Below are 103,189 nucleotides of genomic sequence, written 5' to 3'. Positions count from 1 at the left end.
AGCCGGGAAAATTGTCACTGCTGTGCGGCGCTGCCAGAAGCTTACGGATAACAGCGTCCGCGACCCGGGCAGCGACTGCCACGCGCAGTAGTCAAACAGCACTCAGTCAAAATAATAGTCAAATATACGAAAGCGAGAACTCGTGAAGAGACTGATAGAGGACGAAGAAGAGGACGACCAAATAATGTTGGTCTTACTATCATCAAAGAGGAATAAAATCGATTCATTATATCATAACATTATCCTTATAGGTTTTGAGTCAAGGATCGTAAAGTGGTGGATTTTTAGCAATTAATTCAACTAAAAACTCGTCGTTTTCATCGGTAAACGTCGCCAGCAGCGCGACCGTACTGCTCCCGGAGCGGCTCGGCGGCGCTGCCAAAGTCGCGAGCAAGCCACGCCCCTTGGCCGCGCGGCTTGGTCGCTTGCGTCGGACACTATCGCATACAATTCCCTACGAAGCGGTGCCTCGCGACCACGGTCGCGGCTGCGGGGCAGCGGCTGCCGGGTCGCGACTGCCCAGATCCGAATGCTACCTTTACGCTTTTTCGATCAGGTCACGTGTCCTGACGCGAGTTTAAGATTTTATACCCATTACAGAAAAAGTGCTCAACGCCGCTAAAGAAGTTTTCACTTCAATAAAATATATTAGCGTACCTCGCCACACATAGTATGGGGCCATCTAGTGTTTACTCATATTTTATAGAATCAAAGGTATTAAAAAGAGGACATATTACTATCAATGTATGTATTTTGTTTTTTATGTACATATTGACATTTTGCACTGCTTAGCTATGTAAACTATAGGTAAGTGTGGCGAATTTCAATTTCCTCCGTCCTCGCAATTTTCCTTAAATTAAAAAGGATACAAAGTTTTTCTTTATGTTATGTACAAGCAAGTAGTACCTACACGCACAATCGTTGAATTTAATGTATAAACATTGAAATAAGGTCATAGAAACAACGATATAATATAGGTAATAGGCGTAGATGCGTTACATGCGCTCACGAAGTGGCACCATAAATTCGGGTCAAATGACCCTATAAAGCTATAAAAAGCATAAAAAGGGGAAAATCACCTGGCTATGACGGTCTCAGCATAGAGCATATAATTTGGGGAAGTGAGAAGTTGGTCGAACATTTGTGCAACCTATACAACAAGTGCTTAAAATATTCTTATTTGCCTAAAAATTTGATAAGAACAATAGTTGTGCCTATTGCTAAAAATAAAAGCGGTAACCTAGGCGATTCGTCGAACTATAAGCCTATATCTTTGGGAACTATATTAAGTAAAGTGTTGGAGCGTCTTATTCATCCTGAAATACAGAGATCATTAAATATTAATGATGCACAGTTTGGTTTTCGTCCTGGACTATCAACGGACGCAGCTATTTTGAGCCTAAAGAGTACCATAAATTACTATAAACAACGCAAAACATCCGTGTATGCTTGCTTTTTAGATCTAAGTAAAGCTTTTGATCTGGTAAATTATGGTATTCTTTGGGATAAACTCGAAGCAACAGGAGTTGCTTACAGTGTAGCGCGTCTGTTGAGATTCTGGTACGGAAATCAAACAAATTATGTCAGATGGGGCGACTCCATGTCTAGCGGGTATAGGTTAGAATGTGGAGTACGTCAAGGAGGGCTAACCTCTCCGGACCTGTTCAATCTCTATATAGATGGTTTGATTGGCGAGCTCAGAGGAACCAGGGTTGGATGTCATCTTGGCGGCGTTTGCGTAAACAATCTAAGTTATGCCGACGACATGGTTCTGCTGAGCCCTTCAATTAAGGGTCTGAGAAAATTACTCTCAATATGTGAGAATTATGCTAATTCTCACGGCTTGAAGTATAACGCTTCAAAGACCGAATTGATGGTATTTAGATATGGACAGGGACCGGAGAGAATACCTGGGTTATTTTTGAATGGTTCTCCTGTTAAAATCGTGAGACAATTTAAATATTTGGGTCACATTTTAACGGGGGATCTAAAAGACGATTCAGACATAGAGAGAGAGCGCAGAGCCCTTGCAGTCCGAAGCAATATGCTGGCGAGAAGATTTGCCAGGTGCACTACCGACGTTAAAAAATTGCTATTTAAAACATATTCTATGTGCATGTATACGTGTCAATTGTGGTGTAACTTCACAAATAAAGCGATTTCGTCATTGAGAGTGCAGTATAATAACGCATACAGACTCTTCATGAAACTGCCCAGGTACTGTAGTGCATCTGGCATGTTTTTTGAGACGGGGGTCTCGGATTTCAGGGCCATAATGCGATCTCGAATCGCAAGTTTTTGGGAAAGAATGAGACGCTCCAGTAATGGTATTCTGGTGGCTGTCTGTAACTATTATGACAATCCTTTACTTCTTTACTGGTGCAATGCTCATGCATCACATTATGTAAGGGTGATCTATGAAGTCAAGGGAATATAAATGATGCTCTAATTGTTTTTAATTTTTAACTTGATTTTGTATACTTCCATTATATTATATTATTATTGTAACTTCCATATGGGAACACATGTCCTGAAATAAAACAATTTTATTTTTTTATTTTTATTTTAATCAGTCGCATCAACTAACGAGCGAATCAAAAAATACTTCAACTAACGAGTGCGTCTGAGACAATAAAATGTCTGTCAAATGCATATGTATGTCTTTTTTACACGCTTTTTATTAGCTTCACCTGTATGTTTGTATGTTTGTTTGTAACCGACTTCTTTGGGCGCGATTTTGACCCACTTTAAACGGCCAGATTTCGTTCAAATTCAAATCACAAACACGAACACGAACACGAACACACACAAATTCAAATTAAAATTCAAATTTGAACACGAACACGAACAAATTCAAATTCAAATTCAAATTTGAACACGAACACGAACAAATTCAAATTCAAATTGAAATCACAAACACGAACAGCGAACAGCGAACAGCGAACAGCGAACAGCGAACAGCGAACAGCGAACAGCGAACAGCGAACAGCGAACACCGAACAGCGAACAGCGAACAGCGAACACGAACAAATTCAAATTCAAATTCAAATTCAAATTTGAACACGAACAAATTCAAATTCGAATTCAAATTTGAACACGAACACGAACAAATTCAAATTCAAATTAAAATCACAAACACGAACAGAAAACAGCGAACAGCGAACAGCGAACAGCGAACACGAAAACAAACTCTCAAATTACAAATTCAAATTCAAATTAAAATTCTAATTCAAATTCAAATTCAAATTCAAATTCAAATTCACATTCAAATTCAAATTTGAACACGAACACGAACAAATTCAAATTCAAATTGAAATCACAAACACGAACACGAACAGCGAACAGCGAACAGCAAACAGCGAACAGCGAACAGCGAACAGCGAACAGCGAACAGCGAACAGCGAACAGCGAAAAGCGAACAGCGAACAGCTAACAGCTAACAGCTAACAGCGAACAGCGAACAGCGAACAGCGAACAGCGAACACGAACAAATTCAAATTCAAATTCAAATTCAAATTCAAATTCAAATTTGAACACGAACAAATTCAAATTTGAATTCAAATTTGAACACGAACACCAAATTGAAATCACAAACACGAACAGCAAACAGCGAACAGCGAACAGCGAACACGAACACAAACTCTCAAATTACAAATTCAAATTCAAATTCAAATTCAAATTCAAATTCAAATTCAAATTCAAATTCAAATTCAAATTCAAATTCAAATTCAAATTCGAACACGAACAAATTCAAATTCAAATTCAAATTTGAACACGAACAAATTCAAATTCAAATTGAAATCACAAACACGAACAGCAAACAGCGAAAAGCGAACAGCGAACAGCGAACAGCGAAAAGCGAACAGCGAACAGCGAACAGCGAACAGCGAACAGCGAACAGCGAACAGCGAACAGCGAACAGCGAACAGCGAACAGCGAACAGCGAACAGCGAACAGCGAACAGCGAACAGCGAACAGCGAACAGCGAACAGCGAACAGCGAACAGCGAACAGCGAACAGCGAACAGCGAACAGCGAACAGCGAACAGCGAACAGCGAACAGCGAACAGCTAACAGCTAACAGCTAACAGCTAACAGCTAACAGCTAACAGCGAACAGCGAACAGCGAACAGCGAACAGCGAACAGCGAACAGCGAACAGCGAACAGCGAACAGCGAACAGCGAACAGCGAACAGCGAACAGCGAACAGCGAACAGCGAACAGCGAACAGCGAACAGCGAACAGCGAACAGCGAACAGCGAACAGCGAACAGCGAACAGCGAACAGCGAACAGCGAACAGCGAACAGCGAACAGCGAACAGCGAACAGCGAACAGCGAATAGCGAACAGCGAACAGCGAACAGCGAACAGTGAACAGCGAACAGCGAACACGAACAAATTCAAATTCAAATTCAAATTCAAATTCAAATTCAAATTCAAATTCAAATTCAAATTCAAATTTGAACACGAACAAATTCAAATTCGAATTCAAATTTGAACACGAACACCAAATTGAAATCACAAACACGAACAGCAAACAGCGAACAGCGAACAGCGAACAGCGAACACGAACACAAACTCTCAAATTACAAATTCAAATTCAAATTCAAATTCAAATTCAAATTCAAATTCAAATTCAAATTCAAATTTGAACACGAACACGAACAAATTCAAATTCAAATTCAAATTTGAACACGAACAAATTCAAATTCAAATTCAAATTTGAACACGAACACGAACAAATTCAAATTCAAATTGAAATCACAAACACGAACAGCAAACAGCGAACAGCGAACAGCGAACAGCGAACAGCGAACAGCGAACAGCGAACAGCGAACAGCGAACAGCGAACAGCGAACAGCGAACAGCGAACACGAACAAATTCAAATTCAAATTCAAATTCAAATTCAAATTTGAACACGAACACGAACAAATTCAAATTCAAATTGAAATCACAAACACGAACACGAACAGCGAACAGCGAACAGCGAACAGCGAACAGCGAACAGCGAACAGCGAACACGAACACAAACTCTCAAATTCAAATTCAAATTCAAATTCAAATTCAAATTCAAATTTAAATTCAAATGTGAACACGAACACGAACAAATTCAAATTCAAATTCAAATTTGAACACGAACACGAACAAATTCAAATTCAAATTGAAATCACAAACACGAACACGAACAGCGAAAATTGAACAGCGAACAGCGAACAGCGAACAGCGAACAGCGAACAGCGAACAGCGAACAGCGAACAGCGAATAGCGAACACGAACAAATTCAAATTCAAATTGAAATCACAAACACGAACAGCAAACAGCGAACAGCGAACAGCGAACAGCGAACAGCGAACAGCGAACAGCGAACAGCGAACAGCGAACACGAACAAATTCAAATTCAAATTCAAATTCAAATTCAAATTCAAATTCAAATTCAAATTCAAATTCAAATTCAAATTCAAATTTGAACACGAACAAATTCAAATTCGAATTCAAATTTGAACACGAACACCAAATTGAAATCACAAACACGAACAGCAAACAGCGAACAGCGAACAGCGAACACGAACACAAACTCTCAAATTACAAATTCAAATTCAAATTAAAATTCAAATTCAAATTCAAATTCAAATTCAAATTCAAATTCAAATTCAAATTCAAATTCAAATTCAAATTCAAATTCAAATTCAAATTCAAATTCAAATTCAAATTCAAATTCAAATTCAAATTCAAATTCAAATTCAAATTCAAATTCAAATTCAAATTCAAATTGAAATCACAAACACGAACAGCAAACAGCGAACAGCGAACAGCGAACAGCGAACAGCGAACAGCGAACAGCGAACAGCGAACAGCGAACAGCGAACAGCGAACAGCGAACAGCGAACAGCGAACAGCGAACAGCGAACAGCGAACAGCGAACAGCGAACAGCGAACAGCGAACAGCGAACAGCTAACAGCTAACAGCTAACAGCTAACAGCTAACAGCTAACAGCTAACAGCTAACAGCTAACAGCTAACAGCTAACAGCTAACAGCTAACAGCTAACAGCTAACAGCTAACAGCTAACAGCTAACAGCTAACAGCTAACAGCTAACAGCTAACAGCTAACAGCTAACAGCTAACAGCTAACAGCTAACAGCTAACAGCTAACAGCTAACAGCTAACAGCTAACAGCGAACAGCGAACAGCGAACAGCGAACAGCGAACAGCGAACACGAACAAATTCAAATTCAAATTTGAACACGAACACGAACAAATTCAAATTCAAATTGAAATCACAAACACGAACAGCAAACAGCGAACAGCGAACAGCGAACAGCGAACAGCGAACAGCGAACAGCGAACAGCGAACAGCGAACAGCGAACAGCGAACAGCGAACAGCGAACAGCGAACAGCGAACAGCGAACCAGCGAACAGCGAACAGCGAACAGCTAACAGCTAACAGCTAACAGCTAACAGCTAACAGCTAACAGCTAACAGCTAACAGCTAACAGCTAACAGCTAACAGCTAACAGCTAACAGCTAACAGCGAACAGCGAACAGCGAACAGCGAACAGCGAACAGCGAACAGCGAACAGCGAACAGCGAACAGCGAACAGCGAACAGCGAACAGCGAACAGCGAACAGCGAACAGCGAACAGCGAACAGCGAACAGCGAACAGCGAACAGCGAACAGCGAACAGCGAACAGCGAACAGCGAACAGCGAACAGCGAACAGCGAACAGCGAACAGCGAACAGCGAACAGCGAACAGCGAACAGCGAACAGCGAAAAGCGAACAGCGAACAGCGAACAGCGAACAGCGAACAGCGAACATCGATCACGAACAAATTCAAATTCAAATTCAAATTCAAATTTGAACACGAACACGAACAAATTCAAATTCAAATTGAAATCACAAACACGAACACGAACAGCGAACAGCGAACAGCGAACAGCGAACAGCGAACAGCGAACACGAACACAAACTCTCAAATTCAAATTCAAATTCAAATTCAAATTCAAATTCAAATTCAAATTCAAATTCAAATTCAAATTTAAATTCAAATGTGAACACGAACACGAACAAATTCAAATTCAAATTCAAATTGAAATCACAAACACGAACACGAACAGCGAACAGCGAACAGCGAACAGCGAACAGCGAACACGAACACAAACTCTCAAATTCAAATTCAAATTCAAATTCAAATTCAAATTCAAATTCAAATTTAAATTCAAATGTGAACACGAACACGAACAAATTCAAATTCAAATTCAAATTTGAACACGAACACGAACAAATTCAAATTCAAATTGAAATCACAAACACGAACACGAACAGCGAACATTGAACAGCGAACAGCGAACAGCGAACAGCGAACAGCGAACAGCGAACAGCGAACAGCGAATAGCGAACACGAACAAATTCAAATTCAAATTGAAATCACAAACACGAACAGCAAACAGCGAACAGCGAACAGCGAACAGCGAACAGCGAACAGCGAACAGCGAACAGCGATCAGCGAACAGCGAACAGCGAACAGCGAACAGCGAACAGCGAACAGCGAACAGCGAACAGCGAAAAGCGAACAGCGAACAGCGAACAGCTAACAGCTAACAGCTAACAGCTAACAGCTAACAGCTAACAGCTAACAGCGAACAGCGAACAGCGAACAGCGAACAGCGAACAGCGAACAGCGAACAGCGAACAGCGAACAGCGAACAGCGAACAGCGAACAGCGAACAGCGAACAGCGAACAGCGAACAGCGAACAGCGAACAGCGAACAGCGAACAGCGAACACGAACAAATTCAAATTCAAATTCAAATTCAAATTCAAATTCGAACACGAACAAATTCAAATTGGAATTCAAATTTGAACACGAACACCAAATTGAAATCACAAACACGAACAGCAAACAGCGAACAGCGAACAGCGAACAGCGAACAGCGAACACGAACACAAACTCTCAAATTCAAATTCAAATTCAAATTCAAACTCAAATTCAAATTCAAATTCAAATTCAAATTCAAATTCAAATTCAAATTCAAATTCAAATTCAAATTTGAACACGAACACGAACAAATTCAAATTCAAATTCAAATTTGAACACGAACACGAACAAATTCAAATTCAAATTGAAATCACAAACACGAACAGCAAACAGCGAACAGCGAACAGCGAACAGCGAACAGCGAACAGCGAACAGCGAACAGCGAACAGCGAACAGCGAACAGCGAACAGCGAACAGCGAACAGCGAACAGCGAACAGCGAACAGCGAACAGCGAACAGCGAACAGCGAACAGCGAACCAGCGAACAGCGAACAGCGAACAGCTAACAGCTAACAGCTAACAGCTAACAGCTAACAGCTAACAGCTAACAGCTAACAGCTAACAGCTAACAGCTAACAGCTAACAGCTAACAGCTAACAGCTAACAGCTAACAGCTAACAGCTAACAGCTAACAGCTAACAGCTAACAGCTAACAGCTAACAGCTAACAGCTAACAGCTAACAGCTAACAGCGAACAGCGAACAGCGAACAGCGAACAGCGAACAGCGAACAGCGAACAGCGAACAGCGAACAGCGAACAGCGAACAGCGAACAGCGAACAGCGAACAGCGAACAGCGAACAGCGAACAGCGAACAGCGAACAGCGAACAGCGAACAGCGAACAGCGAACAGCGAACAGCGAACAGCGAACAGCGAACAGCGAACAGCGAACAGCGAACAGCGAACAGCGAACAGCGAACAGCGAACAGCGAACAGCGAACAGCGAACAGCGAACAGCGAACAGCGAACAGCGAACAGCGAACAGCGAACAGCGAACAGCGAACAGCGAACAGCGAACAGCGAACAGCGAACAGCGAACAGCGAAAAGCGAACAGCGAACAGCGAACAGCGAACAGCGAACAGCGAACACGAACAAATTCAAATTCAAATTCAAATTTGAACACGAACACGAACAAATTCAAATTCAAATTGAAATCAAAAACACGAACACGAACAGCGAACAGCGAACAGCGAACAGCGAACAGCGAACAGCGAACACGAACACAAACTCTCAAATTCAAATTCAAATTCAAATTCAAATTTGAACACGAACACGCACAAATTCAAATTTAAATTCAAATTTGAACACGAACACGAACAAATTCAAATTCAAATTCAAATTTGAACACGAACACGAACAAATTCAAATTCAAATTGAAATCACAAACACGAACAGCAAACAGCGAACAGCGAACAGCGAACAGCGAACAGCGAACAGCGAACTGCGAATAGCGAACAGCGAACAGCGAACAGCGAACAGCGAACAGCGAACAGCGAACAGCGAACAGCTAACAGCTAACAGCTTACAGCTAACAGCTAACAGCGAACAGCTAACAGCGAACAGCGAACAGCGAACAGCGAACAGCGAACACGAACAAATTCAAATTCAAATTCAAATTTGAACACGAACACGAACAAATTCAAATTCAAATTGAAATCACAAACACGAACAGCAAACAGCGAACAGCGAACAGCGAACAGCGAACAGCTAACAGCGAACAGCGAACAGCGAACAGCGAACACGAACACAAACTCTCAAATTACAAATTCAAATTCAAATTCAAATTCAAATTCAAATTCAAATTCAAATTCAAATTCAAATTCAAATTCAAATTCAAATTCAAATTCAAATTCAAATTCAAATTTAAATTCAAATGTGAACACGAACACGAACAAATTCAAATTCAAATTCAAATTTCACATAAGAAGAAAGATTCTGAAAGAGTCACATACAGATATTTTGATTCCACTCGAATTACGCGATAAAATAAGAGAAAAGCGTCGCCTTCGACGAGTTTGGCAGCTTTCTCGTAACTGCGAGGATAAAAAACGGTTAAATAAATCAATTAAAGATCTTAAAAACCTTCTTAGTATAACTACAAACGAATCCGTCAAACAAAGATTAGAAAACATGTCTCCTAGTGCTCATGGAATACATTCCCTTTGGAAGGCCACCAAAATATTACCACAACCCCAACAGTGTTCTCCACCAATTCGGAACGGGAACACGTGGGCTCGTACAGAAGCAGAAAAGGCAGAGACATTTGCCCGTTATCTCGCTGAAGTGTTCAAGCCGAATGAAGCGGAAACCCCTGAAGACCCTGAAATAGATTGTTTTCTAAATCAAGATTTGCAACTTTCTTTACCAATAAGACCTACTTCTCCAAGGGAATTATTGAAAGAGATAGCCGAACTAGACCCAAAAAAGGCTCCTGGGTTTGATCTGATTACTCCAAAGGTTGTCAAAGAGCTTCCTAGAAAGTGCATCGTGTTTTTAACTTCCCTTTTTAATGCAATCTTCAGAACATCTCATGTACCAACCATCTGGAAAATATCAGAAGTAGTTATGATACACAAACCCGGAAAGCCAGTCAACGACGCCTCATCTCACCGTCCTATTAGCCTAACTCCGATTCTGAGTAAATTGTGGGAAAGGATTACTCTTACCCGGCTACGTTCATTCATCGATTCTGACGAAGTTATTCCTGATCACCAGTTTGGCTTTCGTACGCGACACTCTACAATAGAACAAGTACACAGAGTCTACCACACTGTGAGACATTGTCTAGAGAAAAAAGAATACTGTTCGGCTGTTTTTCTAGACATCCAACAAGCATTTGATCGTGTATGGCATAAAGGATTACTGTACAAGATTAAAAAACATCTTCCACATTCTTTCTATACCTTACTGGCCTCATACCTTAGAGAGAGAATGTTTCGTGTGAAACAAGGAGACGCAAGATCTGCTCTACACAGCTGCCATGCCGGAGTACCCCAAGGCTCGGTTCTTGGTCCTACTTTATATAATATATTTACCTGCGATCTTCCTCAGCTACCAAATGTTACAATAGCGACGTATGCTGATGATGCAGCGTTTCTGGCGTGCAACACCAATCCAGAGGAGGCGAGTAATTTGCTGCAAGTTCAACTTGACCACACTAAGGAGTGGTTAAACAAGTGGCGTATAAAAGCTAGCGTCCCAAAATCTCACCACATTACGTTCACTTTACGACGCGAAAACTGCCCAGCACCCAAATTAGGTAACAACACCCTACCACAATCAACCTGTGTCAAATACCTGGGTTTCTATCTGGACAGAAGGATGACATGGAAAGAACATATTAAAAATAAGCGAAATGAAGTGAATTTCAGATTCAGAAACTTACTTTGGCTTCTTGGGAGGCAATCAAGTCTATCCCTGAGCAATAAACTAAGAGTCTACTGCTCTGTAATTAAACCGATTTGGACTTATGGAATCCAGTTGTGGTCATCAGCCAGCAAATCAAATATAAACTGCCTACAAAGAACACAGAATAACATTCTCAGAGTGATATCTGCTGCTCCATGGTACGCCCGCAATACAGAAATCCACGAATATCTGGAAATGCCTACAATCACAGAAGAAGCAAATCGCTTTACAACTAAATACAAAGATCGTTTGACATCCCATCCAAACCCACTATCACACATACTCCTACAGCCTAAAGCTATACAAAGACTGAAGAGAGCCGACGTGCTCCCTAATTAAGACGAACTAAGGCACTGGCCTTAGATTCGCCCAATCGTCCACACATTTCAACCGATCTGCTTATAGTTTTTCTGACTGATTGCAGATATGTAACATCAAAAAAAAAAAAAAAAAAAAAAAAAATTCAAATTTGAACACGAACACGAACAAATTCAAATTCAAATTGAAATCACAAACACGAACACGAACAGCGAACATTGAACAGCGAACAGCGAACAGCGAACAGCGAACAGCGAACAGCGAACAGCAAACAGCGAATAGCGAACACGAACAAATTCAAATTCAAATTGAAATCACAAACACGAACAGCAAACAGCGAACAGCGAACAGCGAACAGCGAACAGCGAACAGCGATCAGCGAACAGCGAACAGCGAACAGCGAACAGCGAACAGCGAACAGTGAACAGCGAACAGCGAACAGCGAACAGCGAACACGAACAAATTCAAATTCAAACTCAAATTCAAATTCAAATTCAAATTCAAATTCAAATTCAAATTCAAATTCAAATTCAAATTCAAATTTGAACACGAACACGAACAAATTCAAATTCAAATTCAAATTTGAACACGAACACGAACAAATTCAAATTCAAATTGAAATCACAAACACGAACAGCAAACAGCGAACAGCGAACAGCGAACAGCGAACAGCGAACACGAACACAAACTCTCAAATTACAAATTCAAATTCAAATTCAAATTCAAATTCAAATTCAAATTCAAATTCAAATTCAAATTCAAATTCAAATTCAAATTCAAATTCAAATTCAAATTCAAATTTGAACACGAACACGAACAAATTCAAATTTAAATTCAAATTTGAACACGAACACGAACAAATTCAAATTCAAATTGAAATCACAAACACGAACAGCAAACAGCGAACAGCGAACAGCGAACAGCAAACAGCGAACAGCGAACAGCAAACAGCGAACAGCGAACAGCGAACAGCGAACAGCGAACAGCGAACATGCGAACAGCGAACAGCTAACAGCTAACAGCTAACAGCTAACAGCTAACAGCGAACAGCGAACAGCGAACAGCGAACAGCGAACAGCGAACAGCGAACAGCGAACACGAACAAATTCAAATTCAAATTTGAACACGAACACGAACAAATTCAAATTCAAATTGAAATCACAAACACGAACAGCAAACAGCGAACAGCGAACAGCGAACAGCGAACAGCGAACAGCGAACAGCGAACAGCGAAAAGCGAACAGCGAACAGCGAACAGCTAACAGCTAACAGCGAACAGCGAACAGCGAACAGCGAACAGCGAACAGCGAACAGCGAACAGCGAACAGCGAACAGCGAACAGCGAACAGCGAACAGCGAACAGCGAACAGCGAACACGAACAAATTCAAATTCAAATTCAAATTCAAATTCAAATTCAAATTCGAACACGAACAAATTCAAATTGGAATTCAAATTTGAACACGAACACCAAATTGAAATCACAAACACGAACAGCAAACAGCGAACAGCGAACAGCGAACAGCGAACACGAACACAAACTCTCAAATTCAAATTCAAATTCAAATTCAAACTCAAATTAAAATTCAAATTCAAATTCAAATTCAAATTCAAATTTGAACACGAACACGAACAAATTCAAATTCAAATTCAAATTTGAACACGAACACGAACAAATTCAAATTCAAATTGAAATCACAAACACGAACAGCAAACAGCGAACAGCGAACAGCGAACAGCGAACAGCGAACAGCGAACAGCGAACAGCGAACAGCGAACAGCGAACAGCGAACAGCGAACAGCGAACCAGCGAACAGCGAACAGCGAACAGCTAACAGCTAACAGCTAACAGCTAACAGCTAACAGCTAACAGCTAACAGCTAACAGCTAACAGCTAACAGCTAACAGCTAACAGCTAACAGCTAACAGCGAACAGCGAACAGCGAACAGCGAACAGCGAACAGCGAACAGCGAACAGCGAACAGCGAACAGCGAACAGCGAACAGCGAACAGCGAACAGCGAACAGCGAACAGCGAACAGCGAACAGCGAACAGCGAACAGCGAACAGCGAACAGCGAACACGAACAAATTCAAATTCAAATTCAAATTCAAATTCAAATTCAAATTTGAACACGAACACGAACAAATTCAAATTTAAATTCAAATTTGAACACGAACACGAACAAATTCAAATGCGAATCAGCTTACAGCTAACAGCTAACAGCTAACAGCGAACAGCTAACAGCGAACAGCGAACAGCGAACAGCGAACAGCTAACAGCGAACAGCGAACAGCGAACAGCGAACACGAACACAAACTCTCAAATTACAAATTCAAATTCTAATTCAAATTCAAATTCAAATTCAAATTCAAATTCAAATTCAAATTCAAATTCAAATTCAAATTCAAATTTAAATTCAAATGTGAACACGAACACGAACAAATTCAAATTCAAATTCAAATTTGAACACGAACACGAACAAATTCAAATTCAAATTGAAATCACAAACACGAACACGAACAGCGAACATTGAACAGCGAACAGCGAACAGCGAACAGCGAACAGCGAATAGCGAACACGAACAAATTCAAATTCAAATTGAAATCACAAACACGAACAGCAAACAGCGAACAGCGAACAGCGAACAGCGAACAGCGAACAGCGAACAGCGATCAGCGAACAGCGAACAGCGAACAGCGAACAGCGAACAGCGAACAGCGATCAGCGAACAGCGAACAACGAACAGCGAACAACGAACACGAACAAATTCAAATTCAAACTCAAATTCAAATTCAAATTCAAATTCAAATTCAAATTCAAATTCAAATTCAAATTCAAATTTGAACACGAACACGAACAAATTCAAATTCAAATTCAAATTTGAACACGAACACGAACAAATTCAAATTCAAATTGAAATCACAAACACGAACAGCAAACAGCGAACAGCGAACAGCGAACAGCGAACAGCGAACAGCGAACTGCGAATAGCGAACAGCGAACAGCGAACAGCGAACAGCGAACAGCGAACAGCGAACAGCGAACAGCTAACAGCTAACAGCTTATAGCTAACAGCTAACAGCTAACAGCGAACAGCTAACAGCGAACAGCGAACAGCGAACAGCTAACAGCGAACAGCGAACAGCGAACAGCGAACAGCGAACACGAACACAAACTCTCAAATTACAAATTCAAATTCAAATTCAAATTCAAATTCAAATTCAAATTCAAATTCAAATTCAAATTCAAATTCAAATTCAAATTCAAATTTAAATTCAAATGTGAACACGAACACGAACAAATTCAAATTCAAATTCAAATTTGAACACGAACACGAACAAATTCAAATTCAAATTGAAATCACAAACACGAACACGAACAGCGAACATTGAACAGCGAACAGCGAACAGCGAACAGCGAACAGCGAATAGCGAACACGAACAAATTCAAATTCAAATTGAAATCACAAACACGAACAGCAAACAGCGAACAGCGAACAGCGAACAGCGAACAGCGATCAGCGAACAGCGAACAGCGAACAGCGAACAGCGAACAGCGAACAGCGATCAGCGAACAGCGAACAACGAACAGCGAACAACGAACACGAACAAATTCAAATTCAAACTCAAATTCAAATTCAAATTCAAATTCAAATTCAAATTCAAATTCAAATTCAAATTCAAATTTAAATTCAAATGTGAACACGAACACGAACAAATTCAAATTCAAATTCAAATTTGAACACGAACAAATTCAAATTCAAATTGAAATCACAAACACGAACACGAACAGCGAACATTGAACAGCGAACAGCGAACAGCGAACAGCGAATAGCGAACACGAACAAATTCAAATTCAAATTGAAATCACAAACACGAACAGCAAACAGCGAACAGCGAACAGCGAACAGCGAACAGCGAACAGCGAACAGCGATCAGCGAACAGCGAACAGCGAACAGCGAACACGAACAAATTCAAATTCAAACTCAAATTCAAATTCAAATTCAAATTCAAATTCAAATTTGAACACGAACACGAACAAATTCAAATTCAAATTCAAATTTGAACACGAACACGAACAAATTCAAATTCAAATTGAAATCACAAACACGAACAGCAAACAGCGAACAGCGAACAGCGAACAGCGAACAGCGAACACGAACACAAACTCTCAAATTACAAATTCAAATTCAAATTCAAATTCAAATTCAAATTCAAATTCAAATTTGAACACGAACACGAACAAATTCAAATTTAAATTCAAATTTGAACACGAACACGAACAAATTCAAATTGAAATCACAAACACGAACAGCAAACAGCGAACAGCGAACAGCGAACAGCGAACAGCAAACAGCGAACAGCGAACAGCGAACAGCGAACAGCGAACAGCGAACAGCGAACAGCGAACAGCGAACAGCGAACATGCGAACAGCGAACAGCTAACAGCTAACAGCTAACAGCTAACAGCTAACAGCGAACAGCGAACAGCGAACAGCGAACAGCGAACAACGAACAGCGAACAGCGAACACGAACAAATTCAAATTCAAACTCAAATTCAAATTCAAATTCAAATTCAAATTCAAATTCAAATTCAAATTCAAATTCAAATTCAAATTCAAATTCAAATTTGAACACGAACACGAACAAATTCAAATTCAAATTGAAATCACAAACACGAACAGCAAACAGCGAACAGCGAACAGCGAACAGCGAACAGCGAACAGCGAACAGCGAACAGCGAACAGCGAACAGCGAACACGAACACAAACTCTCAAATTACAAATTCAAATTCAAATTCAAATTCTACTAACTAACTAACTTTTAAGATAACTTTTAAGTATTTTAATACAAAGATACTAAAAATAAATATGGACATGGACGCCATTAGTTAAAGTGTCATCTTGGGGGTTTTTTAAGAAATCTCCTTATCGCTTAGACTATGTTTGTGTTTTCAGTTTTCCAAGTAACCCGAACATAAAAGAAAAATGGATCGATGCAACGGGACATAAAGATTGATTGATTGACAGTTTCATTGCTTTCTTTCGATGGCCTCTCTAGTATGTGTACATGGTAACTCAATGGGCATATGTAAGAAAAAGCTAAAACACATTAGTTTACTTGTTAGAATATTAAAAGGTTTATAACTTTATTTTATCATTCCTCTGTCTATGGTAATTATCATTTTTCTGTCTTGAATCGATTTAGATTACGATTCATTTATTTGACTACCTCTTAGACATAGATCTAGTTTGATCTGATTTCTTTCGATTTACTTCGATGGGATAGGACGATACTAGAATCGCCGCGCGAGTGGCGTCCTAATCGATTTAGCGTAAAATGAAATTACCATCACTAAAAAGCGCTCGTGACGTCATAACGCGTCAAGGTCAGTACAAAAAATATGACACGCTTGGTTTTCACACAAATCGCCGTACTTGCGTTGTCTACTTAATACATGTCTGTGGGTTAGACTAATAAACAACGCACGAGCCGAGCGAGCAAAGCGAGCGTGCCGCGGCAGTGGCCGGCGAGTGCCAGAAGCGAATCGCTATTTAAAAAAGAAACATTTTTATATAAATATATAAATGGATATATATATATATATATATCGTTCGTGTTATATATATATATATATATATATATATATATATATATATATATATATATATATATATATATATGTATATCCTACTATTATTATGGACATACTATATATGTACATAATATATAGTAGTATCCATAATATATATATGTTACGGCTAAAGGTAGGTGAGAACATAAACTTAAGATTAGCCGGCTAAACTTAGGTTTATTTTCGACGAGGTGTTAATGTTAGTTTGTTCTATCTTTAGCCGGCTAAACTTAAGTGTAACCGCAGGCCCGTGGCTAAAAATGTCGGGGTGGGTAGATTTGGTTACTATAATACATGTAAGGAACAGGGCGAGTGTTTTCTGGCACTTCGCCGGCTGCTGCCGCAGCACGCTCGCTGCGCTCGCTCGGCTCGTGCGGGTCTTAAGAGTTCTAACCTAACCTAACCTAGCCACCAGCTTTCTGCCCTGAGTCGGGGTGGGTAGATTTGGTTACTATAATACATGTAAGGAACAGGGCGAGTGTTTTCTGGCACTGTGCGGGCCCCTCAAGCCCTCCACCGGCCCGGCGCTAACCAAATCTACCCACCCCGAAATTTTTAGCCACGGGCCTGCGGTTACACTTAAGTTTAGCCGGCTAAAGATAGAACAAACTAACATTAACACCTCGTCGAAAATAAACCTAAGTTTAGCCGGCTAATCTTAAGTTTATGTTCTCACCTACCTTTAGCCGTGACATATGTATATATATATATATATACTAGCGGTCCGCCCCGGCTTCGCCCGTGGTACATAATATGAAAAATAGATGTTGGCCGATTCTCAGACTTACCCGATATGCACAGTAAATTTCATGAGAATCGGTCCACCCGTTTCGGAGGAGTATGCAGACTAACATTGTGACACGAGAATTTTATATATAAGATATATATATATATATATATGATAAAAATGTCTACTTACTACATTTACTGCTACATACTGAATGAAAAGGATCATTGGTTATATTTATATTAAAGTATTGTATGACCTAACTTATAGAGAAAAAATATTTCGTCTCTTGCAGATTCAGGATGAAGAAAGGGGAATTAGGTAAATGAATAAAAAGCAGAACAATTTCTTTTAACAATCTTTATTTACCACAAAAATTTATACAGTGATAATTTATACAATTCTCAGTATACTTCATAATATATTACAACGATATACACTTAAATTAAATATAAGTAGTGTTTTTTGGGTGCGATCAATGCTTTACAAAAATAAAACTTTAATATCGATCACATCCAAAACATATTACATTCCATTAATATTTTTAAAATAACAAAACAAATAAAACCATATTTCTCTTAAAATTTAAATTGATATGTGAACAAACTGGACATACTGGACACAGCTATTAGAAAAATAAGTGTAAAAAAAAATACAAGCGCGCATTTTTTTTACATTTTATTGCATAGACAACGTAAAAGGACTAAGAAAGTTTTGGAAGAAGGGTATTTGTAAGGATTGTAGAAACAATAAATTAAAATAATATTGCAATCCTAGAATAGCTGTGTCCAGTAAAAATAATAAATAAAATATAGACTGCCTCGCAAAACAATAAATTCGTTTTTCGGCAACTGTGCACGTCTTAAATGAAATAAAGATGCGACAGTTGAAAATGAAAAAGAGAAATTTTATAAATTCATACCATTTAAAAACAACTACCTAGAGATTAAAAATAACATAAGAATATTAAGTACAACGTGTTTCATTATAAAGCAAAAATAATAGGCGATTATTTCTTACGTTAAATAACCGACTTTGGATTTTCATAGCCATTTCAATTTCTAAACGATCTTTTTTACAAAACATTAATCATACCAATCACAGAAGTTAATTTTAACCATTTATAAATAAAATACAATTTTACTACACATATTATTCCAAAGCTGGCTCAGTTCTTAGGTATAAAGTTAAAATTTTCTTCTAATAATTATTGTATACATTATCCTTTTATATGTAGACATTTTATGTAAAGAACTAATATACATACATTAGAAATTTGTAATTACATTTCAAACGTAAATTTTTATTATATTTGGATTCTTATCTTCCTTTATTTCTGAAAGATAACAATAAACTATATTATATTTATACAATTGTTTTGGTTACTTAAGCTTAGTATTATAATATTCTATGGAGAATATTAAATTCCAACGATTTTTTACAAGTTATGTCTTAATCTATGTTACCGTAACGTTACAACAAAATTTATACAATATATTTCGAATTATTAAATTCTGATTTCAATAACATCTACTTACTTCATTAGTTTATTCCGAGCAGTTTTAACATAATCATGAAAAAAAAAAACATATTTCATAGATTAGATATTTATGTATCTCAAAAAATATATTTTTGTTGCATTAAAATATTCCCGCCAATTCTCATATGTGACAACATTTTTTAACACAAAATTCCCGCCAACTCAACAGTCACTTGACAGTTGACAGTAAAAATTGACAACATACATTTTTTTATCCCGCCAGCTGAACTAAACACTTGACAGCAAAAACATCAATTATATTAAATTCCCGCCAAAAACTCTCACTTGACAGAAACAAAAATCGACATATTTTTTTTATTCCCGCCAACTATCACTTGACAGCTACATTTTTAATCCCGCTGTCACTAGCCAGCAATAAAAGACAACACAGTTTTTTTTTTAAATTTATTTCTATCTGAATATGACATTAGTGTGCTGGTCCCTCGCGGAGTGTCGTCTGAAGGGGTTCCAGGAGGGCAGGCGCTTGGAGCGGCTGGTGGCTGCGGTCGAACCGCTTGATGTGGAGGCCGCGGATACTGAGCCGTTGGTTGAACTGGACTGTCTGCTGGTGTCGGGAGACGCCTGAGAGAGGGATAAATAACATTATCCATAAAGACATTAAAAAATAAGGAACCTGTTTATGTAGGCACATCTTTTGTATTCCTTGCGAATAAAGCGCGTCACACACGGTGAAGATACTATAATATTATTTTATGTTAAGATTCTCTTTTATAAAATATTACAGTAGGTATCTTAAGGTATCCGGTATCAGCGTTCTGACCATCATTTTTCTTTTTGTCATTGCGTACTAAGACCCCTGTAGAACCGCCATCCTGTTACAAATGACCCGAAATTTCCACCAAAATTCACCGTGTGTGACGCGCTTTACAAACGGTGTTTATGCGACTGTGAACGTTGCCACAAACCTCGTAAGGTTTCGCATCGCAAAATTATGTTGGGTTTAATCCGCGATCTATCGCTGTATCAAAATTTATCGGATTACCTATGTGAATGGATACGTCCTTACATTCTTGCAAATTTTTATTGATAACGTACATACGGTAGACTGCGGCTTTGATTAAGTCTTGTAAGAATTATGTTAGACGGAGTAATTAAAATATAACATAAACTTTTCCACTGTCCACACATTATCTATAGTAATATTATGTTTGTTTGTTTGAATGCGCTAATCTCAGGAACTACTAGTCCAATTTTAAAAATTCTGTCGGTGTTGGATAGCTCATTTATCGAGGAAGGCTATAGGCTATATATCATCACGCATAGTCCAACAGGAGCGAAGCAATGCGGGTAAAACCTCGGGGCACAGTTAGTAACAATATAATTGAGTTGGTCGCAGCTAGTGTTGCCGCTCGATAGTCCACTATCGATAGTCTATCGATTAACTATCGATAGTTGGGGAAAAGCAATAGTATCGATAGCACTATCGATACTATCGATAGTGTCGATACTATCGATAGTATCGATAGTCCTATAAGCGTAAATACTATCGACACATAGCAATACCATCGATAGTATCGATACTATCGAAGCTCAATATCGAACGAACTATCGATACTATCGATAGTGTCGATACTATCGAAGCTCAATATCGAACGAACTATCGATACTATCGATAGTGTCGATACTATCGATAATATCGTCCCATCGATAGTGACCTTTTTCTCGATAGTATTGCTTTATCAATAATATTATAGTGGATGACAGAGAACTAGATGTTAGAACTAGATGTCTCTTTATTACAACGATTAAACCAAATACTAGTCTTAACTTTTAAACTGAGTCATAATATGGGTCGGTGGCACTGACTGACCCATTATACCAAGAAATCGTGAACAATACTATTGCACAATTTACTACTATCGATAGCTCAAAACTATCGATAGTATCAGTACTATCGATAGTATCGATTGTAGTTGCAATATTCAGTAGCAATAGTATCGATACTATCGACAGTATCGATAGTATAGCAACTATTGGCAATCAATACTATCGATTTTATCGATACTATTGCAGTTCATCAATAGTATTCCATGATTAACGCTATCGATAGTATCGATAGTATCGATACTATCGATAGTGCTATCGATATTCTGACTTATTTTCAAGGTCAACTATCGATAGTCAAACTATCGATAGTTCGGCATCACTAGTCGCAGCAATCTCAAATAAAAAAAAGCCGGGTTGCACTGGGGGAGTGCCGGCAGAAGTGAAAACTTGATTATTAACGTTGAGCATGTTTGATATTTTGGAATGGTATCCGTCTTACGCTTTTTCGATCAGGTCACGTGTCCTGACGCGAGTTTAAGATTTTATACCCATTACAGAAAAAGTGCTCAACGCCGCTAAAGAAGTTTTCACTTCAAAAATATGATAACTATGTAAAAACTGAATTAAATATAAATACCTTAACAGCATTCTTATCCATAGGCGTAGCTAGCCGCAAAGTGAGCGAATCCTCCGCTTGTTGTATCAATTGAACAACTTCCTCATGTGAACTCCACTTTACATCCTTATCCCCTATTGAGATTATGAAGTCCCCTTCTCGCATGCCGGCCATCTGAAGAAATAAATGATTAAATTATCAATAAAATAAATAAATAAATATTTCAGGACAATTTTCACACACGGCACGATCTGATCCCATACTAAGCTTTCGCTTGTGTTATGGAAACCAGATGGCTGATAAACATACATATATAATTTTAAATAAATATATAGATAATTAACACCCAGACACAGAGCAAACATCTATCAATAAATACACACAGACATATTAATAGAGATTTTACTATCAATATAATCTGAATTAAAATAAATAAAACAAAATAAATATTTACGAACGAAATATAAAAAATAAACTTGGTATTTCATTTTAAAACAAGTAAGGTGATATAAATTTGAAATGAGAAAAATGAGGGTAACAGCACAATAAAGAGCGTTTACTTTACATCTTAATATATATAAATCTCGTGTCACAATGTTTGTCCTCAATGGACACCTAAACCACTTAACCGATTATAATAAAATTCGCACACCATGTGCAGTTCGATACAACTTGAGAGATAGGATAGTTTAAACATGTAGGTACCACGGGCGAAGCCGGGGCGGACCGCTAGTATTGTCTATATTCATATCTTGATTTCAAAACTTCTTATGTATATTTTTACAATTAAAAATATACTCACATCAGCCAACGAATTGGGTTCCACCGCCGCTATAACAACCGGAGCTCCCCCCCTCACAGAGAACCCGAACCCCTCCTCACTAACATTATATTCACTCGCAACCCGCCTCAACTCCCTCCTCCCCTTATATTCCATAATCTTTGGATAATCCTCAAAACCATTGATATATACGCCATTTTTTTTCGTCACTTCGTAGTCCTCTCTATTATAATAGGTACTATTATCTTCAGATCGATCGCGTTTTTTTTGTCTGTCTGTTCGTCTGCGTTCTGTGTGTTTTTGTAGTTGTAGTAAACGAGGGGCCGACCAATGTCGTTTAGCTGAGAATATAGCTATGGGACCGAGGGACTTGAATAGATCGTCCACTCGGTGGAGGGAGAAATCCGGGGGGGTCAGCGCCAGTTGGAACTTTGAAGCCGCTGTAAAGATAATGTTTGATTTAGCGTTTAGGTTATTAAGTAATGAAAAATGTAGGTGGTGGGTGGTGTAATGAGATTGGTTGAATTTATTTATTTATTCCTTATACATAGTACATATACCAAACAGAAATAAGCAGCTACACTATAATTAGATACAATTTAAACACACGGCACATACGTGCTAAAAGGCGGCCTTATTGCTCAAAAGCAATATCTTCATGAAAAATATATGTAATGTGATATTTTTCATGCGACGTGTGTTTGTATTCTACTGTGTAATGTATATTATGTACTCGTGTAATGTACATGTACTCATGTAATGTATATGTACTCGTGTCATGTAAATGTATTCATGTAATGTGTATGTACTCATGTAATGTATGTGTACTCGTGTAATGTATATGTACTCATGTAATGTAAATGTACTCGTGTAATGTAAATGTACCCGTGTAATGTATATGTACTCGTGTAATGTATATGTACTCATGTAATGTATGTGTACTCGTGTAATGTATATGTACTCATGTAATGTATATGTACTCGTGTAATGTATATGTACTCATGTAATGTATGTGTACTCGTGTAATGTATATGTACTCGTGTAATGTACTGCACTCACGCAGTATGTCGGGCACGTCGAGCAGCTCCGCGAAGTCGGGCTCGTGCTTGTCGCGCGCGGCTCGCTCTCTGTGTGCGCACACCACTAGCGCTAGCGCTTCTTTATCGCGGAGTTCACTGTATAAATATATAAAGGAATTTAAATTAAACAATATGTTGTTTTTTTACATTTATGGTATAACCACAAAACAATTTAAACACAGTCTTACTTTAAACCAGGGATCTGTCAAATATGTTATGACGATTCAAAAGTGCTTCTAGAAAAAGTCTATTTGAACAAATAAATGGACCCGTTCCCGAGATTAACGCGTTCAAACAAACAAACTTCACTTTTATAATACTATCAAAAAATAAAAAATCCCCACTCACCGGCACATCCTCTGCAATCGTAACGCTTCGTCATACAAAGCTAATGCTTCAGCCGTGTGTGCTCGACCTAATGCCACGTGGTCTATGTCCTCGTCGTACTTGAATGTTGAGAGGGAACCTGTAATGGTTTGTATTTATTAATTTTTGTGTTTTTTTTTTTGGAGGAATAACAGCTTATTGGATGGTTTCGAGTTATAATATCATAAATTTATTGTGTGCGTGTGTTTGTGCACCTCCTAAAGAGTAACAATATCCGGTTAACAATGTACTTATCACAGTAGATAACTGTTAATCTGAAATTAATAACAAAAACAACATATAATAAATAAACACAGTACATTGTAGGCATAAATTTCAAATTATTTATTTTTGTCTGAAGTGAGGGTAGTTGTAGGTATATAGCAATTCTGGTTACAGGTGGTCGCGTGTTAGAGTCCCATCCCACAATATTATTTCCCACTAAATATTTGTCACACGTGAGTGTAGCCGTATATTTGTTTTTTTTTTGTCACAAGTGCGGGTAGTCATATATTTTTTGTTTTTTTTTTGTCACAAGTGGGGGTAGTCGTATGTTTTTTTGTCACAAGTGAGGGTAGTATATAATACCGTTCTGGTTGCAGTCAGTCGCATACAGTGCTGCAAGGCAGTCGCGTGCAAGGCTCGGAGTGTTTGCATGTAAGAGCCCTATCCCACAATATTATTTCCCACTAATATGCAAGTGAGGGTAGTTGTATTTTTTTTTGTCGAAAGTGAAAGTAGCCCTAATTTTTTTGCTCTTTTTTTGTTTTTTTTTTGTCACAAGTGAGGGTAGTCGTATATAATACCGTTCTGGTTGCAGTCAGTCGCATATAACGCAGCCAGGCGGTCGCGCGCAAGGCTCGGAGTGTTTGCATGTAAAAGCCCCGTTCCACAGTACTGATGGGCTAATGCTTTATAGAACTCGGACTTCACGTGAACGAGGGACACCCAGGAGTAGGGCACGTAGTTGAATACGCCGTCGGTTTGCATCTGGAAGTAATTAAATTATTAATTTAGTTTAGAAAGTGGAAGTAATGATCTTTGAAATTGGCATTAAACAATATGGTGAGACGTTTTGAAAGGGTAATAAGATTTTAACATTCTTATTACATTTTAAAGTTGCTGAGTTTTGAAAAAAGATGTGTTTATAGATGTGTTACTCACATCAGTTTACTTGCAAGCAAATATACCACTTTTACCGCAGTGACTATGAAGGGGTCATAAGTTTTTAACATTTTTATATGAATTGGCCATTTGGAATTTGTCTCTGCAATTGACAATGAACTCTTTTTTCAGTGCAGTCTGTACGCCACTATAGTTGTGTTGTACTCCATTTGTAGAGCTTATTTATGTACAGCTCTACATTCTACAATACAGATATTACCTTATCATAGAGCTGAAATCTGAAGCTGGCCATCTGGTGTTGTAGAGCTCGTATCAGGCGACTATTTCACAACACAGAACTCTTAATTACTCACCTTATTATAGAGCTCGCAGGCGGCGACTCTATCAAAATATAGAGCACTATATTACCTTATTTATTCCCTTACCTTATCATACAGCTGTCTATAAGTATGTGCAAGCTGTGCGCTCTCCTGTGCTAAGTCGAGGCACATGTGCAAATCGTCACGTAATTCTCTATCACGGCCACTACAAGCTTCACGAGCTTGTAGTTGTAGCTTCTCGAAGAGACATTCGCGGGCTTGTGCCTGGAAGTAAAAAGTTGAATAAGTTAATGAATAATAATTATGCATTTATTATTTTATTTATAGGACATGATTTAAAACTAAACAGTATTATTTATTTATACATAGAGCGGCGTGTATAACGGTAGAATGTAGCACTCTACACTATAGAGCGGTAGAGCGATAACGCGGTAAGTGATATAGTAGTGAAGTTCTCGTGTATGTGTGTATATGGAGCGGCGTATATAACGATAGAGCGATGGGGCGGGATAGCGGTAGGGCGGGATAGCGGTAGGACAGGAGAGCGGTAGATCGGTAGGGCGGAGATGAGCGGTAGAGCAGGATATCGATAGGGCGGGATAGCGGTAAGGCGGGATAGCGCTAAGGCGGGATAGCGGTAGGGCAGGATAGCGGTAGGACAGGAGAGCGGTAGATCGGTAGGGCGGAGATGAGCGGTAGAGCAGGATATCGATAGGGCGGGATAGCGGTAAGGCGGGATAGCGGTAAGGCGGGATAGCGGTAGGGCGGGATAGCGGTAGGACAGGAGAGCGGTAGATCGGTAGGGCGGAGATGAGCGGTAGAGCAGGATATCGATAGGGCGGGATAGCGGTAAGGCGGGATAGAGGTAGATCGGTAGGGCGGAGATGAGCGGTAGAGCAGGATATCGATAGGGCGGGATAGCGGTAAGGCGGGATAGCGGTAAGGCGGGATAGCGGTAAGGCGGGATAGCGGTAGGGCGGGATAGCGGTAGGGCGGGATAGCGGTAGGACAGGAGAGCGGTAGATCGGTAGGGCGGAGATGAGCGGTAGAGCAGGATATCGATAGGGCGGGATAGCGGTAAGGCGGGATAGCGCTAAGGCGGGATAGCGGTAGGGCGGGATAGCGGTAGGACAGGAGAGCGGTAGATCGGTAGGGCGGAGATGAGCGGTAGAGCAGGATATCGATAGGGCGGGATAGCGGTAAGGCGGGATAGCGCTAAGGCGGGATAGCGGTAGGGCGGGATAGCGGTAGGACAGGAAAGCGGTAGATCGGTAGGGCGGAGATGAGCGGTAGAGCAGGATATCGATAGGGCGGGATAGCGGTAAGGCGGGATAGAGGTAAGGCGGGATAGCGGTAGGGCGGGATAGCGGTAGGACAGGAGAGCGGTAGATCGGTAGGGCGGAGATGAGCGGTAGATAAGGATATCGATAGGGCGGGATAGCGGTAGGGCGGGATAGCGGTAGGGCGGGATAGCGGTAGGGTGGGATAGCGGTAGGACAGGAGAGCGGTAGATCGGTAGGGCGGAGATGAGCGGTAGAGCAGGATATCGATAGGGCGGGATAGCGGTAAGGCGGGATAGCGGTAAGGCGGGATAGCGGTAAGGCGGGATAGCGGTAAGGCGGGATAGCGGTAGGGCGGGATAGCGGTAGGGCGGGATAGCGGTAGGACAGGAGAGCGGTAGATCGGTAGGGCGGAGATGAGCGGTAGAGCAGGATAGGGGCCGTTCAAGTATTACGTAAGCAGATTTCTTACCATTTTTTACCCCCCTGCCCCCCTTGTCATCAAAAGTAAGCAAAGCTCTTACCCCCTCCCCCTATGCTTACGTAAACATTTTTAGTAATAAATGTTTTTTTATATTGTTATTTTTTAAAATAGGAAAATTCATGAAAATATAATCAGAAAATATAAAGAACATAACTAACATAAATAATATTTTTGGAACACATTAACAGTCTTCAGTCCATGAAACCTGAATCCATGATTCTAAGTTATCGACGACATTGGATTGCTGCTCAGTGTTGTGACTTGTGAGTCTGCTCACTTTCATCCGATTTTGGAATGTCTACGTCACTCTCATCGAGCCATTCAACAACTTGGTGCTCTAAATTTTGAATAATGCACATCAGTTCATTAGCACGACGAGCAGCGACTCTTACAGGTCTAACTTTTCCCTCTGTGGGCGTGTTTACTTTTTTTTTACTCACCTTGGAAAAAAAATGAAGCAGATTGGATTTATTTTTAGTCGCCGCTTGCAATTCTTCTTCAATTCTCTTACAATAATATCTAGTTCCTTATCTGACTTTGCTTGTAATTTATAATTTCGCCAAACTTCGCTAACTAACTTTTGTACATTTTGAACTTTCGTCCCAGTGTGAGATTTTTTTAAACTTTCGAACAGTGACATTCTAATAAGATATTTAAATTTAAACTAAATAATTAAAACGTTAAACTTTGGCTAATTGCATCAACATAAACATAAATGATAACTTTCAATGCTTACAATACGTTTAGAATCCAAACAAAACAATACTGATAGATGCGCACTTGCAGCCGGCCGGCACGAGAGTGAATTATTAGACATGTGAATAGCGCACGGTAATTTCCCTAATGCGCGGTAATTCCCCTAATCAGTTCTTAAAGCGAGTGCCTACGCATATGTATTATTTACGGGAATCCCCGAAAAAACTTAAATAGCTAACGATGACGTAATCATCATCTAGACCCCCCCACCCCCCATGTCATCCAAAATAAGCAAAACAGAGACCCCCCCACCCCCCCTTGATGCTTACGTAATACTTAAACGGCCCCATATCGATAGGGCGGGATAGCGGTAAGGCGGGATAGCGGTAGGACAGGAGAGCGGTAGATCGGTAGGGCGGAGATGAGCGGTAGAGCAGGATATCGATAGGGCGGGATAGCGGTAAGGCGGGATAGCGGTAGGGCGGGATAGCGGTAGGGCGGGATAGCGGTAGGACAGGAGAGCGGTAGATCGGTAGGGCGGAGATTAGCGGTAGAGCAGGATATCGATAGGGCGGGCAAGCGGTAAGGCGGAATAGCGGTAAGGCGGGATAGCGGTAGGACAGGAGAGCGGTAGATCGGTAGGGCGGAGATGAGCGGTAGAGCAGGATATCGATAGGGCGGGATAGCGGTAAGGCGGGATAGCGGTAGGGCGGGATAGCGGTAGGACAGGAGAGCGGTAGATCGGTAGGGCGGAGATGAGCGGTAGAGCAGGATATCGATAGGGCGGGATAGCGGTAAGGCGGGATAGCAGTAAGGCGGGATAGCGGTAGGGCGGGATAGCGATAGGGCGGGATAGCAGTAGGGCGGGATAGCGGTAGGACAGGAGAGCGGTAGATCGGTAGGGCGGAGATGAGCGGTAGAGCAGGATATCGATAGGGCGGGATAGCGGTAAGGCGGGATAGCGGTAGGGCGGGATAGCGGTAGGGCGGGATAGCGGTAGGACAGGAGAGCGGTAGATCGGTAGGGCGGAGATGAGCGGTAGAGCAGGATATCGATAGGGCGGGATAGCGGTACGGCGGGATAGCGGTAAGGCGGGATAGCGGTAAGGCGGGATAGCGGTAGGGCGGGATAGCGGTAAGGCGGGATACCGGTAAGGCGGGATAGCGGTAGGGCGGGATAGCGGTAGGACAGGAGAGCGGTAGATCGGTAGGGCGGAGATGAGCGGTAGAGCAGGATATCGATAGGGCGGGATAGCGGTAAGGCGGGATAGCAGTAAGGCGGGATAGCGGTAGGGCGGGATAGCGGTAGGGCGGGATAGCGATAGGGCGGGATAGCGGTAGGGCGGGAGAAAGGATAGCGGTAGAACGGGAGAGCGGTAGAGCAGAGCGGTGTATGTGTGTATATAGAGCGGTAGAGCTCACAGTCATGAGCGTGCCGAGCACGAGCAGCGTGTGCGCGGCGAGGTCGACGGAGGGCGCGTTGGTGAAGTTCTCGTGTATGTAGCGCAGTGTGCCCGCTGCTCGGAGCAGAGCGTCCACTGCTCCGTCCAGACCAGCGCACGTTTGACGGTCCTGGGACAAACATTAAAACGTTGTAATTGACGTTACTTGACCAGAATAGCAACTGTTTTCCTCGACCAAGCCATGCCTATACAGAACTGCTTTGCGCTACAATTGACTCGCAACGCAGCTCGATCTACGTGGATACGCCTAATATTAGGTTTAATATGTGTATGGTAACTTTTGAGCGCTTTCTTCGTTCTGACAAATTTAAAAAAGGATGGCAAAAATTTATTTGACGAAATAGTGTGACACAAAAAATGCAAAAGTACATATATATGTATACAGCAGTGGCAACAGTTAGTATTGAACAGTATTTTATATCATTTAAAATTTTACAAATGAACTGTATTTTTAAACTAAATGTTCTAGTGTGATACAATAAATCGCTACATACCTGTTTAGCTCCAATCTGTGTGTATATTCCTGCAATGTTGAAAAGTACGCATGCTTTTTCAAATGCCACCGTCCTCTGACATGAGGGTACTCCTGAAAAAAGATTATATTTTGTTATCAAAATGCCTAAGGTTTAGGTTGCCGTCATACTATGTAAAACAAAAAGAAACATATTCATTTCATATACTCGAATAGAAAACAAAATTTTAAAGGGACAGAATAAAAGTTGGATACATAATACGGTAATAACGGACATCTTTCTTATTTTGAATATGGGTAAACTTTTCCGTTTGTAACATAATTAGGACATCCTCAATCTTTTATAGTTGAAACGGGGAATTATTACCGCTATATCAAACTCGAAAAATTGACTACTTTAAATAAATCTCGTTTTAAATCCGTTATAACCATTACCTGTCAAAGAGTCGAACCACTCGAAGTAAACGCCCAGAGATCTATCAGGCGGGAAGAACCGCCTCTCGATATAGTACAGCTGGTTGTAGTATTTGAAAAGTAGAGCTACACCCGCTGTTGAACGGACTGGTGTTCTTATAGCCTGGAAATTTATTTTATGTAAGTAGGTTCTTTTTACAGGAATCTTGCTGATCTACATTGAAGTAAAATAAATGAAGTCCCTCATGTAACAACAATCTGCAGTATAAGGGATGTAACGGTAGCTCTCAACAATTCTGAACTTTTTATTATATTACTATAATAACTATAATAATGACGAAACAGATGAACAACAACTTTAAATAAATCGATAAAATGTATTATAAAATTGAATAAATTGAATTGAAATAATAACTAAAGTACTAAAGCACACTAAAATAATGTAAATAATTCATTAACAACAGGTTAATCAGTTTTCCAAATAACTTGAGCTTTTATGTTTAAAATTTCTATAACCAAACCTCGAAATCAGAACTGAGATGTTTTATCCCATTCCCTCTTAAAATACAAACAGATTTCTCATATACCTGTCTCATATCCATAAAATCCGAGATGGCATCTTCATAAGTCGCCGCATCTTCACTATAATGTTCCAGGATGAAGTCTTTGAACGGCTCTCTGAAGTCCACTTCTTTTGTCTCCTTGAGACCCAGAGGTATCATTGGCATGACGCATTCTTTGCTGTAAGAAATAAATTATTTATATTTTTAATTACCAGTGGAGAAGATAATATCTAAGAATAGAATTTATTCTGAAAGAATTCATACTTGTCTATATGCTTCTGGAATATATTCTACTAGATTTCCGCCCGCGGCTTCACCCGCGTTTTCAAAGGAAAACCCGCATAGTTCCCGTACCCGTGGGATTTCCGGGATAAAACCTATCCTATGTGTTAATCCAAGTTACCTTCTATATGTGTGCTAAATTTCATTGTAATCGGTTCAGTAGTTTTTACGTGAAAGAGTAGCAAACATCCATACATCCATACATCCTTACAATATATTAGATTATTTCCCGGTATTATAACAGAACGGATAAATGTTCTGTCCTTATATCAATGTGTTTTTTACCAAGTTTCTTCTCAAGGCTTTGAAATTTTTGTAATAGTAGAGTCGTTATGAGAACTTTTTGCACGCCTCATAAGCGAAGCGTTGAGGTCATGGGTACTACTGTCACTTCGCGCAAAACATCTGATTTTTCAAACTTAAAATGTCTTTATCCCATCAAAAACATCCTGTAAAAAACCCAAGTCTCGCAGCTCAGTCTTTCTACCGTCAAAAGTTGTGAGATCCATGTAATACCAAGTCGGTTAATCTATTTAGTGTCTACTTGAAGGACCTTCTGTCTTAAGTTATTACATAAGTTATTATCATGCCAATATTAAAAATATTTAACGTTTTAAACAAATAGATCGACTTGGACATCGCTTGATTTGATTATTAGTATGTATCACACTACACAGCACGACGGGCCAGCGACCAACAGGAACGAGAGTTTCAATCGCGTGAGGCGCGAGAGACTAAAGAATCTAATATAATATTGTAATATTCATTTTGTTTTCATGCGATTTCCAAGTCGATCTATTTGTTTAAAAGGTTAAATATTTTTAATATTGGCATGATAATAACTTATGTAATAACTTAAGACAGAAGGTCCTTCAAGTAGACACTAAATAGATTAACCGACTTGGTATTACATGGATCTCACAACTTTTGACGGTAGAAAGACTGAGCTGCGAGACTTGGGTTTTTTACAGGATGTTTTTGATGGGATCTCACTTCTTTTTGTAGAGCCTTTCTTTTTGATACCATTGAAAATCGCAAACTTATAGGTTAGGTTTCGAGGCACATCCGAACAGCATGAGGGCGCTCGCACGTATGCGTGCGGCTGCCGCTCGCTCGAAGGCATTCACATTTCATTGTTCTGTCATTTTGGCGTATATTTTGCTTGTCAGTCATAGAGTAAAATAGAGGCCAGTCTGTCTGTAAGGAGGCTAGTCGCGCCAACAATTTATATATAACAGATTTAAATTACAGTAGAACCTCGATAAGTTAAAGTCCAAGGGAAACACAAAATATTTTAAGTTATAGAGGTTTTAAGTTATCAAGGGTCTATCCATTTTTCACTGCTTCTATAGCTTTTAATTTATCAGCGTAGGTGAGGGTTGTTAGTTTTCTTTTTGGACTCATTTTAAGCCAGTTTTATCACACAGTAAGTAAAGTGATGTTTCCAGGACAAGAATCAAAAACTTATGATGCAAGTAAGTTGTTGTCATAAAGCTAACCGCCGCAAAGCTTTGAAGAATTTCGATAAAGCAAACAATAGGTAATGTATTGTTTACGTTAACAATACATAGTAAACACGTGCAAGCAATAAATACCGAAACCTTTTGTTTTGACACTCTCAAAATGACTCATTTGACAAAAAATTTTATGTTATAGAGGTTGTGGAAACATTTCTTTAAGTTACTGAGGGCCAATACAGAGATTATTTATTTAAGTTATAGAGGTTGCGTATTTTAAGTTAAAGAGGTTTTGGGCTCTGATGGGAAGGGAACATATTATATTTTGAAGTTACAGAGGTTTTTATGTTACCGAGGTTTAAGTTATCGAGGTTCAACTGTATAATATATTGTTTTATTAGATTTTCGTACTTCAAGACATGTCCAATCATGTGTTTTTCATTACGTCGACCATTTTACAAGTAATAATGTTGTTCAGTTTCATGGGCTAAACACACCCTTACCCACCCTATACCCCCTCCCTTGCCTCATATGGTAGGTACCTATCTACACCTATTAAATTTATAACCACCACCAACCACCAACTGCATAAATAACTTTGTAATCCCATATATTTATATGGGATTACAAAGTTATTGATGCAGTTGGTGTATTTGGAAAACTGGACCGAAATTACAAAATATTTAAGTTTTCCCATGATTAAGACACTAAACTCTATATGTATTCCAAATATGAAGCTTCTAGGTCTGCTAGAAGTGCCTTGGACTTTTGATGATCGGTGAGTCAGTGAGTGACAAAATTTAGAAACTTTAACAAGTTGTCATTCTTAAACTACTGGTTCAAATTGACTGAAATTTTATATATTCCATGTTTATACAATGCCGGATTAGTTACTGAAGATTCAGGTTTCTTGCTTTATCCACAACCGAATTATAGGGGGTCGAAAAGGGCCCGAATTGCTTCGAGAAAAGGATGGTACGGCCGTGCCGCTTTTTTTTTGCTCGACTTGGCGGGGGCACTGCCGTGCCCCCAGATGTATCATACATTGCACTTGTAAGATAATACATACACACACATATTAAGAAAAAACACTATTTTTAACGTTCATGATATTTTTGATGTCATTTTTGTTATTTAAACTAGTTAAAAAACAGTTTAAAAAAGTTCTGTCTTGGACGTCCGTGTGTCTGTATGTGCGGATCCTTTTTCTTGTTAACACGATAGCGACCGAAATACTTTACTAATCGAGTCTTTTTTTTCTCTTACGCTTGAGTATGCTCAGGAATAGAACCCTTTCATTTTTCAGGGTCTAATTCGATGTGGTTTAATTGTTATTAAATAAACAAAAATAATAATTAATAAATATTTATTAAAAAAAAATTATGAGGCGTGCACTTTTGGATTTTCCAAATTATTTTAAAATTATTAACTACTCCCACATCTTCAAAATACGTCAATCCTTATCAATATTTCAGATACAAGAGTTATTGAACTTTTCTCAATGATGGTCGGTCAAGGCTATAAAAACTTGACAAAACAACGTGAATTAAAATATAACACCTTCATTACCAACATTACATTACCATGAATCACAAATCCTATTACATAAAGACCACATTGCCCCTAAGTTGTTACAGCACATTACCTTAAGGGAATTTAATAAAAACAAACCCTGTTCCAAGTACCTATTACATGAGCATTGCTCGGTTTTTGCGACAATTACTTTTAACAGCCGCTTCAAATTGCTTAAATTACATAAATACGGTGTAATATCTTATGCTGGCCATACACCATACTTCCTATCGTCCATTCGGCATGACGCTACCGATTGGATCAGTTAGAACTGACCATGTGTGGGAGTGGATTGGCATTATGGTATGGCACACATGGTCAGTTCTAACTGATCCAATCGGTAGCGTCATGCCGAATGGACGATAGGAAGTATGGTGTATGGCCAGCATTAGTGGTTCACACGAAATAGGTAGAAGGTTTGTAGTGGTATGTATCTTGAGGTTTTAAAGGCTTTTTCCAAATTGCCAATAAGCTATAGAGACTATGCCTTCTAAAGTCCGGTCGCGGAGCAGAAAGAATTTCGTACAATGACCTCTTTACCTACTGACAGTGGTCACAAACATTTTTGAATGAAGTGCGGTTTACATGAAATATTTGGAGGAGAAAATGTTTTTTACTAATTTATTAAATAAATGTCCTTTATTCATTTACAATACTTATTAGTTAGTTACATTTTAACTTTTTCAATAACCACGATATATTATATAAAAAAAAGTGTGCGTGTAACTACACACATAAGAAATGAAACTTCTTTATGACCTTATTTTTCAAAAAATAATTTACTATGTACAATATTACAGAAATACGTTAGTCGTAGTCGGTAGTCGAAATCGCGTGTTAGAACACGCGATTTCGACTTAGGCGGATTTTGATTGGACATAAAGAGTTTGAGGTTTATTCTTATAAATTTTGAATTCACAAAATCATAATTGAACACCTGACACCAATCAAGCAAACACAAACCTTACGCTCTCAGGTTAAAGGTTTACAATCCCTAAGGACGGCGGTCATTGCACCTGTGCGAGCAAGACACATTATTTTTACAAGGGAGTGACAGTGACAGGTAATAACAGGTTAATGTACGAAATTCTTCCTGCTCCGCGACCGGACTTTATCAAGAGCTTTAAGACCATTATTCAATATTGTTAGATGGGAAATACTTGATGATCTGATCAATCATTCCTGGAACATTGCACTCATCGTCATTTAGTTTAAACTAAGCAAAGCTTTTACAAAAGAAACTGTTATTAAAAACATTTTTTATATTAGCATTAAATGTAATTTATAATTAATATTGTTAAAAATCTGCTTCACGAGACTAGTTTTTAACATGTGTCGACTAAACACACATTGTTTGTAACCTATCGAATCGAATTCATAATCCTTATACTATAACCACTGAGCCACAGGATAATCGAGAAAAATAGAACCCCATTAATCTACAATGTATCTTATTGACACTATAACAGTGATTATCCTCAGTGTAATATAATTGACGGCAAGTAAAGGACATCCACAATTACCTTTAATGGCAGGATTATTTATGTTTGAGCATGGTACAATCATTATCTAGGAGTTTCTCAAACTATACGAGTTCAGTTTAAAAAGAAATATCAACTTTATTCATGACCACCTTCACTTGCACAGTCATAAGACATGTGATGATTCGGTAAAAAGCAGCCTCTGTCAATGTAGCCTTCCCAAAGATACAAATATATTAATTATTTATTTGTTGTTAATTTATTGGCGTATTATACACGATTAAGATGCATTTAGAATCAAACTAATTATAATAAATCAAATGTGGCGGAAAGATGCACATAAAATTCTAATTTATTTTAGTATTAACATAATATACACTCTGAAACTGGAAAGGATTTAGAACAACATTTTTAGTTTACAATTTTTTTAATAAATCAAGATCATTATAAAATATTCAAAATTCAGAACTAGAAATTAATTTTTATTAATATAATAAATATTATGAAGGATTAATATGAAATATATCTTAGCTAGGTTAATAGGAAAATTATGGACAAAAAACGTTCAGCTTCTATTTCAACCAATTAGTTAGGTATTGAATTTGAAAATAGATGCACCATTTCACTCCAAATTTCATGCAAAACGGTATTCCCTGTTATGGTTTAGCAAACGCGTAACAGACCAACATAGGGGCTCAGGAATTTATAATACATATTATGTATTATCTACGCGGCACTGCAAGTACATATTATTATTTGCTCCTGCGGCTGAATCCAGGGGAAAAAATCTAGTATTCAATAGCTAATGTCATATATTCTGATGTATATACTACTTATAGGAAAGTTTTTTTCCAAATCCGTGTAGTTTTTTCGTGAAAGACTAACAAACATACATACATGTACACAAACTTTCGCATTTATAATATTAGTAGGAATTTCCCATTTATTATTTGTATATATGTACAAAATAATATAGATTGAGAAGCGATGCCTTAAATTACACATCATCGTGTCAAACAGGTCGTGTTTGATATGAAATGAACTACAATATGTGGTTTATTTAATTTTACGGCTTCTTTAAGAAATTACTATGCTATTTCTTTGGTTTTTTTTATTTTTTCTTTCTGAACGCTGATTGGTGGATAAAATTATATGTATTTGTATGTTTGTTATCATGGTTAGCTGGGTTTCTGAATTTTTTGTTTCTACCTAATTATATGAGGTGCTTTTGGATTGTTGATTATAGGGTAATTCCTATAATATGTATTAATTTAACACGTAATTGGTAATTTTTGAGATAAATACGATTGCTATTATCAAACATGGTGCTTACCTATACGATAACTTATAATTAGAAGTTGGAATAATCTTATATATAAAAATGAATCGCAAAATGTGTTGGTAAGCGCATAGCTCGAGAACGGCTGAACCGATTTCGATAATTCTTTTTTTATTATATTCCTTGAAGTACGAGGATGGTTCTTATGTAGAGAAAACGTAAACATGTACCACGGGCGAAGCCGGGGCGGACCGCTAGTTTTAAATGAAAGCAAATTTAACATTTATAGAAACTGTCAAAAATCGAGATACCTACTGAAGAAAATTTGGGCTTATTAAAAATTGTCTCGTTTATTCAAAAACCTGTATTTTTCTATTGGTAAAATAATTTTTGAATTTGGTTAAATCGTTATTGAGTTAAATAGAACATACCTAAAAAAATATTTTAATTTTATAGCATTTAAATGCTTCATACATTTTTAAAGAATTATAGCAAAAATTCGATTGTCACCCCAGAATGGCAAAAGACGCGGGTTCGAATCCCATCTCGTGATCGCATTTTTTTATTCTTAAAAATATATAATACTAGATTTCCGCCCGCGGCTTCGCCCGCGTTTGCAAAGGAAAACCCGCATAGTTCCCGTTCCCGTGGGATTTCCGGGATAAAAACTATCCTATGTGTTAATCCAAGTTACCCTCTATATGTGTGCTAAATTTCATTGTAATCGGTTCAGTAGTTTTTACATGAAAGAGTAACAAACATCCATACATCCATACATCCATACATCCATACATCCATACATCCATACATCCTTACAAACTTTCGCATTTATAATATTAGTAGGATTGGTACCTACAAAAAAAATGTTATAGGTACTTTTTATAATACTAGTATTTCTAAATACGTACCTATCGTTTTGGTATAATTCCACAGATGAGTTCAACTCAGCCAGTTGCTCCTTCAGCAGCTGTAAGTTTGAGTTCACGAAGCTAAGCTCCAAGGCGACTGTCTCACGCAGTTTTCTGTTCGTTGTTGCCTGCAAGTGAAAATTATTATTATATCTAACTGCAATGCAGTATGTACAAAAAAGTGTATAGGTGATATACAAATTAATAGGTTTTGTATTTAATTGGCTCTTTGTAGTAATTTGAATACGCGTATTTTAAATTGTAATAAATAATAATACATATTAACATAGGTACCTTTTTTTTTGTAAGTGGGGTACCTAGGTTACCCTATATAACTGGTATTCTATCGGGTCCTATTTTTTATCGAAATTTAGATATAAACTATCCTATCTTTTAAGTTAGAACAAGTCAATAACTGCGTTAAAAACAACCGACTTCAAACTTGCATGTCTTGCAACATTTACAAATACAGACAAAAATGCTCATAAAATAAAAACTACTGGGCCTATCCGAATAAAATTTTTATGGGACCAATTCGACACCATCCCGCATCGAACAAAAAAAGAATCACGTAAATCGGTCCAGAAACCACGGAGTAATCGGTGTACATACATAAAAAAAAAAAAAAAAAAAAACATACCGGCCGAATTGATAACCTCCTCCTTTTTTTTGAAGTCGGTTAAAAAACTGTACACAGTCTGTAAAATTTTATTAAAAGTAGTTTAGGAGACCTTAGCGGACAAATCACAAACATCGTGACAAAATTTATTAAGATAATATCTAGGGAAGTCTTATTTAAAAACCACTATAAGTTAAGTATTGAAAGTCACTAAAAAAAACAAAAACTACTAATTTTAAAAAGATTCAGATTATTCGCCATCAATTGGATACGGTTTTCACCGTTTTATCGCTTGAAATATAAGTTAATCGGGGCTATATTTTGTTTCTCTTGTTTTGTTGGGTCATCTAAATAATCTATACCTACTAGATACATATAATAAATCTGTAGAAGGGTCAATTCTGTACATTGAAAATATTGAAAAAATAAATAGCAGGGGGTGTTACTGGATCGATACCAAACCCATAACCCAAATATTTGACTAAATTTTTTTTTATAAGATGTCATTGTCAGAGTTACTCAAAATGGAGATATAAACCATCCACGCGAAGACCGACATCCGCGCGGACGGAGTCGCGGTCGGAAGCTAGTGTAAAATATAATGTATCTGAAAATATATTATTTTTTACATTACTAGATGACCCAACAAAACAGACATTAGACCACATAATAAAGTTTATACATATCAAATTATAAATCTTATTTGTTCGATCTAGAAAAGGTACATGTGGTTATATTGTGCTATGTATAACAAATTTGCAAGTAGGAATGTCTAAACGTTATCTTAATAGTTACCACGCAATTAAAATATATAGTCATATATTATTCAACAAGCTTTCATTTAAATATTTTAAATGCAAATTGCAGCAAACGTATACATAAAAATGAATGAGTTCATTCAATGTACGTAATATTTCTACGTTTTATATTTCCAAATTAGCTTAACACGTTTTGTTTAGTAAGTGGTTCCAAGCAATAAAGGGACATCGGCAATGCTTTGTATCTGTGCATTATTTTTTTTACCAGTAATAATTAATTTTTTTGCTTCAATGGTAATATTCTTTAAAATTCATTCATGTGCATTTTATTGTCACCGATTGATAAGTGTAAGAATTTTGAATTAAATCTGCTTTAAAATGGGTCAAAATCGAAGTCAGTGACATACATACTATACACGTGAAGCTCTATAAGCGTGTTAAAAACATGACAAAGAAAGTTTTAGTTCCTTAACCCTTCAAGAATCGTAACTTAGGTTCAAGTTACGAAACAAAGTCTTATTTCCTGTATATAGTTAGCCAAGTGTGACCCGCCGTGCTCTGACCTATGACCTTCACTTGTCATGACTCATGAGGGGGACATCTTGAGCCTAGTTTATAGCTTCATTTAGTTTGAAGCGTTGAGCGTTTGAACCGATACTATTGGATATTTACAAACACATACGTCATTCATTCATTCATTCATTCATTCATTCATACCTCTGCACATCCTACACATCCTGCACATCATACACGCTATACATCCTCGCACATTATTGGTGGAAAAGCACCCTAAATAGTGTGATCTTGAAAAAAATTGGTTGTTTGTAAAGTAGGTTTACGTTAACGTCTTATTGGTGGCAGCGCTCGAGATGAGACGGGAGATCGGTCCGTCTCTCTCTCGTTATACCTGCGATCGCGCTCGTGAGGTTTTGGTGTGACACAAGTTTCTGAACATGTCACCCGACTAAAATGATTTTAAAAACGTTATCACGTTAAAAAAAACCTTGGTTCAAATAGGTCTTTTGCTCATAATAATTATGATATTATTATTATCATTTTAATATTGAGTTGGTACCAATGTTAAATTAATTCGAAACAGCGATGAAGATTCGTAATACAAGGAGTATTTCTCTATTAACTTTATTTTGTTTTATTAATAAACTAGCTTACCGCCCGCGGCTTCACCCGCTTTATCTAAAACCTAATAAATTATATACTAAAACCTTCCTCTTGAATCACTCTATCTATTTAAAAAAACCGCATCAAAATCCGTTGCGTAGTTTCAAAGATGTAAGCATACAAAGGGACATAGGGACAGAGAAAGCGACTTTGTTTTATAGTATGTAGCGATGATGAAGAATAATAAATAGTGATAGTGTCAAGCAATAAATAGACTAGAAAATCGATTGGTCCAAAATAAAAATGCTAAGGTTCTAATAGCCGCGAAAAATTAATGCAAGAGACGCCATGACTGAAGAAATTTTCGTCACAAATAATTGGATGGAGTCATTATTTTAAACGAAGCCATTTTCTATTTCATCGATTAATGTCGCAATTTAGAAGTAATTAATCTGTATTTTATAATATTTAAGATATTTTATAACTTTATGAAATAGTTATTCATGAATTCGTTTGTAATAACTAAGTTTTGATCGTAACAGGTGTTATATTTTTCGTTACATTGAGAAAAGTATATGTGGAGGAAAAAAATTAAAGGGTTAATTAAAGAGGTGGCATGCTAACTGTGTATACAGGGTGTCCCACTGTTGGTATACTACGCTCATAGGAGGTTATAGTTTTGCATACGCTGAGTACGTAAAAAATGCTTATAAAATTCCAGACGCATTTTTTTTCAAATAGATAAATTCTTAAAACTCTATGTGTACACCCCTAACAGGCAACCCGCCCATTTTTGCCACCAGCACGTAAGCTTTCGTTTAAGATTATATTTTCATAGACAAAATTCTCACATTAGAGACGTTTTTCTCCTCATATACCGCTGTATATGCCGGCTGCGCGAAGCTAGAGAAGAAAGCATGGATTTTCAGGAAAAATTTAGCAAAAAATTTTTGACGTAATTTTGTTGTTTAAGTGTTTTTTTACGTGATCGGTGTATGCAAAACTACACCCTGTATAGAGAAAAGCTTTAAGCTCTAAACCTACGTGTTGCCCACAAGGCAAAAATAAGAGGGTTATAATCAGAGGACATAACATCCTAATAAAAATTAAATTACTAAGACATGGCCTTTGCTCTTATTACTAACAAGATTCTCAGCGTCGGCCCATAGCCGCAGTTTTATTGATTTCCTGGCTCTTATTACACAGTTCAAATGTACTTTAGATTTATGCAGCGTGACGTCACAAGACCTTTTCCCCCTATACTGCCTTATTCCTTACCTTAAATAAATTCTCAGCGCCAGCCCTCAAGCGCAGTTCCTTATTAATCTCCTGGTTGAGTTGGCAGCGGCGAGTCTGCAGCCGGCCGCGGCACGTCGCGATGCGCGGGTCGGAGCCCTGGGGACAAAGCAAATTATTGGTTATTTATGAGTTACAGATAATTGAATATGACAGGAAACCTACAGGAGCAGCGAATAAAGGTTATTTGAGTTTATTCAATATACGTTACCAGTCAATGAATTTAAAATTGTTACCGCCGTTGCATAGGCAATCGTTTCTATTTGATAATCATTCTGATACTTTTCTTATTATTAATTTATGCTTGTATTGTAGAACTCTGTGGCTTATAAATTACCTATAAACTGTGAAAAGGCGTGAAAAATATGTAAGTATAATCATTTTGTAACTATACAAATGGCTATAGTTAATGGATTGTTCTGTTTAATTGTTTTCAAATAATTCCCTTTTCAATGTACCTCCTGAAATTTCCCTTAAGGCGTTACCCGGCAATTTCGACTATGTTCAACCTCTATAAAGTCTGGTACAACATAAAGCACAATACCGAAAAAAATATATAAAATAGGATGGTCTTTGATCTTTAATTGCTCGCGTGGACTTTTTTCCAAAGTTAATAGATTTCTAGAAAAAAAATGTGCCGTGGTCATCGATTTTTCCGCAAATACTCTATAAACTTCGTAACCTGCTGACTTAGAGCTCTGAAAATTTTATGTTTAATAAATTTTCAGTTACACAACAGTCCCTGACGAGGATTTTTTGTTTCACTGATTGGTATCTTTTTAAATACAAAATGCGAGGAAAAAAGAAGGTGCAGCGGGAGAGGTTTGAGATCCGTCAAGTATCCTCAAGGTTATTAGCGCATGTAAAAGCCTTAACCGATTCTTCTTCAATGATTTATATCTAATGTGTGTACCTATACATAAATGTTTTTTCATTTTCATTTTCAATTAATAACCTAATAAATTGTACCTGCCCTATAAACTTAATTTGATTTTACCACACCCTGTCATCACAGAGATGAACATCGATGCGCACGCGCCGGTCGCATACCGACGTCGCAATTCGATCTACTTTCACTGTTTCATACATTTTCATGCGATTATGACGATATTGACAAATTGCAATGAGACGCAATTGGACGAGTTCTGCAGTTTCTATCTATAAGTTCTCGATAGTGTAATTTTATTATGATTTACTAGTGTTACTTATTTTAACGTTTCCTCCACGCATCCCCATAATACATTGATACATATTAGTTATATCTACATGTTTTTTTTGTACAATGCAGAGCGTTAGATAAAGGCATGAGACAAAAATTCGGTTTAGCTTTAGACGTAACTAGCTGTTCTCCGCGATTTTTTCAGCAGTGCTCCGCTCCTGTTAGTCTTAGCGTGATGATATATAGCTTATAGCCTTCCTTGATAAATGGGCTATCTAACACCGAAAGAATTTTCCAAATCGGATCGGTAGTTCCCGAGATTAGCGTGTTCAAACAAACAAACTATTCAGCTTTATAATATAAGTATGGACACGATAATAATTCTTACATTACATTGAGTCCTTGAATGTGAATAAAATACGATTTTAACACTTTCACGTGATTAACGAATAAGTAATCATATCCTCTAATTAGAGAGCTAAAACAATGAACTGATTTGCAAGAAAAAAATTATATCTAGCAAAAAGCTGATTGCACGATTTTTGTGTACAAAAATTCACACACTTAGTTAATTATTAAATTCTTCTAAAATAATTCTACAAAAATTTTGAAAAAATAAAACTATTCTAAGTCCATCATTATGTATGTATGTCATCTATATAATATAACACATTCTTTGATATTATAGCCATTACGCAAAGCCGGGGGCATCATCTCGTTGTAATTAATTACGGGCTGTTCCACGATATTTAATAACACTTAAATATTGCTACAACACAATCATAGTATAATCTATATTTTAATAAAATATATATATGCATTAATAATTCACAAATGTTTCATTTTATATCATACACATAGGTTTGATATAAGTGAAGCCGCGGGCAGTCTTGTGATAATTGAATATGTCATTACGCAATGTATGGAGAAAATATATCTTATATATGTATATTTTACTACCTGTTTCCTGTGGTTTCATCCGCAAATTTGAGGCTGGCTCTTGAGCTTTTTTATTTTAATTTTTATTCAATTCGGTGCACAGATAAAAAGACAAAAAAAAACTTTCGCATATTATAAATATTAGTAGTATACTTATAGGTACCTATGCCTTGGTCAAGAGCTGTTGCTATTATGGTGGTAATATACCTTGAACCAAATTGTTATTTGCAACGTCGATCGCGGTCGATAACATTAATTTTAATAGTGTAATTGTATGTGTTTCTTATTGAATTTATATTTTTGGTTTTATGGCATTCAAATGCTTTATAAATATAAATTTATAAAGAATAGAAAAAATTCGATCACGAGGCGGGACTCGAACCCGCATCCTTTCGCGCCATTCCGGGGCGGATGCCTGACCAACTCAGCCACTCGTGACCCGCCAGATTGCCCGTTCGTTCATATTGGTATATATCTTATTGTTTGAAATCGATTGATGTCAAAAGAAAAGGTTTGATAAAGATACTTTGGCTGAGAAGTGGATTTTTAATAGAGCTTAAATAGAATCGAATATACATCTTACTAGATATGCGGCCGCGGCCTCGCCCAAGTTTTCAAAGAAAATCCGCATAGTTCCCGTTCCTGTGGTATATAGCCTGGATATATATCCTGGATAAAAGCCTATGTCTTATTCTGAATCTTCCGCTATCTACATATCAAATTTCATTGTAATCGGTTCAGTAGTGTTTGCGTGAAATAGTATTGTTACATCCATCCATCCTCAAAATACTTTCGCATTTATAATACCTATTAGTAGGAATTTTAGTACGAGATAACCAAATCTGTTGAAATTTGTCATTTCTAGTTATTTTCTATCCGTATATTATAAACTTAAGCATAATCTGTCAAGTTATTAGGCTAGGGTTACTAAATAATTATAAGAGAGCATAAAACTTTATTACAGCCATTTCAATTCAAACTATTAATAGATGCTTTTTTACTATACCTACATTATTGTTTCTGTTCAATTATATAATTTACATACTACGTGAATATAAATAAAATTAAGTTGAAACTTTATAGTAATTTAAAAAGAAATTTATGTTAAATACTCATTGATATTCTTGACATGCACAATGCCGAGGTTTTTGTATTGTGCGGTTTCTTCTAAGGAATTAAATTACTTTATTATATTTAGGTTTTATTACGGAAATATAAAGAGGGAAGTGTAATCCATACTAATACATATTACAAACTAGATTTCCGCCCGCGGCTTCGCCCGCGTTTGCAAAGGAAAACCCGCATAGTTCCCGTTCCCGTGGGATTTCCGGGATAAAAACTATCCTATGTGTTAATCCAAGTTACCATCTATATGTGTGCTAAATTTCATTAAAATCGGTTCAGTAGTTTTAACGTGAAAGAGTAACAAACATCCATACATCCATACATCCTTACAAACTTTCGCCTTTATAATATTTATTAGATGCTGTATATGGACGTATGGTATGTATTCGTTTTCACGGCTAAAACGGTGGTTCAGGTATTGGAAATGAAAATGATTGATTTTGTTTACTAAAAATCAAATTTTAATATATATTTAATTGTGAAATTAACTGTTGATATGTCTGTCTGTCCTTCTTGTGTGTCGTACGCCACTGGCATTTCTTCTTATTCCCCTACTATAAAATGATTTTAAGCTTTTGCATAACTTCTACCGCGGGCCTTGAGCGCGGGGACCAAATCGAGAAATTCCGTAACGAAAAAACCTCACGCTCCCCACTCCGACGGACACGGAGGTGTGGCTTGAAGGCATAGCATGCAATAGCTTTACCGCGGCAGTCCCCGAGTGCCACACGTCTTTTTTATATAAATAAATGTTTGTTTCTCTGCAGCCTATGTATAAAAAATTCGGATATATCAGATCTTAAGCAGAAGAACCGCATAAAAGCTCTTACTTGAAGTAACACAACTTAATAATTATAAAGCCGAAGAGTTTGTTTGTTTGAGCGCGCTAATCTCAGGATCTAAGGGTCCGATTTGAAAAATTCGGTGTTAGATAGCTCGTTTATCGAGGAAGGCTATAGGCACGCCACGCGGGTGATACCGCGAAGCGCAGCTAGTCAATAACATTACTCCATAAACACAACTAACACAATTAACAAATAGAAACCGCATTACAATCAAAAGAATCTGTTTTGCATAGTAGGTACAATAAATTACAACGCATATAATTTACGGAGCATGTCGATTGCGATTTGCGACACGACATGTAGGTATGTATGCTATTGAGTATTGATTGCTTCATGACTTTGATTTTTGTATCTATTAGAGTATTAGAGCGAAAATCAGCCAATATATGGTTTTTTCTAGTGTTTCTAGCGAGCATTATACATTTAGAAAATAAAGATTTTAACCGATTTTAAACGAGATTTATTAGCACACTTTGCAGCGAGCGTGGTCTCCCCGTGACAAAGTGTGCGAAACGTCGGGTATATAAGGTACTAGCTTTCCGCCCGCGGCTTCGCCCGCGTTTGCAAAGAAAAACCTGTTCCCGTAGGATTTCCGGGATAAAACCTATCCTATGTCCTTTCTCGGGTATCAAAATATCTCTATACCAAATTTCATGCAAATTAGTTCAGTAGTTAAGGCGTGATTGAGTAACAGACAGACAGACAGAGTTACTTTCGCATTTATAATATTATATAAGGTATAATATACAGGGTGTCCCAAAAAGTAGTGATATACTGAAGCTGGGAGGTAGAGGACTTAGAGGGCTATCCGAATCACCCCCATGTGTATTATGCGATTTTTCGTATTTTCGGAGTTATTACATTTTTTTCAATTTTTCATCTATCGCCGAGTACGATGAGATTTTTATTTATGGTGACGTGAATTATTGCGCTAGATGCTTGTTTTTTTTTGTGTGCTAAGCTGAAAGATAGGCCAATTCAGTATGGTAACATTTACTATCGTTAGATCTTCGAATGGAATAAAAAAAAGAATTAAATGCTATGAAAGATAAAATTACCCAGTATGTTCATAACTTCAAGGGCCCATAAAAAAATAAAATCACATAAAAAAGGTTTTCCATTTGGCTTTTAAAAACTTGCTCTATCAATCAGGTAGCTACCCTAAAAATTTCATTTTATTATTCTGAAGGCTTCAATCGAAAAATTGAAATCTAAATGTGGTAAGTGCAAAATTTTTATTAACATGATGATTATTAAAACCAATAAATAGGTGTTTAATTACCAGAATTTTTTTAAAATAGCCCCGCCGTTGCTCAATGCAAGTGCGACATCACCGTAAAAAGTTGTCTTTTAAATGTCTGAATGCTCTTTTATCATTTTTAATGGTTTCTTCTGCTACTATGAATTTCCGGGTTATTTCGTCCAAATTGTGGCAGTCTCTCGTCTTTGTAGTATCCCCACAGAAAAAAATCAATAGGGTTTATGTCCGGAGACCGTGGAGGCCAGGCTAAAGGGCAAAAATACCCTGAAAGATGGATTGGTCGTTGCAGCCTGCGCATGCGCCGGTGACGCCTGCTTTAAAGCCTGGCCTCCACGGTCCCTCGACCTAAACCCCATTGATTTGTTTCAATGGGGATACTAAAAAGACCTCGGCTACTTGAGAGAATGCCACAATTTGGACGAAATAACCCGGAAATTCATAGTATCAGAAGAAACCATTAGAAATGATAAAAGAGCATTTAGACATTAAAAAGACAACTTTTTACGGTGATTTCGCACTTGCATTGAGCAACAGCGGGGCTATTTTAAAAAAATTCTGGTAATTTAACACCTATTTATTGGTTTTAATGATCATCATGTTAATAAAAATTTTGCACTTACCACATTTAGATTTCAATTTTTCGATTGAAGCCTTCTGAATAATAAAATGAAATTTTTAGAGTAGCTACCTGATCGATAGAGCAAGTTTTTAAAAGCCAAATGGAAAACCTTTTTTATGTGATTTTATTTTTTTATGGGCTCTTGAAGTTATGAACATACTGGGTAATTTTATCTTTCTCGGCATTTAATTCTTTTTTTTATTCCATTCGAAGATCTAACGATAGTAAATGTTACCATACTGAATTGGCCTATCTTTCAGCTTAGCACACAAAAAAAATCAAGCATCTAGCGCAATAATTCACGTCACCATAAATAAAAATCGCATCGTACTCGGCGATAGATGAAAAATTGAAAAAAATGTAATAACTCCGAAAATACGAAAAATCGCATAACACACATGGGGGTGATTCGGATAGCCCTCTTGGTCCTCTACCTCCCAGCTTCCGTTCATCACTACTTTTTGGGACACCCTGTATAAGGTATATATATATGTACCCGACGTTTCGCACACCAACTATTCTCTAATCTGTGCTATAGGCACCTACCTAGGTAGGTATAATGAATAAATCGCGTTTAGAATCCAATGTATGGTTGCTGTATGCAATTGAAAAGGTAGGAAATCTCTTAGATAGTTACATAAAGGTATAGGAATTTCAATTAGAATTTCAAAATTGGTAGGATCGTCGGACACTAAAATTCGTCATCATTGATCTCCTTTTACGTTACGATGTATAGAACACTATGATTCTTGTGTAAAAATTAGAAGAATGTAAAACGTTACATTATAACAGTTGAAGTATTATAATTAGTTACCCATATATTTCTAGACAATGCTATATTTAACTAAACGCCATGCTTACCTACCTGCCCTACAAACTGCAACACAAATGACAAAATTCTATTTCACATACTTCGATGTGTCATGTATTCTTGTATGATGTAAGGGAAGACGAGAAAAAATGCAACAATAAGCAAAATGTGTTATGCCAATAAAGTTCAAGCTCAGAAACTCGAGTAGTATTTTGAGAAGCGTTACCGATCATATCACAACACTATTGTTCTCTGAACGTGATTTGAATCCTATGCCGTAGTTCACATGATTCTTATTGGTTCTTGTTATCACTACACTAGTTGTGCCCCGCGGCTTTCCTGCTTTGTCCACCACTAATAAAATCTTCCTCGAGAATCACTCTATTAAAAAAAACCGCATCAAAATCCGTAAAAAAGCTAGTATTGCATTCTAATACGAGAGCTTTAGAACAAAAATTTTCAGGATTAATAGGTTTACGGTGATAAAAGGTAAAACTATGTTATGGCGATTCATAAGTGCTTCTACAAGAGGTCTTATTGAATAAATAAATGTTCGAGTGTTATTTAATTGTAGACCTATGTTTAGAATCGGTTAAGTAGATTTCCAAAATGGTTCGGTTGTATAACATTTTTAACGATTATATCAACGTTTTAATTAATTTATGTAACACAAAATTAATGCCAGGCACGTGAAAAAGAAACCTACATACAAATATAAATTACACTCTATTAATATATTGAATTAATGCAAATTACATGAAAAATATTCCACGTTTTGTACCCGCATATTTTTCAAAGCACGCCTACATTTAAAGGATAATATTAACTTTGTTTGAGCGTATCATTAAAAAAGAATTTCGCTATGGTATGGAAAATAAAGAAATGTAATTTGCCATTCGCCCGTGGCGGTACTTATATTAAATGGCCTTAATGAGCCATTGCGTAACTCGGAACGTCCTTAAAAAAAGTTGAAATGACAGTTGACACTTGACTCGAGCTGTCACAATGACAGATATAAATGGCGGCAATTCCGTTTTATTGCGGTTTTACCTCAGGGTTTTATGTTCGTGTAATATGTTATAGTTTTTTATTTATAAACATAAAACGTTTTTGGCGTGGAATTGTAAATATTATTTAAAAGAGAATCGGTTGTTTCTGTTATCGTGAATTTGGAAAATAAACATTTATGATAGGTAGTCTTCGTGGAATGACGTACCTAGTTAATTGGAATGATAGAATCGCATCAAGATGCATTATTAAGTTGTATATACTAAATAATAAATATGTAAAACTGGTATACTTTGGAATGAGGTTATTTTACCGTTTATTGAAACAAAAATATTTTATGTGACTTCTTACCATGACGTTCACAAATATAACGCATAATCCTTACATTTACGGCAAGTTTTACATAAAACAAATTACATGTAATAATTAATATCCATGTTTTCTTTTCTTTTCGAGAAATTAAGAGTCCATTAAAACTTTTACAAATATTGATGTTAAAATCACTTGCACATTAATATTTTTCATCGAAACTGTCAAGTTACGCAAATAATTAATGACGTCTTCGCGCCAAAAGTAATAAATTACAGATAATATATGGTGAGAATAGATAACGGCACACGAGCCATAGATAAAAAATAGAACGAAATGTTTCGCGGTCGTGAGTCGTGACTAGCCCGTTAATTTAATCGCGATAACGTGTTATTTAATAATATAGTTTTAATCTTGTCCGATTTTGTTTGATACTTTCACGATGGCGTATTTCATAATAAGTTGATGATACGTTTTTTGTTAATTACGGGATTAACCCTAGTCACGCTCTCAGCTGTTTAAAAAATAGTTATTATAATATTACAATCTGCACACAGTTTAGCAATTTCACAGTTAGTTTTCCTTTTTGCGGTAGGACCATCTTAATATGTTTCCATAGCTCATGTATAACCTACGTTCCTGTAAAGTTTCATCCAAATCGGTCCAATAGTTTTTACGTGAAAGTGTAACATCCATAAAATCCATAATATTTACTTACAAACTTTCGCGTTTATTTCGTATTTTGGTTTCACTTTATATCATTGTTAGGCATAAACTCAGTTTAATCATACCTTACCTCGTTGTTTGTATGGACCGTAAACATTTACCCATAGGCCACACCTCAAGTTGAAGGTACAATTGTCATGCAGTGAGGCATCGTATTTTCTCTTCATTTAGAAATTTACCAACATTCGAATGTACTAGTATTCCATCTGAATTATTTATTCTGTCAATTTAATGTGCTAATATGGATAGCTGTTTGCAATATTGATGCGAATAGACAGACGAAAGTAAACGTGATTCAGAGAATTTATTTTGTATAGGAAACAATTGAAAGTGAAGTAAAACTAATTTAAATGTTTGTATTAATACAAAGTTCATACAGTACATTATGTTTTTTACACTTCTTTGTATTCAAACTAATAATAAAATAATATTTATCAATTTTTTAATTGAACCGACTTGGTAAATGAGGAATTCATGAACTTATAGAAACAATCATCACCTAATTTCATGGTACATAAGAATATATCTTAAGCAAAAGTAACTACATTGTAATTAGCGGAATTAACGAGCAGGTAACTTAGACATCTATTTAAAAGTTTTAAAGATTGACATTACAATTTTATAACAAATAAAATTATATAACAAATAAAATTGTTTGTAAAATAGAAAAAAAAATATCTGGCTAAACTTAACACAACTCCAACGAGGCACCTTATATGACCTAACTATATTTTAAATACTCAATGCTACGTGAAAACTAAAAATCATAGAAATCTAAATAACAAGACACTAGAAGTCGTAAGCGCGCGTGACCTTGTCGCCACTCAGGTGACTTTCACATCACCAGTGTGTTCGGCACAGTTCAGTTGCTATGGAGACGTATGTGTGTAAGCATGGTGTGTTTCAGCATTTCCCATTGCGGAAATTCTTCCACAAGTTGTAATTATACTAATAAAGGAATAATATTTCATCGGTAAATATTTTTTTTTAGAAATAATGCCGTTTTTCCTTAAAATTATAGAATATTTACAAGTATATTACGAGTGTCACCATAGTAATCGAAATAACAATGAATGACACAGTTTCAACCTTATTGGAGCAAAAAGAAACAAAACGTTGTTATTCTAAAATAAACCGTAAATTCGTGCGTTAGGATACATATTAAAAAGCTTAATTTAATATTTAAGTTAGTTTTCACTAAAATCAAGTTGTCCAATAAAAGGCATAGTTTACTTGTGTGTATTGTTTAGCTATCGGTTTAAATGTGTTGATTTTGGCGACAGCGGTTTTCATACGAATTATGACATTATAGCTAGGGAATGCAATCCGGATTACCCGAAATCCGATAAATCCGGATTTTGCTCGAATTTAAATAGGCTTTTAAATCCGGATTTAAAGAATGGAATCCGGATTTTTCGAACATATTAGCACAGTATTACAATATTTATAGGTTCTAATGTTTCTTGCGTTAGACGATAGATGGCACTGTAAGTGCATCCCGTTCCCGCGCAAGCAGTCGAATTTGGCGCGAATCGCGACACGTCGCGAAGCGGGCCTAGAAATAATACGTTTGAATTTAGATCTTATCACATTGCATTACTGTTGACTTTTGTTTACAACAATTTATCACCATTCGAAGCGTCGACTGGAACGTATTTCAGCTTACGCAGCTTCGAGTATTCGAGTGAAGACAGGCTAAGTAATGGAGTAGCTTCCATTTATAATGTTTTATTTTAGCTATGATTAATAAGTTTTTTTTTAACTTTGTAGAATCTTGTTTATTGAAGTTATACTTTGTGTGTAGTTGTGTTCATGAAAATTTGAATTTTGTTATTACTGATTTTGATAAAAATAAGAACTCTGATGGAAAGACTGTCATCATCTATACATCTATACAAATATTATAAAGAGGAAAGGTTTGATTTTTTGTTTGTTTGTTTGTTTGTATGAATTGAATAGGCTCCGAAACTACTTGGCAGATTTGAAAAATTCTTTCACTGTTGGAAAGCTACATCATTTCTGAGTGACATAGGCTAGGTTTTATCCCGGAAATCCCACGGGAACGGGAACTATGCGGGTTTTTTTTTGAAAACGCGGGCGAAGCCGCAGGCGGAAAGCTAGTTACTAATAAAGAATGAAAAAGCAAAATAGGATTTTGCTTACTGATTTAGAAAATTGAAGCTGTTTCGTTTTAATATGTTTGTATATGATGAAAACTCTGTTTGTAATTTATGTTGTTTCTATTATCTAAGAAAATATTAAATGTTTTGTTATAATGTTTATGTCTGATGGATGTGACAAGGAGTCTGCTTTATGTTTTTTCTTTACCAAAGTGTAAAAGTTTTTATTTTATTATAGAATTTTAGAGTTTGTCTAGTTAATTTCTAGGTATTGAAAAATATAAATACATTTGATTTAACTAAGATGCATGTTTTTTATTAATTTTACATAATAATAAACGTTTCAAACGGAAAAGTCAAATTTTTCATTCAAAATCCGCTAAATCCGGATTCTCCGGATTATTGTATAAATCCGTTTTTCAAAATCCGGATTTTGTAAACTAAACGGATTTGCATTCCCTAATTATAGCACTTCTATGTGTCTTGTTATTTAGATTTCTATGCTAAAAATCCTCACAAATGCAAAAATAATTTGGAAAATCCAAAAGTGCACGCCTCATAATTTTTTTTTAATAAATATTTATTAATTATTATTTTTGTTTATTTAATAACAATTAAACCACATCGAATCAGACCCTGAAAAATGAAAGGGTTCTATTCCTGAGCATACTCAAGCGTAAGAGAAAAAAAAAGACTCGATTAGTAAAGTATTTCGGTCGCTGTCGTGTTAACAAGAAAAAGGATCCGCACATACAGACACACGGACGTCCAAGACAGAACTTTTTTAAACTGTTTTTTAACTAGTTTAAATAACAAAAATGACATCAAAAATATCATGAACGTTAAAAATAGTGTTTTTTCTTAATATGTGTGTGTATGTATTATCTTACAAGTGCAATGTATGATACATAAAGACATTTTAAGTTTGAAAAATCAGATGTTTTGCGCGAAGTGACAGTAGTACCCACCTCAACGCTTCGCTTATGAGGCGTGCAATAATAAATAAATTCAAATGAATTATTTTACAAAAGAGCCAATAACTTCCAAGTGCAAGCTGCACTTTACATAATATACCGTAACGCGGAAAACAATTTCTTCGGCCACTAATTGTTGCTAGCCATCGTTGAGCCTAACGGGATTTGAACTGTTGCTCTGCGCATGACTTCGTTCATATACTTGATACATATGGGTGATTATACAAAAATGGGGTAACTCGATGTCATCAGCCAATTTAAACAAAGTCTTATTATATTTTATTCAAATAACAATCTATTTTAAAACAATGAAGCGTCCTTTATTTGGTCACTCAATTTCACTTCTTTATTTAAAATACAAATGAATAAAAAAAATAAATTAATACCTCAAACGTCAGTACTTTGGCATGTCACAACTCCGAAAACCAACAATCAAGTGACTATCGTTTAAACATTATCATCGATTTAAGAAAACTTACTAATTCACTACAATCTTTGATGTACATAGTATTATATACTACAACTTTCATAACGCAATGTTTTCCATTTTATTTAAAAAATAAAATTAAACTTTGTCATCGTTTTCACTAGTCAGTCCGTTGTGTGTTTTTTAAATTCGTAATTCTCGCTAAATATCACCAAGTCGAGGTCAAATCCCTGTCTAAGTATTAATGTTGATAATGAAGTTACTTGTGCACCGCATATTTTGACGGCCGTCATAACTGTACCAGCGCTAGGGTTGTGTTTGTCCTCTAAAATCTTGCTGCGCCAGTCAACATTTCAGTCCTATGGTGAGTCGTTATTTTATTGTTAATCCGATTTTTATTTTCATTTATAAATGGTTAACTATGATTTGTAAAAATATAGTTTGTTGATATTAGAAATTAGGCAAAAAAACATAATTTGTGATTATAACCTCATATTAAGTCCCTTTTTATCAATCCGCTGGCATCAGTCCTTTGTCAGATATCGTGCCAGAGGACTGACGCGACCCCATAGTACTGATGATTCTGTCGTTTTTGAGAACTTTTATCTTGATTGCTATTGGTATAAGCATTTCTATTTTATATTTCAGTTTAAAACATCCTGCGCCACGCTAAAAGAACCTGAATTTGACTACGGAAGAAACATTTAAGAAAGAGTAGCAAAGAAAAGAGCTATTGAAACAAACTACTAATAATTTTATTAAAAAAGATCTTATTTTATTTTAATTATTGATTTTGATGCTTTCAGGGCATAGCTTTTTATATTTATCAGATAAATACGTATACGTATATTACTGTGAAGTAAAATTACCTCAAAATAACATAAAAGTTAATTAATATATTTAATAACATTATAAAAATGTCAAGGGGCTCTTATTAAAACTCAGATGAGACTTTCATTCGAGACTTTGGTTTTTAATTTTACTATAATTAGTACTTTTAACATAAATATTGGTAGATTTTTAGGGCTCCGAACCTCAAAAGGAAAAAACAGAACCCTTATAGGATCACTTTGTTGTCCGTTTGTCTGTTAAGACGTTTTTTTTGGAACGCGTGGAGGTATCAATCTGAAATTTATATTGGATACTCAAGATTAAGAACCCTTGGGGCTGTAAAAAAATCAAACTTATAACGCAACGCAATCAAAAGATACCTCAATCCGTTAATACTGCAAATTTCCGCAAAATTCAATATTCGCAAGGGAATAAAAAAACACACAGGATGCTTGCCGTGTATACAGTCTACTATAAACTGCTATATAGTTTACTTCTACTTGGTAAATAGCAACGTCTTATAACACAGATAAGGAAAAATTGCTAAAAGTGTAAATTTTTAGTTACAAACATAATAAAAAATAGGTTTTTTAGGACTCCAACTCGCACTTGGCCGTTTTTTTGTTTCTATTGTTTGTGAATTACTTGAAATATCAAGTAAAACTAAGTCAAAGTAGAAAAAGTTAAGTAAGAGAGTAAGAATATTCACGTAGCGTTAAATGTCAGAAGGCTGTTTTGAAACTTGAGACATTGTTTTTTCCCAGTATCACAATTATCATTTTTAAACGTAAATTATCATTTTTTAACGTAACTAAGTGATTTTAATACTTAAAAGACATGTGCCGTTATTAAAACTGAGAGATTTGTAGTAATTTTCATTCAATTTCTTTAAGAATATTACAAAATTGTGTTTTTTATCAGTACCATGTTAGCCTCGTCAGTCCCCTGGAGGCCAATTCCAGAAAATTTAAAATATCTCATAATCTACTTAAAAAACTGGCTGGCCCGATTTGGAACAATATATTCATTAGATTAGCTATCATATACACCCTAATTTGTAACAATCTGATATAAAAAATATAGTAAACAAAATATCCTCAAAAGTTACCCCATTTTTGTATAATCACCCATATAGTAGAGTACAAACTCAAACATTTATTAGGTAATTCAAATAGACTTTGTTTAGAAGCGCTTTTGAATCGTCAAAATACAGAAGAATAATAATTTACCACCGATTCGGAAAGCAGTTTCTAAAGAGAAGAAGCGGCAAGAAACTTCGCATACATTGGTAGTATATAACTGCATATTATAAAAAGTCCTCGTGATAATCTGGAAAACTACTGCTCCGATTTATTTTGATTCTGTTTTCACCAATGTTAAGCGAGTTTTTTTGTTGAGTGTGTTATTGTCGGGAGGAGGATTTTAATAAAGAACTAGCTTACCGCCCGCGGCTTCGCCCGCTTGGTCTAAAACCTAATAAATTATATACTAAAACCTTCCTCTTGAATCACTCTATCTATTAAAAAAAAAAACCGCATCAAAATCCGTTGCGAAGTTTTAAAGATTTAAGCATACAAAGGGACATAGGAAAATAGGGACAGAGAAAGCGACTTTGTTTTATACTATGTAGTGATTTTGCGCCAAAAATAAAAACCAACCAAATATATAAACTTCAGGCTTTGTGGCAGGTCGCGCGAAGACTGGACAACGTCTGGCGAATCAGCATTTGATTTTACTATACATAAAATGTTATTTTCTTCTTAAATTGTGTAAAAGATCGTGTTTGGTTTAGAAATATGATTTGAATGTTTATATTTCCAAGCCAACTAGGCTCTTACATATCTACTTATAACATGGTACAATGGAAATAAACACTTCACTATTTGAAATAAAACAATGTAATCTAAATTGATGTAATCATTAGTAAAACATTACGTCATTGTATATCTTACATGTTGGATGCACTTGGTTAAGACAAATCTAATACATTTTACTCATTTGGTGAATTAACATGTAAGAAGTCACGAGTGTTTATAATTAAATTAATAATGATTAAAGTATTAAAAGAGGTGAAATTCAGCGTAAAATTAACTTTTAAGTACCTAGACCGTAAAAAATTAGGTTATCGTTAAAAATATTGAAACATATTGCTTGTCAAATCCAAAGGACAGATCATTGTGGAGAAGGAGTGTTGGATGTGCCGACCCCAAATAAATGGGATAAGGCAAGGGAGATGATGATGATTGCTTGTCAAATCCAATTAAAGAGAAGCGGACATAAACGTACGGAAACTTTATAAATCTAGGTATACTAGTATTATAAAGCTGAAGAGTTTGTTTGTTTGAACGCGCTAATCTCAGGAACTACTGGTCCGATTTGAAAAAAAAAATCTGTCGCGGTGTTCTGCTTTTTGTGCCCAACAGACTGGGACTTTATTTTGACTTTGGAAATTTTAAAGCGAAAATAAAACTTTAAAGTAAAATAGACGATGATTTTTATGAGAAATGGCGGTCACATCATAACAGCTTTATTATTTAACTTTCCCTTCAACGTCAAATCAAGTTTATATAACTAGATGATTCATTATTTTTATCAGGAAATGCACATATATATATATATATATATATATATATATATATATATATATATATATATATATATATATAAATCTCGTGTCACAATGTTTGTCCTCAATGGACTCTTAAATCACTTAACCGATTATAATAAAATTCGCACACCATGTGCAGTTCGATCCAACTTGAGAGATAGGATAGGTTTTATCCCGGAAATCCCACGGGAAAGGGAACTATGCGGGGTTTTCTCTGAAAACGCGGGCGAAGCCGCGGGCGGAAAGCTAGTAATATACTAAATGTTGGCTAGTTTTGACCTCTCATTAGTTTTGGATTCAAAATTCGCTTCGACTGTTATAGCATACATGCTGTGATCCGCGGTTTTACCCGCATTACTCCGCTCCTATTGGTCGTAGCGTGATGATGTATAGCCTAAAGCCTTCCTGGATAAATGCGCTATCACACTAAAATATTTTTTTAAATCTCCGTTTTATTCTAAGTCAGGTCAAACCACCAAGTAACTTAATTTTTTGTTAATCTTTAATGTTATAAGGCTTTCTTACGTAGGTACTCCTACAAGATTAAAAAAAAGGAGGTTTCATTTTAGTGGATCTGTTGTGTGCTCATTCATTCATAGATTTCTGCGTCAACCGTAGACCAATTTTTCTTTATATTTTAACTGAATTATATTTCATTGTTTTACCAAATCAAGGTTGTCTTACATTTGAAAGTTTTAAATCTCGTAACATATAATACTAAATCGATGTGCGTGTTACAAAATCTATTGTTTGCGGCAAGTTGCGTACAAGTTAGATTATTTGTCTGTTGTTTCCGATACACTTGACTATTTCTTAACTATTTTTCTTATGAATTTGATAGGACGTTTTCTTTTAAAGGGCTATGGGAGGGTTCTGTTTGATCAAGGTTTGTGAAAGTTTATATCACATACAAGAAAATATTTAAGCAGCATCAATACAATCAATCAAGATTGATTGCACGTTTTGTAATAAAGCGGGGTACTCAAACACCTGCCGCAGGGACAATCTCGGTTGCACGGCGCGGCGCGGGCGGTCGGAGCAATTTCAGCTGTTCTCTAAATTGCCTCTGCTGCAGGTATGTGAGTAGCCCGTATTCATTTATTTTGATAATACATACCTATATATAACAAACGGAATACTTTCAGTTTCATGAATTTTTTTTAAATTAAAGTGTGTCAGTGTTTCTATAAAATATAGAGTTGTTGCAAATAGATGCAGCTTCAGTCTTTGCACTAGATGTTGTATAATAGATATTGTGTGGAGAAATAAATCTTATTATGTTCATATCACTGCACTGCATAAAAATATTTCTTTTACTCACTGTTTTTTACTATATTTTATACTAATATTATAAAGCTGAAGAGTTTGTTTGTTTGTTTGAACGCGCACATCTCGGGAACTACTGGTCCGATTTGAAAAATTCTTTCGGTGTTAGATAGCCCATTTATCGAGGAAGGTTATAGGCTATATATCATCACGCTACGACTAACTGGAGCCACGGGGGTGAAACCGCGCGGAGCAGCTATTAACTTATAAATCTCAACTAAATGTCCACATAATTGTCAGAGAAATGAGTACATTCTTGAATATAAGTTCACTAAATTATTAGGTTATTACATAGGTATAATCATACTATAGATATAAATAAATAGATAGTTTTTAGTATTTTAAGGCCATAGAGAGTGGTACGAGCATGAACACCATGACAAGATGTTTTTAATTAGATATCTATAGACTAGACCTTTCACTGCGGTAATTACGTCTTCCCTTGTTAGTAAAACGCGATTCGAAACGAATCAGAACTTGTTAGAAATATTCCTGATATAGTCGCAGAGCTGATGGATAAAGCTTATACTAATATTGTTAGATGTAAAGCTGTTATCTATAATATATATTATATAAAACTCAAAGGTGACTAATATAGTGATCTATCAACGCACAGCCCAAACCACTGGACGTATCGGGCTGAAATTTGGCATGCAGGTAGATGTCATAACGTAGGCGTCCCCTAAGAAAGGATTTTAGAAAATTCATCCCCCAAGGGGATCAAATAGGGGATGAAAGTTTGTACCATGAAAATTTATCTTTTCCACGCAGGCGAAGCTGTGGGCAACAGCTAGTTATACTATAATCTTGTTAATTCAAAAGGATTACAGTATGTTTGTTATCTGAGATAATGTTTCTTTATGGAGAATTGGCTTTTCCAAAAACCACGAATACTAATATCTACACAAAAAAGAGTGATGAATTTATTGCCAAAAATAACTTTACATCTAGATACTTATATTCAAAATTATACTTTAAGCATACCTATTACCTAAAGCATTTCATTCTGTATGGTCTGTTAAAAATTATGTGATTTCTTTATATATTTTTACACACGTAAAGTTGCCATCAGCTCTTATTCTAATACCTTGCAGTACTCCAGTACTTTCTAAAGTACGACTGCCTTAAATGTACATTTCTCGACTTTCCCCGCGAATCTAATTACGGACCGCATTTTAATTGTATGCAAGTATTTAAATTTGCTTTCTTAATGAAGAATCACTTTGAAAGTTATCTTGATTTAAAGATGGTGATGATAAGATAATATAATGTGTCAAAAATCACATTTTGTTTGCACTCAGTGTATTTTTGGCCTTTGGCACGATTCAAAGATATCAAAATCGTCGCCGTACTCCATGACGTGACGGTAGTGTCATGACGCGACCTTGTTTAACTCTCAACGCGCCTATGTTTCACTTCAATTAAATATATCCATAATATAGTATAAAATAACTCTGTAAAGCAAAACTTTGTATTGATTAAATATACATATTTTTGTTCAAAATATGTCTTCATCTACATTCTACAAGGTATTTTTAAATATGTTATTTCATCCATATGTTATGTGCTCATATTATAATGTACATAGTTATTTCACCTCTTATCTATCGTAATAACAATCTTAGCTTAATTATAATATTATATCAAATTTAACTTTCAACACGTTTACGTTTGTTACGTAAAAATGTATTTAAAAAATTAATTTGTTTTAGCGGGAAATCAACAAATTAGATGAACATATTTCACATACAAATCCTAATAAGAAAAAAATGTAAAAACGATTTGAATAAAATTTGATAAACGTAGAAGAACGGTATATTAATAAGCGATTTTCGCCCGCGGCTTAGCCCGCTTTTTCAAAGAAAAACCCGCATAGTTCCTGTTCCTGTCTTATTCTGGGTCTTCAGCTATCTACATATTAAATTTCATTGTAATCGGTTCAGTAGTATTTGCGTGAAAGAGTAACAAACATCCATCCATCATAAACTTTAGCATTTATATTATTAGTAGGATTTGTAACGAAAATTACTACATTCAAAATTGTGTCATGGCAGTTTGTATCAACGTACTGTGTAGTATAGTCACAACATAACACAACCATAAGTACTATTACTTATGGTTGTGTTACCTTACTTTCCTATAAACATATGCAAATGTGTGCGTGTGCATAAAATAAACAGTTTTGTAATTATTATGTTACGATTACAAATAACATGCCAGCAGTTACAACATATAAAGGTCAGTTAGCGAAATCGGAACGTTTTAATATTTATTTAATGCAACCAGTTGCATGATTTAAAAAGTAAAACCTCCTTTGACCACCGCGTTTTTATTATCTGTGGAATTGTGTCAAAGTATTAACTATCTGTGGTGACTGGTGGTCTGTGCATTTACCCGCCCAAAAATAAAAGCTAATCCTAGATTTTGTTGTATTCTAGCACATATGTTTCAGAATTCAGATATTCTGTAGATATTATCAAGGATACAATAAATAACACTAGATACAATAAATAATATGTATCATTATCAGATCAGTACCCCTAGTGTGAGTTTGATCGAGTACGAAACGTTACTATCGCGTCTGCGTCACAGCCGAATTAGTATGGGAAATCGAACAGCGCCCCTAGCGGACGTATGGGGAAGCTAAGCGGCGCTGTTTCAATTTCATAGAAATCCGAGTTAACTTTATCGCGATCGAGTGCGAACAAAAACTCACACTTAGCACACAGATTATTTCAGCCATTTTGCGTAACTGAGTCAACATCTTCGTAGTAATTATGATAAAATTCGGAGTAAGTTTAACATAATAATTATGTTGATCTTATATTTATATGTTAATTGGCGATTTTTAATTAATTACATTTACTTATATCGCATTTTAAAGTATATTAACTCCTCCTGTATACAACTAAAACTATACTTAAAGCTTAGGGTGCTTTCTCACTAATAATGTGCGAGGAATATGTTTGTAAAGAACCAATCATATCTCTTCATTTAATTTAAAGTTTGAAGCGAGCGTTTGAAGCGATACTATTGGTTATTTACAAACACATAGGTAGGTACCTCGCTACACATTCTCGCATATTATTGGTGGAAAGCACTCTTTTGAAAGAATATAGTCTGACACTTCAGGGATTTCAAGTAAACAGCGTAAAGAATAAATCCATAACTTTTATGTAATACTTATATCCGTTTGTACTCTGATGGCTGCTGAACACGAATCGATCATCGAATAGAAATCGATGTTTCGTAATATCGATATCCGATTAGTAATTGGACATGAACATTGAGTTTTATGGAGGCAAATAAATGTGGTTATTGTTTGATTTTCCGCGATTTATTTCATATGATTTTTATGTCTTCCAAAATTTGGTATCTTTGTTTTGTTTTACGTAATATCTTTGGAAGAATTGGAGATTCTCAATTAGTTTTATACATTGTGAAATTAGCATAGCTAAGTTCCAGACCTTTATAAAAGACTTAATAGCATCTACAAATAATTCGAAAAGATTTGAAATGATTTATGACCTAAAACCAAACGTGTGCAGAAATAATATGAAATGAATATAACTAAACGAACCAAAGTTTCAGCAATTACTTACATAATAATGTAACTCAAAGCTTAAACAGTTTTGAAAGACAGACATTTAATCATAACGTAATGTTTGTGGTGTAACTTGACTGGGAAGTAAAGTGTAGGAAATGTTGCCACAGTATAAGAAAGTATTGCAATTCAAAATTATAACTATTTCTCGACAGTATAATTATTATATACAGTATATTTATTAGTAGTTTTAGTTAAGAGATATTTTGAACTAGCAGTTACGAATTAGGAAATATTGAGAAAATGTATGTTATGTCTTGAAGTTAACGGTGTAACATTTAATTTTAGTACTCCGTCAACTTGCCTTTCTCTGCGTTTAAGTTTTCGTAATGTCGAATTAAATATATCTAATGAATAAAATTGAGATAATTGTACAAATGTAAGTAGAACATGAGATAACTCTTATCTATAAACGTTCAGCAGTATTTTTTCTTGTATCATGATTGCTTTGAAGAATAACGGCCTTCATTGTAGGTACTTATATAATAAATTGATACTTACATAAAATATATAAATTAAAGAACACTTATTATACAGCAGACTGAAGAAGAACCTAGATATTATTTATAATATTAATATGGATGCTGTATTATTATCCCATTTAAATTCGCATTAGACTCTGAAATTATACTTATTACTGTAATTTATATGAGGTTTTATTTATTTAGAACCAAGTCAGGTGACCTAGAAATGATTATAATTTTCTAGCGATCTCTGTCATTATTTTATTAAGCTTTATAGACTACATTTATTATTCAATTAAACTTAATCATAGATTCTCTATTATATTTTAAATTTGATTTTACTTGTATGTGTATAGAATTTGTACATTTTGAATTTTTAATACTTACATCGCAAAACAAACATTACGCTTCATCTAGAAAACGACATTAGTGATGCTTTTATATTTTTGTTAAACTTTGAAAGAGATACTAAAGTAATAAAAAAAATGATTCAAAACAATGGAAAATGAAAGGGATCTTAACGAATAGTTAAATTTCCTGCGCTTGACAGTTTAACTGAATACGGGAAGTATTTTTTATATATATATAGAAATAGCCAGGCATTTGACTGCACCATTACCTGATGGTAAGTAGTGATGCAGTCTATGTAGTCACAATTTTGTAATAAAATATAGGCCTATTTCGACTATTTTCGGTCCAGAAACCAGGAAAAACAATAGTTTATTTCATGAACAATAGCAAGAATGTGTTTAGATAACTTGTTATGAAATAGATCATTATATGATTACGGGAAATGCACACCATAGACAGTCATAAACACTGACTATTGAGCAATGTTTCTATAATAGTATGGTATTATGTGACAAGGCTTAACGTTAATGGTAAAGTAATCCAGCTTTTTATAGAGTTACGCATTATTTCTCTTTGATTTTTCTTATGCAAGTGTTACGAATAGGGAATACTTCCAGTAATGGATGTTGAGTCTTTCTCTATATAGTGGGTATTTACGTGGTATTTATAGCTAGAGAGCTAGCGCAAAGCTACCTGTATGTATTTGACCAGACCTGGATTTTTGTGTGTTGATTCCCCTATACCTACTATACATGAGATGAGGAGTCACTAAGCCCAGAGTGGTGGACGGGGCGGGCGCTCAGGTAAGACAGGTGGAAATTTTTGGCGAACTTTAAAACCATTTGACCACGTCTGCCATTTTGATATATGAAAATAGATTATTATTATTATCGGAAAATAACAATGGCAGACCATTATCACGCGGATAACATTCTGGCAGACACTTATGAAAGTGCTGAAAAAAATACAATTTTGAAAGTAATTGACCAGATCTGCCATTCATATATTTTATTTATTAGGGTCTTAAAAACTTATTTTCGAAACGGCAGACATTTTCATGGCGTACAGACTTCAGCAGACAACAAAACTTAGAGCTACTACATGGTCAGATCTATGCATGTACTATCTCTGTAGCTATCTTTTTTTCCCTATATATCACTATTATTCTCACTCTAGCCATAGTATTTTTATTTTATATAGTTACTAGCATTCAAATAGTCTAGGGTTTATATCTGAGAGGGCTCTTTTCGTGTCCCACTCAAACGGTTATTGCCAGATGTTTTCAGTATCACTTTCATGCAAAAGTGAAAATCACTACGCTATAATAGCCTAAAATATCTTAATAATAATAATTACGCTTCACAGCAAGAAGAAATGTACCATATGTACCCGCACAAAGTCGATATTGTGTTGCCTACCGTTCGACTCAATGGCTAGGGTTGTATCTTTGATAATTATTACCAAACTAATAAACCGAGTGATGCGAAATAACCATAATTCTTTTAGAGTTTGATAAAATGATCAGGCAGGTATTTTCTTTAATCCTCTGAATTCTCGGTTACTAAATTGTATCGTTGAAATTATTCTTAATCGCGTAAATTTAATAAATAATCATATGGAAAACACTTTTCATTTGTTTTTTTACTTTCACGCCCAACTACTATACAATAATTACGTTGTTTCGGTATTTTGACGAGAAAACGCAGGAAACATCCGTTGTATCATTTTAGATAGATTGTATATTTTGTATCTGTAGAATTGAAATCAAAGCTATGTATATGTTGTCCCCATTCTTTTCTTATCGGATTGTTGATCCCAATGCGAATGCGTCACTTAAATTTTATAAAAGACAATTAAGAACATCAAAAATAAAGTGATACGTAAATATTTCACAGTGCAATATATTATGTAATTAATAATTATACATTTATGAAAAAATAATTACATCAGATTTAATAATCGCAATTGTTTTGAATGTACATATGAATAAATGATTACATCATAATAGTAATAATCACAATTGTTTTATTTCCCATTTGTTGCAACCCTAGCATATTTTCATGTAGCAGCAGAAGTACCTACACTGGCGGCGCGGCGGCTCGTGCGACATCAAAGGCATTGCCTAAACTAGGAAATACGTCAAATTTATAAATTTTATTCCATAGTTTTCAAAATTAAATGTAAATGACCATAAAAACATTAATAAAGTAAATCATTGATGTAAGGTCAGGGAACGTAATACATATAGGTACATACATCTGACCATGTAGTAGCTAAGTCTTGTTGACTGCTAAAGTCTGTACCTACTTAAAGTCTTGTTGTCTGCTGCAGTCTGTACGCCATGAAAATGTCTGCCGTTTCGAAAATAAGTTTTTAAGACCCTAATAAATAAAATATATGAATGGCAGATCTGGTCAATTACTTTCAAAATTGTATTTTTTTCAGCACTTTCATAAGTGTCTGCCAGAATGTTATCCGCGTGATAATGGTCTGCCATTGTTATTTTCCGATAATAATAATAATCTATTTTCATATATCAAAATGGCAGACGTGGTCAAATGGTTTTAAAGTTCGCCAAAAATTTCCACCTGTCTTACCTGAGCGCCCGCCCCGTCCACCACTCTGGGCTTAGTGACTCCTCATCTCATGTATTGTAGGTATAGGGGAATCAACACACAAAAATCTAGGTCTGGTCAAATACATACAGGTAGCATTGCGCTATCTCTCTAACACATAAGTCTTGTTGTCTGCTGAAGTCTGTACGCCATGAAAATGTCTGCCGTTTCGAAAATAAGTTTTTAAGACCCTAATAAATAAAATATATGAATGGCAGATCTGGTCAATTACTTTCAAAATTGTATTTTTTTCAGCACTTTCATAAGTGTCTGCCAGGATGTTATCCGCGTGATAATGGTCTGCCATTGTTATTTTCCGATAATAATAATAATCTATTTTCATATATCAAAATGGCAGACGTGGTCAAATGGTTTTAAAGTTCGCCAAAAATTTCCACCTGTCTTACCTGAGCGCCCGCCCCGTCCACCACTCTGGGCTTAGTGACTCCTCATCTCATGTATGGTAGGTATAGGGGAATCAACACACAAAAATCCAGGTCTGGTCAAATACATACAGGTAGCTTTGCGCTAGCTCTCTAGCTATTACTATAGAGCAAGTAATTCATTATATTATTGGTAATTAATTCCGAAACAATGATCACTGTGGACGACTTCATGAGAATTAGATTTAAATATTTGTACGGGATTGACAGCTTATTATACTAATATATTCTGGTAAGCTTAGGTATTTGCACGTATTTGTCAGTTAAAATGACAATGTATGAAAATTTACGGAAAAAAGGAACCGTGGGTTATATCGATTCCCACTGTGACCGTCCAGCCGTTTCAATGAGCCACGAGTGCTGGTAGAATTCGTCCGCGATCTATCAGAAGAAATATACATACCTATGAGTATGTAGTATGTACACATATTCACAAAATATAACCGCTAGCGGTTAATAAATATAAGATAGTTCATTCCAATTACCTTCGCCATATCCGGGCAGATTTACGAAAGAGTATGTTGATCCGTGAAGGCTGCTAGGTTCAATTAATGTATGATACATTGCGTGTTATGTACGCGAGTATGTAAAGCATAACCTAGCTAAGACGCAACGTATGCCATCTAGTATCTACGTATAGTTAATTTGTAGTTTAATACTTGAGTTCGAGTAATGTATAAATACACTGTGTGGTTTGTAGGCGAGTATGTAAAATAAACCCTAACTAGCAAGCAATGTATGTAATTACACGGTAGGTTTACAAATATCATCGTATATAATAATGATAATGGTTAAGAAATTTGTATTATTATGAATGTACAGTTATTTTATGCAATTGCAAAAGGAGGGATTTTAGATGCACAATTTTCGGTTAAAAACTACCTATATACAATTTTAAGTAATAAATAGTATTTTTATGTATACGTAGAAAGGTATGTATGTAATAGATTATCACAAGTTTTAATAAACTTTGGGAACATTAAACACCATTTATATAAGTTCAGTAGTTAAGAAGGTAACTAGACCAACCACTGACACAGATTTATATAAATGACAATTTGACGTTATCTATGGATGCCCTTTACGTATGTGTACCTACTCTCTGGTAACCATAAAACGGCTGTATTAAAAACGAGGTGGTAATAGTTACAAATCGAGTGTAAAGGCCTTGTTTCAAGTTTTTGAAAGTGTTAATAAAATGAAAATTTATTACACACTTGTTTTGTTGTATTAAGCCCAAGTAGATATTAAATTACATTAGCTAATTGCAACGGGATATAAAATCCAATTTATTTTATGCTCGTTGAAAACTAATAAGCAATATGATATTATACGAAAGTTGTGTCGGATTAGAAATAAATTTATTGTATTTTTGTATTCAATATATTACAAAATAACAGATTTTTTGTAAATATTTCATCAATTAATTATGACACAAATAGTACCTATTGTTATCTTTACATATTACAAAGCTTAAGAGTTTGTTTGAATGCGCTAATCTCGGGAACCACGGGCCCTATTTGAACATCGATTGCAGTGTTAGATAGCCCATTTATCGAGGATAGCATTTAGCGAGGATAGGATAGCATCACGCTAAGACCAATAGGAGCAATGCGGGTAATACCACGGGGCACAGCTAGTTATATATGAAAGCTACTTTTACAATCCCGTTTTAACAAGATGCCATATACGGATACCAATACACTCCAAAAATCATGCAACAGATTTTGAAGTTATGAATATTCTGTAGATAATTTATTACGTATGAGGTTAAAGTATTTGGTGAGGTTAATATATGCATTTGGTTTAAATTTGAATGTTTAAATAATAAGCCGTGCTTTGGAAAATTTATGGTAGTTTTAAATGCACCTATGTAACGCTTGAGTGAATAAAGCTTTTGAAGTGAAAAGCTCTTCAGTCGCTTTGAACACTTTTGATAGGAGATTTTTTGATAGGAGAAAATGTTATTGTGGGTTCGCGTTAGAATAAGAATAAGAATAAAATACATTTATTAGAATCACCAAAGTACCACCACCACATACAATAACAAAAGCACTCTTAAAAGCTATAGAAAATAACAGAGATAAAAAATTAAGAGCTAAAAATCTAATATAAATATTTGTGTGGCGACTGAAATGTTAAAACCTATTCGTAGCTCTACTTACTTAAGTTAAGCTATGGGTATATTTCTTCATTTCTCCATAGATACTTCATGAAAACTTATAACTTAGACTTCAATAAGCATTCATGGAACTTCTTATATCTTTATACATCATATCTTTATACAGAGCACATAAGCTGCAGTAATAGAATTTCTTACTTTTTTATTTTTTTATTAAAGAGCACAGATAACACAAAAATGTTAAACAAACAGACAAAGTCCCACGGCCGGTTCCATTGACACCGATTCTGTTAACGGAACGCTTCCGATGATTTGGCTATTAAATATAACGTGTTTGATTCATTTGCTTTTTAATTATTAATTATTATGCTCTCTGCCTTATAAAACTTAAAAAATTGAATATTGAAACTTTCCTATCACTAATACTTAATATAATAAACACTATCCTAATAACTTAAATGAAGGCACTTTACTCAAACCCAAAATGAAAACTTGTCTAAAAGAAAAAACATTTTTTTTTTATTACTATATAACTATCAAAAGAATGCTGAGTATCAATTTATTAAAAACACTACCAAAATCAGTTGCGTAGCATACATAGGGACAGACAGATAGGGGGAAGAATTTATTAAATATTATGTTGTGTTATTGACTAGTTGCTCGCCACAGCTTTCGAGCACTTCTTTCTTAACCCATTAGTGCATAAAGTTTATTAGCGCTTTTTTCATTATGATCACTATAATATATCATCATTTAGAGTATCTTTAAACGTTTTTCTTTAAATCCAAGCGAAGATTACTAGCATACTAAAAAAAGCAGTAGTTCTTCAGTTTTGGTAGTCGATGGATGAAACTGCACGTATGCATGCACTTATAGCATACTAGCTGTGCCCTGCGGTTTCACCCGCATTGCTCCGCTCCTGTTGGTCTTAGCGTAATGATATATAGCCTATAGCCTTCCTCGATAAATGGGCTATCTAAAACCGAAAGAATTTTTCAAATCGGACCAGTAGTTCCTGAGATTAGCGCGTTCAAACAAACAAACAAATAAACAAATTCTTCCGCTTTTTAATATTAAAGTACTTATAGATATATTAGTATAGATTACAGCTAATTAATACTTTAAATTCCGCTTACGCAATAGTACCTATACCTAATGATACAAAAAGTTAATATATTTCCGCCAATCGTATAACAAGTCCGGACTCGGAGCTGGACTATAAATCGATTGAGTCGTTATTATGCAATGGAGAACGACGACCCGGACAGAGGATGTGTGGAGTCGACGGGTTTTTTAGTCTGATATTTTTTTGGATTGTGTTTCATATTTGACTGTTTGAGATAAAGAGTTTCGAAAAATCTGTATGGCGAATTATGGAATCTTAAATTGATGGAATTGAAGACACCTTAAAACATAATATTCATAAAAAGAAAGAACTAACGTATAAAATTAACTGTGCATTAATATTAAATGCTGTGCTATATATTACGTGTACTTATTATACTCATGTACCTACAAGGCGAAAAACATTAAAAATAACTTGAGAGGTGTTAAGGGGCACCCAGATGGAACGAAGTTACTAAAATAACTGGCTTGCTTTCTATGGGATAGAGAGTTAGAGAGACAGACAGAGAAACACGCGCACACCGCACGGTTTACAATTAGGGCATAAAGTGTCGTTACATGTTACAACTTTTAATTTTAATTCCGTCTGGCCCCCTTTCGCAAGGTGCGATAACGAACTTTGTTCACATAACAGCGACTCCACAGTTTTCTGCAAAGTTCATTGCCTGTAATCTATTTATTTACGTACAGGGAAGGAACCTCGCGCCTGCGATGTCACTGCAACTGGTTTACTCTGATTCAGGAATAAACGTACGCGCAATTAAAACTAGATACTTATGTGATTTTACGTTGAGAAAATGTTATTAAATTATTTTAGTTTTTTCATTTGAAATTGTAAAAATCGTAATAAAAATAATAAGTACCTTCTCTGCCCTGATTACCTATACATAGAAGGCCAAAAAAATAATATTTAATATAACAGGAGGCACCAGAATTCAAATAAAAAAATAATAATCATCAAAATCTGCTCACCCAGTCGAAAGTTCAGAGGTACCAGACTCAAAAATATGTATATTTGTATTGACAACCTTTTTTTGAAGTCGATTGAAAAAAGTTTAAAAACAACAACATATTGCATCATACTAAAACCCGATATTATATAATATTACAGATGCTATTTACTACTATCTAATACATAAAAGTGGCCCATTGATGGAAAATTTAGTATAGATTAGACGTAAACAGCGGTGGCACACATTTTAATGATGTGCTCATAAAAGCCATTAAAAATTGTTGATTACAGTTATTTATAGCAAAATACATTTGAATATAGAACGTTCATTTATTTATTTTAAAAAATACGTAAACAAGAAAAAACAATCTTTTTTCGTTTTTTTTTTCGACGACTCCGTGAGTTTTCAACCGAATGAGGTTTTTTTATGCCTTTAAGACTTAAGAGGCCGTATCGATTTTAAGAGTGATTTTGACTTGTTTCTTTAATTCTTTAGGAGCTCGTTTAAAAAAACTAACTACTATGTTATATGAAGGTAATGGTATAATTTAAAATTCTCTAGAATATTCGATTATATAGATCTGCCGTAACAACGTTTGCGCTCCCGTATATAATCGAAAATTCTAGAGAACTTTAAATTATTCAATTTTTTTCATAAAACATATAATATGTATTTTTTTTATTGCAAATTTTTAAGCATTAACCTATCATTTAGTGTGTATTTTTTATTTTTTTTTTAACTCTGTTGTAAGATCGAACTAGAAATTCGACGCCATATACGCATAAAATTTCATCAAAGTAAGGCTATTTTAACTTAGATGTTCTTTGAATTTTTCAATAAAAGTACATAAATTGCCTCGAACATATTTTAGGATGTCTCAGTGTCTTTACTGTAGTATATTTTATAAGAAAACTTCTTCTATTAAATTCCGTGTAAAATACAAAGACACGAACGTCCCGCATGGAAAAAATTGAAACACGCCTTAGGTTATTGGCTATTAAACAAACTGGACAATGAATATCAATAAATTGTCTCGAACGTATTTTAGATATTGAATGAATCTTTAATTTAAGATATCATCACACATTGTTACTAATTTAGTTTTGTTAAACGAGCTTCTAAAGAATTACAGAAACAAGTAAAAATCACACTAAAATCGTTAAGGACTCATAAGAGAATAATTGTCATTTTAGTCACATTATTATACAATTTGGAATAGTAGCACCCACCCCAGGAAGGTCAGTGACCTTTTTTTGTAGAAATGTTTATTTACCAATAAGTTACAAGTTACAACATTTGTACCTACATGTACATACCATACATACACGGTATAAAAGATCGACATTTGACTCGTTTTAAATAAGTCTCACTCGAAATACATGTAGGTAGTATACTATGTAGAAACATCACCATTATTATAGTGTGCCGAGCACACGTGTCAGAAGTGAAACTTCTTTTGACAAGATTCAAAGATACCAAAATCGTCTCAATACTCCATGACATGACGGTATAGCCATGACGCGACCTTGAAATTTTACTGTCAACGCGCCTATAGAAGTTTCACTTCAAAAATGAAATATATTATTAATTAAAGTTATAAATATACTTACCATAATCACAGAGGACATTTTCATGATGTTTTCGTTAGTCACCATCACAAGTTACACTCGTTTACTGCACTTCCATAAAAACTATAGAGTCGATTTGTGTGTCATTTATTCGTGTTTATAAGTCAATATAATACCTATGGGAATAAGAAAGATTTAAAAATAAGATTTTGCATTTTTTTTACTTATATTTTTCACGGTTTTTAAACGACATATATATAATTATTTTTATTTCGTATTCATAGGAATTTAATTGAAGAATTAAATTTATTTATTGTACACTTTTAGGGTTTTATGTTTTTTTTTTTTTGGTTTGTTTTAGGCAATATTGTTTCGATGTATTATGTATTAGCGTGGTGATATGTTTTATCGAGAAAAATTTTAAAAATATCTTGTACTTTGAATTATATTTCTTATTTGAATAAGTCGATAATTTTAACTTAAATCATCAAATTTACAAACTCGAAGGAAAGTTTCTTCACTTTTTAGAATAAGTATGCGGGTTAAGCAACGATAAGCGCGGTCATTTAAAGGATGTACTGCAATTCGGTTTCGATTGTTAGAAGCCGATAAAACCAAAACAAATAATTATAAACCAAAGGGTGCAAGGGGAAAGGTTTGTGCTAGATACTAACCAATCTTTAACCAAAGGTTTAAATGTTTGTGGTCTACCAAGGCTTTGAAAACATCAAACACCGTCATTAATATAAAGAACCGTTAACACCATCTCGAAAGTGTTACCAATAAAAACAAAACGTAAGAGGCACTTCGAAAAGAAAGTGTTTTCTCTGAACGCCTGAAGCGAAAAAACGACCAATTTGATGTTGTAATGTAGGTTGTTAATGCATCGAGTTAGAACCTGGGCGGTTACCATCTTAAAGCAGTATTATTTCTAGTGCAGTAAATTATAGAGATCTATAGGTTGTCTAACGCCATTATAGTGCTGCTCTGAAAATAATAGGTACTGCTATACGACATCATGGTAACCCCCTGGTGTGTGTGAACGCGACTTAATTTAAACCTCGGTTTTATGGGAAATCTTATAAAGACGTAGATTATAGTTAAGGGCGGTTTCAGTGCCTGTGGATATTATGTTCTGTTTAGCTTATCTGTCCTTGTCTATTATATTAAAATGGTGATTTGAATTTCCTAGCAGAATTTTAAATCAATGGTTCAGAATTTTTTTCATCCATCGTATTTTTTTTATGTGGTGTCTCTCGATGTGAGCCAGAAGGGCTTCTACATCTTGAAGGTTCACCCTGGTAGCGACATGCGGGCGGGCGTCCCCCCTTGACGGGGATCTCGAACCTCAGCATACGTGCTAACTTACGCATTATTATAAGACAAGATTATCTAAGGTAATTTGTTAAGCTTGTTGAAGTTACTTATATTAATTATAATGTAATATTATTAATGGTGTTTAAACATCTAGTACCCATTAACGGGTAAGTGGTTTTGTATGTTTGCTTGCTTTTTAATCAGGACTGTTAGTTAGTCTATCATTTCTCTTGAATTTTTTTGGTAGATTTAACATTAATAAAATGAATGTTGCATACAAAGAGATATTGTGAAGTCCAAACTGGGTTTCTAAGTATTACGTTATTGTATCATATCATAATTAATAATATTGACCATAAATTCTATTCTATAGCGGGACAGAAAATGCTCAAAAAAAATGAGAATGAATGTGCCTATAGGTATACTTATTCTCATCAAAAGTCGAAGTTAATTATTACATTTATTTTATTAAATTTCTAGATATTAATTTTAATAGATTAAATACACAGGAAACTCTGTGTGATTGGAGAGTCAGATGTTTTAACTCTTTCGGGATATCTATAAATTCAATTTTGTACCTATGTTTGGATCTATAGATAAGTGTTGATTTAAATTTCCGGGTACCATGAGTGAAACCGCGTGTTTCGGTTAGTGAATATAGGAATGTCATAAACCGCGACCGTAGTCTTGCGAAAGTTAAATAACGACCAATATGTATTGTCCAAAACCTCGAGTCATCGGTCAGTAAGAAAGTATGAAAAGTGATGAATAATATGACCTTTTTCTGAACATTTTACCGACTTTTAACTAAACAATAAATTACTTTTACCGGATTGGATAATACTTTCGTTTTAAATTTGTTGCGTAATTCGTCAGAATGAATGAAATTTTGATTAATGGGTAGGTAGATTTTATATGCATTAAAAAGGCGGGTATCTTTTTGTAATTTTAAGTAATTTTTATTTGAGAACTAGTTTTCGAAATTTTATTTGCGTGTTTTCGGAAATTTTCGGATAAAATAGATTTAATATTGTTAACTGTAAAGGTTATAAATAACTTCCTAATATATTATAATATATTTCTACATTCTATTTATAGATATTATGTTAAATAGATACCTACGACTAAATATTGTTATTTCAAATTCAAAAGGGCAGTGGAGCGTTGAAGTCTTTTACTAGAAATCAATTCTTGGTTATTTCCTGTAGTTTTTTATGTTATTTATTCTATTTAAAGTTATATATTTATTTATGAATGAATTTACCTAATGCAAGAAATTCGTTTTCACACCGTATGTGGAATTATTTTATATCATATTAAAACTGAAAAAACCTACTGAGAAAGCTTATTATTTCAAAATTTTGTTTAGGGTTATTTTTTTTGACCGAATTTCATTTCCACATTATTTTCCTTCAAGTGTATTTATTGTATTGATTTTTTTTATGAATTTTGTTTTTTACAAAAAGCATCAAAAAACACAATTACCACAAGAAATCACAAATCACAGACACAAACAATCACTTCACAAATAATAATAATATTATTTATATAAATCCGATGCGCGTGCGCTGAGCGTCGCGTCCGCGCGGGAATGTGGCTTCCAACTGTGGTGCGTTTACCGTGACTTGATTAAGGCGAAGCTGTTTGAACTTTGAAGCGCTTTGAAATTAATGTATGAGCATTTTATGGAAGTTTTGATGGACGGAATTTCGGAAACCAAGATAGGCTATAGAGCATAAGTGTGATCTCCGACATTATATTATGTATTTATGCGCGTAATTGGTTTGTCAACTGAGAATGATTCTGTATCCTATGTATTCATGTAAACTCAATCTCAAACTCAAACATTTATTTATTCAATTAGACTTCTTATAGAAGCACTTTTGAAACGTCATTACATATTTTTAACATTTACCACCGATTCTGAAAGCAGCTACGGAGAAGAAACGACAAGAAACTCCATAGTTGCGCTTGATGAATTTCATAAGATAATGTTAAGCTATTGCAAAGCTTCTATCGCGGGCCTTGAGCGCGGGGACCGTATCTAGAAATTCCCTAACGAAAAAAACCTCACGCTCCCCACTCCGACGGGCACGGAGGTGTGGCTTGAAGGCATGCTATGCAATAGCTTTACCGCGGCAGTCCCCGAGTGCCACACGTCTTTTTTATCTTATTAATCATCAGTAAATCCATGAGGCGGTAATATAGACATTGAAATATTCAACAGAAACATAGAAATTACATAGTAATTACACTTACAAACAATTAACTTAGATAAACAATACTTAATATTTTATAACTATGTACTATTGCGTTTTTAAAACAAAGTTACACATAAATTAATTATCCTTCCTATAAAAATGGTTGCCTGTAAAGTCGGTTTTACGGGCGAAGATTTTACGTGACAACGTCTTTTTCTCGATCATAGTTGAGTGGGAGAGAGACGCAAGGCATTCGGCGGGCCTCTCTCTCGTTCGGTGACTCATCGTAACGTTACCGAGCGTTACACTTTTTCATAAGTGACTCCCAGTCGCAACCTAATTTAAGACGTTGTCACGTCAATAGAATATTCCTTTCTTGCATATTACAACGAAATCACTGCGAAATATTATCCGCACGGATATTTCACCAACCAAGTTGCGGTACTTCCCCTTAAAGCACTGAACACGGAAGCCGCGCGCCCATCTGACCGATACGACCGCTCCTGCGTCGAGCGTAGAACTTTATAGGGAATATAGATTTGTTACAGAAAGAAAGAAAGAAAGATTGGTGAATATATCAGAAGATACAATATGATAACAAATAGGTACGTTTAGTGTGTAGTACAAATTAGAATTAAAGTAAAATAATTATTTCTTAAATATAAATACATAAAGTTATATTAAATTATTGTACCTATATGCATTTATAAAACGAATCTGTATGTATAATTAAATTCGATCGAATAATACATAAATCCCGATCGATATATTGCTTGTGAATATTTAAAATGAAAATTGTATGCGCCTAGTAGTTTAACTTAGCATAGTTTAGTTTAAATGAATTGCTGTTATATTTTTGTAAGGCGGATAAGTTTTCAAAGTTTCCTACTACATAATATTAGTAATAACGTAGTTACTATTTAGTTATCTAATAACAGTAATACTTAAACTAAAATAATTTGGAAAATCCAAAAGTGCACGCCTCATAATTTTTTTTAATAAATATTTATTAATTATTATTTTTGTTTATTTAATAACAATTAAACCACATCGAATCAGACCCTGAAAAATGAAAGGGTTCTATTCCTGAGCATACTCAAGCGTAAGAGAAAAAAAAAGACTCGATTAGTAAAGTATTTCGGTCGCTATCGTGTTAACAAGAAAAAGGATCCGCACATACAGACACACGGACGTCCAAGACAGAACTTTTTTAAACTGATTTTTAACTAGTTTAAATAACAAAAATGACATCAAAAATATCATGAATGTTAAAAATAGTGTTTTTTCTTAATATGTGTGTGTATGTATTATCTTACAAGTGCAATGTATGATACATAAAGACATTTTAAGTTTGAAAAATCAGATGTTTTGCGCGAAGTGACAGTAGTACCCGCCTCAACGCTTCGCTTATGAGGCGTGCAATAGGTACGTCTAGTTTGTAGTAGATACAATTAATTAGAATTAAAGTAAAATAATTATTACTTAAATATAAATACATAAAGTTATATTAAATTATTGTACCTATATGCATTTATAAAACGAATCTGTATGTATAATTAAATTCGATCGAATAATACATAAATTCCGATCGATATATCGCTTGTGAATATTTAAAATGAAAATTGTATGCGCCTAGTAGTTTAACTTAGCATAGTTTAGTTTAAATGAATTGCTGTTATATTTTTGTAAGGCGGATAAGTTTTCAAAGTTTCCTACTACATAATATTACTAATAACGTAGTAACTATTTAGTTATCTAATAACAGTAATACATAAACTAAAAAAATGTGAACTATTAAAATTCTTACATGAGTAGTTATACCTCAAATTGATATCGATTGATACGGGTTATTTTTTGTTGGTTTTATCCCTGTAAATCCATGGCGATGCCGGGTCAGCGACTAGTTTATATTGAATAGTTATTAAAAAATATAAAAATTATAATACAGTGCACTTTCACGCTCAAAATTTCGTACACACCAATAAGATAAAAAAGAGCGTGTGTGCCGACCACACGTTTCTGAAGTGAAACTTCTGTGGCAAGATTCAAAGATACAAAAATCGTCGCCTTATTCCTTGACGTGACGGTGATGCCATGAAATTTTACTTGGAAATTTTACCTTGAAATCAACGCGCCTAAAGAAGTTACACGTCAAAAAAAATTGTATTTATATAAGCAGCATTAGATACCAATAAATGATAATAACAAAAGACCTCGCGGCCGACCTCAATGTAGATGGGAATGCGATGCCATTTGCATATTATTGTATAGCTTTATCTTTACAATGAAAATTTAATATTGGTAGAGACCCGACTTTGCCTACGTTGTGTTTGTGACGTAAAATGTATGTTAAAATTAGTATCTGAGAAAATAATAAGTTATGGAAATATTTTAAAATAATCGATAGTAAAAGTTTAATCGGTCCCAAAAACTAAGGTTTTCATAATGTTCCTACATATGCAAATGGAATAAGATGCATAAAGATTGTATTTTTATTATGATTACAGGTTTATGTATTTTTTTTGTTTTATATGTAGAGGTAAACCTCTCCTAAACAAAAAAAAAATCACACTGAAATTTCTAATTACATTGGGAGTCACGATGCCACACAGATTACAGATATTACCTAATCATATAACAATTTTTCGTATTATTTAACCAAAATTAAAACTTATTACCGCTACACAGTCCCCTTCCATCATACCACAAAAAGCACAGCTTTAAAACCTTTCAATTATGCCATATTATAGCACTTTTGGCCAATCTGGGCGTAATTACTGCGTTCCTGCCTAAACACGCCACGAACTTAAAAATATCAATTTGTCATAAAAGGATGCAATGGAATTTAAATCACATGTACTTGTATATAGAATGATAATTTGATTGATCAATAATGAAGTTTATACACCGATGGGATAATAATCTTTATGTTGGTTGATTAGGGTGTAAATTTGTGTGGACATGTGTGTCGGTTAGGATGGTATGGCATTTCAGGGTACAGGTAGGCTTGGCGCTTGCAAAACTCGATTGAGGTCAACTTAAATGAATTTACGAATGAATGAGTGAGTTCAAAAACCTTGTAGAGTAGGTGTGTATAGATGCTGCATATTTAATAAGTATTTATTCTAAATTAATGTGCAAAAATAAAGTTTAGGACCCTTGCCTCTATATACCTCCCCATTTTTATTTGAAGAAAGGTTCATTTTTGTGTTAGAAATTGTTCTCTAGTGATATTGCAAGATTGGTGCCATAAAATAATTAAAGAATAGGTTCTTCCTATTTTTTAAGAGATATCGAATTATAATATCGATGTATATTGTACAAATATTTAATAGCATTTATAAGCACAAGGAAAATAATTTATAAACTACCAAAGCTTTACGTCTCTCAAAAAGAAAACTCCTGAAGCGTCACAAATTTCCTAACAAAAATACAGAGTAGATAATCTACCAGACGGTATAAAAAATTTAATTTGAAAAGTCTCTACATTTATTTACTCTGTGTAAGTGCTACGAATTATCTCAAACGGGGCACGGAGCAAAAAATACGATTACATCAGACAGCAGTCTGAACTTTTTGAAGTCACCGTACTGGTGGAGTAGTTGTGTGCCGTGGCTTCGCTTGAGTTTAGTAATTTTTTGCAGATTGTAATTTGTATCCGATTATTAAATCAATAATTACGATGCTGCTTGTTCATAAATTTTCCTTATAAAGTGACAATTTTTAAAATTACTCTATATCGCTGATTTTAAATCGATTGATATTGTATAAGTTTACATTTCGGAAAGTTCCATATAAATAAATAAGCAAAAGTTTACAAGAATATAAAAGTTTTAAATTCGAGATTTTTCATTTAATTTCTTTACACGGTTGCCGATCTTTTGATATATATTTAAAATTATCTGATCTGCTCTTCGGAATTGAGAATCATCCAGCAAATTATTAAATCACATAGGTAAATGGTAAATGGTACTGAAGAGCCTTTTTTGATAAATTATTATGGGCATTGCAATTTCAAAGAATGCACTTTTCTAACAAAAAAATTGCAAGTGAAAGTATCGATGATATTTCGTAAGAATTTAACAGCCTCGTTAATGTAATGTGGGAAAAATAACTTTCTAGCGGATAGACAATGGTAACACAGACTCGTTAAACGCCGTGGCGCAAGCTTATAGTTGTATGTGGAGCGTTGTATGGTACTTATAGGTAGGTAATTTTGGTGTTAAAATGGACCAGATGGACTACATTAAATTTATTAGCATTTAATAATATTATAAGGGCCAGATAATCAATATTAAAAACTAACTGCAGTGCCTCGCGGTTTCACTCGCATTGCTCCGCTCCTGTTGGTCTTAGCGAGATGATATATAGCCTATAGCCTTCCTCGATAAATGGGCTATCTAACACCGAAATAATTTTTGAAATCGGACTTGTAGTTCCTGAGCGTTCAAACAAACAAACAAACAAACTCTTCTGCTTTATAATATTATAGATATCCATGCAATAAAATGATGTCTAATTATTCTTAGAATTTTAAAAAATATAATCTTTGATTGTCTGTGACCTTAATCAATATTTGGAAATTGAATTAAGCCACACGTTACAAATTAGAAATAATTTGGAAAATCCAAAAGTGCACGCCTCATAATTTTTTTTTATAAATATTTATTAATTATTATTTTTGTTTATTTAATAACAATTAAACCACATCGAATCAGACCCTGAAAAATGAAAGGGTTCTATTCCTGAGCATACTCAAGCGTAAGAGAAAAAAAAAGACTCGATTAGTAAAGTATTTCGGTCGCTATCGTGTTAACAAGAAAAAGGATCCGCACATACAGACACACGGACGTCCAAGACAGAACTTTTTTAAACTGTTTTTTAACTAGTTTAAATAACAAAAATGACATCAAAAATATCATGAACGTTAAAAATAGTGTTTTTTCTTAATATGTGTGTGTATGTATTATCTTACAAGTGCAATGTATGATACATAAAGACATTTTAAGTTTGAAAAATCAGATGTTTTGCGTGAAGTGACAGTAGTACCCACCTCAACGCTTCGCTTATGAGGCGTGCAATAATTTGGAAAATCCAAAAGTGCACGCCTCATAATTTTTTTTTAATAAATATTTATTAATTATTATTTTTGTTTATTTAATAACAATTAAACCACATCGAATCAGACCCTGAAAAATGAAAGGGTTCTATTCCTGAGCATACTCAAGCGTAAGAGAAAAAAAAAGACTCGATTAGTAAAGTATTTCGGTCGCTATCGTGTTAACAAGAAAAAGGATCCGCACATACAGACACACGGACGTCCAAGACAGAACTTTTTTAAACTGTTTTTTAACTAGTTTAAATAACAAAAATGACATCAAAAATATCATGAACGTTAAAAATAGTGTTTTTTTCTTAATATGTGTGTGTATGTATTATCTTACAAGTGCAATGTATGATACATAAAGACATTTTAAGTTTGAAAAATCAGATGTTTTGCGCGAAGTGACAGTAGTACCCACCTCAACGCTTCGCTTATGAGGCGTGCAATAAGGCTTTTAAATTGAGTTTTTACTGATTATCTACTCACTATCTTAGAAATACCTACGTTTAAATTAAATATTTATAGATGGCCAACCATGTGGTGATGTGGGATTATGGGATAAAACAACATTCATTTCCGTTTCCTCAAAATCAACAAACCACTTTCTTAGATCCTAGAAGGTAGTGTAGAAAAACTAGTATATATGTGTTTCCTGTCTTGACAGGTAGCCATAGTGTTCCTGTAGTGAAGAAAGTTAAAAATTGGTGGGAAATACTTTCTTCCTATGTTGTATAATTACTATCTATGGTTTCAGACGAAGTAAACAAGTATTTAGTACATATTTAGTATATCCTTACTTCCTAACTAATATTATAAACTAATGATCCGCCCCGGCCTCGCCCGTGATACATACATATTTACGTTCTTTATATCGTTATCTAAGAACGATCCTCGTACTTCAAGGAATATTATAAAAAAATAATTAACGAAATCGGTTCAGTTGTTCTCGAGATTTGCGCTTAGCAACACATTTGGCGATTCCTTTTTCTGGAAGTAACGAAATTGTGCTCGAACGGTAAAGGAAAGCATCGTGAGGATACCGATTACCGACATGTCGAAGAATCAAAACTTCGACGACATGTGACTTCTGCCGGCCCGCACTTGGCCAGTGTGGTGGATTAGTATGGCCTGTACCCTCTTAGGTGGCTCGTGTCCCAGCGGGAACGTATATGGGCTGATGATGATGATGTGTGTTTGTTTGTCTTTCTTTCACGTCACAACGGATGATGATTTATGTACCTAATTGTATTGTGAGCAAGCTAGAGAGTGACATGGCCCATGGGATACTTTTTATATATTGATTTTCTTTGATGATGAAACTACTATCTATATCACTGTTGAATGAGTTTTATTTCTAAGTATATAAATAGATTAAATGTTATCTAATATTTTATCAAACATAAACGTTAACAAATATATGTGTTATCTAGATACTTTCCCACGATTCTTATCATTACTTCTATTTATATAAATTATTCACATCAACAATAATACATATTAGAAAGAAGATATTTTTTTACGCGTTTTTTTAGCTTTTTAAGTATGTTATGTTTGTATGCGATAATGCGACCGACTCCCTTAGACTGGATTTTGACCTACTTTAAACGGACAGATTTATTTTAAACTTTGTACACTTATAATCACAAAACAATAATTTCATGAGTTTATCTTACTACAGCGTACTTTTTAGGTTTTTTTTAAATCATTTATCAATTAGCATAAATGTAGGTTTTAGCAGGTTGATAAAGTATTTCAATTGGTCCAGTACTTTTGAGTCTATTCCTGACAAACATTTTAAAGTACAAATCAACTTTTTAATATAAGCATGATACTTATAGATATATCAATGTAGGTTAACTTAAGAATCAAATACATGTAAATAATTATAATATAACAATACAATCGCGGCACACAGACCTACATGCATTTACTGGGAAATTGCACTACTGAAGATATGATGTCGTGACAAACGGACATGCTTCATATCTTTCTTGTAAATCAAGTGTTACCTAGTACCCTAGTAATATTGTTGATGAGTTTGGATGTATGATACTCGATTGTGTAGAAACGGCTGAACTGATTTAGATGAAAGCACAGAATGCAATTTGACAGTACATATCCTAGATATTCTTTTACTGGTGTTAAAAAATCAAAATGTAGGTACCTAATTATGAATAATCATTTATATGAATGATTAGTCATAAGGGAAAAATTTCAGAGATAACTTTAGTAAGTATATTTCCATCATTTAGTATGATAAAAAATGTATATCACAGCAATACATACCCGTATAAAAGGATTCCTCTTTGGCAAGTCATGGTCGACTTCGTCCCTCGAGCCGTCGTCAGCTGAGTTCACCCGAACGCAGGTCTTGTGTATGGTTGGCTCACCCATACTCTGACATTATACACACACGCACAATTCACTAATAACTGTCAAACGAATTTATTTAAAACTAAAAAGTTTAAAAATAGATTCTTTTTTCAAACTGGCACACAACACATTTTTTTTTCAAACTGACAGCACAGAACACAGATTATAAAATCGAACACTTTTAAAATGAAGCGAAAGAAAGAAGTTGCACTATCGCCGCTCCGTTATTATCTGAAACAAAAAAGTTGAAACAGTTACAGTGAATGAGTTATGTTTGTATTATAATGATCTCATTGGCTTGTATCGCTATCTGATTAAATGGGTAAGAAATTGTTTAGTAATTGAGCTGTGAAGGTGACTGATAAGTGGCGGCCTAATTAACAGTTTCATAATAACTTCTATTCAATTTATTTATATTCACTTGATAAAAGTTATGGTTATGTTTTAATCAAATTATTGTTATTGTTCAGTAATATTTCTTTTCTGAAAATTTGCAGGTAAGGTCAATGCGCTATAAGAATTTATTGCACCACTAATGAAGAACCAGTTAATTTATGAGTCATATGTAGTATGAATAAGTTCCTGCAGCCCTTACTCAGCCTTATTTACGACATAATATAAGACACAGGTAAGCAAAGAAGCAGACGCGTCATCTAAATGTGTAAGCGAGTCATCCTAAATTTATCAACGGTTGGTATGGTTTTACAAAATCGGATGTTTTAAAGCGTATGGTTTTTTATTATTTTTTTGTTATCAGGTTTTGTTCAATACTACAGAAAATAAGATTTCCGATTTTGAAAAAAAATGATATCTACCTATTATATACCGGCCGAATTGATAACCTCCTCCTTTTTTTTGAAGGCGGTTAAAAACGAGAAAGTCGGTAATCACTAAACACATACATGTACTGCAGAGTGTAAAATATATCCAATTTCATATACATAGAGTAAGTATCTACAAGTATTCTTTAATTTCTAAGGTTAGTCATACAAATAAATTAATTATCTACCAACATGATCAAATTAAAATTGTTTTTAGGTTCTCTAGTACCTTTTTTTTATAGTGGAGAATGCATTTAGGCATACCCAGGGCACTCGGGGGAAGAGCCCTGGGTTATGTCGGACTCACCCTGCTGAGTGCAGGGTCCTACCGACTAAACTCCACTGTGTTCCGCCGTGCCGCTTTATTGACGGGGCCGCGGGTATTCGGTAGAACCGCGTCCGCAGACCCGTTAGCAGGTTCTCTAGTACCTAAGACTATCGTATTATAGAAATGTACAATAACATATGATTATAAAAAACAGCAAGTGATATTTAATAATGATCAGTAAGAGGGTGGTAATAACACGTCACACTGCGTGCGCGCATGTTGGAGAAAAGTGTTGTAGGAAGTAGGGGAAAGTTGACAAATTGAATGGTGACTGGGAAATATTAAATAATACGTATGAAGATATTTTAAATGCTTCAGTTTTTACTGACTTTGGTTGAGCCAATTTTCAAGTGTTCCTTTTGTATTTTATAAATAATAGTGATAAAGCTTGAAAATCGTGTTTAATTTAAACAAATACTAAATAATGAATAATTTGCATAAATTACAATTTAAAACATAATTATGTTTGTTTGCCTTCTAAAAGTTAATTCAATAAAAAAAAATGAGTTGCATCGAAAATGTCGTATCTCATAAGCATAGCAAAATAAAATTCAGAGAGTGAATTTATGAGAAGCCCGTATTCAAAAGTTACGTAATTAAAACACCAAACCACCAAAAAAACTCATTACTCCCTCATTTATAAAATAGTTAGCTAAATTTGAACTTAAATTAAACAACACACAACAAAGCATTCAATGTTCTTTACAGGAAACCTTACAGGATATTTATCAAATCAATCACATTGTCACTTTATGAGGAAGCCGGTTGTATCAATATTTTGTTTTGTTTACGTATCGTTGTGAATGGGATTACGATCTGGTTTATAGTTCCAGTAATGAATAATGGTAAGTCATTTATTTTTACATATGTCTTTTTTATAGGTGCATACTATTTACTTTAGCTTATCACGAAACTGTTAGATCAGACACACATTCTATTACCTGTTGCTCTGTTCCTAAAAGTATAGATATAGATATTATCTATATTGTTATTAGAATGGTGTATGTGTCTATGATTTATAGAAATACACACCCGTATTTTTCAGGATTTTAAAATGTCAATTTCCAAACACAACTGTAGCATCATGCTCCAATTCCTCTAACTTCCAGCGAGGCCGGTCCGTTCAAGGTTGGAATTAGTCGTAATGTTGTTATGTTCTATTCAATTACAGATATCCACTGTTCCTTGAAACCTGTGAACTAATCTATAATACTAGCCCGAGTTGGTTAAAACGTTTGATCTATCATAATACAAGCTCTGAAACTCTCTCTAGACTGGGCTCTAGTTGACTAAAAGGTTATCAAAATGATTGTGTAGCTACGATTTGACCTGGGATTGAAACACTATAAAATTATAGCCAATAAATCAGTCAGGAATAATGTAGGGACTAGGGAATATAATTGTTCTGAATATCGGTCCAGTAGTTTCGAAGCCCATTCATTCAAAAAACAAACGCATAATCAAATCATTCTTATGTATTTCAAGCTCGGATCTATAGAATATTGAATAAACTTTACGTAAATCCAATGCACTCTTTTTATACATTCGAAATTAAACAGTTATAATTTTTAACCGACTTCATCATAGACATAGATAATTCTTGATCCGAGGCCATAGATATCAAAATTATGCGCTTCAAAAAACTTATAGACTAGACATGATCTGCGCCCCTAGACAAGTGGCTTTCTATTAGCGTAAAGTTCAATAGAATAGATTATGAATGTATGAGATTGACGTAATCAATCGTCGTCGTCGTCGTAATCAAACGTCAATCTCATACATTCATAATCTATTCTATTGAACTTTACGCTAATAGAAAGCCACTTGTCTAGGGGGGCTGTGCAGTTTTGAAAATCAAGGCTCAACTCAAACGTTTATTTACCGAATTAGACTTCTAAAAGTGCTTCTGAATGGATATAAAGTAGTTTACTATTTACTACCACAGAGTAGTTAGATTTGAGATAGGTATGTACGATTATTCTGTGAATAGAGTAATTAGACCTAACATGAGCACTGTGAAGTGAGAGTGACAAGAGAAAGACACGTAATTATACCTATTTACATTTAATTAATTTATTTTTGATTATGCTCATAACAATTAAATACTTTTAGCGTGATATTCATTTAAATTAAAACTGTCTAGCACTCGAATTTCTCTTTGTCTTATGTAATTTAACTAAAAAGTAGTTACATAATCGTGAAAATAAAGTTTGTCTGTAAAAATCTTTAAACCTACTACTGCTTTAATGTGGCTTTAATCATAAGAAATTAAAATCACATTCTTAGTATATTTTGTGTTCGATTCCTAGCAAGTTAAAAAATCTCATAACATATTAATGTTAATAAGTGACGCTTGTTAAATCGGCCTAGTTATTCAATTAAATGCCGTCATTCAATGAAGGCGCTAGTCATTCAATCAAATAGGAAATTCAACTAGATGACCGCGACATATATAATGCATCTGCCCCATACCCCACAAGGGGACACGGGACTTCACATTAAGAAAATTGGTACTTAACTTATTAGACGACTTCAAAAAAAGGAGGAGGTTCTCAATTCGACTTGAAAAATATATGACTCGAGCGTTAATTTTAAAGTAAGGTACAAAAGTAGGAAGTAGGTATCAGTTTTGTTTTTGCGGTACATTTTAAGTTCACTACAAAAAATATCTTCATGAAATCGTGACTTCAATGTACCGACATGTTAATTAATTCAATATTAGAATCAAAGTATTATTTGAATATTATGTTTCGGCTTCTAGCGATTTGATAGCAATATATCTATAATTATAGTTATGAGATACTGTCCATATAAATTTAATAGAAAATTTATAACTTAGATACAACTAACTACAAACTAACACAATTGATAAAAATACTATTCAAAAATATATGGTTTACTAGCTGCTCCGCGCGGTTTCACCCCCGTGGCTCCACCCCTGTTGGTCGTAGCGTGATGATATATAGCCTACTAGGTTTCCGCCCGCGGCTTCGCCCGCGCAGTCAAAGAAAAACCCGCATAGTTCCCGTTCCCGTGGGATTTCCGGGATTGCGTCATTTTCCCGGGATAAAAAGTAGCCTATGTCCTTTCTCGGGTATCAAAATATCTCCATACCAAATTTCATGAAAATTGGTTCAGTAGTTTAGGCGTGATTGAGTAACAGACAGACAGACAGACAGAGTTACTTTCGCATTTATAATATTAGTATGGATAACCTTCCTCGATAAATGGGCTATCTAACACCGAAAGAATTTTTCAAATCGGACCAGTAGTTCCCGAGATTAGCGCGTTCAAACAAACAAACTCTTCAGCTTTATAATATTAGTATAGATTAATAATTAGATTTGAAATAATCTCTGTAACAAATAAACTATACTTAATAAAAATTAACCGATGGATTTCATACGTATGTCTTTCGCTTTTTGGTTTTAAACTTCGAAATTACCCGATTTTTTTTAGATAGGTAACTGCAAAAATTATTTTAGAATATAGATGGAAATAAAATTAAGCATAACAAATTTTAAGGCATAATGTTTTCAGATACCTATACCTATTTCGTCTAATTGTTTTAGTCATCGATCGATTTATATGTTGAGCGAGAAGGCCATATAATCACAAGGCTGATCATTTTCCCGTATTCCTTATCTTTAGGAATTTCCGTTGGTAGAATATTAATTGCTTCCGAATTGGTGTGACGCAGTTTAATGATGCCTTCTAGTAGGTTTATAATCACATTACCGATTAGGAATTTAGTTCGTAGTGTTAGAATTTGATTTTTAGATCTTGAATTATGTAAATTAAGAGAGTAGCGTTATATTTTTCGGTGCATGTGACCAGTTATTTGGATATTGTCATCTTTCTTGTAGTTTTGGGGTAGGATCTATCTATTTTGATTTTAAGTAATTTTACCTAATAAAAAATTGACAAAAATAAAAATGATAAATGCTTACTAAATAATTTAGCACCAACACTAAAAATAATAACTTACCAAATATATAGGGTTTTTATTAAGCACGGGTAGATGTTTATGCCTGATGTTTTTTCGTGTAACTTGGCATAGTAAAATGGCATACTTGGCTGAACAATAAAATATATTTTTAGTAGATGTCACTCACAGGAGGTGGCCACCACAAGCTGAAAACATCTACCCGTGCTTAATGAAAATCCCTATATATTTGGTAACTTATTATTTATAGTGTTGGTGCTAAATTATTTAGTATCTACCTATCTCTAAAATAATGATATTTTGTAGAACTTCATAATATGTACTCTTTACGTAAATTGTTAACCAATCACATGATACTACCGTCTACCATAAGCTACAGAGCGGGGTAATAGCCGGTTAAATAATAAATTATTCCGCTGCCATCTCAGGAAGTGTGAATTAATATTCATAAATGGAGAAGTTACATGGATGTAAAGCTGTGGATGGACATTGGGCAGTTAAGGCTTCGACTACCATTTTTCTCTATTTGATTATACGAGAGTACTTATTCTATCTATCTAGATACATTGAGAAATTAAAAAGACGTGTGGCACTCGGGGACTGCCGCGGTAAAGCTATTGCATAGCATGCCTTCAAGCCACACCTCCGTGCTCGTCGGAGTGGGGAGCGTGAGGCTTTTCGTTACGCAATTTCTGGATTCGGTCCCCGCGCTCAAGGCCCGCGATAGAAGCTATGCAATAGCTTAAAAGTTTTGGAGGAATAATATAATATACGATTAGTTCATTTTATAATTTATCCTGACTTTTCGAACAGTTTAGTTACATCGAGTATGCAGATCCTATGTTATAATCGGTGGTAAATGGTAAAAATACGTTATGACGATTCAAAAGTGCTTTTAAAAGAAGTCTAATTGAATAAATAAATGTTTGAGCAGAGAATGTCAGCTTATGTACCTATGGTATACCATACATAAGCTGACTCGAAAAATGCTGTTCTTTCTGATCGAAGTTTCTTTTTTTTCTATTTTTTCTCTATATTTCTACATAGAGGGGACGACAAGAAATTCGTAGTAGTATTAGTAACTAGCTATCTGCCCGCGGCTTCACCCGCGTTTTCAAAGAAAAACCCGCATAGTTCCCATTCCCATGGGATATTCCGGGATAAAACCTATCCTATGTGTTAATCCAAGTTACCGGTACCGGATATGTGTGCTTTTCATTGTAATCGGTTCAGTAGTATTTGCGTGAAAGAGTACCAAACTTACATGTACACATACATCCATCCACACAAACTTTCGCATTTATAATATTAGTGGGATAGGATATTTTTCAGTGCCACATCCAGTACTCTACAACATAGTAGAACGGTATCTGATTGTACGTATGTATGTATGTATGTAATATGTATGTATGTAGCACGATTCGTTCCAGCTAACTGGCGATAGCGGTTGATAATAGACGCGTGGTCGATCCCGGAATGTTATTTCAATTCTGCATATTATGCCAGTTATTTAATCATTTTATGGCTTTGAAAGTTACGTTGACCTTTGGAAGTTCGGTTGAAACATTTGGATCGATTTTTACTAAGTATATATATAGCTAATTATTTAATCATGGCTTGAGTCTTGATGTTTATTATGTGTTGCAACAGTGTGTGGATTCTCTCGCATTGTATACGAATAAATTAAAAACTAAACGCTTGCCGTGGCTTCGCCCGGGTTTACAAAGGTTAAAATTTAAAAAAATAACCTAGAAACTATGTTACTCGGCAGAGAACAGAGATGGAGCTTACTAAAATGTTTGTTTAAAATAAGTAGAGCAGTTTTTGAGCGAAATTGTTAAATAAATAAATAATCATTCCTTTTTTTAATATTTAGGTGTAGTAGGTGTAGGGTAGGTAGGTGTTTAAAAGTTTAGACTTAAATACACTAACAACATTAAAATATCCACGATTATGCAAACACCAATCGGGTTTTATAACTGTCGACTTATTTTTAGAATCAATCTGCTTCTAATGAAGCAGATTTATTATAGGAATTGAAACATAGGTATCGTAAACAAAATTTGTCGATTCACATCATAGAGTTTTAGAGTTTCTAACTTAAAGATAACTTTAATCATACCTAATATAAGTATTCCATTTTTAAGCCACAGGCTGAACCAAAGACCTTAATTAAAAAGTCGTTTCCCCGAAAACTCAAACGAAGAAAATTCTTTGAATAAAACATTTCGTCACGACACGTCGAAGAAAATCACTGTTTAAAAATCTTTAAAGAAATGAAATGCAGCTCATTTATTTTGGCATGTTATTTCCAGTACGCAAAAACTGTTATCTTCAAAAAGCCAATTTCCTGTTACCCGAATTGATGTTTTTATCCAACACAAAGCCTTCGTAATAACCTTGAGCTAAATGTATTATTAATTCTATTGTTTATAGTGTTTAGATACTAATTGTCTATGATTTAAGTAGGCAGACTTTGGGTGTATAATAAATTAATAATCACATTCTTACACCTTCGTAATAACATTGTTCAAATATAAATTATTGAATATTATCTAAAGGTACTTAGACTGATAAATAGAATTAATTCTCTTTGTTATTCTAAACTAAGCATGAAGGTGAGCACTCTGCAAAATTGAAAAATCTCTGAGAAATAAAGATTTTAAATAAAAATTAGAATTTTTATTTTCATGTGTCAATGAAAGTAGATTTCATGATAACGGTACCTAAAACACACTTGATGTTTTTTCAATACATATATCTGTCTGTTTATTATGGCACAGATGATATTATAGTTATACATTGAGATAAAATTAATATGGAGACGACACCGCCTACATCACGTATGTTCCGTTTTTTTTAATGGTTTTAAAGTGAAACGCATCAAATATACCTCCTTCGTGTGTGTTACGATATTGCACAAGTAATACGGAAAAGTGCAAAGGAATAACTTTCATCGGTAAGTACCTTACTAGATAATAATTTTTAAAACTTAGTTACAGCAAAAAAATGGCGCACAGATTTTGTTCGTGGTGTCTCCTCCATACGTAGTAATATTATCTCAATGTAGTTATAGTAAATTTTCGACAGGAACTATTTTGTCAGAACCTCCTAATGCATATGTAGGTTATTTTAGATTAGGCCTACCCGCAAAAAGTATCGATATTTTGTAGGAACAACAAATTTAACATTGGTATCGTGCTGGAGGTCGTGAGATCACCGGTCGAAGCAAATTTAAGAATGATAATAACATTTTGATTTTTCTTTGTTTATTTAAAATTTAAATCATTAGGAGTCATCAAATACATCTTTACCGAGTAACAAATGCTATATATTATTAGGTTTACAGATCAAACCGAACTAGCGGCTAGTTTTTTATTTAAAAAATAAAAATTCAAATTAAAAAAAATACAGTAACCTAACCTAAATATCATACAATAACGGTTTACCCCAATGAAACAGTTTCCATTCGACATTAATATAATTTATCATTATTGAATTATGCACTTTTATGCGATAAGAAATTGTTTGAGCGATCACCTGTGACTGGACAGTTATGTGCGAGCGAGATAGTTTGCATGGGTGCAAGCGGGATGGATAGAGTGGTGGTGGAATAGGGTTGTCGAAAGGAGTTTTAGAATTTTTAATTAATATTTTATACTAAACGACTAATGCAGTAGGTTGGTAAGAAATATAATATTTAAGAAGTAAATTTAATTGTATATTCAACATCTAATGTATAGTGGACTATATTGTATATGCTGAATTAAAAAGGATGATTTTTTATACATACAATATCTATAATTGAAGTTGAATGCATAATGCAAAAGAAATCACCTAGAGAATCAATTCTTAAATTTTTTACGGGATCGAGAGATCTACGTACAATGTAGGTACATGGTAAAATCTCTTTTGTATTAGTTTCTATGATATTAAATTGTTTATTCTGACCGACACTTTAATTTGTAGATTGTGCACGTAACTGTTATTACTATTTGTACAAGCTTAGGTACTTTATTGTGCCCTATTATTATCCATAATCACAATGTTTATTGGCAACTGCGCAATTAAAATTTGCTGGCGTTTGATTTAACGTTATTCAGTAATAAAAGACTTGACGACGTATAAAACAATTACATTATTTAAACTGACGTTTAATTAACCTGTCGGCTGTCTGTCTGTATCCACGCTTGTTATGAATTAGGTAGTTAAGAAACGACGACGTAAATGATATCTAAAATTATATTTCAAATCGGTAAAGTCAGAAATTGGACTAATTTTGTAAATACTTTCACAAGTAGAAAGTTAATATTGCCGAGAAAAATGGATTTTTTAAGTATTTTTTAAAGTAATAATCGCGATTAAAACTCGTCGAGATTTTATATTTTAGCGATGAAGTTTTTAAATAGAGTAAAGTCTCTGAGACTGTTGTTAATTTTTGACCCAAAAAATGTCTTATTTAAACCTAGGAAGGTTAAACACAACTTGTTCGATGTCACAAAAACATTATGTTCAGTCTGCGTAGTCAAGTTAATGTAGGTATTCAATTTATAACATAATTTAAAACTTTAATTAATTTTAGATTAACTAAATTGTAACTTTATATAATCCATATAAAACGAAGTATTACAACCTTCGTTAGCGTTTACAAATACGCTGCAATTTGCACTTTATTATTATTATGGGTATAAAAGAAGTTTTATAAAAGGCCCTTTTCCATTCTCCACACCCCTACGAATGTATGACGCATAGCACGTACCTATGCCCGCTTCCTGTATTTCTATGGTGTCCTGGTACTCACGGGAGCTTATGCGCGCTTCATTGGACAGAATAAAGGGTTTTTAACCGTTTAAAACGGAAATCACAAAAAATCTGCGCTTAGATTCTACGGGATACAGGACGTTATTAATCTTTTGAAGGTCTTCTACAAAACTTTATTAAAAATGTTCAATGCTTTAAGCTAGAAAGCTTCTGTATTACTTATTATAGGCTGTATTTTATATGTTTCAATCCCAATTAAAAGCGTACTCATAGAAGGGGCTGTATTTATTACTAAAAACTGCAAGTTTCGATCAATATTGGTTCAGTTTTTAACGCTTCAGTATTATAACTATACGGAAAATTATAAAAAAACGTCTCGGTCTGGTAGATTATGGATGTCTGATCACGTACTTGTGACGAAAATCTATCAGTGAACCCCTCGTTTGGACGGTGAATTCGAATATATACATTGTTACGTGTTTCCTGAGGTCAAATAATATCGATTTTATTAAGTACAATGGGATTTGGGAAAACTTCTTTGGCAAGATTCAAACTAACGTCCATGACGTGACGGTATTGCCATAACGCGACTTTGACATTTTACTCTCAACGTGCCCAAATAAGTTTCACTGCAAAAAATCAAATTACAAATATGAAATATGTAATATGCAACGTCTCGCTATAGGTTCACCTACCTAGTTCATAATATTATCTATGTAAAAAAAACGACTTTCCAAAAAGAGAAAAATTGTTGTTAGGGACAAAATATATGGCATAGGCCATAGTACATTTTTGAATATTTAAATAACACCTGAGATGGTACTCGCAGCACTTAATTTTTATGATGCCTCATAACAGTTTAATGGCAGCCATTTTGTCTGTATGTAATTTATGAGGACATTTTTATTCTGGCATTGTAATGTTTATTGTTTTGTTATACGTTTATTGGATCGAGTTTATTTTTATAAAGCGATAAAATTGCTAATTTTATAAGGCGTCGTTTTAAGAGCATCTGACGTCTGAAGAAAATAACTTTACTACAATGACTCTCATGAAATAAATTCTCGACGTGTATAAAATCACTATTCAGACAGTTCATAGAAGTTATTCGAATAAGGGCTGATTTTTCAATCCTTAGTTAAAACTTATTCGTCGAATAACGTATTAAACCACAGTATTAGGGCTGATTTTTCAATCCTTGGTTAAAACTTATTCGTCGAATAATGTATAAAACTACCATTTTAAAAATGTCTTCTAATTTGGACGGATAAGTTTTAACCAAGCATTGAAAAATCGGCCTATTAAACTAACATTCCTTATAATTGCCCGTATTTGACAGTTTACAGGTGAAATTTTAATATTATCATGTAATAGGTACGGTGAAAAATCGGCCCTAAAACATTATCCTTATTCGAAACTGCTATGTATATTGTTCTAATCGCTTATCAAATCTAACTTGGCTGAACCATAATTTTCCTGATGGATGGAAAATGGAAGTGCTTCTGGTTGCATCAAGATGATTTCCTGTAGATTGTAATTCCAATCTGTGAAGCTGAAGGATATACCTAGGTCAGGTGCATTGCGTGATAAATTGATATTTTCAATTTAATTTTACTGCAAATCCATTCGTAAGTACTCACGAGCTTTTGATTGAAGTCAGTGATCTTTACCACTATAGCTATGTAACAACTGCTTCAGCCTTCATATTTTTACGCGATATCATACCTAGAACTCACTTCAATTTTGATATTTTAAGCCATTGAGCCCCGAACGGCCAGATCCGACCGCGGCACAATAGATTTTCTATTGTGTCTGTGATTCCGGGGCCTGATGGATTAATAGCACTATCAACTATGTTATTTAGAGAATATATTTGATAATTTATGATGTGTTAATGTTGTAGTACCTAGTCCAGTAAAGTGACCCCAGGCTCCCAAGATAATAATAACTGTTATTCATATCATGTAAGTACCTACTTCAATTTTCAAAAATCATTTAACTAAAATTATTTAACTTATCTACACAAATACAATACAACATAACTATAGGTATTATTCCATTGTAATGAGGCATTACGTACCATCATGTACGAAAAGTGGTAATTTTGTACAACAACAAAGTCAAGGTTATTCGACATTACTTAGTTTACATAGCAGTTATGTAAGTACTGATCTAAATATATTTATTTCTCGACACGTGTTTATAATTGAGAATTTGCGATAAATACATAAACAATAATGACTATTGCGCAGTATTGCTCGCAACTTTTTTGTTTTTTTCAATTACCCACATTTTCTTTTCATGTTACTCTTACGACCTTGTACTATGTCTGTACTAGTAGTTTATTATTCATTTTTAAAGGCAGTTAAACTTGCATATTTAAAAGTGGCGATGTGATCAATACCAACAAAATTTCGTAAATTCGTAACATCCTGCAAGCAGACATGTACATTGTACACATTGTACTTTGAAATGTTATTATTCATTTAAATTATATTACTTACATCCAAATTCAAACGTTATCGGCTAGCGATTACAAACACGGCGTGAAGAGGAAACACCAAGGTCACAGCAAGGTCGGTGCGCTGGCCGTGACCAAGGCGCTCTTCTTATTACCTAGGAACTTCCCGTAACGTTGGGATGGCTGATACAGGACTAAGGTTTGTACTTTGATTAAGGATAAGGTAAGTAGTATCCTAATATTATAAATGCGAAAGTAACTCTGTCTGTCTGTCTCTTCTTCACACTACTGAACTTTAGATGAATTTTGGTACGAATACAGTCTAAAACTACATATAGGTAGGTTTTATCCCAGAAATCCCATGACAATAGGAACTATGCGAGCTTTCCATTGCCTTGAGTGGAAAGCTTGTATGTTAGTTCCTTGCGGTTATGAATTATGATAATTATGTTTTGCTGGGATATGTTTCTGCGTTTGGCTGTTTGTGCGGTCTTTAGCCAAGTAGAATGGACATATACTTTTGTTTGAGCACGTTTGCTTTTCTTTTTTTCAGCAAGTAGACTTACTAGTAAGTAAGTTCAACACAAACTACTACTTTACGATTTAAGCTCCTTTAAGTATCACTTCTAAATCATCATAATGCATAGAAATTACTTTGAGTAACCGGTTTTGTTGCTGCAGTTTTTAGCAAGTAGACTTGTCAACTTATATTCAAGCTCAAACTGTTAGTTATTGAACTGGACACCTTTTGGTAACGGTTTTGAATCATAATGCATATAGACTTTTCCGCCGGTTCGGAAAGCAGCTAGCAAGAAATTCTGTACTTACACATTTGAAATAATATCCATTTGTATATTGTAGCGTATAGGCTTATAATACAACGGAAAGTAAACTAAATACAGATTAAAGTAACGAATGAGAACGAAAGGCTTCGGTAATAATTGTAGAACAATTGAATGGCTTCAACAATTATCCCCTTGGAACCGAATGGAATACGTAGAAATACGTTAGTTCTATATAATTCAGAATCTACTTAACGCTATGGTTAAGTAGATTAAATTATTAGTATGTTTATTGGAAGGCTTTGTTTGTGTTAGTGTGTGTGCGGTTATTGGGACGTCCTTTTATTAGGAAATATAGGTCTTTCAGTCTTCTTCACGCCTCATCCACCGAACCGATTTTGATGAAAGTTTTATACCGGAAATCCCAGTGGAACTACGATGGTTTTGCTGATATAGTTACGCGGGCGGAAATCTAGTAAGATAGGTAAACAAGGTAATATATTTGTTTGTCCCATTTGTGGCTAGGAATTTAAATAAATTCTGTTAACACAATATAGAACAGAATAATTTGGAAAATCCAAAAGTGCACGCCTCATAATTTTTTTTTAATAAATATTTATTAATTATTATTTTTGTTTATTTAATAACAATTAAACCACATCGAATCAGACCCTGAAAAATGAAAGGGTTCTATTCCTGAGCATACTCAAGCGTAAGAGAAAAAAAAAGACTCGATTAGTAAAGTATTTCGGTCGCTATCGTGTTAACAAGAAAAAGGATCCGCACATACAGACACACGGACGTCCAAGACAGAACTTTTTTAAACTGTTTTTTAACTAGTTTAAATAACAAAAATGACATCAAAAATATCATGAACGTTAAAAATAGTGTTTTTTCTTAATATGTGTGTGTATGTATTATCTTACAAGTGCAATGTATGATACATAAAGACATTTTAAGTTTGAAAAATCAGATGTTTTGCGCGAAGTGACAGTAGTACCCACCTCAACGCTTCGCTATGAGGCGTGCAATAGAAACACATTTATTCCCAAAAAGATGATACAGTACATTAAAATTCAGACAACACTTATAAAGAGTCAAGTGACTGAAAGCGTATTCTAAATTTAATGTAGCGATTACGGATTAAATTATGCTAATACATAATAGAATTTTTTTATTTAATGTGCCTGAAATAGGTAAACCGAGGTTCTTGTGTAATAAAGGATCTTAAAATGTGTGGTTTATAAGTTGACTATGGTATGTTTTTTATTACAGGAAGGCAAAATGGCGGTCTTAATTACAGATAATATAGGTATATAAGTGTCTAGAAAACATAACAATATCACAGTATTACCATCCTACAGTAGTGCGACGAATGTACTTGTGCAGAGAAACGGAGGGGAACTGGCGGGGGTCGGGCGACGCGGGCCGCGTAAAGCAATCACGCTGAGATTGCTTTACCTATCGCGAAAGGACGACGCAGTCGTATTTTTTGTGTAATAATTTTATTATACATAGGTACTTACATATTCTATTATGGCGCGCACAAACTGTTCCGTTTACGGATGTAAATCTACATTGAAATCCCAGAAGGAAACAATATTTCAGAAAGATTGTATTAATTGTATCTGTTGAATTAAAATCAAAGCTATGTATATGTTGTCCTCATTATTTCCTAATCATTGTAAATCCCAATGCGAATGCATTACTTAGTTAAATGTTATAATATACAATTAAGAACATCCAAAAATAAAGTGTCCACGTAAATAATATTTAGCAGTGCAATATCTGTAATTATATATTTGTGAACAAATAATTACATCAGATTTAATAATCGCAATTATTTTGAATGTACATATGAATTATGAATAAATTATTTCATCATAATATTAATAATCACAATTGTTTTATTTCCCATTTGTTGCAACCCTAGCGTATTTTCGTGTGGCAGCGTAAGTACCTACGCTGGCGGCGGCATCGCGCGACATCAAAGGCGATTCCTTACTGTAGGAAATAATATTGTAATACTGTGACAATATGTTACGCTTCGTCGGTATTTACGAGGCTTGGATGGTTAGTATAATATTATATGTATGCGAAATTACATTCGTTTATATTACCAGCAACATTTTCTTATGCTCATGTGATACTTGCATACAAAATAGGTTGTAGACGATCAAATAAATTCGTTGCGTATGGGCAAGATAAATAATTACCTATTTGAAGCAATTATTGTATCGAATAAAATTGTTTACCTATATTTTTAATTCTAGATCTAACAAACAGACCATAACTACCTGTCTACTAAGCTTCTAATATTTTCTTTTTATTTCGAATTGTCTAAATATTTTTAGCCGCCAACATAAAAACTATACTGAACTGGAGAAGCCACTGGCTCCTGAAGTCCTGAGACACAGTATTTAACTAATTCAGGAGCCTATATGGATTCATATACATATAAGCTGTACCTATTTTTTTAATGTCAATAAAGTTATTTATTTATTATTATACTGAACTATTTACTAGCAGTGGGTTAACTTAACTTATTAATCGGCTAGGTATATAGTTAATACTTATGCTAACAAGATTATTTTTTATAGTTTAACATAGGTACATATTACTACAATCGTATTTAGGTCTTCAGACACAAATGGCAAATACACTTTTATGTGAATTCTAGCAAGTTATAAAAACATGATTTCACCTTGATGCGGACACGTGAATTGCAAATGACTGATTAAGTTAAATTAGAAGCAAGAAAAACTCTGAAAATTCATACATTAGCAGGAAAATTGTGTCGCATAGCGCACGGTATAGGAAACGTGATGGATATTATTATAATTTATAGGCGCAAGTGTATTATTGTATTTGTGACTATTTGTTTAATGCAGGCGCTAGACATGTGATCAAATACGCAAATACCTACAAAGTCGCGAAGTGTGGCACTGACATTTGCCTATTTGTTCAAAGTTTGAACACATATTTGAAGTTTGCCGAGTCGAGTCGGTTTTTCTGCGAACATCAAAGTAATCAAACTTCAAAGTTGCTTCAAAGTTTGTGCGCCCTGCCACACTTGTTGCGTGTGCGCCGCTGAACGGAGTAGTTGTATGCAATAGTTAATCTGTGAGTGGTATTTTGAGCGTCAAAAATGGAGTGGGGTAATGACGCAGTAATAGAATTATTTATTGAGCTACTTCAAAAAAAAAATTAAAGGCACTCAAATATAACAGTCTGACGGAGTCATCAAAATCGTCGTCTATTCTGTGAGCCATCTTTGCGGTAACTGTGCCCGTAAATCATTTGAAATACAAGTCTAGCCGGATACATTTGTGCATATAAAGTTTGATCGAAGTTTTGAAAATGTGTGCTCAAACTTTGATCCCCATGTCTGGCGCCGGCTTTAAAATAATGGTAGGTAGGTATGTTTGTGAAGGTAGTAAGTAGGTACCTATTCTAAGTAAGTAAGCATGGAAACTCAATTATTTTTAGTAGGTAGGTAAGGTAATGTAAAGTTTTACATGTTTATGTTATGAATAGTTTTCTTTTTACTACCTACCTATTTCAGGAGGTATTCTAGGATAATTTGGTTTTTATCTAGTGATTTTGTAAGCAGATCGTCGATCGATCTACCTACCTATCATATGTGAAAATCGATAAAAAGCCTAGTAAAGAATACCTATAATAATAAAATAAAATTCTGTGTCTATTTATAGAATACTAGCTTTCCACCCGCAGCTTCGCCCGCGCAGTCAAAGAAAAACCCGCATAGGTAGTTCCCGTTCCCGTGGGATTTCCGGGATAAAACCTATCCTATTTCCCGGGATAAAAAGTAGCCTATGTCCTTTCTCGGGTATCAAAATATCTCTACCAAATTTCATGCAAATTGGTTCAGTAGTTAAGGCGTGATTGAGTAACAGACAGACAGACAGAGTTACTTTCGCATTTATGTATAATATTAGCAAAGACTAATAATAATATACTACGTAGGTATATATTAGTAATTAGTTTGGATTTTATAGCTGTCGAACGAAACAAATGCCGGGCGTTTGCAATTTGACAACCGCGCCGTTTGATAGGCAAAATTATACAATTTGTCTGCGACATAAGGTACCTAGGTAAGTACCTATGTATGATTATAATTTATAAGTATAAAAAAGGTAGATACACATTACACACCTACTACAATTTACTAATATAGGTATGCCTAGAAAATAAAATACCTACATCCAGTACCCAGCTGCTACTGTTTGGGTAATTGTGTACCTAACTACCTAGATACCTATTATTATTTTAATTTTATAATGTCGGTGTAATGTATGTGGTGTGAGCTTATAAGTTAAATAATTTTGTAGTTTGTACCTATTTATATTAATTATTACCTATCTAACCGTAATTCAATATCATCGTAGGTACATCAATTAAAAATTATTATCAAAAAATGAAGTTTTATCGTCTAAGCACTAAAACAATTCGTTACCGTTCAGTCACATCGAATATAACCTTAAATTATGAAACGTATTAGAAGTGTATTTAGAAAACTAGCACAAAAACAAGACTTAAATTGCTGCATTGTTTCAACAAGATACAAAAACTATTATCGTTATAAATGTCATCTGTCGGCATACCGAAACTAGTGAACGCAAAAAGGTGTATTAAACAAAGCAAAAGAATGTTATCTTAATTAGAACTAACGTGTAAGTTATGAGTTAACGATTAACCTACCTTCGTTGTTACATATTTATTCCAAAAACACACACAATTCAACTAACACCAAAGTTATTTATTCGTCTCAAAAAACAAAACACTACTTTTATCTGTATCAATTTTTCGCGGTTTATTAATTTCCGTCGAAAAACTTTTGGCGCGAAAACAAAATACGCGTTCCGTGCATAGAAGAGCGCGCGTTGAACTGAGGCATTCCAATTTAGTTCGTTTGACGTTTCTGAACGCAACGGTGCATTGGCTCCGTTACATTCGATTTGTGAGTTATACATTGCAGGTTTATTTTGTCGTTAAATTATGAATAAGTTTTTCAAGCTAGCAATGTATATTGAAATGGTATAATAGTCGTGTTTGTGTTGTGTATTGAATTGAATTTGTGATTGACAGGAACGTAAGTAGAATGCGCACGAGCTGTGTTGGTGACCGAAGCACGAAGCCCATGGTAACGATGGCATTAGAAAGAAATAGTGCATTGTTAACTCGAAAATGTAGGAACCGCCCACAATCCTACGAGTTCCGTATAATATGATTTGTATGACTTTGTTTTATGAATACATTTTTGTTCACTAGGTCAAGTATTTTTATAATACATTTTTATAATTAATATTTATAAGTATAATATTTAATTTGTTTATATTATATTTATTTAACGGTTTACGTTCTGTTAAATTGCTTTAAAATTAGAATTTATAGAAATACCTAGTACCTAATAATATAGTATTTCGAACAAGGTATTATTTTTAAACGTTGTGTAAGTACAAAAAATATCAATAGGTATTACTCTTTTCAAAAAGGAAATAGAATTAAAAACTTCGCAATTCGAAATCCAAAAAACAACTTTCTCCCCATTGAGCTATTATTACTTTTTTCCCGTTATTTCATTAAAATTTTATATTTATACATTTTAGGAATACGGCGCTTTTTAAATTTAATTTAATCTTCATAACTTGTATTTTTTAGCATTTCTTTAAAATAAATGCATTCTTTCAGCTGGCTAACTTAAAAGCAATAAGAAAATACCTTCGAATTAGGAACAATACAGTAGTTACCAACAGTAGTTACCAACAGTACAGTTTACATAATATAGTAAACAGAGCATTGAGTTACTATGTACTACTTACTAGAGAGGACATACTACTTACACTATTTGTAACACGAGTTAGAGTCAATCATCTCTAACCAATTTTTTTACATTGATTGGTTTTAATTGATAAGTTTATTCATATTTTTTTAATAAGATAAATAATATTTATTTGTTTTAACATTGATTGGTTTTAATTTATAAGTAATAAGAGGCAGAATATCTACAAACTCACTAGCCGCCCCGCGCCGCCGCGGCCGCGCTGGTCGCACACATTTTGTTCGTGGTGACTGGTGTCCTCTCTATACGTTGTAATAATACCTCAATGAAACAGAGATTTTTTTAACTGGGCATTGAAGACGAAATCCGAAACTATGAGGAACATCGAAAAATATTGAAAGTAATCATGACACAGAATTTGATGTTAGCTAAAGCATCATCAGATTACAAAAAAAAAACAATATTCTTAGCCATACTTATATCAAAACAGTTGATTAAAAAAATCTTATTATGAACACCAATCGACTATTCCTAAGAAAAAATACCTATTACTTTTTTATGTAAAATAGTTTCATGTGTAACGGAATTGTTTAAAATTTATTTATTCAAATTAAGGATACAAGATTGGAATGCTCTTAAGTTTCAACCAATTTGGGTTGTCAATTTTAACCTATCAGTTGTGTATGATGTATATTACCTATATGGCTATATCTGAGGTTACGGGTGACAAATCAACATCGAGCTATGCTGCGCTGTACTGCGTTGTGCTGTGCTGTGTTTCTTAAGCTACGTTTTTTTAACAATTAAACGATGCTGCGCTGTACTGCGCTGTGATGTGCTGTGTTTCTTAAGCTACGTTTTTTAACCTTCCTATACTCGCGCGTTGGTCTGTGAGACCGACGAAACACATTTTCGTAATTATTTTTATGCAGGTAAATCCTGTGAAGTCGAGTTCCTTGCTAGTTTCCGGATTTGGGGCTAACTTCATTTTAGTGCACGTCGCGTGGTCGGCAGAAGTTCACGTGTCATAGCATTTGGCGCCAATCGGTCCATGAGACCGACGCGAGTATAGGTGCAACTTTTTGTGTAAGTATTAATATTATATATTTTGTACATTTATATATTTTTACAGACTTTGAATTCTTTATGAAGTATGTATAGTAAAATATATGTATGAATGTTGCTCTAAATTATATTTTGGCCAATTTTTTAGGCCATACTTCATGTCAAAATGAACGATGATCAAATCAGATTGTTGCTGGAAGAATCAAGTTCTGGTTCTGCTATGAAGAC

The 103,189-nt window shown here is 34.9% G+C and overlaps 1 protein-coding gene across 5 annotated transcripts; it reads right to left on the bottom strand.

Moving 5' to 3' along the window:
* Positions 1-18,254: 18,254 nt before the first annotated feature.
* Positions 18,255-101,000, bottom strand: Rhp (GTP-Rho-binding protein rhophilin). 5 transcript variants are annotated; one of them, XM_089710912.1, is made up of 15 exons: positions 100,816-101,000; positions 82,908-83,225; positions 41,649-41,765; positions 37,875-38,002; positions 30,920-31,073; positions 30,354-30,495; positions 29,941-30,032; positions 29,406-29,555; positions 25,630-25,788; positions 24,886-25,069; positions 24,062-24,179; positions 23,694-23,809; positions 22,656-23,074; positions 21,875-22,027; positions 18,255-20,031 (listed from the first exon to the last, which is right to left on the bottom strand). In XM_089710912.1, exons 2-15 carry the CDS (start codon positions 83,013-83,015, stop codon positions 19,861-19,863), a joined length of 2,211 nt encoding a protein of 736 aa, XP_089567038.1. In that variant the 5' UTR covers positions 83,016-83,225; positions 100,816-101,000; the 3' UTR covers positions 18,255-19,860. The 5 variants fall into 5 exon arrangements, with proteins under 5 accessions (XP_089567038.1, XP_089567039.1, XP_089567040.1 ...); XM_089710913.1 differs by lacking the exons at positions 82,908-83,225; positions 100,816-101,000 and adding exons at positions 72,042-72,175; positions 74,802-74,947; XM_089710914.1 differs by lacking the exons at positions 82,908-83,225; positions 100,816-101,000 and adding exons at positions 72,042-72,174; positions 74,799-74,928.
* Between the last annotated feature and the right edge of the window lie 2,189 nt (positions 101,001-103,189).

Source organism: Colias philodice, chromosome 25, assembly GCF_061535455.1.
Source record: "Colias philodice isolate Cphi_HAF_F1 chromosome 25, ilColPhil1 Martin Lab GWU primary, whole genome shotgun sequence".
NCBI lineage: Eukaryota > Metazoa > Arthropoda > Insecta > Lepidoptera > Pieridae > Colias > Colias philodice.
This window is presented reverse-complemented; position numbering and strand designations above follow the sequence as displayed.

Excerpts from the sequence above, each read along its gene's own strand:
- Rhp (XM_089710912.1), bottom strand. The coding sequence starts at position 83,015 with ATGGGTGAGCCAACCATACACAAGACCTGCGTTCGGGTGAACTCAGCT. Across the intron at positions 24,180-24,885 it reads GACTGACTGCAACCAGAACG|GTTCCCTCTCAACATTCAAG; the intron begins GTATTATATACG and ends AAACCATTACAG. Across the intron at positions 23,810-24,061 it reads CGATTGCAGAGGATGTGCCG|TGAACTCCGCGATAAAGAAG; the intron begins GTGAGTGGGGAT and ends ATATTTATACAG.